At 34.3% G+C, this 128,161-nt stretch overlaps 1 protein-coding gene across 1 annotated transcript; it reads right to left on the bottom strand.

Annotated features, from left to right (window-relative positions):
• Window positions 1-47,009: 47,009 nt before the first annotated feature.
• Window positions 47,010-118,579, bottom strand: OTC (ornithine transcarbamylase). The gene is made up of 10 exons (XM_051985035.1): window positions 118,419-118,579; window positions 98,822-98,960; window positions 93,193-93,274; window positions 82,930-83,017; window positions 62,860-63,013; window positions 60,885-61,007; window positions 54,745-54,798; window positions 54,510-54,659; window positions 52,701-52,838; window positions 47,010-47,488 (listed from the first exon to the last, which is right to left on the bottom strand). Exons 1-10 carry the CDS (start codon window positions 118,493-118,495, stop codon window positions 47,429-47,431), a joined length of 1,065 nt encoding a protein of 354 aa, XP_051840995.1. The 5' UTR covers window positions 118,496-118,579; the 3' UTR covers window positions 47,010-47,428.
• Between the last annotated feature and the right edge of the window lie 9,582 nt (window positions 118,580-128,161).

Consider the following 128,161-nt stretch of genomic DNA (forward strand, 5'->3'; position numbering starts at 1 on the left):
ACAGAAATAAAGCAAAGGACAGGGGGCAATTACTTGATCTTTCATATGCAGGTTTAGAATGCCAACCCTTAAAAGGAAATGTGAGGCACCACTTTATGCTCCTTTCTGCTGATACAAACTTCCAATTCCTTAACATACTAACTCAAATACCACCTTCTCTTGGGAGTTCTCCCTTACTACTGCAGGCAAAGGGATTTCATTCTCCTTTAAACTTCTCTCCAGCAATGGCATTTTGGGGCACTCATTTAGCACTAATCATGCACTAACTTAAATTGTTAATTACCTGTTCCTCTTTATATATCTTATTCTACCAATTACAATAGAAGCTTTTTGAGGGCAGGAATCACATTCTAGATATTTCTATTATTTCCCTGACCCTGACCCTATTATTGACCTCACCCAAAATATATGACCAAAGGTATACTTTGAATAAGTATTCAATAAAATCATGTCTATTTTTATTTCTTATTTTTAATAATAGCTTTTTAAATTTTCAAAATACATGCAAAGAGAGTTTTCAACATTCACCCTTGCAAAACCTTGCATTCCAAAGTTTTTCCCTCCCTTCCTCCCACTTCCTCTTAGATTGCAAGCAAGTAATCCAATACAAGGTAAACATGTGCAATTCTTTTAAACATATTTCTACATTTATCATACTGCACAAGAAAAATCAGATCAAAAAGAAAAAAAAGCAGGTAAACAACAGCAACAAAGGTGAATGTTATGTTGTAATCCACATTCAAGCCCTATAGTCCTCTTTCTGGATGCAGATGGCTCTCTTTATCACAAATCTATTGGAATTGGCCCGAATCACTTCATTTTTGAAGAGAGCCAAGTCTGTCAAAGTTGACCATCACATAATTTTGTTGTTGCTGTGTGTGTTGCTGTGCTTGGTTTTATTCACTTCACTTAGCATCAGTTCACGTAATTTTCTCCAGGCCTTTCTGAAATAATCCTGCTAATCATTTCTTATAGAATAGTAATATTCCATTGCATTAATATACCATAACTTATTCAATCATTCCCCAACTGATGGACATCCACTCAGTTTCCAGTTCCTTGCCACTAAAAAAGGGCTGCTTCAAACACTTTTGTACATCTGGATCCTTTTCCTTTTTATGATCTCTTTGGGATATAGATCATTGGTTTATTAAAAAAAAATAAATAACCTAAATTTTTATTTTGTTCTATTGACATCCTTACTCAATGCAACATCAACATCAGGAATGTATTGATATTAATGGCTGCTATTGAAGTCAATGGCAACAAGTTTGCTATATCAGATGGAAATAAAAGGATTCATTCATTTCCTAGTTTTCTCAGTGAGTCAGGGGGAAAAGCATTTTACTTCTATAGTTTTTTTTCCCCCTAGATTATTGCTAATGTGAAGCCTCATTGTCTGAATGCTTCATTTATGACATGGTAATTTAAAATTCTGTTTTAAAGGACTACACATTGCAGTGAGCAAATGCAACAGTATTTTGGCCTCTGCTTCACAGATGGTAGGCTGAATAAAAGTGTCATTACAGAGCTAAGTCTAATTAGTCTACTGGTATTGAATGCACTTTCTAAGAGGGATTTTTACTTCTCTCTCCTACATAATACTCTTCTCTCCTACAGATGGTGACTGTGGCCTAGTTACTGAGTAGGCAGAGGGAATGAATTGACCCAGTAAAAACCATGGACTATTATGAATTGCTTTGTGTTAAAGCCATGAACTTTTGGACACATGAGCTTTTTTTAAACCTCTCGTATTTTGTGCACTTTTTTGAGTTAATGAGGGGATGAATCTTCTTAAAATCATAATATAATATTCTGACTCATTGGGTTTGGGATGTTTCTAATTTTGGAGAAAGGGAATTTTTTTTTTTACATATTTTCATTCTTTTCATCTTTGTAAAGTAATTTTTTCTTTATAATGAACAATGTTTTTCTCATAATGATGAATCAAATATTAAGTATTTATTAAATCTTTATTATTTATCAGGCTTTGTTCAGGAAGGACTAGTACTTCTAGTGTGAGGGCTTGCAGGGCCCTTTTCAGGGCTACTCATCTACCTTTGGTATTCATCTGTCACCCAGCTCTCATGTGTGGATCCCAAAAGCTGTAGCATGAGGAAGATTTTTGTCTAAATGTAATAAACAAATCTGTGGTAGCAGTTAGAACTATCCCAAACCCGTTAGATAATGAGTTCTTTATCATTAGAAGTATCTTAGTGGAGACCCAATGAATCAAGCATTTTGTAAAGGAGAATGCTTTGGACGGTCCTAGATGGCTTCTGGAGGCCTCTAGGTAGTACCATAGGGCATAGTGATAGGTCTGGACAGAAAGATTCATCTTCCTGAGTTCAAATCTGACCTCAGACACTTAGGAGCTGTGTGACCCTGAAGAACCCTGTTTCCACATATGTAAAATGAACTAGAGATCCAAATGGCAAACCATTCCAGTATCTTTGCCAAGAAAATCCTAAATGGGCTCATGAATTGTCAGACAAGACTAAAAATGAGCAACAAAAACAACAAGATGGCTTCCTAAGTCCCTTCCAACTCTGAACTTCTGTGATCCCTACTCCCATTGTAATGCTTTTACATCATACTCCCTCTAATTTACATCAGTCTTTTGAATAGGATGGTGAGGGAATGAGGGGAGGAAGGGTTACAGTGGGAGAAACCAGTCAATTTACCATTTTAGTTGTTTTATTTTATCTAATATTAAAAAATTAATTTATGATCTCTCAATATATGCCAACTGAAGAAATGGAGTTGGAGTCTAGGAATTGTTAAGGTGATATCTTTGGACAATAATCCACTGGTTTGATCTTGTCCTTCAGTTTGGGGAACATATTTTTAAGTAGATGCAGCTCTCAATGCTTTGACTATAGAGGTCTTAATAGGAATAATTTAAAGGGCCTTAGGGTAACCCTGAAGACTTTGATTTCCTGCCAAAGAGCTACAAAAACTTTTGAAATTACATGAAATCCCTAGATATTAGGGAAAAGGGAATGTAGGGGAAAAGGCTTGGAATTATTTACATCTTTGTAAATTCTTTGAAGAGCAGGAACTGAATCTTAATTTGTTATTATCTTTGTACCACTCAGAGGTTCTTGAAGAGTACATTACTACACATACCAAAGATTTAATAAATGTTTGTTCAATGAGTGAATCATCTGGCCTCCTTATTCAAATGTCAGCAATGGAGGGAAGATAGGAGGGACAGAGAACAGAAAGTCTGAAGTCTATTCTTATACTACTGTTATTAGCTAAGGTTCAGGACTGGCTAGTCATTGGAAATAATAGTGGTTTTTAAAAGTATTAATAAAACATTTTTAAAAAATTTAACTGAGCACGATGATATATACTTGATAATCCTAATTCCCTTAAGCAAATAGTTGGAGAATTACTTGGACTCAATTGCTCTAGGCTATATTGATTATTGTTTGTGCTAAGTTTTTCATCTATATGGTGAGTTCTGACAGATAGGGGTGTGTGTGTGTGTGTGTGTGTGTGTGTGTGTGTGTGTGTGTGTGTGTGTTTTTTTAAGTAGTAGTGAACTAGCATAAGTCAGAATAAATCTAGTCATATCTGTGCTAATAATCTGTGGGATTGGGCGGAGACAAAATGTAGAGTCCCAGTCTTAAAATGAGAAGTAAAGGAAGGAAAGAAGGAAGAAAGGAAGGAAGGAAGGAAGGAATGAAGGAAGGGAAGAAAACAGAATGGAAAGAAAGGAAGAGAAAAGAAAAAGAAAGAAACAAAATATTATTGTGGTTAAGTTGAGTCCTTTAATTTTACCAAGTCTCAGCTCCCTGTCACAAAGCAAGGTGAATCATACTTGCCTGTTGGTTGTGAAATTTAAAAGCCTTCTGATAAAAGCCACATTTTTTTCAGTCTCTGAGTCTCTGAGCTTTAGATCATTCATAAGACATAATAAATGGGGAAAGGCCCAACAACAGAGAGAGATGTTTGAATACCATTTAGCCAGATCCCCCTTCTTTCTCACTTTTCTATTCACTGTTTATGTAAGTGCTACCAGCTTTTGGTGCTTAAAACTGTTTTTTTATTCTCCATCCCACTTCCCAAAGGCAAATTTCTGTTTTATTATTTATTAGAAAGTTATTTAGAGAAACAAGTTATTCAAGGAGAGAGGCAGCATGTTGTAGGAGATAGAGGATGAAAAGAAGAAAGGAAAAAAAGGGAGGGAGGGAGGAAGGAAGGAAGGAAGAAAGGAAGGAAGGAAAGTATAGAAGGAGGAAAGAAGAAGAAAGGGAGGGAAGAAGGAAGGAAAAAAGAAGGAAGGAAGGGAGAGAGGGAGGAAGGAAAGAAGGAATGATGGACTTATTAAGCACAGTGCTGGACTCTGGTGATACAAATATAAACAAAACAAAATTCAAAAAAGACAGACCTTGACCTTAAAGGGCTTACATTTTATTGGGGGAAGACAAAACACAAAAGGAAGCTGAAAAGGGGGCCCAGGGAAGTATGGTGTTGTCCTGAGAATGAAGGTACTTTTTGAAGTCCAGAAAATCAGGAACAAGGCTAAGAGGGGAATAAAGGCAAACCAGCCTGAGTCCTTCCACAAAATGGAAAGTCCAGAGGGGATCTACCAATAGAAGAAAGAGGTTGAGAAAGGTGGGAGAGATAGAAGCCTTGCAGGGTGAGCAAGCTACAGGATAAATCAGTATTCCTGGTGAGGAGGCACCAGGAATTTAGGGAAGTTCAAAGATGAGCTAGAGCTAGAGGAGGCATGGTTTTGAGATTCAGAAAGTCAGGAATAGGGCTTGGGGGAGGGTGGAGTGTTGGGGTGATGGTGAATGAGAGCCAGTCTTGAAGTTAGAAAGATATTTATTCAAAACATGCTTCTGTCATACTAATTACATTCTTAGTGCCTTCAGGCAACTCTCAAAGGTAGTATCTTATAGGGCAATTCCTAATCGAGGTTGGTGTATAGAGAGTTTCTTCCTAGGGAAGAATGCCAATGAAATCATCCCTCCCACCCTATCTCTTAAAAAAGGCATATACTACTTGATTCTAGTCTCACATTTCTTGACAAATTGTAAAATCTCAGTATGCAGAACTTCTGATATAACCTAGTCTAATCTTTACCTGAATAGAAATCCCCTCTATAGTCAGAAGTGTACAATTCTACAACTCTAGAGCCCATGGTTAAATTTTTGGTATAAGTATTTACCCATTGGAGAGCAAACAGTACAAATCAGGATTTGATTTATTGTTTTGTTGTTTGTTCAGGTTTAAGAAAGTGATAGAGAAAGTGTTAATACATGTTAAACTTAAAAAGTGTTTTTTTTTAATAAAAAAATGTGTAAAACATTTTTGACGAGCTAGTTGTTAAATATTTACCAGTATTCCCTTGCATAGCTATATAACTTTATCTAGCCTCCAGCCCTCTAGCTACCATAATAGGCATTTAATTAAATGTTTATTAGCTATGACTATAACTATAAAATATTTCATTGGTTACAAAATAAGATTTATTCAGAAAAAACAATTTGGATTAATAATGACCAATCTTGGTCTTGATGAACAGATAATAAAACCTATTTACCTCTTTTTACTATATGCTTGTTGCCTTAACTCTTTTTTCTCCTTTAACCAATTTTTTCCCTATTTCATGTAAAGACAATTTTTAACATTCATTTTTTATAATTTTGAATTCAAAATTCTTTTTTCCTTCCCTACAATGCTCTTCTCTGAGATAGTAAGCAGTTTGATAGAGATTATACATGTTCAATCATGTAAAACACATTTCAATATTTTGACTTGACTCAATGTAGTGGTGGGAGAACTTGGATACAAAATGACAATTTTCCTTCCTTAGAGAAGAGCTTCAATAGAAAAGGGGGGGGGGGGTTGGGAAACATATACAATGTGAAAAAACAAGAATGAATAAATAATTTAGAAGACAAGATTAAAGTTGTGTGATATTGATTGTTAATGTAATAAGGAATTCAGGAAGTTTTTGCTATGGCCTACTTTTTTCTCTTCCTACTCATGATTATCATTTGTTATTAAGTCATGTTTCTATTCATGACTCCATTTAGGATTTTCTTGGCAAAGATACCAGAGTGGTTGTCCATTTCCTTCTCCAACTCATTTTACGGATGAGAAATCTGAAGTGAACGGGGTTAAGTAACTAGCCCAGGTTCACATAGCTAGTAGTAGGTGTCTAAGACCAGATTTGAACTCAGGAAAATGAATGTTCCTGACTAAAATTTCAACACTGTATGCACTATGGTGCACTTTCCATATGGTTATTATTGCTGCTGTCCTAATTATGTCCAGTCACCTGAGGCCCTCCTTGAGGATGCTAGTTCCTAGCACTATTGGAAGCTTTTCAGCTTGACAACCTGTGTTTCCTCTTCTTGTTAAGAGCAGGTATTTTCTTAAAACCTCTGCTTGGGGCAGCTAGGAGACAAATGAATAGAGCGCAGGCTCTAGAGTCAGGAGGAACTGAATTCAAATCCGCCCTCAAACACTTGACAGTTACTAGCTTTGTGACTATGGGAGCAAGTCACTTAACCCTGATTTCCTTGCCAAAAAGAAAGAAATCAAGCTCTGCTAGACTTCTGTATTTGGTTGTCTCTCAACCTGCAAGGAACATAAAAACAATCTTATCCCACTGCAGGTTATTGCAGCCTCCTAAATATTCTTCTTTACTAACACAACAGCTGGTGACTGATAATCATATATACAGGGAAGCAGTCACTTAATGTGCTGTGAGTCATTGCCATGCAAATCTAGCCTTAATTATAAATTGTTATAACCCATCATCTCTGTTACCAGCTCAGTGGGTCTGGGAAGGAATATTTAAGGCACAGGTGTTTGAGGCAAACATTAGAAACCTAATGTTTGAATCTGAACATGAATCAGTTAAAATTCAGCTTATTATTAGTTACTTACTTCAGGAAACATGTCTGACATGACACATTAGCAGAGTATCATCTTTCCTAATTCTTGCTACTAAAATAGTTTGTTTCTCTTTGAAATACTAAAGCCTGACATTGCTTCAAGTCCTAAAGGAGCACCAACAAGAAGACTCCTTTGACATGGAAAGATAGAGGAAGAGAAATTCAAGGAGTCACAATGGACTGTCATATCTATATGCCCATATGGATTCATGACTTAGATATGAAAGGTCATACCATAAACAAATTAAATAACAGAAAGAAATATCTTTCACTGATAAGGATAGATGAAGCTAAATAAGGCAAAGAGAGATAAAACAGAAATTCTTATATGAAATTTAAGTTTTTGTATAAGCAAAATCAAATCAGTTAACATTAGAAGGAAGAGAGGAAATAAGTATTAAGTGCCTACTGTGTGCCAGGCATTGTACTAAGCTCTTCACAAATATTATCTCATTTCATCCTCATAACAACTTTGAGAAGTAGAGTTACTATTTCCCCCATTTCCTATGTGAGGAAACTGAAGCAAACAGAGATTATGACTTGACCAGGGTAATACAGCTACTAAGTATTTGAAAATGGATTACTCAGATCTTCCTAATTCCAGGCCAAATTTAAATTGGCAAAAACATATTTTTGCTCCAAATTCCTTTGGTGAAATACAGTTTTCAAGATGTATAGAGAATTCACACACACACACACACACATACACACACACACACGTACATATAATGGAAAGACTGGCCAATGTGGACCCAGTCATAGGAGTGTATGTGGTTGGTGAGTCTGCTTCTTTGATTAGACTTGTCTACTTACGATGTCATAAAAAAAAAAAAAAAAAAAAGACATTTTGATTGGTTGCTAAGCAAGAATTCTAATAAAAGAGCACTTCCCCCTCCCCACTTCCATGATGTAATTGTTCTTTCTCTCTAGCTGCATTGGAGTGAGGAGGACAAAATACTGTGGGCCTCCTGATGGAGTGATAACCAATGAGCATCCATTTCTTTATTCCATGTATAAGAACAAAGACATATAAATGTTCAAAGGTAGTTTTCAAAAGGAGAAAGTCAAATTGTCCTTTTTTCTTACAGCAAAGTACTGGAAACAAAACAAGTGCCTATAATTTGGGAGCTGGTTAAACAATAAATATCGTGCCATAAGAAATTGTATAATCTGAAGAAATCTGAGAGGACATGGATGAACTGGTAATACAGAGTAAAGTGAACAGAAGGGGGACAGCATATTTTTTTTAATAGTATTTTGTTTTTTCCAATACATGGGAAGAGTTTTCAACATTTACCTTTGCAAAACATTGTCCTTTGAAAAAGTTCTTTGGAAATCTAAAAGTGCTTTATAAATGCTAGTACTCTAGTACATTGAAAGGAAATTAAAAGCAAACAAATATTTTAACAGTAGTTCAAACATCCCAAAGTCAAGGGTATACTACAGCTAGCTTAGAGAATTCAATTTTAAATTTTTAGTATGAGCATTTATACCTCTGAAATCAGCAAATGCTATAACTCAAAGCTTGATTTATTGGTTTGTCTATTCTGTAGATTTGATGGAAAATGTTAATAATGAAGATTAAAGTTAAAAGTATATTATGCTTTTCAGAGAGGTTGTCAAACTTTAATAACACACTATTACTAATTGCAAAATGAGGAGACTAGTTGAGATGATCTTCCAAAAATCTTCCATTTCTAAGCATTTATAGAAAAATAAGGGCCATTTTTTAAATCTAAGATTGTAAAGTCAAAAGATTGTTGTTATTTAGTCATTTTTAGTTGTGTCCAATTCTCGTGACCACATTTGAGATTTTCTTGTCAAAGATGCTAGAATGGTTTGTCATTTCCTTCTCCAGTTCATTTCACAGATGAGGAAATAAGGCAAACAAGGGTAAGTGACTTGCCCAGAATCATACAACAAGTAAGTGTTTGAACCAGATTTGAACTCAGGAAGATGTCTTCCTCATTGTACCCTGTCTACAATACTGCTTATATATTGGTAAAATTAACTTTAATTCAACAATTATATGTAATCAACATCCTCACAATTATCACCTGACAAAGTAGAAAGATTCACATTAAAGAATGCTTTAGTTTTAGGCTTTTATTTGCACTATAGATTTCATGTATTATAAAATGTGTGTGTATGATTTTTAGAAAATGAGATATCATCACAAAGGTCATAGAATTCTAGGTAATTACCAGCAAGAAAACATTGTTTTACATGTTATTAATTTTGTTTTGTGTACTGCATTTTATTTTATGGTTACTGTATTAAGAACAGTACATATTATTGAAATTAATGTTTTGTTATAAAGAATTATATATAAAAATAGGTTTTCGTCCATTTCTAGCAAAAGATTATATTTTTTGGTAATCATGGGAACTTACCCCATATATCCAATAGGTTCAATGTATCAACATTCATTTTTTTCATTTTTGTGCCATTTTCTAGGAACATTAGTTACCCTTGAAAAAATTGAGTACAAGATAATTTGAGGGAAAAGGGATATTAATACCTTATGGAAGAAGAAGCACTTGAAATAAGTTCCAGAAACAACTATAGTTATCCCTTCCACTTTGTGCCTTTCCCCATCATGGTCTTGAAAAATAGCTGATCACCATAAGAAATTAAATGGAAATTTGGGAGGACTTTTGATAAAGGCACAGATGATACATGAAGGCTAGCAGCTTTCACAGAAAATGTTTAGAAACTAAGAATATATGTATTGTATAATATCAACATATCTTTTAAAACCATAAATACACAATTTCTTTTTTAAAGCTAAAATAAATAGGGGCAGCTAGATGCAATGGATAGAGCAAGAGTCCTAAAGTTAGGAGGACCGGAGTTCAAAATCAACCTCAGACACTTAATAGTTATAAGTCACTTAAACCCAATTGCCTCAAAAAAAGAGAAAAAGTTAAAATAAGTAAAAAATTAAAGTTTTCAAAAAGAATATGAGAGTCAGAAAATGACACACAAAAGTAAGTATTTTCACTTAATACTGACTTATATATAGCCTATGACCAAATACTTAACCCAAATTTTACAATAAAGTACTATAGCTACCCCATAAAAGAAAAAAGAAAAAGAATTCAGATTTCTTCTCTGATATGAAAGGGCCAAAATATTTTATACAGATTTTCCAGATTGCTGGAGTGCAGGTAAACTAATTTATTGGTTTTGATTTGGGAACACACATGATTCCCTAAGTACAATTCAGTGGTATATATTTTATTTTCCATTTGATTCTCTTCTCCATCCAAAGTATATGACTTGTCTAAAAACAGGAAAAAGTTCCAAACTTCCTCAGAACTTGTGATATAATCATCCTTTTCAGCAATCAACTCCAAACTAGAAAGCTGCCCCATACATAAAATATGTATACCATTCAGAAAAGGAGGTTAAAAGGAATAGCTCCTTAACTAGGGTACTCTGCTAAAAGGCTTATTTCTTCTGACAAATGCCTCTCCCACAGCAGAGAGCTCTGGGAACTGATGGCTTCAGCCAGCTCCTGAATCAGTAAATGGTGCATGAGACAGACACTTTCCTCCATGTAGATCAGAGAACATTGGTTTTACCTGAAGTATATTTGTTCTGCAATACCCAGTGTGACAGACTGGCTCTGTTTCAGCCAACTCACAGATTTCTGCTAGTATGTTAAGGGGATAGGGGTTGTTCTAAACCATTCCTAGCATCTTTTTATTCCAAGCTGGTTTCTCTCATCCTATGGCAACAAATGAAGAATGGATAACTGAAAATCTTGACTAACATTTAACTACAACACAACTGGTATGAGTTTGTGTGTGTGTGTGTGTAGGTGTGATTCAAGTGTCTGGAAATATGACATTCAATATGGAAGTCACGTAGTAACTTTCTGAAAGCTCTTTCAGATGTTACCTCATTAAATCTTCATAATAACTCTGTAAAACAAGCCAGTCAGATAGTATTATCACCATTTTACAAATGGAGAAACTGATGCCCATAGAGGTTAACTCATCAGATGATAATAATAGCTCATATTTATATATGACTTTATATTTTATTTTTATAGTATTCTATTTTTCCAAATACATGCAAAGATAGTTTTCAGCATTCACCTTTGCAAAACCTTGTATTCCAAATTTTCCTCCTTCTCTTTCTCCCTCCCCAAGACAGCAAGCATTCATTACAGGTTAAAAATGTGCATATATATGACTTCATATTCTTCATTTCATTGGAGCCTGACTTGTTTTCACCTTTTTTTTATATCCCCAGAGTTTAGCACAGTGTGTTACACATAGCAGGATCTTAATAAATATTTACTGACTTAATGTCTTCTCTCAATTATACAGATGGAGAAATGAAATCTCATTTCATAAAACTTACTTGTAATCACGTAGCTTCTACATATGAGAGGTAACATAAACCTACCTAACTCCAAGGTAATTATCATTCTATACATTATACCATGTCACATGTCTCTCACACAAAAGAAGTAGGATTCACCTAAATGCTGAATCTAGTGCCTAATATTGTATATCTCTTACTATCAATTTGACAATAATCAAATGGATATATTCCACAATAGATAAATGATTGAAATATATGAGCAAGTCTGTTTTTAGAGGAATAAATCCAATCTACCAGTGATGATGATGATGTTGAGTAGTTTTTCAATCATGACTGACTCTTTGTGATCCTTTTGGAGTTTTCTTGGTCAATCCCTGCTCCAGTTCAATTTATAGATGAGGAAACTGAGGGTTAAATGACTTGCCCAGAGTCACATAGTTATGTATCTGAGGCTGGATTTGAACTCAAAAAAAGGAGTCTTCCTGACTCCCAAATAACATATTATCTACTATACCACCCAGCTACCATATAAAAATACTTTAAATTGCAAATAATTAGGAAATGCAAATGAAAAGTGCTATTTCATATCTAACAGGTTGGAAAAATTGACAAAAAATAAAAATGACAAATTTTGGAAGGCCTATGGGAAAATAAGTACATTAATGCATTGTTTATGGAACTATAAACTGATTCAATCATTTTGAAAAACAATTTGGAGCTATGCTTCAAGAGTTATTAAACTCTTTGACCCAGTATCCCTACCAGATCTATATGCCAAAGACATAAAGGAGAGGGAAAGGATCCATAATGTAAAACCATTTATAGCAGTTCTTTTTGTGATAACAAAAACTTGGAAACTGAAAGGGTAACTGTCAGCTGGTCACACTGGAATAAGTTATGGTATATGATTGTGATAGAATATTATTGTGGAGTTAGAAATGATAAAAGGAATGATTTCTGAGAGACATGAGAAGATTTATATGAACTGATTAAAAAATGAGCAGAACTATTTATACAATAACAACAATATCATTAAAACAAACAACTGAAAAACTTAGGAACTCTTATCAATTAGATGATCTACCATGGTTCAGAGGACTCATGATAAAGTATGCTACCTAATTCTTGACAGATATGATCAACTGAAAGGAAAGATTGATACATATTTTTTAAACATGACTGACAGGAAATTTGTTTTGATTGAGTAAACAACTTTGAAATAGTGTTTTTTTCCCCCTCAATTGTGAGAAAAGTGAAGAAGAAAGCAAATAAATCTTCATTCATTGAAAAAAAAATAAAATTAATTTAAAATAACCAAATGAGTACCCATGTGTAGAGGGCCAGAACTCTGGAGAAGTATACTTGAAACAAGGTGTACATAAATCCATCAGCATGGGAAGTATTATACAAGGAAGACCCTTGAAACAAAGGAGAAAACCCAAGAAACATCAGATGGTTCCATCTCTGATTACACGTGCCACTGAAAAAGCATGGCTATGTAACTCAATGTGTATGACAATTGATACATGAACATCAAAAATTGTTGATGAAACTGCTGCAGGACTTCAAAATCTGCAGGAATCATTGGATCCTCTAACTCATGGAAAATAGTGGACGATAGATTGGTTTTGGACTATCTCTAGGACTTATAGACATGTATAATTCCACTTTGATTCATGTTCTTTGTTACATCACTACTAGCCTGTGTTAGATTACCATGTGCTTGTGTAATACCTCCCATGCTGATGGATTTATGTACACCTTGTTTCAAGTATTATTCTCCAAAGTTCTGGCCCTCTACACCCATGATTTTTTTTTTTTAACCTCTTGGGAGTATTTACTTCTTTTGAATTTTGCAAAAAGCTTGTTCCTTTTAGATTAATTAATTTTAAAAGTTTTTTCATCTAAAAAATTAATACATATGTGTACCTATATATATATATATATATATAAAACGTAAATATGTTTGAATATATTATAGATGCATGCACAAATAACATATAGCTATATACTATATAATACATTAATAATATGACTAATATTATTACCATTTAATATATAATATCAATATATCATTAGCCAATATTAATAGTTTATAATAAATATATGTATTTATTGTCATAGTGACTTTGGAGAACCCCATATGGGTCCATGCACACCAAGAATTGATGATATCTGAAAGTTAATACTTTGGAAGGAAACCTTTGGTTCTAAGTTACTCATCAAATCTATTTGTGTAAGAAGAGCCACTGTATGGAGCATGCCCCCTTAGCCCTCTTGATTCTAGAGGATGATGTGGGAACTTTGGGACCTATTTATGGATATGTTCAACTCTGAAAGTTCTGAATGGTATTTTTTATGTCCTCCCTCTGTGACAGTGAAAGTGGAGGAGGATACAAAATGTTGTGTCCATTAAAAAAAAAGACGCTTCTAACTTACTCTCTTGCTCTGATTTTCTTGGGGGCATCATGTAACTTTAAGACTTTCAGTGAGGACCGAAGAAAAAAATAATGTTTTTCACCCTTGTATCATGGTGACAGTATCCCTGTGACATTTTCAACTAGGGCAATTCAACTAGGCAATCTTGTCCCAGGTCTCTGATTTCCTTTTCCCATTTTATGTTTGATATTTCCTAAGCTTAGGTAAATGAATATCTGTTCCAAGAGAGACATATCTAGGCTTGAAGGTGACCTTATAAATTTGAATAGTCTTGAAGTCTTGAGTCCCATTTGATTTAGGATAAATAATAGCTGAGGAGGAGCCCTCAGAACTACTCTAGCAGTCTGGGAGAAGGTTACGGACAGGAGGGTTAGCCTAAGGAAGACTTAACTACTTTAACAGCAGAGAGTTTCAAAAACAATAGTCAAGGTGAAATGTAAAATGCCTAATTAGAAATATTATAAATCACTTTATCCTCTGATGAATTTTAGTAATAGCCACCCAGCAGATTCTAACTATAGTTTTGTTATTACTGAAATTTATTTTTAAGTCAATCTATTAATGCCTACTGTGAATCTTTTATGTTTAGCATTTCATTCTTGTATGGCAATAAATTATCAGCTCCATACTTGATTCATATGGTAAATCTTCCTATTTCCCTTTTTTGAAGGGAATCTTAATCTAAATTCTAAGTGAAATCATCCCTGGAATGCTAGAGTGATGGTTTAATGAGAGGAAAAAGCATGAGAACAGGAAGTCTAAGCCCCCTTCACATTAAAGATCAGTTTCTCTAGGGATGAAGTAGACGCAGCTTTTATACCTGTGTACAGAAAAGGGAATGGACACAATGTTCTAGTTCCAGTGAACAAACCAACATTTCCTTTAAGTTAGATTATATTGGCAGAATTATCTGTAAATCTAGAATGACTATAATACTTATGCTCTTCATATCCCTTAGAAGCCATTAGTCAGAAAAATGGGATCATTTACACAGCTTCCTATATTGTGACTAAAAAATTGATGTCAAAAAGAATCTCCTACTGAAGATCTAATTTCCAGTGAATCTCATCATTTAGAAAAGCAAGACAGTAGCTGGTGACACATAGGGAAAAGGATTATATATATATATATATATATATATCCTACTAGTTGGAGTACCAGCATAAACCTACTTTGTTTTCTAGTTTCTTGTTAAAGCAATCAAACTGAATAAAATATCTTAACACTTCAATAGATCCGTGCTGTCAGCAGTGGAGATGTCCCTCCACTGGGACAGATTATAATCCAGTGGACTTTATTTTGTGAGATTATTGTACAGTAACAGAAATACTCCATAGAGATGGAAGACCTCTGTCCAATTTTTTTTTAACATTCTGAAGATACAAATGCAATACTTTCATCTATTCAAACCTCATTCTTGCCACATGACCATTCCTTTTTTAAAATAAAATCTTTTCATCTTTGGTAATATGCTTTGGTCTACTTGGCACTCACTGACAATAACCAGCAAAATTAAATAGCTTTATAAATCTAGACTTAGGATTTGAGAGGCAACAAATTCCAACTTCCTCATTTTATAGATCAGGACACTGAGGCCCTATCTTGTCCAGAGACATGAAAATAATAAGTATAAGAAACAAAATTTGAACTCAAATCTTTTGACTCCAGAGCCAGTGATTTTTCATGGTACCATGTTTGGATTTATTATTGCCACCTGCAAAATGCTGCTAAATTGACTTGTAAGTACCCATTGTAGTGCTTGTCCTAGTATCTTCACATTTAAGAATTCATATTCAAATGAATTGCTTCAGTCTTTAAATGGATTTGGATCTTAGACTATAGTAGAACTGATGCCATTTTGTTTTTAATATTCACTTTTATGAGAGTGTTAGCTGTTTTATGATGAATCAGAATTTTTATTGGCACTCTAAGGGGAAAGAGCTATATGCCCACAGTTCTAGTTTTAGAGTCCAGAGCTGAGGGTCTTTTTGTTGTCATGGTTTCACTGCACAGTTTCCATTCTTCACTCTCCAGCTGAATCTAGCCTATTGGAAGAGAGATAGTTGAGTTATGAAAAACAATTTGTTCTCTGAGCTTTCCTCAGGATTACTGGAAGAATCCAGAGAGAGATCTGTGGAGGCTGAATGTGGATCAAAGCACAGTACTTTCACCTTTTGTTGTTGTTTGTTTGCTTGTTCTTTTTTTCTTTTTCTTGGTTTTTTTGATCTGCTTTTTCTTGTGCAACATGATTAATATGGAAATATGTTTACAAGAATTGTACATGTTTAACCTATATCAGATTGCTTGCTATCTAGGGAGGGAGGAGAGGGGAAGGAGGGGAAAAAATTGGGAACACAAGCTTTTGCAAAGCTGAATGTTGAAAACTATCTTTGCTGTATTTGGAAAAAGAAAAAGCAATTATATATTTAAAAAAATTTTTAAAGACTATTTGCAGACTCTACAAAGAATTCTGTAGCAATGGTGGCAGTTATAGTGGCAACAGTGAGGCAACACTACGTGTCCAGCTCTCTGTGCTAGTGAGCTGAGTTGTTTGTTATTCCTCCTAGTTGGTCTCTCACATTTATGTTGGTGGAGACATTCTTCCCTCACCATTTTCCTGTTTCCTTCTTTTAGAGGGGGATTTCTCATCCAACCAAGCCTGGGAAAACAAAAAGGAAAATTTTTTATAGCTCTGCCTCTAATATCAGTCCAATTAATCACAGCCCTACTCCTGGACTATTGATTCACTGCCTAGACATCCTGCTTAAGTATTTACTTTTCTCTGGGAGATTGTTAATAAAAAAAATCAATTATTCTCTCGCATCAGCTCTGAGCCCCTAGCTAGAAAACAACTGTGATCAAATATCACAATCATCAATCTGTCTCTCTCTCTTGTCTCTCTTGCCTTATAGCCTCCCTCTGCTTCATTTGAGCAAGGATGCACACATATGAGTAATGCAATAGTTAATCACCTTTATCATACTAAAAAAAAAAAAAAAAAGCAAACAAGAAGACTAACTCAGGAAGGAGATAATTTCAGAAAATAAACATATTTCCTTTTGGGATAGTAGTGATAAAAAGGAAGAAATAAAAATTGAGGATTGTTTAGAAGGGATGTCCATTCTAGGGATTTCTGGCAGCATAGCATCAATTGCAATATTCTTCTTTCACGATCTATATGCCCACAGCTCTAGTTTTAGAGTCCAGAGCTGAGGGTCTTTTTGTTGTCATGGTTTCACTGCACAGTTTCCATTCTTCCCTCTCCAATTCTGCTTGTGCCTCTCTGCTTCTAAACTCTGCTCTCTGCCAGCAAACATACTCTCATGGGTGGCTTTAGCTGCCCACAATTTCTCAGCCTGGGAGGGCATATCTCTGAGTCACTTCAGCACTAACCTGCCACCCTCAGCCCCAACAGCTCCCAGATTAGATCAGATACTTTAGGAAATTAGGTATCAAGGAAAAAGAAGTTAATATGATTTTTACCTAGATTCATATCTCCAGTATCCTGATTAGCCAGTCAGAGCTACTAGCATGAGATGGGGAAAGATAGAAGAGAAAGGGAAAAAGAAAGACATGGGAAAAATCAACATCTTATTATTTCTTTTGCTATTTAAATCTTTTTATTGTTATTGTTATTCATTTTCTTAGTCATGTTCTTTTCTCTGTGACCCCCCTTTGGGTTTTTATTTTATGTTTTGTTTTGTTTTGGTTTTTTGGCAAAGATACTGAAGTGGTTTACATTTCCTTCTTCAGCTCATTTTACAAATGAGAAAACTGAGGTATATATGGTTAAGTGACTTATCCAGGGTCACTAGGTTAATAAGTGAGGACATATTGGAATTCAGGAAGATGAGTCTTCCTGACTCCAGGCTTGGGATTTTATCTTCTGTACCACCTACCTGCTGCCCCTATTTAAATTAGATATTTGGAAAATTTTTTCCTCTCTATTATTTAGATGAGGGGGGAGGGGAAGGAAGAAACTGCAATTTCTCTAAAGTAATTTTTTTTTGTTGTTGCATGAAAATTAAAACTTTTTTTGGTTGATTTGAGGCCTTTAATAAATCTTAGAAATTTTGTAAGTTTGTTGTATGTATCTTGGGGAAAGGCTACTTCTTAGTCTTCCTGATTTGCTATCTAGGGATAGTTCTTAGTTTTCCTAATTTGCTATGTAATTTTAAATTTTTTTTTCTAAGCTTCCAAATCTAATATGAAAAATGACATAGTAATGATTTATACCAAAGGAATAAGTCTAAGTTTGTTTTTTTTTTTTTTAATGAAATACCTGGGCAAAACATACAAATAAAATAAATTTGGTCCTCATTATGAAACATTTAAAACCTTAGAAACAAAATACTAACTGAATGGACAAACATGATGTGCTAACAGTTCCTAATGAAGACAATGCAATTAATTAAATAAATGGCACTTCCTTGAAGCCTCACTGCTGTCCTTGGCCAATCACTTGTAGCTGAGTATAAAGTTGGAAAGGCCTAAAAAAATTTTTTTTATTCTGACTGAGAATGATCTTAGATTATTTTAGGTTATTCTACCCAAATATTATTTCCATTTTTTCTTTTATCCCACAAAAAGCAGCAAATATTGATTCAGCCTAGAAATATGAAGGACAGGAAGCGAGTCAAAGGAGATTTTAGAGTGGAAGACCAGGAATTGAGTGTCTGGCTATATGAAATCTGAAAAAAAGGGGACTCAACTGGGGCCAGTCCAATCCCAAAAGATGATATTCATGACAAGAAAATAAGAAAATACAACATCCCCCAACATGAAGAGGGTAAGGAATTTTGAAGCCTATCCTAGAAGAAGGACCCAAAAGCAAGGACTGGTAAGAAATGAGAGAGAGCCAAGAAGGAACTGAATTATAGAGTATTCAGCTTGCAAACATCAAAATCATGGAAAAACAAAAAAAGGATACAAAAAGACAAATAAGTACAATTACTAAGGAAAGAATAAATGAAATTCAGAGATTTTTCTTGTTAAAGAGAAGTTAAGATTGACTGTGATAAAGAAAACAATAGGGGATCGTTAGAAAATAAAAGGCAGAGTGTGGGGATATCAAGATGTAGACTTAAACAAGTTAAAGAGGAAAAATAATATTAGAAGAGCAAAACTGAAATACCTAGAATTGTGTCCATACTGATGCCCCTAACAAGTGAATCAGTATATTTTATGGGATGAAACTGTAGTAGATTAAGTCAATGGGACAAAGAGTGGTGGAGGATTTTTTAAAATGACAAAGCACCCTTACTAAGTCCATGGGTAAACAGTAATGTGATTAATGACTTCTCTAGTCCCTCAGCAGAAAACTCTCAGCAATTCTAGGAGAATGGTAAATGTGTCAAATTTATGTTATAGATTGAGTAATTTCTTACTCCCTCCTTTGAAGAAACCATAAACTAAAGTTGCCCCCCCCCAAAAAAATTGAATTGCTCCCTGTATGGCAGTATCTGTGTTGGGAATGAGGAATCAATAAATATGTGAATTTCTATATTCAGAAATCATTTAATCTTGGAGTGATGAAACAGAGCAAATCACAGTATAAAGGACAGCATTTAATGCATGTCACCAGTTCTAGTGGCCTCAGCAAATGGTACCTTATTAGTCACTGTACTAGAAAGGGATGATGCAACAAAACACATTAAGGCAATACCAAGAAATAGTCTAGAAGAGTGAACTTAAACTTTGTACAATAAAAATGTTAATACCATGAGGACCAGAGAGACACAGAAAGAATAAACAAAATATAACCCATGAATTTAAGAATAAATTGAAAAAGTAATGGATTTTTAAAAGAAACAAAAAAATCATCCCTACAAAAGGAATAATGAAAAAAAGAAATACATGGGTTTGAAGAAGACAAGAAGGGAGATTTTGAAGTAATCATTTAAATGAAGGAGAAAAAAGAAAGATTAAAAGAGGAAAAGACTAACTAAAATTAGCCTATAATTCAAATAAAATAAAAAAGAGAATGATAAGAAAATTTCATAATTTGTTGTTTTTTTTTTATAAGAAACATATAAAAGAACAAAGGAACATAAAAATCAAAACAAGAGGCTGGAACAAAATAGATTATGCATTGGATGAATATAAGGAAGTAGGAGTTGGAATCATAATACCAGATATAGCAAAAAATAAAAATTCACAAAACAATAGAGATAAACATGGAAATTATATTATGCTAAAGGAATCATAGACAAAGATTTATGAGCATTACTAAAACTGTTTGCCACAAATAGCATAATATCGAAGATCAAAGAAAAAAATTAACAGAATTGCAAAAAGATATAAATTCCACAAGAATATCAGGAGATTTTAATATTCCACTCTCAGAAATGGATAAATTAAATAGAAATCTTAACAAGAGAAAATATAGGATTTTCCCCAATGTCTTAGCATAATTTTAATCTTTAGTAGTTTTTGGGAGGCCCTCTATTGAATGAGCTGAAAGATTTCTAAACATCTCTTAAATGGGAACATTAAAGACTATACATATTTCTCAGGACAATATGACACATATATAAAAATAGACCATGTACTAGGACACAAAATATAAATAAGAGAGGGAAAGCAAAATTATTAAAAATATCCTTTATATGTCATGCATCATACAATAAAAAGTAATTGATATAGGGAACAAAAGACATAGATCTAAAATAGAATTAATAAGAACATATTGAACAATGAGTGGATCAAAGAGGGAATCAAAGAAACAATATATATGCAAAAATCAGTTATGATGAAATAATATATAAAATTGTCTAAGATATAGCTAGAACAGCCTTCAAGGGAAATTATATCCCTAAAAATATGCATTAACAAAATAGAAAAAAATAAAGTGAATATCCAATTAAAAATTAGACAATAAACAAATAAATCCAAAATTAGCATGAAGATAGATTTTGAAATCAATGAATTGGAAAAAAGAAAGGATTAAAAGAACTAAAAAACAAGGTTAAAATCTCTTTCTTCAAAAAGACTAACAAAACTGACAATCTTTTGAGCCAACCTGATTAAACAGAAGGAAAATAAAATTGATAAAATTTAAAACTGAACAAGGTAAAATCATAACAAATTTAAAAAAAAAATAAAACCTACAATCTCAACAAAATAAATTTGAAAAAATTGAGGATAATCTATAAAATATAAAATGTCCCAACTTAATAGAGCTCATAAATAATTTTATATCAGAATAAGAAATTGAATTATCCACAAAGGAACTACCAAAGCTTGACACCAAATTTCATTTGAAGGAATAAGAGATCTAGAAAATAAGAGAAATGAATGAGAAATTGTACTTCCAGATGTCAGAATAAACTATAAAGCATCAATAATAAAAATAATTTTTAAAAATAGAGAAGTAAATAACTAGAACAGACCAAACATGGAAGGATCAGAAACTATTGGATTTATTAATAGTGTTCAATAAGCCCTGAAACATAAATTACCTAGGAAAAATCTCTCTGTTTAAGAAGTTATTTTAAAAAATTGGAACTTGATTTGACAGCAGTAACAGGAGAGCTTATTGGGGTTGAATCTACACTTTAGAGCAGCATTTTACATTATTTACCACTGTCAATTAAAAATAGATACATCATCAACGAGATTTTATAATGATCAGCTATGATAGACTTGGCTCTTCTTAGCAATGTGATGATCCAAGATAATTTCAATAAACTTGGAATGGAAAATGCCATCTGCATCTGAAAACTGAATGTGGATCGAAGCAAACTATTTTTACCTCTTTTTGTTTGCTTGCTTGCTTGATCTTTCTCAGTTTTTTTTCCTTTTGTTCTGATATTTCTTTCACAGCATGATTAATATGGAAATATGTTTTAATGATTGCATATGTAACCTATATCAGATTGCTTGCTCTCTTGGGGAAGGGAGAAATAAGGGATGAAGGGAGAAAATATTGGAATTCAACATCTTTCAGAAATGAATGTTAAAAACTACTTTCACATGTAATTGGCAAAATAAAATGCCATGGAAGGAAAAAAAAAATACATCATGTGAATAATAAAGCTCACACCAAAATTAGAAGATTAGATATGTTTCTTAGCTTTGACTAGGTGGTGACTTTTTGAGAAAACAAGGGAGAGAAATAATTATAAAAGAATAAGTAGATAATTTTGATTATATGGAAGTGAAAATTTTTAAACAAAATGAGTTTAACTATGATAAGATGCTAAGTTGTCCACCAAAAGAAATAAACATCTTAGTATGAAATATTTCTAATAAAGATCAAGCAGCTATCAGAAATGAGTAAGGACAACATTCATTCCTTGATAGTTAAGTGTTCAAAGGACAAACCCTTCTCAAAAAATTGCAGTCTATTAACAACCATATGAACAATTGCTTCAAAACACTCATTAAAAGGAAATGGCAAATCAAAATAACTTTTAGGAGTCACCTGAAATAGAACAAATTATCAATGATGATAAAGGATGTGAATAGTCATTGGAGGAAGAGTTATAGAAAATAGATATACATACACTATTGTAGGAGTTGTGAGTTGCTTTAATCATTCTGGAAAGCAATATGGAATTTAACCCTTTGATTCAAAGATTCCACTGCTGGTTAATTACCCTAAAAAAATCAGTGATCAAAATAAATGCCAAAATATTTATAGCAGTATTTTTTTTTTTGGTAGCAGCAAAAAATTGGAAACAAAGTGGTTACCTATCTATTACAGAATGACTAAACTGTGACACATGAGTGTAACACAATATTATTGTGCAGTAAGAAATTACAAATATGATAAATACAGAGAAGCAGGAGAAGACTTATAGGAACTGATTCAACAAAAGTGAGGAGAATCAGGAAAACAATATACACATTGAATAAAACAATGTAAATGAAAAGAACAACAAAACAAGCAAAACTGAATCTTGCAAAATTCAATAACCAAACTTGCCTCCTAAAAAGAGATAGGTAAAGGTAGTTCCCAAAAACTCTTTAGAATGTTACAAGAGGAACTATGGGTGAGGAACACTGCATTTAACATCAGGGTTTTGGTTTACTTGTTTTGCTATTTTAATTAATTTTGATGAATTGTTTTTTTCCACCTCTTTTTAATTTTCTTTTTTTGTAATGATATGATGGGGGTTATTAGAGAGAAGACTACAATGGGAAATGTAGGTGAAATAAAAACCTAAAGCTAGCCATTGAAATTTGTTTCAAAATGTTTGGCATTTAGCAATTATTGGATTTGGTGAGTGTATGTGTTTAAATGTTAAAATTGCAAAATATTGAATGTTGTATATGTTGAAAATATGTGTATACATGTTATATACTTAAACTGGACTCCAATGTGCTTGTTTACAAATAAATTGTTTACAAATAAATATTCTATTATTATATAGTTTGAATTTAAAAAGTAATGTCAAATAAAGGAGGACAGGGAATATTGGGGATGGGGAAGTTAATGGTATCTCTGTACTTTATATGTGCCTTAGATTGAACACATTTTTGAGAAAGATATTTATGATTTGGACCCTGATTTTTTGATCATACTAGGGTAATTCTTTCCCCTCTCCTTTTGAGGGAGTTTGTCATATTTTCTACAATCTCTTCCTTAATTGACCGAGCAGGACTGACTGCCACCTAGCTTCAGATGGTAAAGTTGACAGGGACAAAGAGTTTCTTCAGAGACTAATGAATACATGATTTAATAGTTCAAAGAATGATTTCTCAAGTATGCCTGAATGCATCATAATTTTTGTTTGGGGAGGTATTCATTTGGTTTATCATAATATAGCCATTTATTATCACTATTATTATAGTTTTTGTTGCTGTTGTAGAGAGCTTTCATAATGAGGAAAATAAGGCTGATAAAAGATACCTGAAGTTAAGGACAAGTGGAGCCAGATCCCTTTCCATTACTAAAATCTTGTGACTTATTTTGGAGAGATTGAAAGGATACAAGTTTTTGGGGTGTGTATATATTGATAGGGAACAGAGGTGGTAGAATAATTCAAGTGAGATTTCAGGGCAATTGTGTTGAGCTATATCTCATTTCTAGAAGTGTTCACATGAACACCTTACTGGTGCTGCTTTCCTTATATGTGTACACAACTATTTTTACTGAGGTCATGAACGAGGACCCTACCAAGTTTCTTACTTTACAAGCAAACATTTTGGTCAAACATAATTTGGTTTAGATGGTTGGGAAAAATGTTTTAGGGAACATGCTATTCAAGTATTTAAAATCATCCAAAATAGTGATATAAGTGATAGTCTCCACTCAAAATAGACCCAATTGAGGAACAGGAAATGTTTGGACTTCAATAATCACAAGCATTGTCAAACTGCCCAGAATGTTCACAATAGAGTTCTGCTGCACTCATATCTCCATAAATGCATCCTTCCTCTCTCAAAATGATCTATTCTCTCATGTGTATTTTGTTTCTCCTTAGAGAAAAAACGTTAACAATATTTAGTTTAGAAATTTACTCCAGTGTTTGAGGTTCTAAAGGTCATATTTTTCTCCTCTAATTATATATAAAAATCAATACTTAAAGTTGTACTTTTGCAAAAAAAAAAAAATTGTAAACAGATTATTTTAAAGAAAAGAAAAACTTTGATTTTAACTTTCTGATTATCATAATTTTTGCTACTTAGCTGTTCTTAGTTTTGACACTACTATCTTAACCTTAAGTTAGCAAATTACTTTTGCCCTCAATCTATGTTAATATTTGTGAAGTGGAGATATAGAAGTATAGAGGTCAGAGAATAATTATTAGGTGGTTTTATAAAGTTTTGGAAGATTTGGTGGAGTTATCCACATAAAGATAAATGGCTAGAAGATACAGTAGTGGAATTCTGAGCTTAGAGTGAGGAAGACCTGAGTTCAAATTCAGTCTCAGATACTTAATAGCTATATGATCCTGAACCTCTGTTGTAGAATAATCTCTGTTGGTTTCAGTTTCCTCAACTATATAATGGGAATAATAATAGATTTCCCTATTATTGCAGGGTTTTTGTGAAGATTTCCCTTCTCCTGCAAAAATACTGCCTAAGGTTGTTACCAGAAACACTTCTATAACCAGTTGTAATGTGATCCCACTGCTGGAAAGCTCTTTACTCACATCCAGAATGCATGTTCAGATGATCCAAGCATTTAAAAATATTTATAAATGAACATAAAATAGACAATACTTTGGTTCTTATTTTAATGTACTTCCTGCCCAGGAGAAGAGGGTGATATTTACTCTCTGAGACCTTGCATTCATTTCAATTTAATGTGTATTTATTATTAATAACAATAGGTTGCATTTCTTTATAACAAAACTGGAAGTAACTAGAGCAAGTATTATTCCTATTTTGAAAGAAGGAAACAAATGATCTGGGAGGTGAGGGACTTCATAACACCAGCATAGTGCTATTTTCATTTGCTATGTCTTCAGATGGTGTGTATATCTTATTTGAATGGGATTGGTCATTTTCTAAAAGACTAAACTCTCTAGAATCATAGGTTTTTGTGATTTCTGTATCATTACCTAAAGGGAGATGTTCAGACACAGTTTATGGGTCAACTGGGGCTTATCATCTATCTCTGTTATTTTTTAATTGACAGCACATTCTGTGGTGCTTACCCAATGTTCTTTATTTAATTAGGTTTTTTGTTTTCTTGTTTTTTGTTTTTTGACTAGGTGAAAGGGCATTCTTTGTCTCAGTTGCTACCTAGCCATAATCACTGAATGGGTGCAGGCTCAGTCAAATTGAGACCTGTTGAAGAATTTAGCTTAAAAAGCTTAAGGTCTTTCATTTCATCTGAGGCCATCTTCAGTCATCTTGTGTTTTTTATGTATACATATACATACATATACATACATACATACATACACACACATATATATACATACACATATATACATACTTACATATATATACATACATACACATATATATATAGATTAAAGCAGTACCTGAATGCCCTCTTTGACAATGTCAGCTAAAATCTTTCTTTAACTCAGACCAAAAAATGAAATGAAATTTAAAGATCATGAATGAAAGCTTTTTATTCAAAACAGGATAGATATGATAATTCATATAGAATAAATTTGTATATAAATACAACAATAACTTTGTAATATGAAAATGTTCCCCACATTCCAACTCCTATAGGCATTGCATTCACAGGACTTCTAGGTTCCAATACCATCTCTGCCTCTCACAACCACTTAGAATCCCTGTGACTTTGGAAAAGACAATCAATGTCTCTGGGTCTCAGTTATTTAATCTGGAAAATGGGATAGTGGAACTAGATTATTTTTAAGGTCTCTTCCTGCTCTTAATCTTTGAGTTTATGATCTTCTGAGCATAATAAATTGCTGTCTCCTCTTCACTGCATAAACTTATTATTACAAATTTTGTGCTAGAAGGAATGAGAGGGATCATCTTGAATAGATGATAAAGAAATTAAAGCCAAGAAAGTCTGAGAATCATCCAATGTGATAATGCTAATAAATGGCAGAATTTGATTTCATATCAGTTCCTCTATCTTGAAATTCAAGACTCTTTCTTTTATTTTACACAATCATCTAAGCAGACTAATTTGCTGTTATTATCATATGAATATTTTGTATTCCGTTTATATCTTTTCTTCTGTAAGTGTGAAAAAGTCTATAACACTTCAAAAATTAAAAGCAATTTCTATTATGATTCCTTTGATAGCTCCTTCACTTAAAAACTGAATTGACTGGGGACAGCTAGGTGGCACAGTAAATAGAGTACTAGCCCTGAAGTCAGGAGGATCTGAGTTTAAATGTGATCTCAGACACTTAACATTTTCTAGCTGTGTGACCCTGGGCAAATTACTTAACCCCAATTGCCTCAGCAAACCTCCCCCCAAAAAAACAACACAACAACCAAAAAAAACCCTGTTGACCATCAATTGCTCAATCTACAAGAACTTTGAAGTGTCTACTGTATTCCAGGAACTATAGTTGTTATGGGAACATAAAAGGAAAGAAAAGAGAAAAGAAAAGAAAAAAGAAATCCTAAAAGATTCCTCACCTTCCAGGAAATTTGCATTCTAATTTAAGCCTTTTGAACTCAGAAGGAGGAAAAAGAGGTATAAATATCCTCAAATCAATTGCTCTTGGGATAGATCCTTTTCCTTTTCTAATTTGTCCCTTTCCTATTATCAATTGACAAAAAAATAACCATACATCAGAAAAAAAAACCAAACCAAAACCAAAATCATTGTGCTCCAAAAGCCCATTTGAATCTCGGCATCCTATTAGGAATGTCACTCAGAGGCTAGGCTGAACTGGCAATGCTGATTTTGTCATTCATATTCTTGCCAGAGGAATAAGATTTCTGAGAGCTTACAGCAAGACACTTTATCCTCCATTTCCTTTCCAAGTTACTAATTCTGTTTCATTCTGGATGTAATTTTGGCCAGGTGTGACTGTCTCAGAGAATTGCAAGGTTTCCGAGCAAAGCCACAGAGGGACAGAGCTGTTTACCTTCTTTAACTGCATAAACAAGGCAATGTTTATTCACAACTGTAGTGTCAAGGGGACGATTCTGGTTTAATTCCAACAAGAGCTTGGGTGTTGAATTCACCAAGGGATCACCTTGGGCTGTGAAAGTTACCAGGCTGCCTCTGGAGAGCAAACAGACATTGCACATACGCCTTGTGACTTGAAAAAATCTGGAAAAACAGATAGGCTGCAGTGCCAATTTTCCATTTTCTTTAGCTCATATAGTTAACAAGAAGAAAAAAATAAACAAATGAATAAATAAATGAATGAAAAAATAAACAATATCAAGAATGTAATACTTCTGTAGGCCCTAAGGACACTACAAGAGAAATTTCTCTTATGCCTTACTTATCCCTCCTCCTCTAAAAATATGGAAACCTCACTATTGTATATGACTGTATCCAGTATGCTGCCACTGACTTATCTTGCAATCCAACTATGTAGAAACCCAGTGTAGGAAATTTTGCTTACAAGTAAAAAAAAATAATAATAATAAAGCAGGATTCACAAGGGTAGCCATAGAAAATACAGACACTCTCCTGTGAACATTTCAATCTCCAAGAATGCATACAACACTCCTGACTGAGTGGGCGTGCAGCAGATTCTACTTTTCTATTTTCCTGGGTAGGAAAGGAGCTCCTCACAACTCCCAGAAGGTGCTGCCCTGTCCAGCATCATTCCCCTGTGTTATTTCAGAATGTCAACTATAATTCTTGGAGAAAGAAGTTTGATGAGTCCTATATTATGGCTTAAGGCAATATCCCAACCCAATTCCTTCCTGTGTCCAAGCTGGCTGTAAGTTAGTATCAGAGAAAGGCCTTTCTATTTATAGAATTTCTCCTCCAAGCTATTACTTTCCCTACCAACTTTTGGCCCCAAGGATGTTTGCCCAGGGACCAGGAATAATTTCCCCTTTTTATCTCCTAGCAAATTCTACTTGTCAACCCAGGTTCAGACATGGTGAATACAAACTCTGCTTTCCTTTTCCACTCAGATACAGAGGTGATTTTTCTCCTTTCTTCACTCTTCCTCAAAATGAGACCTTCCACTAGCACATTTGTGTCTCTCAAACCCTAAAGACTCTCTTCAGGGCCACTTGGTCTTGCAACAGCCTAACACACCCTGGGACATTGCCTATCAGGAGAGCAAAAGACGTAATCCCTAAACTAGCTACTTATCTCTGGAAAATCTTTTAAAAGGCCTCTCAGGTACAAGGTTGCTTCCTTGCATGGGAACATTAAGCAGTTATTTAGTTGAGATTTGAAAAGCACTAAAAAAAACCTTTCCAACTATATTTCCCACCAATCAAAACCTGAAGGTCAATAGTCTAAATTTGAAAATGTATGAATCTAATTTTACACAGAAATTTTTTAAGTTGTTTTCTAGAACTACTGAATTTTTTTCAGAAGTATGTATGTGTGCCTATTTCAGGACACACCCAGCAAATGGCAGAAATGCATTTTTGAATGGTTTTATAAAGGATTTCCATTGCCTAAAATCTGAAACACATCTCATAAGCCTATAGGACCATTTTAGGATTTAACTTTCTTTGAAGAAATTTCCTCTGTTTTAGCATTAAATAAACTGCAGGCTAGTATATACATTCAGATTTCAGGAATAACAACCAATCAGAGTTATGAAAGGAGGCTAGAGTTCCCTCTCCCATTAAGAAGTCTCAGGGAGGTGGTGTCCGAATAGGATATTGAATCTCCAATCAGGAAGACCTGAATTCAAATCCAGTCTCAGATACTTAATGGTCTATTATCCTGGATGAGTAATTTAATCTGTCTGCCCCAATTCTTTACCTGTAAATGAGCAAAATAATATCTTTCTAGGGACAGCAAGGTGGTGCAGTGGATAGAGCACCAGCCCCGAAGTCAGGAGGATCTGAGCTCAAATCTGCCCTCAGACACTTAACATTTCCTAGCTATATGACCCTGGGCAAGTCCCTTAACCCTAATTGCCTAAAAAAAAAAAAAAAAAAAAAAAATTAACATCACTTTTCAGGTCATTGAGAAGAGTAAATAAAATAATATTTGTAAAGGGATTTGCAAAGTACCTGGCATATAACAAACAATTAGCATATGCTTGTTCTAGCAGGATGATTTCAGAAAAAACCTGGAAAAACTTACATGAACTGATGCATATTGAAGTAAATAGAACCAGGAGAATGTTATACACAGTAAGCAATATTGTTCAATGAAGAATTGTGAATAACTTAGCTATTCCCAGCAATACAATGATTCAAGAAAATTCCAAACGACTCGTGATTACACATACTATATGCTTCCAAAGAAAGCACTGATATTGATTGAATACAGACTGAAACATTATTTTCACTTTTTTTCCCTTTTATTTGAGTACTTTTTGTACTGTTTGGAAATATTTTACATGATTGAACATGTATAACCTATATTTGATTGGGAAAGGGAAGAGGAAGAGAAAGAGGGAAAGAAAGACAGAATTTGGAACTCAAATTTTAAAATTGAAATATTTAAAATTATTTGAAATAAAATTTTTATTCCTTTCCCTTCCTCTTCTGGACTCAGATGTAAATTTATATTATTATTTTTTATCCAAATTAGATATCCCCATCACCTGTTATTGTGTTCTATACAATAGGCACTTAATAAATGTTTGTTAAAAACCTGGGAAATATAAACTCCATTATAATTTAGAATATTCAGGTCATTCATCTATATCAAATATCTTGCTGTCTGGCAGGAGGGGAAGGAGAAGGAAAGAATTTGGAATTCAAAAAAATGTTTTAAAGAATGTTAAACCTATGTCAGATTACTTGCTGTCTTGGGGAGGAAGGAGAAAAAATTTGGAATACAAAATCTTACAGAAGTGAATGTTGAAGACTATCTTTACTGTATTTTAAAAAAATACTATTAAGAATAAAAAGAGTGTTAAAATTGTTTTTGCATGTAATTGGGGAAAAACTAAAAGCTCAAAATAAAAGAATATATATATGTACCATACAAAGTCTAGAAGGGTTCCTGTTGACTTCTTGATAAATGAAATCTCTTAGAAAAGATAATAGGCATTGTTTCTATATCCAATAATAGAAAGAGGAAAACAAGCTATCTCTGAATCATTTACCTAGAGAAAACTATTGACCATCTTCCAAATAGCAAAGTACTATTAATATAATAGAGAAAGTTTGATAGGACAATATATTTTACCAGAAGTTCATTACTGTCTAAACTGCAAAATGTATGAATTTAATTTTACACAGAAATAGTTTGTAGTTATCTTCTAAATGTGCTGTATCTTTCAGAAATGGAGGGTGTCTGTGTGTGTCTGTGTGTGTGTGTGTGTGTGTGTGTGTGTGTGTGTATGACACATACACAGCCAGCATTGTATAAAGGATTGTCACTGTTTTTCTGCATTATTTCAATAACTATGCTATTTTAAAAAACTATATTTCTTGCCAATTTACTTTTGTGACAATTTCTTAAACTGTGATTAGCTACTATTTCTGATTCTTGCAAAAAGGAAATAATCTTTTTGAGGTCTAACATTCAAAGGATATGTTTTCCCTTTTCTCATCTCACTATGCCATCCCTCCTGTTCAGGATCTCATCTTCTCACTCCTAGACTATTGCAATAAGCTTCTATTGGTCTCTTTGCCTCAATCAATCCACACTCCAGTCCACCCTCCACTCAGTTGTCAAATTGATCTTCCTAAAGTGCACCTCACATACACCCTCTGTTATTCAATAAATTTCACTGGCTCCTTATTGCTTCTGGGATTTAACATGAAATCAGTCTTCTTTTTGACTTTTATGGTCCTTCATCCCTTGATCCCTTCTGTCTTTCCAGTCTTCTTATACCACATTGCCCTTCATATCCTCTTCAAGCTAATGACACTAGATTTTACTGTTCCTCTCCTACAACATTCCATCACTTATCTCTAGGCATTTTCACTGCTTGTCTCTCAAGCCTGGAATTCTCTTTATTCTCATCTGCAGCTTCTGGCTTCCCTGGAATCCAATAGGTTCCATCTAAAGTCCCACCTTCTGAAGAAGACTTTCCTAATCCTCTTTAACTTTGTGCCTTCCCTCTGAGATTATCTTCAATTTATCCTGTAGACATGTTATTTGTGCAGTTATTTATTTATTCTTTTATACTGTTAGTTTCTTGAAAATAGTGAGTATTTTATTTTTGTTATTATTATTATTATTTTTTTTTTGCTTCTTTGTATTTTTAGGAGTTAGTATAATGCCTTAATATAGAAGGCTCTTAATAAATGCTTTTTGATTTGACTTGTTGACTTCCCAAAACTCTCCTTCAGAGCCCTCATTTATTTTCCAATTATTTCCTCTGTCACTCATTCTAAATTCATTTAAAATAATTTAATTGTGCTTCAGCTGAAGTAAAAAAAAGCAGGGGTAGCAATCATGATCTCAGACAAAGCAAAAGCAAAAATCATTCTAATTAAAGAGATAAGAAAGGAAGAGATAAGGAGATATTTTCCTAAAAGGTACCATAGACAATGAAATAATGTCAATAATAAACATTTATGCATCAAGTGGTATAGCATCCATATCCTTAAAGGAGAAATTAAGTAAGTTATAGGAAGAAATAGACAACAAATCTATACTAGTGGATGACCTCAACTTTCTCCTCTCAAAGCCAGATAAATATCTCCTTCTTTGCCTCCTTATATGAAAATTTATCCTAATTATTCACAATCAGTCTAAGCTCAGGCCATGGGGCAGTTGAAATAAGTGTTCCCACATGGCTAGTAGGTAAGGCTGAATGGTTAAAAATAAACAATAAGGAAACAAAACCTTGCTGAATTACACTCTTTGCAGATGATTGGATGATATACTTAGAGAACCCTGGAGAATCAACTAAAATTAGCTGAACCAATTAAAAACTTTAGTGAAGTTTCAGGATATAGAATAAATCCATGTAAATCATTTGCATTTCCATGTGTTACCAACAAAGTCCAGGAGGAAGAGGTACAGAAATTCCACTGAAAATAACTGAAGACAATAGAAAATATTTGAGAAACTACCTGCCAACACAAACCCATGGCCTATATGAATGTAATAGTAAAACACTTTTTTACACAAATTGAGATCTAAACAATTGGAGAAATGTCATGGGTAGTCAGTGTCAATATAATAAAAACAACAATTTTGTTGAAATCAGTGTACTTGCTCAGTGCCATATCAATCAAACTACCACAGAGCTAGAAAAAATAGTGACAAAATTCATATGGAAGAAAAAAGATCAAAGGAATCAATGAAAAAAAATTGAAGGAAGGTGGTCTAGCAGTACCATATCTTCAAAGTGGTAATCATGAAAATGATCTAGTATTGACTAAAAAATAGTGGTGAATCAGTGGAACAGATTAAGTACACAATACACAGTAGTAAATGATGACAGTAATCAGGTCATTTGCCTATAGAATATATTTGTGATCTTGGACCACAAAGATAACCCATAGTTTTTTCTTCAATGTTTTATTCACTACTAAGTCCAGAGTTCTTAGATAATTACTGGAGTTTTTGAGGAGGGAGATGGGTTATACTGCTTCTTCCTTTTCTGGCGTCTTGAATTGATCTTTTCCTAGTCTTGAAGTTCATGTCTATAATGTAGAGGCATGAGTTTCTCTGTACTATACATAGCTTTGTATTGTTCCTGATCCATTTCAATACATTTCTTGCATTCTTTACTTATTTATAACTTTATATTTAAGTTATTGACATGATGAGATTCTTCAGATGTTCCTGTTTGTGGATGACAGTTTGCTAGTTGCATTAAACCCCAAACCACTGCAGAACATCCTGCTTGAAATCCATAACCACTCAAAAGAATTTGGTCTGATCATTCACATTGAAAAGACTAAATAGAAGAAGAATGTTTATTGCTCAGTTTTATGATAAATGGTTAAAGAGACAACTTAAAGAACTTGCCAATCTCTGTGTATCCTGAAGAGAAAGTATAAATGGTCTACAAGTTGGACCTACAATAAAGAAGAGGGGAAAGTGTCCACTGAATTACCTTCATGAAATCGAAAATTTCCTTTAACAACCCCAAACTTGTAGAAACAAAGGCCTGGCTTTTTAATATTTATTTAATATTAATAAATAATAACATAACAATAAATCATTAATAATAACAATATAAAAATAAATAATAATAATAAATTAATAAATAATAATATTTAATATTCAACCACTGTTGTTATATGACTATAAATCATAGAACTCAAAGATCTCTGAATAATTGATGTTATTTTCATAAAATGGACCATGCACAGGTATATGGTAGTTGTGAGCCATCTGAAACATAAAATAAATAACTTTGAAGAAAAACAGGAGTGAGAGATTTAATCAGAATTGGTCATGTAGTGAGGGTGAGAGCACATAATATCCTCCAAATATTCTACTAATATTCTTGCCATGCCAGGAGAAAATGAAACAGAAAGACTTCTGAGCATAGAAATGGACCCACTATAGTGGGACTGTAGACCAAAACCACAAGGTGAGCAAGCACTTACATATTGTGATCTACATCATCATAGATAATAATAATTCTGTCATGAATGTTTTGAAAATGTGAATATGTTCCAGTGTGAAAGATATAGCAGGGAATATTTTGAGTTTTGTTCTGCTTGAATTTTTGGGGGAGAAAACAATGAGGACATACAAAACTATATCATTTCACAATGTCACTAGTGTAACTCTTCCACAAGCAAACTAGGTCTTTTTCAAAATGAAATGTTGTATTCATTATATTTTTCTGGTACAGTAGAGAGTGGAGGAGAGATGGCTTTAGCTATGTCTATTCCCAAGGCTTTCTATCATGGCCTCCTCTCCAACCTCATTCCACTGTTCAAAGTGACTGAGTAATAAGCCACTTCATTTTATGCTCTAGAAGCTGTATGACCATTAGCCCAGGCTTCCATCCCTTGTACAATCCCCCTATATATCAGTTTCCTCTATGACATTTGTTCTTACTTCCTTCATGTAGAGAAATTGATTCTCTAACTTCAAATTTACAAAGGAATGTGAGCTTTTATTTAATTCACAATCTACTTTCTTCACCCTCAGCTTAGGACTCTGAATTGAAGAACTTTGGAATAGCCATACCCCCAGCACAATGCCCTTGGACTGCACCCTGGGAAAGAGCCCCTTTGGAGATGTAGCTTAAAATCTGCTCCTGTAAGTACTACAGACACATCTGTTGAAAACCCAGAAAAGAAATTTCTTGCCGCTGAAATTCTACGGTCAAAGGATTCAACATCAGAAATTGATGTGATTTTATCAGTGGAAATTTCATTAAAGAAGTATTGACTTCTTTTTTTTTTTTTTTTTTGTTATACTCTAAGTTCAAGGACCATGTGAGACTTATACATTTGACTTTGAGCTGAAACCTTGCATTTGTGTTATCTCCCCCATTAGAATGTGAATTCATTGGCAGGGACTGTCATACTTTTCCATTTGTATTCTCTGCATTTAGCATAGTATTTTGCTTTTTTTCCTCCCTGTTTGGTTGTTCAGTGGTGTTCAAATCTCTGAGACCTCTTTTGAGATTTTCTTAGCAAATACTGGAGTGATTTGCCACTTTTTTCTTCAATTCTTTTCACAGATGAGAAAATTGAGACAAACAGGGTTAAGTGATCCAGGGGTCCTCAAACTTTTTAAGTAGGTGGCCAGTTCACTGTCCCTCAGACTGTTGGAGGGCCAGACTATAGTAAAAAACAAAAACTTTGTTTTGTAGGCCTTTAAATAAAGAAACTTCATAGCCCTGGGTGAGGGGGATAACTGTCTTCAGCTGCCACATCTGGCCCATGGCCGTAGTTTGAGGACCCCTGTACCAAAGTAACACAACTAGTAGGCATTTGAGGCTGGATTTGAATTCATAAAAAGGAATCTTCTTTCACCTCAAGCCTGGTATACCACTGTACCACTTAGCTTCTTTGCAAATAATATTTAATGTATACTTTATTCATTCATTTCACATATTTCTATACACAGAGATATAGATAGACACATTTGTGAATGTATTATATATATAGTTATATATATAACAAATGTATACAAATGAATGAGATAAGGTGAGATCTTTCAAGACAGTTGTGAAAATCGAGTAAGGCTTCATCTATTTCAAAGTTTGAGTAGGCCTGAAGGACTTTAAGCATTAAGTCAAGGGCATACTTAAAGTCTCCTCCTTGTTATCCTCATAAGGGCATACTTAAATCCCCTTCTTATTATTCTCCCTATTTCAGTCAAATATGGGCAACTATGTACTTATTGGTCAAGTTCAATTTCTTGGGTAGTTCCTGCCTTTAGAATGTAAGATCCTCAGCCAATAAGGATGAGGGTCAGTGGTGGGAGGGGAATTTGCGTTAGGGATTAAAAGCATTGACCCTGCCCCCAACGGTGATTCCTCCCTTCGATTGTCTGCTCGATGGGTGGGACGCCCGATTCTCGTGAGAATGTATAATAAACTTTGCTTTGCTTCTAGAGATCTCTCCAGTCTTTTTTTATTAAATGGTTTCTGACCCACACACATATATACATTTGTTATATAATTATATCAATATGAAATAGTGAGGTGGGGTGACCTTATGGACATAGCATATGACTTAGAGTAAAATTTGGGTTTACATCTTGCTCCATGCAGCACGTGTAGGTACTTAACCATTTAGTGCTTAATGCATCTCTTGAAGAAAGTAAATTACACCTAAGTTACCTTGTACATATTGAGAGAGATTCCACAGAGTTCCTTAAACTAAGGGAAAGTACCCACATGTGCAAAAATGTTTGTGGCAGCCCTTTTTATAGTGGCAAGAAACTGGAAACTGAGTGGATGCTCATCAGCTGCAGAATGGCTGGATAAGTATATGAATGTTATGGAATATTGTAGAGGGCTGAAACTCTTATGTCGTTTCACTGAGGTCGGAACAAGCAATTAGGGCTAATTATTGATTGGACAATACTCTATGGCATGTGCTTGGGAAATGGTCCTTCCCACTATCCTATGTTAGCTCAATAATTGGTGTATACAGAGAATTGTAGGCGGGACTAGGCACAGTGGTTCTCAAAGTCTGATCCAGAGCATCCTGGGAATCTCTGAAATCCTTTCAGAGAGTCTACAAACTCATAATTAGTTTTTATTTTTAATGTGATCAATATCTCTAACTATAAACCACATAAACAAAAACTCTTTGGACAGATCCTCAATCATAATAGGATAAAGATATTAAGAACAAAAATTTGAGGACTACTGGCTAGGGGGTGGAGTAAGACTAGCCCGAGTCACTTTGGCAGTAGATGAGGAAGAAGGAGGTTGTGGAGATCCGGCTCCCATTCCCTTCATTTCTATTCCTAAAGACCAAGAATAAAGACTAAGGACTTTTGCTTATTCTGACTTCGGCTGATTCTGGGTGTCCTGGGGGCTAGCGTGGTCGCCACAGAATATTATTGTTCTGTAAGAAACGATCCGCAGGGTGATTTCAGAGAGGCCTGGAGAGACTTACACGAACTGATGCTGAGTGAAATGAGCAGAACCAAGTCACTGCCCAGGAGTATGGGGAGTGAAAATGGATCACAACATAGTATTTTCATCTTTTGTTTTTGTTTACTTGTTTTTTCCCTTTTTGATCTGATTTTTCTTATGTAACATGATAAATATGGAAATATATTTATAAGAATTACATGTTTAATCTACATTGGATTGATTGCTTCCTGTTTAGGGGAGTGAGAAAGTAGAGAGGAGGGGAAAATGTGGAACACAAGTTTTGCAAGGGTGAATGTTGAAAACTATCTTTGAATAGATTTTGAAAAATAAAAGGCTATTATAAAAAATAAAATAAAATAATAACTCACAAAAAAGAGTTCTCTAAACTAATGAAATCATGGATCTTGACTCCTTTTCCCATCATAAATAATATTCAATATGTATGATAAATGGTAACTTCATTTAGGGGCAATAAGCTCTAAATTTGAATTCATACTCAAAGAGTGACCATCAAGTCCCTATGTATAGGATGGTTTTCAGCCTTCATATGCCTTAAATTCAGGATAAATGCATTTTACCAATTCCTGTATAGTAATGAGCTGTCCAAATAGCTAAGTTGCACAGTAGATAAAGCACTGATCTGGATTCAGAAACATCTGAGTTTAATTTCAGCCTCGGACACTTAACTAGCTATGTGACACTGTACAAATCATTTAATTTCTGTCCTCTTCAGCTTTCTCAGCTATAAAATAGGGATAATAATAGCAGCGAGATTGTTATGAAAGTCAAATGAGATATTTGTAAAGTACATAATATAGTTCCTGGCACATAGTAGGTACTTTAAAAATACTTATTCCTTTGTTTCCCCCTAAGACATAAGCACCTAAATCATTAGGTTTGTGCAGCCTGGGGATGAAGCAGCTCACACAGAAACAGTGTGGTCAAAAGAATGGCTTTGAATCAGAGACCACACTTAAAAGATCACTATTTAGAGATCTCAGTAAATGGTTTAATTCTGCCATCCACTATTTCACAGGGATGTAACAAGCATTCTTTTTTTCTTTATAAGTATGACCTATGAAGGGCTTTTAATGCCTTGAAAAGGGTCTGTAGAAGCAACATTAGTGGACTGTTCTCATTTACAACACCCCATTAGTATTAGTAGTACGTGATTATACTCCCGGCAGAAGTCAGCCAAAATAGCCATCTCTTAATTTTTAAGAGAGAGGAGGGGCTGAATTTCGTACTTCTAAGATGCTTCTTTTGGCCTCTGACTGTGATTACACAACCCTCCATCCTGATGGAGTTGAAAGGCCATGCATTTAAATAGTAAGAATAAATGTTCACTCTTATTTAAATATTTATAACCTCTTCACAAGGACATTGAAAGGACTAATAATTTAATTATTGAGGAGCATGGTCAAAGAAATGGATGATGACGTATGTAGCACTAAGCTTCCACTAACATCACTTAGAGAATTTGGCTGATGAAAAAGGAAGGACAGGGAAGGCATTAATAGCAACCAGTTCCATGGTTTATCATCATTCACATCTACTGAGGGACTATTGCAACCACTTAGGAACTCTGTGCTTGCTTGATCTATTCCTCTGAAAGTCAAAACTGAACAACCAACTCTATAGGTTCACTATCTTCCATAACTTTTCTGAGTACTAGTTGAATCTCTAGAGCATCTTCTTTGCCAGGCTCTCAAAGTGCTTTGGACATGAAGTGAGGATATGCATTTTCCATCTCATCCCCTCCACATCTAAGACATAGAACTACAAAATGTCATTTACCATCTCTAAGCCTCTGTTTCCTCATCTAATTGTTAGGGTGGATGTAGGAAAAGCACTTTATAAGACTTAAAAATCTATATAATATGAATTGTGACTATTAGATACTTCCCATTCTGTTAAGAAGGCAGAAAGTAAATTTTATTATCTCCTTTGCAGAATAGTGAACTGAACCTAAGATCTTAATTGATTTGCTTTTAGTCATGTGCTTAATAAGGGCTCTGTATCTACAATTTGCTATTTTATTTCTCTTTCATTTGCAGGCAGTCACCAAGTTCTAGAAATCCCTTTGTTCTTAACCTACTGCCACAATCTAGTCATCTCATGGCTACACAACCATGATTCCTTTATGTTCTATTCACCACCACTCTCCCCTCACTGCCCAGTCCATCTTGCCCACCACAATCACATGAATCTTTCTACTGTACCTCTCCTCTTAAGTCATTCTCTTGCTCCAAACCATTCAGTGGTTTCCTTCTTTATTTTGCCCTAGAGGATAAAATTGAACTTTAAATGTACTCCACGAGTACATTGTCTTCTCTCTCCTTTTACTATTCTTCAGAACATGCTCCCCTTTCTCTCTGCCTACTCTTCTTCCTTCCCACAAGTCTTTTTAAAAATATATTTATTTATTTATTTTAAGTTTAAATAAATAATAGGAAAAATTATCATGTGCAAAGCAGAAAATGAGAGGATTCAAAATGTAAAGCAATCAATTTTTATATCAAGAGAGCTAATATAATAAACACTACACATTTGTGTTCATAGCTGTCCAACTTTTCATTGCTTTTTTGTAGTTTTTCATTTCTTTTACCCCTTTTTCCCAGGAGGCTACAATTAAGTAGGGATACATACACATAAACAAAGAGAAATATACATATACACACACATATATGTATTACATATATGCACACACATGTATGCACACATATATACAAGCATACAGGTAGAAGCACATATCTATACATAGATATCTATAATCATATACACATATACATATACATTTACATAAGATTCTACTATGCTTGTCGTTTGTTTCTCTAAAAGTAGATATTTTCCTTCAAAATGTCTTTTCATATTTTTCTTAATCTATTAGTTCATCATTTCCTACGCTGCAGAAATATTCCAACTTATTTTGCCTAGTTATTTTAGTCTAAAACAATGTTGATTAATATGACTAAGGATAGAGTAGGTTTTCTATTTTTCTCTTTTGATTAAATCTATTTTAGCTTTAACCTTGTCTGAGATCATGATTCCCTGTTTTTTTACACAATAAATTCTTCTCCTGATCTTTATTTTATTTGTGTGTTTCTTTTACCCCTATCCTTCCTCACTCCTCTACTTCTATCTGCTACTTTGCCCTCCTATTACTTGACTTCTCCCCATCTAGGATCATTCCTTTAACCTTTCCCCTCAGCTCTTTTCTCTTGTCCTCTTGTTTCTATCTGAATTTAGAAGACTTTTGTAGCCTTCTGAATATATATGTTGTATCCTCTTCATAACATTCCCATTAATCTACACTTCTTATCCTAATCACTTACCATTCTTTACATGGGCTTCATCTTAGATTTGACAGTCTTCATGAAACTTTTCCTGATCCATTCAACTTAGGTCATTCCAACAAGCATTTCTCAAGCCCACTACATGCATGGTACTGAGCTAGGTTTTATAAGTATAGAGCAGGGGTCCTCAAACTATGGCCCGTGGGCCAGATGTGGCCCTCACCCAGAGCTATGAAGTTTCCTTATTTAAAGGCCCACAAAACAAAGTTTTTGTTTTTACTATAGTCTGGCCCTCCAACAGTCTGAGGGACAGTGAACTGACCCCCTATTTAAAAAATTTGAGGACCCTAGATAGAGACATTAAGGAGATCATATGTTATTGAAAACAGATAAGTAAATATATATATATGCACATATATGCATATATATATTTAATTTAAATATTTATATATAAAAGATAATTGAAGGAGAAAGAGACAGAGACAAAGACAGAACAAGAGACAGAGAGAGAGCATCAACAAATGTAAAGGTGATTAAGGTATCAATAAACACTTCATGGAGGGATGTCAGATTTGAACTTAATCCTGAAGGGAGTAAAACATTCTGAATTGGGGAGAGGGAAAAGGGACAGCTTATGCTGAAGCACAGCTGTGATAATTTGAATGCAGCATATAGCTCATATGTAGAATATCCACATAATATCCACATAGTAGAATATGGAAGGGAAGGAGCAAAGCAAGAATAAAGTTAGAAAGGTAGAAAGGTACCACATTATGAATCACAAGGCTGAAGTATTGATAGGAAGCCCCTGGAGATTTTTAAATAAGCGAATGAACTTGGCAATTACACTTTAAGAAAAATATTTTAGCTTCTATGGGAAGTTACTGAAAGGAGGAAGTGCAAATAGACAAAAGTCCAGGTAAAAGGTGATGTTGCATGGAAGTGGACCAAAAGAGGCAAGAGTTGTTGTACAGATCAAATGAACAAGACTCAGCAAATTATTAAATATTGAAGATAAAGAGAGGAAAGAATCCAGGATGGTTCTGAGGTTATAAAGTTGGGTGACTAAGAAAATGATGGTACCCTCAATAAAATGAAGGGTTTTATTAGAGGAAATGTTCTAGAACATAATGACTTCTGCTTTGGACAGACTGACTTTTAATTGTTGGCAGGATATCAGCAGGCAGTCAGCCATGTGAGACTGGAGTTTTGGCAATAGATTAGGGCTTGACATAGAAATGTTCATCAAGTTGACAACTGAATCCATAGGAACAGATGAGCTTAACAATAGAGTGAATGCAGAGAAAGAAGAGTTCAGGAGGCTTTGGGGGACATCTGTGAGTAAGGGAGCAGGCGATACATGATGCTCCAGCAAAGGAAACTGAGGGGAGAGATAGGCAGGAGAGAAAGGAAAGTAGTGTCATTGAAGCCAAAGGAGGATAGAGTATCTATTTAAAGAGTATCTTTAGAATTGTTGTTTGTCCTTCATTCTGGAAAAGTACCATGACATCAGAAAGGTGATGCTATGACATGCAGGTGAGTCGGATTTAAATAAAGAGGGCTGCACAAGGTCACCTGCCTCATTTTCCCTCCAGAATCATCTGAGTCCAGTGGCAAGATATAGATCAGGATCACTGGAGATGGTTCTGGATGAAATGGGAGACCTTGGCCTTTTTAAGTTAAAGTCTTCCACAGGTCTCAGTCTGTATAAGGCTGCACGATTCAGTGATTAAGGTTAGGTAGCAATTGAGACAAATTTCCTCTTTGACCTAGTCCAAAAAGAGAAATATCTTTAACGTAGTTAAAGGAGGATGGATTGGCCAAAAGTGTCTAATGCTAAAGGAAAGTCAAGGAGGATTAAAACTTGAAAAAAAAGTCACTGTGACTCAGGAATTAAGAAATCATTGAGAGGGGAGATAGAAGCAGCATTTATTAACACTTACTATGCGCCAGGCTGGCAGCCAAGTGCCTCCATAGTATAAGACCACCAGGACTATTGACTCCTCTTCCTGAGTTCAAATCTGGCCTCAGACACTTACTACCTGTGTGACCTTAGGCAAATCACTCAACCTTGTTTGCCTGTTTACTCATCCATAAAATGATTTGGAGAAGAAATGACAAATCACTGCACTTTTTTTTTTTTTTTTGCCAAGAAAACTCCAAATACATTGCAAAGAGTCAGACATCATTGAAAAAGTTATGAAAAAAAATTTTTAAATCGACAACAAAAATTACGTGCTAGGCACTGTGCTAAGGATTTTACAAATATTCTTTCCTTTGATCCTCACAACAACTTGGGGAATTATGAGCTATTGTAATCCCCATTTTACAATTAAGAAAACTGAGGCAAACAGATTAAGTGTCACTCAGGATCACTCAGCTAGTAAGTGCAAGGGTACCCTTGAACTTAGATCTTCCTGACTGACTTTAGACCAGTAGTCTAGTCACTGAACCACCTAGCTGCAAAATAATACGATTGGAGAAGATTATCTCAATTGTTCATTGGTGTCAGTGGACATATTGTTATTAAAAACAATATTAGGTAGGGAATAGTAGTTTGAAAGTACAAATGAAGGTTTTCTGCTTTTCTTTTTAAAGTGTTAACAGGGTCTAGTGTTTCTCTAACGTGGCAGGGACGCAGCGGTCTGTTTCTGGAGCAGGATGTGTCCTCCAATTTGCAGCATGCACAGCTGGTTCCAGTCTGCTCACCACACGGCGATTAGCTATGTTACTGGAGGCATTACTCGGTCATGCTCCAGCCCTTACTTTGCTCTCTCCTACTAGGCAAGAGAGATAATGACGTGAGGAGAGTGACCTTGGGCCCTCATTATCTAAAGCTGACATATGGCCCTGTTCTTTGGACCATGTATATTGGTCCTTGTTCTTTGCCTCTGTGTTTGTTCTTTCTTGTTTTAGGTGAATGTTATTGGGACCTTACCATAAGCTTCCAAGGGCAGAAGAGTAATCCATAAGCAAGAAGTCCAGGAGCTGTGTCCTTGCCTAGATTTGCTGCAAGACAGTAAAGTCCTGAGTGTCCTGCCTAGCCCAGTCTAAAAATAGGATACGTGCAGATTTATCCATCCATCAGCCCTGCCAAATTGAAAAGTGAACTCAATAGGGTGACTGCAATGTAAAAACTTTATTAAATTTGAATTCATTCTCCAGAGTGGAATAGAAGAAAATGTGTCTCAGATATTGAGGAGCAAGTTTATATTTCTGTTCTTATTACATCTACAAAGTAAGCATCCCATAATAAAAGTCATCTTAATTGGAGCTGTTATTGTTGGTTTGCCCTTCATTCTTAAAGAAGACTGGGATATCATGATCATGATGTGCAAATGAGCTGATTTTAAGTGAGAATGGCCTTTACAAAGTCACCACCTTCACTTTCTCCTCCATAGCCATTTGAGTTCAGTGGTTAGTTAAGTGGTTAAGAATCAGGATGACTGGAAATGGTTTTGGATGCAGTGGGAGACCTAGGATGTTAGTAACTGGTGGCTAACAGTACAGATTACGTCCCAGAACTCCACTAACTCTCAGGAGATATCTTTAGAACCCCAATAGGAAATATAGCTGGTTTTACTCTGAAAGAATGAGTCCTGAGGCTCATATAATATTGTAAATATAAATATTTATTATATATAAGTTTGTATATGTGTATATAATTATAATATAAAATTATAAATCTGAGCATATTTGTGGGCATCAGAAAAGAATCAACAGATTAAGAAATTAAATATAAAATTGGGAATAAGAATAATGAATGGAATTAGTTATTGGAGAGTTGAGAAAAGAACAAGGATTCATGTAGAGGTGTTATCTTGAGAATAGAGAAGAAATATTTTCCTCTGAGACAAAGCATTAAAAGAATGATGGGTGAAGACTTAGAGAGAGGAGAGAGTTTTATTTTCTTAGTAAATAAAGAGGTGGAGTCATCTGCTGAGAGACAGGAGTGAGGATTCAAGAAAAAGAAGGAGATTGGGGAAAGCAACTCTAAGTAGTGTAATAAACTAAATAGTGAAGAATAAAAATATTGCCATTTGGCAGTGAAAGCTCAGTTCAAATGGGATAATCTTATTTTACCACATATTCAGTAACCAATTTTGTGACTATTACCAGCAACATCTGGTTACTTGGAAGCAGCAGCAAGGATGATGAATGACAGAGGGAACCTGTTTGAAGTTTGGAAGGACATGAACAAGAGTTCCATGGAGCAAAGGAATCCCTGGTAGAAGTTGGTGTATAGTTGAATTGACTAGCTATGGGATCAAGAATAGGGTCAAGCTATCAGAAGAAAGTGAAATTAGTACTCAGGTAATGGACCGGGAGGCTTGGAGGGCTGAGTAGTCATGGAGAATTCAAAGAATAGCTTTAGTAAAAATGAGGCAGAGGGAATGATGGAAAAAAACAAGAAAACATCAAAATTATTTTTTCTAAAATATCACCTTTCTCCTGCATAAACTCCAATGACTCTCTTTTACCTCCAGGATGAAATATAAAACATTGTTTGGGCATTTAAAGCTTGTTATAACTTGTTCCTTTACTACCTCTCTGGGATTCTCACTTTTTATTCCTTGCCACATATTTGAAAATCCAATGTACGGGCTTTGAACATGACATGCCATCTTTGGAATGTTCTGTTTCATTTCCACCTGCTGGTTTTGTTGGTTTCCTTCCAAATTCAAAGCCCACCTTTTTTTAAAGGAAGCCTCTCCTAGTTCTCCTCACTGTTTGTGCCTTCCCCTTCAGAATACTTTCATTTATTTTGTAAAAACCGTGAGTGTGCTTAGTTATTACATGTCATGTCCTTGAGGATAGAGACTATTTTTTACCTTTGCATTCCCAGCACTTAACACATTGCCTGGCATGTAATAAACACTTAATAAATGCTTCTTCACTGTCTGACTGACAAGGAGAATTTCAGAATAAAGAATCACATAAGTGGTAGAGTCTGAGGTATAAGCTTTGACCATTCCTTTGGGTGACAGATTTATTGAAAATGCAGGTTTTGAAAACCGAAAAGATTAATGAACTGAGAGGTTAGAATATCTGAATTGGGCATTAACATGAGAACTAAAGGCCTCCAAATGTGAGGATGGATATTGGTATGGAGGAAAAACTATGATCCGTAGGCTGAACTCCTTTAAGAAAGGAAAGACCATGATTTGAGGGCTGGAGGAACAAGGGATTAGGATCAGTTTCCTTTTTTGCTAAAATATAGATCTGATCATATCACTTCTCTGCTTGATAAGTTTGAGTGACTCTCTTACTTCCAGGACCAGATATTCAATTTCAAAGGATTGGACAAGGTTATATCAACAGATGGAACAGTGGTTCGATAATAGTGGCCCAAAGAGGGCAAAGAAATGGCAGTGGGAAGAAGTATGTCAACTCCTCCTTTTAGCCCATGATCCTGAGAGACATCAAAGGTAGATAAGGATAAGATGTTACAAAGAATGATCCAGTTTCACTAATCAAGAAGATGCAAAGAATGTGGGAAGAAGAGGTTTAGGGGAATTTGTTCCTATGGGAGTAGTTAACCAAGAACAAACAGAAAGGGATAAATAGGCCAAAAAACAACATATGGGCAAAGGGACTGTCCTTGAGACAAAGTACTCTGAAATGTTTAATGAGGGTAGGGATGGCATTTATACGTGCACATTTGTTTCATTGTTCTCTAGAAGAGTTTTGTCATTTAAGTGTTTTTTCTAATTGGAAAATAATTTTGGATACTGTCATTTCTAAATAGCAGTTACCTTTGATAGTGAAAGCTATGAGAAGATTTACATTCCAAGCTCAGGTTACAGCCAGTAATTTTGGTTCAATTCTGGTCTTTTCATTTTTTTTCCAGTAACTACCTTTTATTGAAACTCTCTACAAGTCAAAGTCACCCTTGGTAGTTTATAGAATTGTTTTTTTGACTACACATAACAGCACAAGACATTTTTTCATAAACAATTTTATGGATTCTTCATTGAGCATCTCATACATAATTTATCTCCTGATGATTTGTTAAGGTCATAACTAGACAATCTACAACTATAATAACACTAGGTGGAATGCCAAGGAAGTGATTGTACTTGTTTTATACTCTGCCTTGTGAAATGTTCTTATGAAGAAGCACTTATCTTTTTTGAGATCTGATTAACTGATTGTAAAATAACATTTTACAATTATTCAAAATATATGAATCTGATTTTTATTTTTAAAAAACAGTACAATAGCATAGATTCAGGTCATATAAAGTAGAAACTAAAGAAATATTTCTTAAGCCTCCAGGAATAACTGGAAGTGAATCATCATAATAATGATATGATTGATATGTGCTTAGAGCTTTAAGTTTGCCAAATGCTTTATATACATCATCTCACTGGAGCCTTCCAGCCTTCTACCTTCAGAAATAGGTATTATGGGTATCATTATCACCATTTAATAGAAGAAGAATAGACTCAAAAGAGTCTTTGCTTATAGTCTGTCAACTTATGTTAGAACTTAGGTGAAAGCAACATAGAGTCAAAGAAAAAATAACATTTTAGCTTATTGACTGCTGTCTATTGTTTATAAAATTTTTGTTTCTCTCCTGAGTAGGACATGTATACTTAACTATGTAAACGGAGATGTTCCACTTCCTTGCCAGGGCTACCCCAGTGTTGTAATTCTAAACATTCTTTTAAAAGTAGCTAGATTTCTGTTTTTAAAGATATCCAATCTCTGCCTTCCTGGAAGGCCAGGCAAGTAACTTCGGAGTCTGGCCAAGGTTAAACTGCCTTTTAGGATTATGACCACCTCCTCCTCCACAACAGTCCTGTTGATGTTCTTAATAATGCAATCCATTTGTGAGGTAAATTATCTGGCCTTGGTGATAGCCAAGGATTGCTGTGTCCTTCCAAAAGGGTATGAAAGCAAACTATTCACTGACTAACTCAATAGGTCTTTACAGAGAAAACATTTTTGTAAATCTTCCTATACAAATGTGAAGTGATTAGAATTATTATTATTATTATTACAGATTGACTCAACAGTTGATAATGAATAATATTTTAATGTACAAATCACTGTAGGTAATGACCCATTAGGTTATCACAAATAAGTCATGTAACCTGCTTTTTGGTTTCTTTTCTCATATTGCAGTGGCAAACCCCAATAATTTTAAATGAATGCTCAAATTCATTTATTAAATGACACTTTAAAAGTACAGACAAAATACATACTCTAGAGAGCTTTAAACAATGAGACAAAAAACCCCACACAAATGTCAGAGCTTCAATATTGCATGGGATTTCACAACAGCAAAACGATATTGTAAAATTCACCTAAAATTAGGCTATATTAGGGAATATCTTATTGCTTTGAGCCCCTTGTTCCCCACCCTCCGCTTCCCTATGGACTAGAATATTCTGTTATTACAGAATATTTTTCCCCCTTGGAAAAAGACAAAGCATCAAAATGTAGGCTTCTGCAGCTGTGGTGAGTAATCCGTCAGCAGGGAAACCATGACAGCCTGCAGTAGAGATGAAAAGAAAAAGAAATTAATATACATCAGAAGCGAATGTGGGATGAGAACCAGGTGGAAGGGGGAAAACGGGCCTAGGGTAAAAATGAGCTTTCTCAAGCAAATCATAATTCAGACTGTGCTTTGTCAAAATGCTGAAACATCTGAAATGATAAGGCGATGATTCTGTGCTACATTTGCTTTTATGCAGATGAGGAAAGGTCAAGAGGGAGCAGACTGGCTCAGCTAGACAGACAATCCATGTGATTTCCAAGGAATAATCGTAGGGTTAAAGAGAGAGAAAGCAGACATTAGAACACTGTCTCTGAGGGATTTTTGCAACCTGGAGGGCAAGCAAAAGATTGGCTGGTGAAGTTCTTTGGGTCATCGCAAGACTACTGTCCATCAAGGTACTTACTATAGCCAATAGGGATTAAGGAACATTTGAGGAATGGGGGTCAATTCAGGATCACCAAGGCTTGGGATTGGAGGGGCCCTCTTGGATTTGGGTGATCCTATTGTGTATGTATAGAGGGATGAAGCAGACAAATGGCTTGGATTAGAAGTCTTGTCTGATGCTTTCTAGTCTTGTGATTTTCTGTATTATTCCAGTGCTATAGTGAGGGTAAAATGAGATGGCATATGTGAAAATGCTTTGGAAACTGTAGTGTTATATAAATGCCAGGTGTGATTCACCAGCACTTACTGTCAGCTTTCCTATGAAAAGCTAATAGCTTCTTCTCATTCTGCCTCCAGCAAACAAGGATTTAGGAAGGCTCATCTCTCTGATATCCACCCCAGCCATCTCTTAAATCTTTGTCTTCAGCATCTAATATATACCAAGCCCTGTCTTATATACAATCTATCTGTTTATGTCTTGGTTTAACATTTGTGTTCTTGTGTTTTCCCTGTAATTGCTTATCCATCTTTCTTGGTTTGTAGACCCCTTCCTGGAGAAGAGAAACAGGTTAAGTGAGTGGTAAGTGGATAGAATATTGGGACTAGATTCAGAAAAAATCTGAGTTCAAATCTGGCCTCAAATGTTTATTAATATTGGACAAGTCACCTTGTTTAACTCAGTCTCCTCATTTGTAAATCTGCTAGAGAAGGAAATGGCAAACCACTCCAGTATCTTTGCCAAGAAAACTCCAAATGGGGTCACTAAGAGCTGGACACGACTGAAATGATGAACCAAAAAAGTGAATGTTCTTAATTTCAGTTCAGAGGAATCACAAGGAGCTAGAGCTGGTAAAAGATTTTAAAAATGATTTAATTATGAATGCATTTGACAGATGAAAAAAGAGAGGGCAAGAATAAGCATTTATATATTGCCTACTATGCAGCAGGCGCTGTGCTAAACTCTTTATAATTTGATCCTTATAACAACAACCTGGGAGATAGGTACTGTTATACCTTATAGGTAAGGAAACGAAGTTAGAAGTTAAGTAACATGCCATGTGCCCAGGATCACACAGCTACTGTCTGGAGCTGGTTTTAAATTCAAATCTCCCTAACTCCAGGCTCTACTATGCCATGTAGCTGACTAAAGCAGAGTTGGGATGCAAGTCCATCCCTCCAGAATACTATATTCCTTGTAAAATTAAATGAATTCAAATTCTATTTTAAAAATTTAATAAAATAAATAAATACAATTTAATAAATATTTAATATGTATAGAGTAATGCTTTAAGTGCTATGTGTGATTCTTGCCTTCATAGATTTAAATTTTGTAGCAAGATAAATTATTGTTGTTATTTTTCAATTGTGTTGGATTCTTTGTCACCCCATTTGGGGTTTTCTTGGAATTTTCTTGGCGGGAAATAGTGGAATAGTTTAACATTTCCTTCTCCAACTCACTTTTTTTTTTTTTTCCAGAGGAGGAAACTTAGTCAAACAGAGTAAAGTGACTTATTCAGGTACAAATCTGAAGCCAGATTTGAACTCAGGAAGAGTTGTCCTGATTCCAGGTCCAGCACTCCATTCATTGCTCCTGCTGGCTGCCATAACATATAATCACTAAATTTGATATATGATAATATAAAATATCACATAATAAATACATTAGACTAGTATAAACAAAAATGGTAGGTGAGAGCATTATATGGTGAAATAACTCTTGCATTCAAAATCTATGGACCTACATTGGGAATCTCAGCTCTTCTACTTATTATTCATAATACTTTGAACAAATCTTTTCTTTTCATCTGTAAAGACAGCAAGGTGACACCATAAGGCATAGAGCAGTGGGTCTGAAGTTAAGAAGATTTATCTGGAGTTCAAATTTGACCTCAGAGACTTACTAGTTGTGTAATCCTGAGCAAATCACTTAAACCTGTTTACCTCACTTTCCTCATCTGAAAAAACAATCTGGAGAAGGAAATGGCAAACCACTCCAGTGTCTTTGTGAAGAAAACCTGAAATGGGGTCAAGGAGAGTTGGATATGACTCAAAGAAATAGCTGAAAAACAATTTTATTTGCAAAAAATTGGGACTAGATATTATCAATGGTCCTTCACTGTTTTATACGCTAGTTATAGCTAGATTGGGGAGATTATATGCTTTGATCTTTAAGATCATCTAGTCTAGCTCCTTTATTTTACTGATGATTTAAATGAAGCCCAGAAAAGTTAAGTATCTTGCCTAAAATGATACAGTGAATGGTAGAGGCAAGATTTGAACTTTGGACCCTGTAGACTCCCAAGTTCATTGCTCCTTTCATATAAGAAACCCCCAAAATACCAAATATTAGATTAGAAAAGGCTTCATGGGGAAAATATTTATTAAAATGGCAACAATACTTAAGGGATAATATATTTAAAAGTATTAATATAAGTTGATTATTTTGTGGGTGATCTCCCTATCACATTATGTAAAATTTATAACTCTTTTTATGAGTCCCAAGAATCATATCTTATATTTTTTTAATAGCTTCAGAAATGAGCGCTTTGGGAGTTCTATAAAATACAACTGATTTTGATGTACTCTATTGCTTTATGTTTTCAGCTTTTATATTGCAGCTCTTTCTGGAATCAGACTTCCACTGAGTTTTTCAATTGCCTTATGCTTCTTGGCCATGGCAAAATCTGCCAGCAAGGGAACAAATCCAGCTGAGGTCTCTGTCAGGACTGCTGACTCTGCCCTGTTCTGTCCCTCAGGGACAGGGAGATCTGCCTTCCTTGGCAACATTCTTCACCTCTGGGGAAAGCTAAATAATCTTTAGGAGCAAACAGATATGTTACAGTTTAGAATAGTGAATATACACAATATTTGAACTCAAATGGAAATGGGTGAAGGGAGTGTCACTAATTTATACACAATAATCCCCCCCTGGGACGATATATTGACTTAATTTTAAAATGTCATATTATCCATGTTTTATTATAGTTCTATTTTATCTGTGTCTTGTTAAATATTTCCCAATTACATTTTGGTCTGTGTTTTGTTAAATATTTCCCAATTACATTTTGGTCTGGTATGGCCTGTACTCAGAAATGTTATCGGCTACATGTGGTTCATGGGCCTTGCTTCTGATACTTCTGGTTTAGAGAATAAGGATTTTTTTGGGTTAATAACCTCTTTGAAATAGTTTCAGTCTTTCTCATTGGAAATTTAGGGCTGGAACTTAAAGATCCTTAGATCAATTTTCATGAGAAAATTTTCATGACATTTTCATGAGAAAAATAGGGAAGAGGCCCAGAGAAGGGAAATATTTTGTCAAGGTTACACAGATAGTGAAGGCCATATAGAGTTTGGATTTCAATTCATATCCTCTGATTTCATAACGTGTGGTAGTTCCATTCAATTATATTGACAGGGAATTGTCAAAGGGTCAAAGCTTTTTACTGTACTAGAAAAAAACTGTAAGTTTGTGTGCCTCAAATGACCCTTAAGATTTGTTCACCTGAGTATTATACATCTGTTGGAATAGGGAGTAGCTAGTAATCAATAAAATCGTGTGTATGTATCCCCTTCCTCTCCCCTTCCCCCCCCCCCCCACATACATGAGTATAAACTATTATGGATGGAGTAAAACAGTTTACAATACAGTGAAGTGAATGTGCCCAGTCCTGCCCTGCTATAAAATTACACAAGGTGTTGAAAGTCAGCATCTTTATTTTAAAATTCAAGAACTTGAAAGTCAGTTCTTCACCATCTTTTTTTACAAAACAGCATGTATTAACTATGAGCAGTATCTCAGCATGGGGCTCAGACTGAGATTTCCTTTCCATTTTCCCCTACTGTTCAAGTTAGACTACATGTGGAACTTACCTCAATAGAGAAACTAGATTTGGGCCTTAGAATATTGCCTATAAATCTTTAGCTAAACTGGGCCTGATGGTGATTTTGTGTACAAATGCTGAGTTTTATCAAAAGTTTTATCTTGAGTTTTATCAAGTGGGCCAAGTTTTATCCCAAGTGTAATTAGCTAAAAATACTTTTAATGCAATAGGGCTTGAATATGTTCTTTCTCCTACTAAAAACAGCTAATATTTATGTAAATATATTCCAGAATTCCTTTTTTGAATTTCTAAGGAAAACAAAGTTAAAAGGTCATTAAGGCTGTATCATTATTGGTGTTCCGATTATTTTCTGACAAAAACAAAAGCATTTATTGCACTTCCTATTTTATAGAGCTAATATGGTTAGTCTGCACATTCTTTTTTTCAAATTGAGATAATTTTCTGCATCTAAAACTGGCAGGAACAAAAAATTATCCTTATTATCTAGTACATAAATTTAGAACTTTAAAATACTGAAATTCTCCTTTCATGCAAAGACACCCAAAATTTAGTTCAAAGAGATATAATGGGGCAAATTGAACATTTACTATATCTTGATTATGTCATTAATATGAGAAAGACAATGCAATATATAGTACAAGAGTTCTTAATTTATGTGTAATGGACTTCTTTGACAACCTTTGGACGCCTAAACAGGATGATTTCAAATGTATAAATAACATGTAGGAGTGCAAAGGAAATCAATCAGTGAAATTAAAGATATTATTTTTCTTCTATCCAAATTCATAGACTCCCTGCCCCCAGCTCTGGAACTTATCTGCAGATTTATTGATAGGTTAAGAACTCCTATTATGATATTGGACTTGGATTAAGACCTGAGTTCAAATCTTGCTTCTGACACTTCATGGATAGTATGTGACTATGGGTAAATCACTTAATCTCATCAGCTTAAATTAGGTTAAATTTAGCTTAGTTCTTACCATGATTGTCCATTTCCTGTTTTCAGCTTCTGGAAATACAAGTGACCTTGGACAATAAAATACTTCATCATCAACCTCTTCTGGTTTTCTGGGCAAGCAGTGTAAAAATGTCCAGTTGGGAGCAGCAACTTTACCCATCTAATAAATGATTATTTTCATTTTATTTAGTAGGTATATACTGAAAATTATATTTTTAACAGCTATTACTTTTGCTTTTCCCTTAAATAAGAAAACATTTTTATCATCTCTCCCAGTCTTAGAATTAAGGAACCTGAGTTGTTGTTTTTTTTTTTTTTTAATTATAGCTTTTTATTTACAAGATATATGCATAGGTAATTTTTTGGTATTGACAGTTGCAAATCCTTTTGTTCCAACTTTTTCCCTCTTTTTCCCCACCCTTTCCCCTAGATGGCAGTTGACCAATACATGTTAAATATGTTAAAGTATAAGTTAAATACAATATATGTATACATGTCCAAACAGTTAATTTGTTGTATAAAAAGAGTTGGACTTTGAAATAATCCTACAATTAGCCTGTGAAAGAAATCAAAAATGTAGGCAGACAAAAATAGAGGGTTTGGGAATTCTATGTAGTGGAGGAACCTGAGTTCTAATCTTGGCTTTGCTACTAACTTCAGACTACAGGCAAGTAATGTCAACTGTTTGAGACTCAATTTTCTTCTGTAAAAAGAAGTGTATTGGACTAGTCCCCCAATCCTCTCCTGTTCTAAAATCTTGTGCTTGCTACCCTTCAACCAATCACCCACCCCTGGATCCAGCCCCAGAGAGATCCCCTAGAAATTATGGTCAGTTTGGAGTAGGGTCATTTAATGATCTCTCCATATGTAAAAAAAATAGATTTAGGAAAGGAAATATAGAATAATGGAATGAACCCAGACTTTGGAGTTATTTAATCTTGATGGTAAAATGAAGGAATTGGACTACATCCTTCTAAGTCTGGATAAAAGATTCTTAATCTGTGGCCCATGCTCCCTCAACCCTCATTTTATTTTATGTATTTAAAAAACACTATCATTCTCTCCCCCATTTTATTTTTGATACTTAAAACACTATTCTTCTCTATCCCAATGTCCATTTTATTTTATATATTTAAAAAACTTATTCTCAGATGGGGTTTCATCAGGCTGACAAAGAGATCTATGATACACACAAAAAAGGTTAAGAACTTCTAGTTCTAGAACCAGGAGAACATTTTACTTGGTAACGGCAATATTATGTGATGATCAATTAGGAGTGACTTAATTCTTCTCAATTTAATGATCCAAGACAATTCCAAAAGACTCATGATGAAAAATGCTATCCTCCTCCAAAGAAAGACCTAATGTAGTCTGAATACAGATCAAAGAATCCTTTTTATTTACTTATTTTCTTGTTATTTTTGTCTGTTTTTCTTCATGAAATGGCTTATAAGAAAATTTTTTTATGACAGCACACACATGTATAACCCTTATCGAATTGCTTAATGGGGGGAGAAGGTAAAGAGGGAGGGGAAATTTGGAACTCAAGTTTTGGGGAAAAAAGTTAAAATTGTTTTTCCATGTAATTGGGGGAGGAGAAGGAAATTAAAAAAAAAAAAAAGAACACTAGCTCTAATTCTAAAATCTTCTGACTTTAAGTATCAGCCCTAGTTATTTAAGAACCATAAAATTACCTCTGAAGGATTAGGACAAAGAGTTTTTTGTGGAAAGAAAAAATATACCTTTTTCTTCCCAAAGTAAAAAAATAATTTTATGGTTCTTGCCTTTATAAATTGAATTAATGAACCTATAGAGGAGCATCAATTTGTACCTTCATTGTTATCTGGTAACCTTGAAAGTCTTGTAGCCTCTTTTTCTTCTCTTCCTCTTGTCCCATGCTTACCCACGTGTCTGTAATTAAGACATTGCTCCCTTGTGCAGCTTCCATTGGATCAAAAGTCAGAGACAACTTGGTACCATGCTAGCATAGATAAATGGATAAATTAAACAACTCTTGAAATATGAAGGCAATATTATTATCATTTTTTAATGTAAGTCTATCATACCTCTTTAGCATATTGCTCTGCTAGTTTGGTGATACCGGGATCTGGTTCATAACCCTGTCAAAAAACAGATTAAATTGTTAGTTTGCATATATATATGTGACATATATGGGCTTCCTAGGGACCCATCTTTCATCAGAGTTAGGATTAAAACAAATTATACAGCAAAGTGAACATGCACATCATGGTTGACATATTCCATGATTTTTTTTGAACAAGCTAAGTAAATATAATTGTTCAGTCCTCTTCAATGGGATAAAGTGGAATAAATGCTTTCTAGAAAAGACACGTAAACTGTATTTGATGCTATAAATTATCACATTTTTTGGTAGCTCATGATTATTAAGAGATGGCTAGATGATGCAGTAGATAGGGCACTAGATCTAAAATCAGGAAGATTTCAAATCCAACCTCCATCACTTAGCAGCTATGTGACACAGGAAAAGTAATTTAATCCTGTTTTCCTCAATTTCCTCATCTGTAAAATGAGCAGGAAAAAAGGAAATAGCAAACCACTCCAGTGTCTGAATAATAACTACAAATGGTTATTAATGAATTTTTAATGACAATTAGTAACTTTAAGATAAATCCAAGTAAACCTGGCCATTTCTAATATAAAAGATACTCTGGTTTTAGATTTTCTAGCCTTGGTAGTTCCTCTAAATAATTTCAAAAATAAGTTGGTTCTCCCAATCCTCTTAATAATTTTGTCAAGTAACAAATTAGAAAAAAACATTTTGCTTTTTCTGACTAGCTTGTAATAATCTTCCCTCCCCACCTCACTAAAAACTCCATGAATTGAAATATTTGCTTAATTCGTCAGTCTGATTCTAAACTGTTTCAAAATAAATTGCTTATTTTTTGTTTAGTAACAAGACTTATAATGATGTTTTGAAAGTATAGATACAAAATAGTTATGGAGATTCCCATCAATAAATGACTTTTTTGAAAGGGGTGGAATTAAAAAGGTTCCTAGAGGATGAGAAGTGAATTGAGGACCTTTGATATTGCCATAATTCTAATGCAGACTGTCACTACCTTGTTATTGTTTAATCACATCCAATTTTTTTGTGACACAATTGGGAGTTTTCTTGGCAGAGATATTGGGGTGATTTGCCATTTCTTTCTCCAGTGCATTTTATAAAGAGACTAAGGCAAATAGGATAACACAGCTAATTAAGTATTTGAGACCATATTTGAACTCAAGAGTGTTCCACTGTGCCACCTAGCTGCTCCTATCACCACTTCCCACCTGGATTATTGGTCTTTGTGCCTCAAGACCCTTCTTCATTCTAGTGATTTCATCTCCTTCTTAGGAGCCCAAGTAATCTTCCTAAAGCTTAGGTCTGATCTTATCACCACCTCCCTTATCCCTATCACTCTATTCCCTCTCCCAACCACAAAACTTCAAGGGCTCTCTGTCATTTCTGAGATCACATATAAATTCCTTTCTTTGCAAAGTCCTTCATAACCTGGACCCTTTCTCTTAAAGACCAGGGACTAGTTTGCTTCCCCCACTCCTGTTGTCAATAGCACAATTCCTGGCTCACAACAGGCACTTAATAAATTTTTACTGACTGACTAACCTTTTTAGTGTTCTTATGCTTGATTTTTCTCCTCACTCTATCCCACATGCTATTTATTTAGCGACACTGGCCTTGTTGTTCTTTGCATGTAATATTCCATCTCCTGATTCCAAGGATTTTCATTTGTGGTCTACCATGCCTGCAATCCCATCTCAATCTCCTGGTTTTCCTTCAAGTCACAGATAAACTCTCATTCTGTACAAGAAACCCTCCTGCTCTCCTTTAATACTAAAGCCTTTTCCCTGTTGATTATCTTCAATTTATCTTGAATATTGCTTATTTTTCATACTTGTTTACATGTTGTCTCCCCTATTAGGATCTGAGTCCCTCAAGAGCAGAGACTGTCTTTGCCTTTCTTAATATTTCTTGGCATAACACAGAATAGCTATTTAATAAAATGCTTATTGACTGACTGATTATCCCAAGATGAAAATCAATAAGTGTTCCAGAACAGCTGGAGAGGTTTAAAAATGAGAAAATAGGGTGGTTTGGAGGACAATCAAAAGTAATGCTCATACTTTGTCTTGGAAAGTTGACTTCTTTACTGATCCTTGTATTCAGAGGAAGGTCACCAGATGAAAACTGATTATCATACTCACATTAGTCAAACTTTTCCATATTTACAATGATATAAAAATTGCTTTCAATTATAGGTTAGGGCAAAGTTTTAGAAAGGATAAAATAGGAACTAGATCTGCAATTTCATTGAGATAGGGAGCTGATGATATTCCCCTCTACCAATATAGATCAACACATCCTTGGCAACCCATGGCCTAGAACGTTGGAACATTAATAATAAATGATGATGATATAATTGTTACATAATTATTATATGTTACATTATGATATTGTTTTATATTATATTATAACATATTTTATTATGTTGTATTGTTTTATATTATAATATATAATACTGTTATATAATTGCTATGTATCACAATAATAATAATAGCTAGCATTTTATATATTTTTAACATTTGCAAAAGACTTCACAAATAGGATCTTAATTGAGTGTCACAACAACCTTGAGAAGTTGGTGCTATTATTATCCCCATTTAATAGATGAAGAAACTGAGGCAAACAGCAGTTACGTGATTTTCCATGAGTTAATCAGCCAGTAAGGGGCAGTTAAATGATGCAGTGGCTAGAGTGTTGGATCTGGAATCGGGGAAGACTTATCTTGGCAAGTTCAAATCTGGTCTCAGACACTTACTAGCTTGTTTACCTCAGTTTCCTCATCCACAAAATGAGCTAGAGAAGAAAGTGGCAAATTATTCCAGCATCTTTGCCAAGAAAATCCCAAATGAGGTTACAAATAGTTGAAAACAACTAAAAATGACTAAACATCATAAATTAATGTGAACCAGAGGCAGAATTTGGACTTTGAGGCTAGTTCTCTGCCCCTAACAAAAATGACTTTTTAATGTCATTTAATGCTTTTCGATGTAAACTATGATAAATTGGAGAGATGAAGGGAGGTAGATTAATTATCACCATAGAAGCCTTACAGTATTTGGTAAGGCAATAAATCTTCTGACTTTATCTTTAAAGAAAGCAGAATTGCTAATAAATGCTGCTTTGGAAATTTATGGAGCTATTCCTGCACTATTTGAATTTCCAGAGGTTAAAAAAACAAAACCTCAAACAATAATACCACCAAGGATCACCAAAATCCCTGGCCAAAAATTTAACTAATTTTTAATGCTCTTTATCATTTAAATGAGTTTCTGCCTCAGAAGAGCGCTGTACTCATTTTTAATATTGGATTGTTTTTCTTTCAATAATAATGAAAGACCTTTGACATCAAAAAAAAAAAACTCCAATTTTTTTTCAAATACAGCATTTTATAAATTTTACCCATGAGAATAAATATTATATATGTATATTTTGTCAAATCCGGATTCTACCTTTTATCTAAGTTTATGTTGATAGGACAGGGAATATTAGGGATACTTCCCAATCCTTCTTTGACTAAGTAACTTCCAACAATCACATTCCTCATTTTGACTGGATTGAATGCTAGGCCTAGAGTTAAAAAGATTCATCTTGAGTTCAAATCTAGCCTCAGACACTTACTAGCTGCGTGACCCCGGACAAGTTATTTACCCCATTTGCCTCAGTTTCCTCATCTATAAAATGAGCCGGAGAAGGAAATTACAAACTTCTCCAGTATCTTTGTCAAGAAAACTCCAAATGAGATTGCAAAGAATCAGACACAACTGAAAAATGACTGAACGATTATAGCAACAAGTTGTCATTATGGTGCTGACTCAGTGCAGGGATAATAGCAAGAGAGAATGAGGAAAGGAGAGGGTGAGAGACAGGAACTTGTTTTTGGTTTTGCACAAAACAAAACTTTGCATTTTCTGTCATGTGAGACTGAATGGGTTGAACTCAAAAAATAATGATGAGTGTCTACTTTAGGTAGAACAGTCTGGATTAAAAAAAATTTTTTTTAATAACACAGTAGTCCTTGGCAAAGGTTGTGGCTATATGATGGCTAATTTATGCAGTTTGGAATGGAATCAATTTATGTATCTATTGTAGACAGTAGTGCTAGTAGGGGAAATGACTGCACTTTATTCCTTTTAAACTCTTTTTTGTGTTCTGTTGTGTTCAATAAGCATTTTTAGGTATGTACTATGTGAAAAAGCATTCTTCTAGGGAAAAAAAGTGAAAACTAGGCCATCCCTTTAAAGAACTTATGCTCTTTTTGAAGATATAAAAGAAAAAAATATGGGTTAGAAATCTGGAAAGAAGCTTAGAATTCTAGGAGGTAGAAGTCAGTCAGTCCTGAATTTATGAAACACCTAATGTGCTAAAAGTCTGGGAATATAAATAAAAGCAAAAAAAAAAAAAAAAAAAAAGGAAATGAAAAACAGGAAAAAAAAAATCTCCTTCAACAAAACAAAAATGAAAACCCAATCTCTTATGTATAGGTAACTTATGTACAGACAACTTATTACAAAGAAGTTACATACAAAATAAATTGGGAATAAAAGGGAAGGGGAAGCTAAAATTAAGGAAGATTGGAAAAGAATGCTTACAGAAGGGAGAATTTCAGCTAATTTGCAAGAAGCCAGGGAAGCTAGGAGTCAGAGATGAAGAGCACTGAGGGCATCGGGGGAATAGGCAATGAAAACATTTGGAGTCCTATAGATGAATTATATCTCATACATCAAATGAAATGTCATGTGCAAGAAACAGGAAGAAGCAGTCACGTGATGTAGGAGTACCTCAGTGGGGTGGGAAGGAGGGGAGATGTAAAAAGATGGGAAAGGTAGGAAGGGGCCAGATTATGAAGAGCTTTGAAAACCAAACAGAGAATTTGATATTAGATATCAAGAATAATACCCATGTTGCAGAATTGGGTGATCAAGAAGTTAGTGATACATCCAATATTAATTGGGAAATTAGGAAATGGAGAGAGTTTAAGGGAAAAAAATAATTCACAGCTAGCTCATCTGATTCCAAACCTACTCCTCCTTCCATTGGGCTACTTTCTTTTCACTGGATAAAATTATGTAATCCATTCGCCTCTGATATTTTCTTCCCTGTCTCTCTCTGTCTCTGTCTCTTTCTCTGTGTCTGTCTCTCTCTGTCTCTGTCTGTCTGTCTGTCTGTCTCTCTCTCTCTCTGTGTGTGTGTGTGTGTGTCTATCTCTGTCTCTCTCTGTCTCTGTCTCTCTCTGTCTCCCTCTCTCCCCTGCCTTGGAAAAATAAAATACAATTAAATTTTTAAAAAAAAAGAATTAAAGTGCTATATATAGATGTGAATCATTATCATTCAATTATATGTTATTTTTATTATATTTTTATTTCTAATATAGTTTCACATTATAGGTTTGTATGATTTGGGAGCTAGATAGGACCATAGAGATTATTTGTTCAGCATCTTCCTTTTAGAGTTGAAGGAATCCAAATGTCACAAAAGAAATTAGTGACAGACACAGAGCTGAACCTGGGTTCACACAGTAATTCCTGAAAAGGAAAAGGGTTATTTTTTTTAATGGGGAGAATAGGTATTCCTGATGTTGTGTGTTGATGTTCTGTCATTCAGTCATACCGGACTCTTCAGGACTTCATGGACCATAGCACCCCAATATTGTGTATGGGGTTTTCTTGCCAAAGATATTGAAATGGTTTGCCATCTCCTTCTCAAGTGGCAAACAAAGGCTAAATGATTTGCCAGGGTCACATAGCTAGTAAATGTTTGAGATCAGATTTGAATTCAGGTCTCCCTGACCCCAGACCCAGCATTGTTTCTACTAAGCTACCTAATTGCCCCTATGTCGGGGTGAAGAATCTTTTTTCTGCCTACGGCCATTTGGATATTTATAATGTCATTCAGTGGCCATACAAAAATATCAACTTGGAGAACTCAAACAGTTGGAGGTTGTTGTGTCCAATTTTCAGCTTATTATCACCTTCCATTGATTTTACAAATGATTTCACAGCCCTTATAGTGCCCATGGGCAAACATTCCCCTCCCATGTCCTATGATGTTTAAGAAAAACAAATTATCTTCCCCTCCCATTAGCACACATCTTTTTCCTACCTTGGGTGTAGCCACTTGCAGATTCATCCCAAATTTAGCAGCACTCATCATGATGGAGTGAAGAATGTTGTTTCCATCACCTATCCAGCTGAGTGTAAGGCCTTTTAGATAACCATAATGTTCCTGTAAAGCAAGTGATGTAACAGATTAAGGCTGGGCGAAGACAAAGGAAAACCCATTAATTTGAAATGCTAGGTTTCTTTCTCTTCCTTCATCCCCTGCCCCCAAAATAAAGGAAACATTTCCAGCTTAGCTCTCAGCCACTTTGTACAAGTACTGTTCACAGCATATCAAGACCCATATTCTAAAATGTAATTTCAAATTTAAAAAATCTATGATATAGGTATTTACTCTACCATTGCAGATTGCCATGAAATTGAAAAGAACAACCACCACTGATCAATTTTTTAGAATGAATGTTATAAAATCACAAAGAACAAACTTGTCTCCAATGAGAAGATATAACAGAACACCACCCCTCTCCTTTGCATAGTTGTGTTATCAATAAGTGTGAAACATTGCTTATAGTTTCGAGGGGGAAGGAAGGGGGGTTGTGTGTATTTTGACTGGTTTTGTTGAAGTTTTTTCCCTTCTTTTTAAAAAGGTTATTTGAAGGATTGCTCTTTGGAAGGGGGAAGATTAGGGAATAAAGGAGAACAACTAGGTGATGCAAAAACAAAAGTTATTATTCAAAATCTATTTTAAAAAGAAAAGTGACTTAATTCTCCTAAATCCACTTAGCTTTAATTGAGTATCCCTAATTGCTCTTAAATAATAATTCCTAAGGAATAGTACCCATTTCTGTTGATCAGAAGCAGAGTCAGCAAGAACCATTATTGGCTGACCCAAAGTTGATGAATAACTTAGTTATCCAGGGATACTGGTGAAAAGGAGAAAGAATGGCATTTTTCTCCAATATTCTTACATCCTCCATTATCACTTCTTTTCAACACTCATACAGAGGACATTGCTATATACACTGCATATAAACTTATATTATTTTTCTTTCAAAAAATAAGTAGAGTACCTAGAAGTACTCAGTACCTGGGTGGATAGTGGTAGAGATGATAGGAATGAAGACAGGAAAAAGCCTGAGGTAAACTTCAGGTACATTACATATGTGCATGGAGTTTTTCCTCTTCATTGGACAAATGAATACTAGGAGGGGAACTTTTGGTTCATTCTACTGAGAAGTCATTATAGCCATCCATGAGTAATTAGAGAATTACTTCAGGATTTTTCCAGCTGTTGTATGTCCAGAAACAAATGCTGCTATGAATTAAATGAATTTTAAGATTCAGGGAAATGGACCACCTCCCTTAAATTGTGTTAATTGCACCATTATTTTAATTTGCTTCAAAGATAAATGGTTCACAAAAGAGCTGACATTTAATCTGTTTCATTCCAAGAATGGGATTAGGTTAGATAGAATGACCATGTAAATACTAACACCTGTTCAAGGACCATAAATTTAGAGATATAATGGATTTTGAAAGTCATCAAATCCAAACATTTTACAAACGAAGAAATTCATGTTAAGTGATTTGCCTAAAGTGGTATGTAAGCAGGATTAGGATTTGAATCCTGTTCCTCCAGATCCAGTTTTGCATTCAACCCAAGCAGTCAAATATTTTTATATCCTCATTAGTAAAATCAGAGAATTTTTTCCCACACTTCCATTAATATAAAGTAACTGTTTACTGCTCTTTGAATTATCTTTTTAGGGAGAGGTTATATTTGAAGGGAGGGGGATCAAAATCATCAGAGAGATTCTTTTCCTTATAGGGCAGAGGTTCTTGACCTGGAGTACATGAACTTGAGATGTGTTTTATTTTTCTTTGCTTAATTATTTGATAAATGTATTTTATTTTAATATAATTTGTTTTCTTTGGCAATCCCATGTATTTTATTTCAAGTGATGGAGGAACAATTCCTTTAAAGACTGCAAAAAGAAATATTTTTAAAAGTAGCATACCTGGAGAGTGAGGTAATCAGCCAGAATTTGGATAGGATGGTACATCTCTGACAAACCATTGACAATTGGAACTGAAGCTTCCTTGGCTAAGTGGTCCAGATCAGAGTGTTTATACACACGAGCCAGAATGGCATCTGTCATGCTAGACAGCACTCTATATGTAGCAAATATAAAAATTAAATAAATGAAAGATATTCTGAATATATAAGGAATAATAAGTAATGAAAACCAGATGTGCCACTACCAATACAGTAGCAAGACCTGTCTCAAGACTGATGTTTAAAAGTTAAAAGAATAAAAGGGGACAATCTTATTTTGCTCAACTGAACATGATCTTGCTCTGACACATGACTGTAAAGTAGATTAAAGTGGATTGTTGGTACAGCAAACATGATAATAATTGATCACTCATAAAAGAGAAGGAACATCCAGTCACCAACAAAGTCAGAGAATTTGAAGAGATAGAAGGTGCAAACTTTTAACAGTAAAAAACAAACCAAGAAAAATCAGGGAACATTGAAGGTTATTGTATTGATATGTAGCTGCTACTATTGATTTGTTATTACACAAATGAATATTTAATTCTACTTCAGATGAAAACTATGGCTGATACTAAATATGGAAGTAGCTCTCTTCTAACTGCTACAGACAGAATGACTATCGACGCCAAAGGTTTCTTCTGGAGAGGTTAGAGATATAATGAAAATGTACTTTAATTGAACCACAACCATAAATATAGCCTATGTCAGGAAATCTGAACAAAAATCTATCTCCATTGTTTGCAAAAGTCATGTGAGATCTGTTTTTCTAAACCACATAAATAATAGCAAATAATAATCCTCTAGAGCAGGGCTTCTTAAATTTTTTCCACTTGTGACCCCTTTTCACCTGAGAAATGTTAATGCAAATATATTTAGGTATATAAAATAGGTATACAAATCAAACATTTACTGGTAATAAATCATAAATTTGTTCTGAAAACAATTTTTGATATACGTATAATCTTACTTTTTATTAAAGATGAAAACAAAATTTCATAATAATGGATGGATACCTGTTTATTTTTACATAAAGAATTAAATTTTGGCAGAATATTTGCTACTTTTTTATAATTGTCAAGTTCTTTGTGATCCCCCACATGCAGTTATGGTAACTCCATTTGGGGTTGTGACCCACAGTTTAAGAAGCTTTGCTGTAGGTAATACAAACTTTCAAGCCAGCCCTCAAAAGTTTATTTAATTCATTAAGAACTTTGAAGCACAGTAGTAATACTATAGACTCTAACTGCCATATTTAATAATGAGCTTGTGGAAAATTAATTTAAGACTGCATCTTGGAATGCCAAGAATGCATGTCCCTGACTGGCTTCTCCTTTCTTTCCCTATCATTCGCTTCCAAGCAGTGAAAATGAAACTACTCCAACCTCCTCAAAAGTAGTAGTAATTCCCATTTTAGAAGGTCAGACAATGGGGAGTTGAGGGAAATCAAAAGTTCCTCTTTCTACATATCCCAGGAAATAGTCCAATAAATTAATAAATACTTATTTAATGTTTACTAGCATTGGCTAAGCACTAGGGATGAAAACAAGCTGCAAGATAGTCCCTGTCCTCAAGGAGTTTATAATCAGGCTATTCATTATCTTTACAGACTTTCTAGTAATTCCATCATATTTCTCTTAAGGCCACTAGGAATTATATTAATAAAACACTTTCCATAAAACTTTCACTAAACTAACAAACACTACAACCACTAAAACTATAGTCATCATATTCTACCATTTGAAAGGCAGATACTTCATCTTTACTACTTCAAAAGTTTTCCATTGTAAATTATGACTCTGACTATATGAAGCAGTGGAATAGGACTAGGATGATAGATAACAAATCAATTTGGAAAGGATTAAGGAAACCTTTTAGATTGCTTTAACATTTACCCCTTACTACCACTCTTACCCTTCCCCTCCAAAAAAAAAAGATGTTATGCATAAATGGACTCCCTAACTATAGCTAAATGGTCATTTGGTCATTTTCAAGTGATCTAAAATTAATAATGTAATTATGTATAGCATATATATATATTATATATATATATATATGGATATATATATATATATATATATATATATATGTTAATAATAGAGGTATGCTCTATCCAACATATGCTTAGTTATCTCCCCAAACAAGAAATTTGATGACTCCTATTTGCTTCTATCCACATTTGGACAAATGATATTTTCAGGAAGAATTTAGAAAGTTTTACCTCACTCTCACAACAAAGGCTGAAATCAAGACAAGAAACTAAAGTAAGGACAAGGTATTTTCATTGTTCCATAAAAATGAAAGTAAGAACTTTCAAAGAGAAAGACAGATGGAACCAAGATGGTTGCGAGAAGCCAGAAAATTGGCTGAATTCTTCCCAGTTTCCCTCAGAAAGAACATTAAATTAAGCCTCTAAACAGAATTTGGAGTAACAGAATCCAAAACAATTCAGAGTAAAACAATTTTCTAGCTTAAGATATCTTGGAAAGACTTCAGGAAGGATTTGTCTTGCTTAAAGATAAGGAGAGCATGACCCAGACAGGCACAGTGCAGCTAATGGGAGCCAAAGTGCAGATCAGCAGCAGAGGCCCTTCCATCCTAGCTTAGTAGACCAGCTGTGAGACCTCAAACCCAAGTGCAGAAGTCAAATTGTGAGCCCCTGATCCCCAGCACAACAGGTGGAACTAGGCCAAGCCAACCCAACACAGTGGGAAAGTAGGCAGCATCTCCTACCCCAGTAGCAAAAGCCAGTGAGAGGCCCCTGTTCCCTTGCAAAAGAAGCTTGGGGCAGTCTCCCTAGGAGCAGCATTCAACTTTTTAAAATGAGGGAAAAAAAGCAAAAAGGGGCCCAACTATAAAAAGCTACCACAGCCCCAGGGAAGATCAGAATACAAAATGCCTATATGAATTGGTGTCAAGCTCAAAAAGTATTCTTGGAAAAGCTCAAAAAGAATTTTTTTAAAAAATCAAATAAAAGAGACAAGAAAGAAAAATTGTGGGAAAAATGGCACTATGCAGGAGAATTATGATTTTTAAAAAGATAACAGCTTGGGGACAAAGACAACAGCCTGGAAAAGGAAGCACAAAATTGAATGAAAAAAACTTTTTAAAAAATAGAATTGATAAAATGAAAAAAAAAAATCTATCAAACAAACCAACTCCTTTAAAAGTAAAAAGTAAAAGTAAAAGCTAAATGGAAAAGGAAGTAAAAAGGCCAACTGAAGAAAATAATTCATTAAAAATTAGAATGGGCAAATGGAAGCAAATGCCTCAATGAGACATCAAGAATCAGTCAAACAAAATTTTTAAAAATGAAAAAAAGAAAAAAATATAAAACACCTGACTGGAAAAACAATTTATGGAAAATAGATTCAGAAGAATTATTGGATTACCTGAAAGCTATGATTAAAAAACAACAACAACAACAACAAAAACCAACATCTTTTAAGAAATCATAAAATAGTCATAGAAAGAATCTACTTATCACCTCACAAAAGAGATCCCACAAATAAAAACTCCAAGGGATAGTGAGCTAAAGTCTAGAATTATCAGGTCAAGGAGAAAATACTGCAAGCAGCCTATTTTAAACAAACAATTCAAATATAAAGTAGTCATTGTTAGGATTATTCAGGATTTAGCAGCTTCTACTTTAAAGAATCAAAGAGCCTAGAATATGATATCCTGAAGAATAGAGAAGCTTGGACTGCAGCTAAGAATCAACTCCAACAAATTAAACATTATTTTTCAAGGGAAAAGATGGATATTAAATGAAATAGAGAATTTTTAATCATTTTTGATGAAAAGATCAAAGCTGAACAGAAAAAAAGTGATCTTCAAATACAAGATTGAAGAAAAGCATAAAAAAGATAAACAGAAAAGAAAAAAAATACATTATTTACATATTGAATTGTTTATATCCCTACACAAGAAGTTGATACTTGTAATTCTTGAGAACTGTATCTTTGTTAGTTAAGGGGGTATTCATAAACAGAGGAGGTACGTATAAGTTGATTGATGTGATGATATAAAAAAGAAATTAAGGGGTAGAAAAAAGATTGTACTGGGAGAAGAGAAAAGGAGAGGGAGAATGAGGTAAGTTATATCACATAAAGAGGCACAAAAAGATCTGTTTCAGTAGAGGGAAAGAAGGGAAGAGGATGAATATTGTTTGAAACTTAAACTTATAGGCTTTACCTCAGAGAGAAAATAACCTAAACCTTGTTGGGCACAGAAATTTATCTTACCCTATAGGGAAGTAGGAGAGAAAAGGGAAAAGAAAAGGGAAGAAGGAAGATTGATGGAAGGGGAGGTCAGAAATAGAAGGGGAAAAGGGTAAGAAAGGAGGGCAGATTGAGGAAGGTAAGAATCAAAGAGAAAGATAGATTTTGAAAGTGAATGAAGAGTGAAAGAAGATGATGTTTGAGAATAAAATTTATATTCCAGACCATAATTTAAGAATATGGGAATGACAGACTCAGCCATAAATGAAATGCTTTTAATGAAGACTAGAAAATAAATTTGCCTGGAATCTTGCACCTTTAATCTTAGAGCTTTAAATTGAAAAGACAGGAAAGAAAGAAAACTACTTAAAGCTACTGGGATTGATATAATAAATAGTAACTAATGTAGGGAGAAGAATTGCAGAATAATAACAATAGTATTATTATTAATCATAATATTAATACCTAAAGCATTTACATAGTACTTTAACAAGTGTCAATTTTTTTTTTTTTTATAGAAAAGATGTCCAGAAATGCACAGCAAACAAAAATCTAAAGAAAGGAGCCAGCATTAAAATACATTATTTCAGACATCTAAACAAAAATTTATAAAGTATGAATAAGAAACAAAATGAATTAAACTATTAAGAGGAGATAAAAGTGATTTCATAAGTATCATTGGTGGAATGAGACCCATGACTAGAGTATGATTTTGAAAGGGTATTGTTTTTATTTGTTTGTTTTTTAATTAAAGCTTTTTATTTACAAAACATATGCATGAGTAATTTTTTCCAACATTGACCCTTGCAAAATATTTTGTTCCAAATTTTCTCCTCCTCCTCCCCAACCCCTCCCTTAGCTGGCAGGTAGTCCAATACATGTTAAATATGTTAAAATCATGTTAAATCCAATATATGTATACATATTTATAAAGTTATCTTGCTGCACAAGAAAAATCAGATCAAGAAGGAAGAAAAAGAAAAACTGAGAAAGAAAACAAAATACAAGCAAATAACAACAGAGAGAGTGAGAGTGCTATGTTGTGTTTCATACTTTGTTCCCATGGTTCTCTCTCTGGGTGTAGATGGCTCTCTTCATCACTGAACAAGTTTAACTGGTTTGAATCCTCTCATTGTTTAAGAGAGCCACATCCATAAGAATTGATCGTTATGTACTCTTTTTGTTGCCATGTATAATGCTCTCCTAATTCTGCTCGTTTCACTTAGTATTAGTTCATGTAAATCTTTCCAGGCTTTTCTGAAATCATCCTGCTGGTCATTTCTTACAGAACAATTATATTCCATAACATTCATATATCATAATTTATTCAGCCATTCTCCAACTGATGGGCATCCACTCAGTTTCCAGTTTCTTGTCACAACAAAGAGGGTTGCCACAAACATTTTTGCACATAAAAGTCCCTTTCCCTCCTTACAAATAAAAAAGCCTATCTTATCTAACTTTGTTTCACAGATAAGAATACTTGGATTCAGAGCAATTAAATAACTTACCCATCCATCAGATGGCAAATGTTAGAGGTAGGATCAGAGACTAGGTCCTCTGATGGTATAACCCTTCCCAATGTGCCTTATGAATTATTTTACTCACAAAATCCAATTAAACATGAAAATTGATACATTCAGAAACTTTAATAGTGTCTTCTTTTGGAGTTGTGTAATCTCTTTCCTAAGGAGTTCATTGAATCTATTTATGAATCTGAAAATTTTGCAATGGACTTTGGCAAAAAGCACTAACATCCCGACCAAAAAGGATGATTATGAGGCTGACACAAACTTGGAAGGCTTAGCCACAATATCTCAGATTACGAAATCAAGATTCCAAACGATCTTGACAGGATAGAATGCTGGATAGATATCAACAAGATGGAATCAACAGGGATAAAAGTGAACCAGAAATGAAACTAGTTTTGTTTCATTGTTTTTTCTCAACTGTACTATCATGAGAATATTAATTAAGGAAGGAAGCAAGGAAGGAAGGAAGAAAAAGAAGGAAAGAAAAAAGAAAAGGAAGGAAGAAGGAAGGAAGGAAGGGAGGGAAGGAGGGAAGAAGGAGGGAGAGAAGGAGAGAGGGAGGAAAGGAAGTTAAATATCATTGAATATGGTTAAAGCCATAATTAGGTAAAACCACCTGAGGCACTAGAAGATCAAATACTGAAGCTAAAGAAAGGTTAAATACTTTGGTCACATGATGGGAAGGTAGCACTGATTGGAAAAGAACCCCAGGATGGGAAATACTGAAGGCAAAAGAGAAAAGCATAGCATGAATAGATAATATCATGGAAACAATGAGCTTGGATAGACTTAGAAAGATAGTGGAGAATAGAAGGGCTTGGCATGCTATGGTTCCATGGGGTCATGTAGAATTGAACACGAATACCTACCTGACTGAGCAACAGACCTGAAGCAAATTCAGTTGAAAGGAAGGGGTGGCAATAATGAACAGTGGAGGAGAGATGGTGGCACAGAGTCACCAGATGACATATATATTATGGCTATAGGATGGTCCCACTGTTGGGTAGGACAGAATACCCTCAGAGAGGACTACAGATCAATTGTGTCCCATGCTTCAAGGAAGAATAATGAGGAAAGATGAGGGAACATAGAAGTGTGCTCTCCCAAGAAGAAGCACAAGGCTCATACTGATACCTGAAGCAAAGTCATATTCAACCCATACTAGTTCTGGTTCTGCACATGAAAATTATTGGATTTTTTAAATTGAGCCAGTCACACACCATGAGTGTGACATCACTGATAAAAATGCAATTAAAAGAATCATGCTGTATAGACAACAGAAAGTAAGATAAACTTCATTTTACACTAGTCAGATTATATCTAGAACACTGTATCTAGTTTTTGACATTTAAATTTTAAAAAATCTACCTGATAATCTATTTCTCTCCTTTCTTTTAACTTTTTTCCCCTGATTACTTGGGCATATGTTTCACACTCTCCTCTAACATCATATTTTAAGTAACATTTTTTTTTTTTGCTGCATTCTTTCCCAAGAATTTTTCCTTTACTTTTTTGTCATTATATGTCTATTCACATCTAGTCTATGATGATGCTATGTGATGCTATTTTCTGATTCGTAAGCTAAATCTGTTTCTTCTTTTCATTCACACTTAATAAGTGTTTATTGATTGAATACTGAATAAAGAGTTGGGTTTGACTTTTCATGATCTTAAAAACAATTACTGTACCTCACTGACCCTCAATTTCTCCATCCATAAAATGGGAGTAATGATTATATATATATATATATATGTATATATATATATATATTGTTGTTGTTGTTTATTTGAGGTAACTGGGATTAAGTGACTTGCCAGGGTCACGTGGCTAGGAAGTGTTAAGTGTCTGAGGTCAGATTTGAACTCAGGTCCTCCTAACTTCAAGGCTTGTGCTCTATCCACTGCACTACCTAGTATTTTTATATTTCTTACCTTACATGGGAAGATCTAAAGACACAAGACAAATAATTTTGTAAAGTGTTTATATATATATATAATATATATCTATATGTATACAAATACATACACACACACACACACACACACACACACACTATGACTATAAATAGAAAAAAGCACTTTACACACACTATGACTATAAATAGAAAAAAGCACTTTACATGAAAGTAAAAGATGTGGGTACTAGTCTTGGCCCTGCTAAATACTTTATTTTTAATAGTATTTTATTTTCCAAATAGAAGTAAAGATAGTTTTCAACATTCATTTTTGTAAGATTTTGTGTTCTACAAGGTTGCTCACTGTAGCCATTACTATTCAATATTGTATTAGAAATGTTAGCTTTAGCAATAAGAGAAGAAAAAGAAATTGAAGGAATTAGAATAGGTAATGAGGAAACCAAATGATCACTCTTTGCAGATGATATGATGGTATACTTAGAGAATTCTAGAGAATTAACTAAAAAACTATTAGAAACAATTCACAACTTTAGCAAAGCTTGAGGATACAAAATAGATCCACATAAATCATCACATTTTTATATATTACCTATACAGTCCAGCAACAAGTGATATAAAGAGAAATTCCATTTAAAATAACTGTAGATAATATAAAATATTTGGAAGTCCATCTGTCAAGGCAAAGTCAGGAACTATATGAACACAATTACAAAATACTTTCCACCCAAATAAAATCAGATCTAATCAACTGGAAAAATATCAAGTGCTTATGGGTAGGCCTAGCTAATGTAATAAAAATCTATCTATATTAATCTACTTATTTAGTACCATATCAATTAAACTCCCAAGAAATTATTTTACAGAATTAGAAAAAAAAATAGCAAAGTTTATCTGGAAGAACAGTCAAGAATTTCAAGTGAATTCATGAAAAAAAAATATAAATGAAGATGGCCTAGCTGTACCAGACCTAAAATTATTATAAAGCAATGGTCATCAAAACTATTTGGTACTGGCTAAGAAATATAGTAGTGGATCAGTGGAATAGGTTAGGTTCACAAGACACAATAGTTAATGACTATAGTAATCTAGTATTTCATAAACCCAAAGACCTCAGTTTCTGGGATAAGAATTCACTATTTGATAGAAATAGTTGGGAAAATTGGGTATTAGTATGGCAGATATGGCAGAAACTAAGCATTGATCCATATATAACACTCTATACAAGATAAGGTAAAAATGGGTTCATGATTATGACATAAAGAATGATATTATAAGCAAATTAGAAGAATAAAGGGGTAGTCTATTATCAGATCTGTGGAGAAAGAAAGAATTTGTGTCCAAAGAAGAAGTAAAATACATTATGGAATGCAAAATAGATCATTTTTATTATATTAAGTTAAAAAGTTTTTGAACAAACAAAATCAATGCAGACAAGATTAGAAGGAAAGCAATAAACTAGAAAAAAATCATATCAAAGGGTTCTGATAAAGGCCTCATTTCTAAAATATATAGAGAATTGAATTAAATTTCTAAGAACTCAAGCCATTCTCCAATTGATAAATGTCCAAAGGATATGAACAGACAGCTTTCAAATGGAAAAATTAAAACTATTTATATTTATAGGAAAAATGGTCCAAATCATTATTTATTGTAGAAATGCAAATTAAGACAACTCTGAGGTACCACTACATATCTCTGGGATTGGCTTAGTTGACAGAAGAAGATAATTCAATGTTGAAGGGGATGTGGGAAAAGAGGGACTCTAATATATTGGTGGTGGAGTTGTGAACTGGAGAGCAATTTGAAACTATGCCCAAAAGGCTATCAAACTGTGCATACCCTTTGATCCAGTAGTATCTCTACTGGGTTTGTATCCTAAACAGATCATAAAAAAGGGAAAAGAACTTCTGTGTGCAAAAATGTTTGTGGCAGCCCTTTTTGTAGTGGCAAGGAACTGGAAGCTAAGTGGATGCCCATGAATTGGAGAATGGCTTGAATAAGTTATGGTATATGAATACTATGGAATATTATTGTTCTATAAGAAATGATGGGCAGGATGATTTCAGAGAGGCCAGAATAGACTTACATAAACTGATGCTAAGTGAAATGAGTAGAACCAGGAGAACATTATATACAGCAACAGCAAGATTATAAAATGATCAGTTCTGATAGATGTGGTTCTTTTCAACAGCAAAGTGATTCAGCCCAATTCCAATGGTTTTGTGGTGAAGAGAGCTTTTCTGCACCCAGAGAGAGGAGTGTGGGTTACAACATAGCATTTTCCCTCTTTTTTGTTGTTGTTCGCTTGCATTTTTTCTTTTTGATTTGATTTTTCTTGTGCAGCATGATAATTGTGGAAATATGTGTACTGTACATGTTTAATATATAGATTGCTTGCCATCTAAGGGAAGGGGTGGGGGTAGAGAAAAATTTTGTAATAAAAAGTTTTGCAAGGGTGAATGTTAAAAATTATCTATGCATATGTTTTGAAAATAAAAAATTTTAATGAAAACAGATTTTGTGTTCTAAATTTTTCTCTTTCCCTTCCTCTCCTTTAGATAGCAATCAATCTTATATATGATATGTGTGCAATCCTTTTAAATATATTTCCATATTTGTCATGTTGTGGAAGAAAAATCATACCAAAAGAAAAAAAAACAAAACAAAAGGCAAAAATACTATTCTTTTATCCATATTCAGTCTCCATAGTTATCTTTCTGGATGTGAATGGCATTTTCCATCCCAAATCTATTGGAATTGCTATGGTCACTACATTGCTGAGAAGAGCTAAGTCTCATATCTGATCATCACATAATCTTGCTGTTACTATGTACAATGTTCTCTTTGTTCTGCTTACTTCACTTAGCATTAGTTCATGTAAGTTTTTCCAGGCTTTCCTGAAATCAGCCTGTTCATTATTTTTTATAGAACAATAACATTCTATTAATTTCATATATGATAGCTTATTCAGCTATTCCCCAACTGATGGGTAACCACTTAATTTCCAGTTCCTTGACCCTATAAAAAGAGTTGCTGCAAACATTTTTGCACATATAGGTTCTTTTCCCTTTTTATTATGTCTTTGGAATACAGACCAGGTAGAGAATCTGCTGGATCAAAGGGTATGCACAGTTTGATATCCCTTTGGGCAAAGTTCCAAATATTTTCCAGGCGAACTTGGACAAAGCCATTGACAAATTTGTATTCTCTCTTTCTCTATCTGTAAAATAGGGATAGTAATGTATGCTTAAGAGGGACTTCAAAGGACTTTTATGAAGATCAAACGTGAAAGTAACTTAAAAACTTTATAGCAGCAATGAACACAAAGTTCACACATACAAATGTAGGTTCTCCTACCTTTTATTTAAATTTTGCTGCATTTTATCAAATAGCTTTCACAAATATCATAAAAGCAGGTTGTTATAGAAAGAACAGAGAATTCAAAATTAGAAGGTCATAAAGTTAGTTGGTGGCAGAGCCAATGAGTGAAATGGCTGGTCTTCTAGTGAAAGTAGAAAAAAGAATAAAAATATTTCTAGTAAGACTTCATTTTACAGACTGATTCTAAGTCTGGGGTTATAAAGTCCAGGACCATCCTATGGCTCTATCTTTGTTACTAAAGCATGTGCCAATGTTTTCTCTGTTCCAGTATCTTGCTTATGTAAAAATGAGATCTTGCAGAAACATGAAGAGCACAGGGTAGCTCTCAAGTTGTTTTTCCCCAATAAATGAGAGTCATTAGCCGCAACAGAGTTTTAAAAGCTAAATATTGCTTTATTATGTTGTCAGCAGAAATGCGTTTTAATTTTATTTCACTCAAAGAAGCTATAAATCATGGAGGATTTTTTTGGGGGAAATTATTAAAGGTTTTTTTTTAAAGATCTTTTATTGGAAACATTGACAAACATGTAACTACAGCAGGGCTCAAGAAACTTTAAGTCACCTGGGGTTTTATATAATCTCCCATCAATTTAAAACACAACTCTCAAAGGCTATGAAAGCTTTTTAAAAATAAGTGCTACAAATGAAAGGTTATAGATGCTTAAAATACTTTGTCTCTGCTATGATGAGACCCTGAATATTGTTTTGGATCAAGAGAAACTAAAGAATTGATTCCTGAGTCAAGCAGGCAGAAGACGCTGATAGAGATCAGTTTTGTTCCAAGGTCCCTCTCTTTGGGGAAGTGGTCCAATTTGAAATCCTAGTTATGCCAAACTCCCAAGACCCACCCTCTGTAGGGGTCTCCATCATTCTCACCTTGTCATGTCCTGTCAGGAATATCAGTCATGTCCCTGAGGCTAAATTTTCCCTCTAAAATAACTCATGGCTCATGACTTTGCTGCTACCCTCATTTGAGTCAGCCCACCGTGACATTCTGCTTTGTGGTGTCTTTCTCTTTACCCCCCTGCCAATGCCATGTGGTATCTCCTGTAACTCCTCTCTGCTTCCCAACCCCACTTCTCTTCTTTACAGCTAATTTTTTTAGAGTGCTGAGTCCCTTTCAGGATTTAATCTGCCAGTTAAGGCTTGCTTCCAACCTCGTGGGGTACTCCTTCCTATTGGGAAATTGTGAGTTCTGCTGAAGACCTTGTCTTTCATATATTCTCCTAACTCTATTTCATATTTACTATTCCCAATGTCTATTATATCCCTTCATTTTGTCTGTAAGCTATTCCCCTAAATAAATATATCATTTGCCAGAGAAAATGGCCATTGTGAATTTTTTACATGACCAAACCCTAACTTTGGGTGCCTATCATCATCTGGTAACAAACCCCACACCATAGATCACATCACCTCCCCTCACTAGTGATGCTCTTGAAGCAGATTGTGTCCCTTTAATAAACTGTATTTCCTTTTGCTCTGTGATCCCTTTCAGATTCTCAGCCCTTCTTGGGGAGCATATCCTCCCTAGACAAGTTATCTTTCCAGGATGTCAATTAGAAATCCTGGTCAAAAAGCACCCCTTTGAAGTATTGTTAATTCCAATAGGAGATCCGGGTTGTCCCAGCCCCCACTGAATCTGACCTGCTTGGGTTGTCCCAGTTCCACTGGGTCTGACCTGTTCAGGCTGTCCCAGACCCCACTAAGACCCAATATAACAGCTTCCTTCAACAAAGGTCTTTTGCATATGGCCTAGATAGCTCACTCAGCTATCAGCACCCTTCTGTCCACTGAGAACTGCATTCTTTCAGTGCAAAACTCCATTTTCCAATAGATCTGCCACTATAGAAGTCAGTCTCTTGGTAAACTGATTTCTATCCAACAATAAACTTTCATTTTGCAACTAATAATTTGGGAATGAGTGAATTCTTTCACGCTTAAAACCTGTGGCCGATTTAAAGGGGATTCTTAACAACTCTCTTATAGCCACTAACTTCTAAACTAGCAGGCCATCTAGACCATTCAAACGGCATCACTCTTAATTCCTGTCTATTTTCATTTTTGTTGAAAAATGAAGAGAGAGACAAAGACAGAGAGAGAGAAACAGAGACAAAGAGAAAGACAGAAACACAGAAACAGACAGACACAGAGAGAGAGAAAGAGAAGGGGGAGGGGTCTGTTTGCCCTTGGCTGCTCACCTTCAGACAACCGTGGCCATCTTCCATTAGCATTAGCAAAATTTGGTCTCATTCCTTATGTTTATTGCATTTGCATTTTTCATTCTAACCCAAATATAGAACTACAGAATAATCTGCACAGCATGGTTATTATAAAATGTTATGGTCTCAGGCTTAGATGAATGAGTTTGGAAAGAGAACAAGCATAGATAGAATTAATCTTATCTTTCTTGAGTAATAAAAGATTTTACAGTATATATGCATCCAATTTCTTCTTTTTTATATTTATTTCATTTTATTTGGGAGGGGGAGGGGCATGAGATTGACATATGACCCAGATCTGATTGAGGCTTCTGTCTCTTTGTTCAAAGCCAAATTGTCAACAGTCAGGTCAAAATTGCCATCATGCTATTGAATTTAAAAGGAAGGCGAAGGAGTAGGAAATGAGTCTCATATGCCAAGAATTATACTAAACTCTTTCATAAATATTTTGTTTGATGCTCACAACAATTCTGTGACGGGGTCAGCAATTCTTAGTTTGAAATAAATGTGTCACAATCCACAATGGGCATTCTCTTTGCCAAAAGGTAGATTTATTTAGGGGAAGAAGTTACAGACAAAGTGAAAGGATACAATAGACACCAGGAATGGTAAATATGAAATAGAATTGGGAGATCATATAGTTAGCAAAGAAAACGACAAGTTCCCCAAGGGAACTCACAATTAATCAAGAGAAAAGAAATATTCCAAGAAGTGGACTTAAGCCATCGACTGGCAAGCTAGTCTAACCAGCGTTATCTAAAGTAAGGAGAAAAATGCCATTAAAGGAAAGGCACTGTGAAGAGGGAGAGAAAGTAACCTCCTGAAAAGAACTAGTAAAGATCTTCAGTCTTGAGAAGCCAAAACAGAAATCAGAGGGAAGATGAAAAAGCCAGATGGAATATACCTGGCAGACCTGGTCTCAGATATGCTAATCAATATCTCAAAAGATTGTTTAAAGATGCAAAAGGAATGTGGTGAGTTCAAATGTTGAAGTTCTTGTTCTTCTCAAAACGCAGCCGGTTTAGCTTAGAGCCCTCCGAATGTCTCCAAATCCAAAGGTTTTGTCCTTCAACCTCTGCCTCTGCTTTCTTCAGCCTCCAGCCAGCTCCACTCTTCATGTCATTCCGGTGAAATCTCTCAAAGTGTTCTCTGTCTGCACCAGAGTGCTCCTCTCCAATCCAGCTGAACTCTCTTCTGCGACCAGCCAGCCAAGTGGAAAATACATTCTCTCTTGCCTTGCCTCGGAGAGAGGGCATTGGAGCTGTTTGCACTGGATATTTCCTTGTTGTCTTAAAAGGCCTGTATTCTTCCCAACTGTAATCCTGATTGCTTTTCTGTTGGTTGATGACATCAGAGTTCTGAATTTCTAAAGTCTCTCTGGGTGTAACCTCAGCTGCTATCATGCCCCACCTGTCCTTTGATTGATACTTTGGAGCTGGGCCCTGCCTCTCATTCCTCTGGGTCAACATACATTTAGAGACCCAGTGAAAGCCTAGGTTACATTTTGGACATGGGGTTTTGGGTTTTCTCTCACCCTGTCTTCTCATTCTATCTCCATATCTATATTGGGTTCTTAGATGTCCAACTTTTCCGCACTGAAAACATTGACGAGTTTCTCTAGAATTCCTCTGCCAAGAAGGACCTTGTCTTTCCATGGTCATCATAGTTTGGGCATAAAAAGCATTTGTGCCCACTGTGGCACAGCGTCTTATGATCTCCTCCAAAGGAGCATCTTTGTTTTGTCCCCATGGTGAGTTCCATTCTCACCATCACTCTATACAAAAAGGATACTATTATTAGAATTGGTAATATCTAATTTACCCAGATGGGCTTGTTTCTGATGGGGGAAGAATGTCAATTCACATCACTTGGGAGATAGGTACTATTATTATCCCCATTTTATAGGTAAGGAAATAAAGACAGAAATTAATTGACTTGCCCTCACAGCTAATAAATAGTAGTAAAATCAGAACTGAGAACTTCCTGACTTCAGGATCAGGGCTTTAATCACTGTGCTTGGAAACTCCAATCAGCTGCCTTGAAGCTCACCTAGCACCCTTCCCCATCCCTAATATTCTGTAACAGGATAATGGGCTACGCTCTTTAGATGCTTAGAATACTTCCTAGTACTTTGAAGAAGTTGCCAACTTAAAAAACAAAACAAAACAAAACAAAACAAAACAAAAAAACAGGTCGAAACAGAACTCAGACAAGAGGAAATGCACAAGCACAAGCACCCTAAAGGAAACAATTTGACTTTAGATGAGACCTGTGATTTCATAGAGTCACCTTCTTAGCAATGCAGATCAGTTGGCCACTTAGTGTGTTAATGTATTCCTGAAGCCCAGAGAAGTTAATTGCCCAGGATGACACCACCAGAATGACAGAGAGCTTGAATTTGAACCCAATAAAGGTCACTTGCTTAAGAATCGAAAAACTTGGTTTTTCAAATATCATTTCTGACATTACCTGGATGGCCATGGTGACTCACTTTACATACTCTGGCCTCAGGTTTCTCATCTGTGAAATGCAGTGGAAGTGCTCTGTAACATCACTCCTAAGCTCTAAATCTATGATTCTATGACCTTCCTGACTCTGAAGTCACTTTTCTATCCTCTACAACTTAGTGATGTGACTTATTCTCTTCCCCTGTCAGGAAAAAGTCCAAATCCTATTTGTACAGAATCATGTGAAGTCGGAGTCTATTGTTAATTCATCCATCTTGTCTCCAATCTAGTTAGCATCTTTAAAAACATTCACAGAAACCTCTGAGACTATGCTGATGGGAACTTAGCTTTCCCACATTTTTATAACCATAAGTTACAGCAGTCACAATACAAACTTTATCAACCCTGATTGCAAACAAAAATGGAAATTAACTTTTTGAGACTATCTTGATTGACATATCTTTAGACAGGTCTGAGACTGGTCTGCCAGGTACATTTCATCTAGTTGTCTGGTCCTCCCTCTTTAGTTTGTGCCTTTGCACCTGAAAAACGCCAGTTTTGCTATATTTCCTCTGCTTATGATGAAAATCTTTGTTAAATTTTTTTCAGGACTAACTCATGAAATTACTTTCTCTCTCCCCTCATAGTGCCTTTCTTCTAAAGGTGTCTTTCTCCTTATTCTAGTTAACTCTGGTTAGTCTTACTTTTCAGTCAACGGCTTACTCCTACCTCATGGAGTATTTCCTTTCTCATGGTTAATTGTGAGTCGTCTTTTTCCTTGTTAACTATATGCTTTCCTAACTTTATTTCATATTTGTGTCTATTTTATCTTTTATTTTATCTATAAACTCTTCTAACTAAATCTTCTTTTTGACAAAGAGAATGGCCATTGTGAATGTGTGATATGTTCATTTCAAATTAGGTATTGCTACTTTGAACTCATCACTAGGTAGGCATTTTACTGACAAATAAGTAAGAGAACCTGAAAAATATGTAAAATAAAATTTCAGTCAAAGTACTGGTGAAGAATGACTATGTTGTGCCCTTTTCTTTCTTTTCATTGGGAAAAGAAAAGATGTAGAACATCAAAGCGTAGGCTGGTAGGAGGGATCAGTCCAACATGTGCAAAGGTGTTTGCTAAGTGAAAATGAATGAACAATGGCCATTTAAATACAGAATCCATCCATAGACAAGCTTACATAGCTGAATCAGAAGACTTCTCCACAATTCATCCAGCAAGAGGAATCAGGATTGCTGGGGATGACAGCAACAAGTGCAGCCATCCCAACAAAAAGACAAAAATCATTTCTTACACAGCATGACAAGTATGGAAATATGTTTAGAAGAATGTTTAACCCATATTAACAACAAACAATCTGTCTTGGGGAGGGGAGATTGGGGAGAAAGGGAGAAAAATTTGAAACACAAGGTTTTGCAAAGGTGAATGTTGAAAAGTGTCTTTGCATGTATTTGGAAAAAATAAAATACTATTGAAAATGAACAAAAAAAGGAAGAAAAAATCAGGGGAATTGGATTGAATTAATCTATGTTATACCACTTGCAATAGTTTCATGATCTCCTATCAAGTCTTAGAGTTCTAAATGTCTTAGCAGCCAAATTCCCTCACCTGTCACCACTGGATCTTTATGTTCCAAAAACATCCTGGTATGAAGGCAGCCTAACTATTCAGCTTATGCTAGTGCCTCCTTAGCCACAGGAAGAGATTGCCTTTCCCCTCACCCCAGTATTTTCCTAATCATCAGCAAGTGGAATTCCTGTCTTGGTTGGAAATGGAACAAGGTTCTTTGAATTGACAAAAAGGCAGCTAAAGACTGCAAAGGGCAGAAGTATTTGCTATTCTGTAGACCTTTTGAGGAAGAGGCTCAAAATGTCAGTAGGCAAAGTTTGAGGAAGAGGAAAGGTGGAACAGAGTCCATATCAGGACATTCCTTGTAATATAAAAAAAAAAAAAAAAACAAAAAAACAAAAAACTTATTTTCCCCCCTCTATTCTTGATCTTATCTTATTGATGCTTTTGACTCTTTTGACCTTGAAATTTTTTCCTTTTTTGTGTCCTCTGTGACACATTATTTTGGTGTTCAAACCTCTCTTATTATTCCTTCAGGAATTTTCATCTTCCTTCAGCCTAATCTCACTTACTGTACTAAGAAGAAAATAGTAATAAGGGGAATTTTGTGCTTATACTTTGTTGTTCTCTAATCTGACTCTGTTCTAAACTCTGATTTTTATATATCCCTTCCTTTCTTCCTTTCTTTCCTTTCTTTGGAGATATCTCAATCCCTTCAGCTGCTTTCTCTAATTGGTGAGTTCTTACTTTCATTTGAGAGAATGAACCATGTTCACTTCTAAACTGGGGCTCCTGCACATTTACATCTTGTCCCCATCCTAGTATTTTGCTTGTCCCCTTGCTTTTCAGCTCTCTTTAGAGAATATAAACTCCTTGAGGGAAAGTACTGTCTTTCCTTTTACTTGTATTTCCATTACTTAGCACAGTGCCTGGCACATAATTCCTTAATAATTCTTTATCGGACCTGTTAGATTTTTGCAAAGCTTTTGGTAAAGTATTTCACACTGTTCTTGTGGAAAAGATAAAGAGATGTGGATTAGACAATAATAATTTGAATATTCAGAACTAGATTGAGTGACTAGAATAGTTTTCAGTGTAAATATGATAAGAGGTCTCCAACAGAAACTTCTAACCATATTTGGCTCTATGCTTTTTGACATATTTTTCAAGATGTGACTGTTATGCTTATTGAATTTGCAGTTACTCAAAATTAGAAGGAGCTATTGAACCCACTTGGATGAAAGAGTTTTCAAAGAGATCTCAACAGGATAAGACATCGGTCTGAATATAAGATGAAGTCCAATATTAGAGTAATAAATGTAGTCATGTAAAAAAAAAATACTTCACAAGTATGAAATGATGGAGACATACACAGCTAGCAATCATACCCTCCCCACTATAAAAACAACATCCAAAAAACTTAGAAATTTTAGCAAACTGCAAGCTAGATATGAGTCAGTAGTGTGATGAGATATTGATAGACTGGAGAGTGTCTAAAGGAGAGCTACCAGAATGAGGAAGAGCCTTGAGTGCATATCATATGAAAACTATTTTAAGGAAATGGGCTTGGTCAGATGATAAAAAGAAAATTCAGGGTTCAGTATAATTTATTTCAACTATTTGAAGAGTTGTTTTGTTCTGAGGGAGAATTAAATTTGTTTTATTTAGTCCCAAAAGACATAACCAAAAGCAATGAATGAAAGTTGCAAAGAAGCAAATTTAGGTCTCACATGAGGAGAAAATAAATTGTTCACCTTCATTTTTGAAGAGTCCCATAACATCACCAGGTAATGACTCATGTGTGAATTGGACTTTTGAGGCAGAGTTGCACAAAATTGAAAATCTCATTCTTTCTTCCAAAGTTATTGAAGTCCAGTGGCAGGACAAAAGTTAAGATGAGTGGTGATGGTCCAGAATACAGTGAATGACCTTGGTGCCACCTTAATGGCCATTGGAACAAACTATTTTCAGACACCCATTCCACCGGGAAAAGTCTTCACACACTTTAGGTAGACATTCCTCTAAATAATCAATGTTTTTTGACCTGTTAGTTATCCTTAACATGAATATCCTCAGTCCATTTGCCAGCGTGGCTGATGAGAATGAAGCTTCTCGAAGCCACAAGAGTTGGGTTAATGATGGCCACCAAAGGTGAATGGGAAGCCTTGAAAAGAGCTTGGCAAGCTCTTACATCAAAAGTGCTAGTCTTCCTGAACTCTATACACCCCTTTTAAGAATTAGAGCTGTTTAAAAGTAGAATTAATTGCATCAAACAGGATCTCCATCAATAAATATCTTCTTAGTATATACCAGTCCCCTTCCTACTATTTGAATCCTCTAAATATTCTAGTGGAAGAGCTTTTTCAATTAGTTTCCACTTAGGTTTGATATTTCCTACATTCAGAGAATTGGGAAAACATCATGCTGTACAAAGTTGGCCTGTGTCTCCTATTAGATACATTGGTATATGTTGTTTGTCCCAAGAGAAAGTAAGCCCCTTGAGGACAGAAAATGTTTGACTTTATTTCTTGTATTTCTAGTATTGTCACAGTGCCTGGCACATAGTAGGAGCTTAATAAATGTTTAATTGACCGAGCCTTTGGCAAAAACAAAAACACCTTGTTGAAATTGCTCACGAAGGCATCCATAATTTTGTTTCATGAGTGTGTTCCAGACATGTATTCTAAATCCACATTTGGAAAAGATTAGCAAAGATTGTTTACAAACCGTGCAGTGTCTGTGAGACTTTCATTCACTCCCAAATGAATATCTTGGGTTGTCAGGAAACAAGGATGACCTCCAAGCAAAGCAAATCCTAGGAAGAATTTTTTTTAAATTAGATTTAGATATCATAGAGATGCATAAAAAGGAATAGAAAGCTGTAGAGAAAAATAAAATAGCCAAACTTGGCAAAGTCCCAATTTAAGATTGATTTCCATATATAAGAAATATAATATGAGTGAATTCATCTGATCACTCTCATGATCACAGTCAAAGCAAAATAAGAATTTCGGAATAGCTTGCAATTTCCTCATTATTCTTCATAATAAGTCCTGTTTCTTTTTTAGTATCCTGCAAAATAGATTCCTTTTTGTCTATTATGTGTCCTTCACATTATTACTTTAACCATGACCAGACAAAACCCTTTTGGGAGGTACATAGGAAGGTGGGCATTCTCTCACTGTAATGCCTGTGGTGTTATATTGCTATAATTTGAGATTCCTCCTCAGTGGATTTCAGAGGCAGGCTGGGAGGCAACTGAAAATATATTTTACTTACGAGACCACAGGCCTTTATTTCCTCTTGGCTGTGCTGCTATTATAGGCTTCTAATTGATCACTCTCCTTCCAGTATCTTCTCTATTCTATCCTTAGTGCTAAAAATATCTTACTGTGACCTAAGTCTGACCATGCTCAAAATTCTCCAGTAGCTCACTATTTCCTTTAGGATAAAAGACAGATAACTCAATCTTAAATTTAGACATCCTCACAATCTGGTTCTCACTTAACTTTCCAGTTCTGTGTGTATGTTATTTTATTTCATATATTATGTTTTAGTAAAATTGGACTAGCAGCTAGTTCACAAATTTGAAGTTCCTTCTTCTCTTCCCTTGAAAAATCTAACATCCTCAATGCCTGGAATGTCGTTCCTCCTGATCTCAATGGTCTTCAAGAATGAAAGACAAATAATTATAATAATCTGTGGGTTCCCACATGGACAGAGCATGGGTCTTAGCCAAGCCTCAGTCTAGCCAAACAATGTCATTTTCTCGTCAAATGCCTACATGAATGCTCCTAGCTTAGAAAGGGATCATATATCAAATTTTCAGATCACATAACATTGGGAGCAATATCTAACATTGACCACAAAATCATTATCCCTAAAACCCTTGACCAAAACCAAAATGATAGCTCCTATTAATTATAAATCAAATTTAGGGCAGCAGGGGCAAGGATAGAGATTGTATCATTGGCACAAGAAACTTCCAAGTTAACAAAACAAATAAACAAAATCCCTTTACCAATACTGTTCTGTACCTTCTCTGCCACTTAGAGAACTGCCTAGGGAACTGAAAAGTTATGTCACCTGCCTTGGGTCAAACTGCTATTATATATATATGTATATATATACACACAGATATATGTGTATATAGATAGATAGATATTGATATTGATATAGACATCAGACACCAGACTAGAATAAAGGTTTTAAGGTCTTCCTGGTTCTAGAGCCAGTTTACTATCCACTCTTCCACATTTGCAGATGAAAGTTAATAGAGATAAATGTGTAGTTTTCACTGGAGTTGAAAAAACTACACAGATTATGGAGAACATTAAAATAAATTTTGAGCAGCTAGGTGGTTCAGTGAATAGAATGCTGGGCCTGGAATAAAGAAGATCTGAGTTTAAATCCAGCTTCAAACACTTGGTATTTGTGTGATTTGGGGCAAGTCATTTAACTCTGCCTCAGTTTCTTCATCTGTAAAATGAATGTAGATGGCAAACCACTCTAGTATCTTTGCCAGGTCCACCCCAAATAGAATCACAAAGAATCAGACATGATTAAAAAAAACTACTGAAGATAAGTTTGTATGGGATAATTCTAGGGATTTCATTTGGACTTCAAGTGACCAGAGTAACATGTCAACCAACAAAGATAATTTAATTTTAGACTGCTTAGTGTCTACAACAAAGAAGATGATAGTTAACTTATATTCTGTCTTATTCAGACCATACTTGTTTAATTTTCTTCAGTTCTGGGCAATACATTTTAGGAAGGGCATTCATAATCTCTGGTTCATGCAAGAGAGTACCTAAGCTATCTTGGTTTTCTGAAAGAAATGGAAATCATGCCATGAGAGACTCCACTGAGGAATTTGGAATTAAAGTTTCTAGGTGGTGATTGGGGTGAAGAATGAGTTCCGTCTTAAAGTATCTGAAGGACCATCCTAAAAGAGAAAAATTAAATTTGCTTTATAATGTGCATAGCAAGGTTGCACAGTGTATAGATTATGGGGACTGAAGTCAGGAACACCTGAGTTCAAATCTGGCATCAGACACTTACTGGCTATATTTCTCTGGGCAAATCACTTTAACACTATTTGATTCAGTTTTTTCATCTGTAAAATGAACTACAGAAGGAAACAGCAAATTACTTCAGTATTTTTAGAAAATCCCAAACGGTATCAGACAACTGAACAACACTTTTCTGGGAGCAGTAACAGTAGGTGAAAGTAATAGAGAGGCAAATTTCCACTCCCATAAGGAAAAATGGCCTGACAATCCCTTTTTGCATTCTTGGCAACAAACTTTCATCTCTCAATGGAAGCTCAAAGACCATTTTTCAGGTATTCTAGAAAGGATTCCTTTTCAGGTTTGGCTTGGATTATATAATTCAGAACTTTTCTTTCAATTCAGGTTCTTTGGTCATAAGGTGAGGAATCCTCAAGGAAACAGAAGACATCCTAGCTGTTGTTAAAACCAGAAGATTCTGCTGGGGATGGCTTAGAGTAAATAGTTCTCATCTGGCCAGGAATCCAAGATCAAAACCCTCTTTGACCAAGTAACTAACCTGTGTTGGAAAATTTTCTGCCTCTTTCAATACTTTTTTCCATTAACACTGCAAATTGCCTCCCTCAAGCTCCTGACCCCCATCCTATCTTCACACTTTTGGGTACAAAACCTTGATAGGACTCATTTGTTGTTCAGTTGTTTTTAGTCATATTTGACATTTGGGGTGTTCCTGGTAAAGATACTGGAGTGGTTTGCCATGTTCTTCTCTACCTCAGTTTATAGAGGACAAAATTGAGGTAAACAGAATTAAGTGACTTGCCCAGGCTTACAGAGCTAGTAAGCCTTTAACCCACAGCCACTGTAAGATATATATATAACTTGCATATATTCTGTATGTATATATATAGTGTATATATGTTTTATATGTAAACATATATACATATTGTTTTATATAAATTATATATATACACATACACATATTGTTTTCCCTATTAAAATGTAAGAACCTTGAGAGGCAGTGACTTTTTTATTTGTTTCTTTGTATTCCTAGAACATAACAATGCCTGACATACAATAGACACTTAAATGTTTGTTGATTATGTTTAATTATACTGTAATATTTCTAATTATTTTTTATCTCCTCAATTTTTTCTTCACAATTGCTTTTTATAATTATTTTAAGAACACATTCCCTAACTATTACAGAGAATTTTGAGGTGCTGTGGTGGATTTTTCATGATATGAGGGACTTTTATCCCTAAAATATTTAATATTTATTTTATTTTATTAATTATTTAATTAATTTGTTATTATTAATTTATTAAACTAATTTGATATTAATATTTAAAATGTAATGGAAAAACCTTTAGAACTTATGTTTCAAACTTATAATTTAGTTATCAGCTATTCATAGGTTTTATGATGACTGAATTTCTCCAAAAATAATCTTGATATATAATTCATGTCTCTATATTAATGAAATAAACAATTTTTGAGAGGACAGACATCGTAATAATCTAATGAGTTCTTACTCCTAAGGGAATGTATTTAAATTATTGATTTAGGAAGTGCTGCTAATATTCTTTCACATAAGGGATGATGCTAATTGGTTTGTAATATATATCAAGTTCAATTCAACATATTTAATTTAGCTCATAAAATATTTGGGGTTAGGCCCCAGGATTCCAATAGAGTTTTTCTCTGCAGTGCTTTTAAGAAGATTTGGATTCAAATATTCCCTTTCATTTTTATAAGTTGGGTGACTGAGATCAAGTTCTTTAACCCCTCTGAGCTCCACTTTCCTCATTATTTGTCATACCTACACAGAGGGCAGGTTTGAGGCTCAAATGATCCTAAATGTGCTATCCCAGGTATTATTCTAATTTAGTATAGTTTTATAATTTCATTGATATAGGGACCACTTTTCAGTGAAAAACTTTCTCTATTCATGCAGACCTGTTTTGCAGTTTATAATCTTAGAAAATAATTTGACTGGACAGAAAAGTTACACAGAGGATAGAGCTCTAAGCCTGGAGTCAGGAAGCTCAACTATGACCTCAGACAACTGTCAATTGGGCTACTCACTTAACCTATCTTCCTCAGTTTCTTCTTCTGTAAAATGAAGAGGGTAATAATAGCACCTACTTAATCCCCAGGGGCACTGAGGTAACTTTCTCAGGTAACACAGTTAGTGAATGTCAGGAGCAAGACTAAATCTTCCTGATTCAGAGGCCAGCTCCTTCCTTCCTTACTATATGGCAATTTACCAAAACAATAGAAAGTAGCTATTTTTTTTCTTAAAACATATGAACTTAGGGTCCATTCATTATTTTAAAACACTTTTCCATTCCTTCTTTTTATATATTTTCATATATAATCCAGAAAATTATTTTTAAGCTAAATTATCTCAACAACTTTTCTTCTTTAATCATATTCTTAAAGTCTCTAGTAACTGTCATTTTTTTCTCTTATCTGTTTCAACTTTCCTGAATGAAGGGATGATCAAGCATTAGAATCATGGGTCAAAATTTAGAACTCTTCAAATACCTAGGTCATACTAGATGTTTGCTTACAAATGTAAATAGATCATTATAGAGACATACATTTCTCCTTAAAGGACCCTTTCAGTATCACTGAATATATAGATGATCATTTAATTAATACAAAAGAAAATAATAGCTCACATTTATAACGTATGATGCTCACAATAACCCTAGGAAGTATATAGAATACAGATTTTATTACCCTAATTTTATAGATGAACAAACAGAAACTTGTAATCGTTAAGTGTCTTGTCCAAGGTCACAGTTTTTTTTTTTTTTTTTTTTAGTTTTTTAAAGATTTTTATTTTCAAAATATATGCATAGTTTTCAACATTCAACATTGCAAAACCTCGTGTTCCAAATGTTTTAGTCCCTCTCTTCCCTTTACCCCTTCCCCAGACAGCAAGTAATCCAATATATATTAAATATACATATATTTATATACATATCTATACATATTTCCACAATTATCATGAAGCAAAATTTTAAAATAAAAACCTATTATACTGAGTACCCATGACTGGAATATGTTACCTCCTCTACTAGGACTACTGTCCTCCCTGGTTTCATTTAAACCCCAACTAAAAGCCTACATTCTATATAATGTCTTCCCCCTTTCCTCTTAATACTAGAGTCTTAAATTTTGTGGCTGATTTTCTTGCAAATGTATTAGGTGAATCCAGGCAGGAGGTTCAAGCTATTTGTACTTTGTTTTCCACACCTGCAGAGTGAGAGCACCTTCCTAATTTACTTGATGTGGGTACTGTAAGGAGTGATTAAATTGATGCCTAAGTATTTTGAAAAGCTTGTAAAGCACTTGAAAGTGAAACACAAGTGCTAAATTAGAAGACTCTCTCAGGATTCTCCTCCCACTTTCTATCAGCTCCTGTACTTTTTTGTCAACAACAAATGTGTCCATGAATCCACTCAATTAGTGTAAAGTAAAAAAAGCTGTAATCATTGGCAGGCAGGCACACAGGAGGCTTCTTCCCAGTGGTACTTAAGCCAGCTGGGCATTGAGAAAGAGGGGAAATGGAATTATTCTTTCTTTGAAAATTGCTTCTGGCACCTTTTATAATCCCTAGTCAGAGGGGCCCTGTTTATATTTCAATGGATATGCACCGGCCAATGCTTGTAAGCATTAGTTGGCTGACATCTAAGTGCTGCTGCAGCTTCCCTTTAATTATGGAAGATGGAATTGATGTTAAAATGTAGCTTGGTCATCACCTTTGAAGGCATTAGGTGAAAGAAGGGAGTCATTCAGTCTATGGCTGCATAAAATTTTTTTTCTTTTCTCCTTGAACAATATGTTCTTCCTCCCCACCCCCAAGTATGCTTTTGATCTTAATGAGAAATAGGTAAAAATAGCTGCCAGGAAAAAACTAATAATGATAATAAATTTAGTAGTTATGGGAAAAAATAGGGATTTCTTAAATAAATTTGTTTGGAGCCAAAAGATCTTGCCCCTCTCTGCTGCAACATACCTATGTGACTTTGCATAAGTCACATTTCCTCATCTGCAAAATGAGAACAATAGACGCAATCACAAATCAGTCCATGAAGGGCTTGTGGACAATTGTATTTTTAAATGCAAAAACAATTCTTGGGTATCTAAAAATCAAGGGATGGGGCCATTTAGAAAATAGTTTGCCAACCCCCAAACTAGATAACGTTTGAGATCCTTTCCATATCAGATATTTTATCTCTACAATTACTGAGTCAAGTAAGCATTCAAAACAACATTTAACCTGACAAAATAATTCTGAGATGAAGATCCATTGGAGACCTGTGCTTTGTGAAATTAGCAGCTACTTTGATTATCTTATTCAACTATTCATTCAATAAATAAGTACTGAATGCTTACTAAGTTCATGTACTCCAGGTAGGTTAACCAGAAATAGGCTAAAATGCTGAGTTTTATCCTTCCTATCTATGAGAAAGATACCATTTTTTGAGATATGGGGGCAATAATTAAATTTTTTTAGCATTTCTTAGTTATTCAGTCAAGTCTGTTGACTCCATGACTCCATGGACTGTGAGGCTCAAGAACCACACTGTCCATGGGGTTTTCTTGGTTAAGATACTGGAGTAGTTTGCCATTTCTTTCTCCAGTGGATTATGATAAACCAAAGGTAAGTGATTTGCCCAGAACCTCACAGCCAGTAAGATGCCTAGCTGCCTTCAAAGCAAAGAAATTAAGTGACTGACCCACAGTCACATGGCTAGCAAGTATCTGAAGTTGTATTAGAATTTCCTGACTCCAAGTCTAGCACTTTATTCCCTGAGTCATCTAGCTGCTAAACTACTAATTAGCAAATTGCTATTTTAAAATAGCAACCAAAGTCATAGTATAACAGGTTTGGGGCTAAATCATAGTATAAGAAAAAGGTTTAGGGCTAGGAGAGTGTACAGAGATCAAGGGAATTGAAGCCCTATGAAATTAAATGACTTCCCAGTGTCCTACAGATAATAAATACTAGACTCATTGACAACAAATCAGCAGTCATCTCCACTAGCATCTTCTGTATTCTGATATGTAGTTTATATAAACCTTATAATTAAGGATTTGTTAACAAAATGTAATATATCAGCAATAATATTCAGAGAGGTCATATTCTAGATTTTGGCTGTAACATATATGCTTAACACTGGACAGTTTTACACAATGGAATTCCTGATGTAATTCAGTATAAATCTCTAAACAAATAGCCTATAGAGTCTGCAAAGAAATAATAAGTATTATAAAATAAAGTCTGATCACATACATGTCTTAAGGACAAGAGACTGTATCAAATACTATTCTGTGTCTATCCACAGTGTCAGGTATTTTCCCGCTGTCTAGTCTGTTTCAGAGCATATTGATTCATTATCAAACTATCTGTACAATGGTGAGAGAGGAAGTCATATGAATCAATATGACTTCCTCTCTCACCATTGTACAGATAGTTTGATAATCTGTCTCTTTAATCTCTATCAAACTCTTACACTGATGTGAGCTGGATATTTCCATTTGAATGACCTACGTTATTTCAAATGTACACTGAATTCCCCACCCTCCAATTGTTTCTTCTCTTAAATTTCCTAACTCTGTCAATGACAGCCCACCATCCCCTTCCTTCAACGCTGATAAGTCTCCCTCTCTCAAATTTCTTCTTTTGGAGAGATAAATGTTTCTAAAAATGTAGTTTTATGTTCCTTCACTAAATAAATTCAATAATATCTCCATTACATTTCTAATGATATCCAATTAATCTGGCTTCTAGAGCTAGAAGTGCTGACACTTCCCACATGAGAACAAAACAGAAAAAAAGGATTTCATAGCAACATTCTTTTTTAGGTGAAATACATTTTCTACCTATCCTCCCCCCCATCCTCAAATGATTGATTAATGAATATTGACAGTCAGCCCATTCAACATGTATTAGGGTCAGAGCTTTAATCCTAATGGACTTTTCAAATCAATTGACCATCGAATTTGGAGACCTTTTTTTTTTTTTTGACATGAGATATTAAACAAACCATCCTAAACAGATTTTGTTCCAAGAAATTCAAAACACTTAGTAGTTTAAAATCCTTATAATGTTGTCTCTGTTAACATATGTAAAGATTTAGAAATTACAATTAATCAAAACACTTTTTGTGATTTACTTCCTAATTCTCTCCAAACAATTTGCCAAAGTGGTAGTAATTGAAATTTCCACATGGTACATTTAATTTTTTTTGGCCCCGAAATGAACTGAAAATAATTTTATTTTGAGAACTGCATTGACAAACCTTGATAATTAGAGATATCCAGGATGTCTTAAAATCAGGATTAGAGGTTCATTAAGAAATAACTCACTGAGAATATTATGTATCTAAATTACTCTATGGAGTACCAAGTATAACTTAGGGTTTGATGCAATGGTAAAAATATTGGGTTTAGGGATAGAGAGGATCCTGGTTCAAATTCTACTTTTGCCATGTTTTATCTATTTGAAATCCTTAGAAAATCATCTAATTTCTCTGGGCCTCAGTTTCTTTGTATATAAAGTAAGGGGATTGGACTAGTCCAATCACTCAATTTTGAAAACAACTTCTACAATTCCTAGTCTTGATTCTCAAAGTCTCTTCTAGCTTTTAATCCATGATCCCATAATTAATTATGATGATTCAAAACACACTTATGTCAATTTAGCAACTATTTATTAAATTCTTAGTATGTACAAAACACTGAATATTTTGCTAATTTCTGAAACAGATAGAAATGTTAGATAAGAAGATATGGCTTCCTCCATCAAATTGCTTATAACCTAGTAGAAGAAAAATACATAGAGAAATAAGCATCATGCAAGACAAAGCATAACAAATAGATGAGAGGAAAAAACAACAATGTACTGTGTAAGGACCAAGTAAAGAAAGAATAATTTCTGACTGAAGGAATCTGAAAAGGCTTAATTGAAGAGGTGATATTTGATCATGCTCTTAAAAAAGATAGGTAAGCAGAAATAAATGTCTTAACACAGTGCCTGGCATATAACTATTGCTAAATGGATATTGGCTTGCTTGATTAATGGAGATGAGGATAGATATTTCAGGGAATGTTTGACAGTGCTGTTTGGCTACTAATAAAGGATGTGATATACAGATTTGTAAGTAGCCCATTTTGAGCATGGGTCAAGATGCGGAGTAGGAGATGCTCACTTGGCGTTTCCAGGGAATAGAAACACATTTTCAGGACACCATGAGGGTGAAGGACAGAAGGGAATATGTTTTTGGAGGTAGAATATATTTTTGGCTGGGGATGGGGAGTGGAGGAAAAGCTGCAGGGAGCTGGGGGAGAAAAAACTCATAATATTGAACCTTGTGCCCTCTGAATTTCCCATCTGTACGGAAGAAGAAGTGGCTCATAGTTCAAAGCTATAAAGTCAGGCAACTAGTAGTAAGGAAAGCGTGTCTTCAGATTTTACAGCTAGTACTCTCTAAGTTCTATGCCCTGGGATAAGCCCTGATGTCTCCGTGCTAATTACGATGAAATGCAATACGGTGAAATATGTCTGGAAAGATTAAACATCAGCCTGAAGAATTAGGATTTTTTTTTTTTTGTTAAGTAGTAGGGAATCATTGAAGGATCTTGAGCAGAACACTAATAAGACCTTATCTGGCATATCTGTACATTATAAGACAAAAATCCCAACTCAATAGTCGGTTAACTAGGTAAGCAGAAAGCTTGGATGCTTCTATTGACAAAGAAGAAATAATGTGGACAGTGAGCAGGTATGACCTTCCTTGAACAAAGAATTTACTAGCGACATTCATCTCCAATAGAAAACACTATGCCTTTCCTTCTACCCAGATGGAACAGGGATGCAGACATTTCACTACTTTCTCAGAATGATATGTGTTTTCCCATATGGAGACTTAGAGAATAGACTGCCATTTGCAATGAGACTCACCTGTTTCTGTTGACAGTCTTGTTCTTGTGCTTCTTTTCTCAAAAATCATGCTGAGGGATTTCCCTTGTAACAGAGGCAAATACTGAAAACCAATGATAAGAAGTGAATTACAAGATTATCAATTGTACTTTAAGCGCAGTGTTTTACAGGTTGAAGAAGTCAGAATAAGTGATCTTTAAGTAAGTAATATTAATTCTGATTATTCTCCCTTCATAATGTGTTTAAAACAATGGAAAATATTAATTTTTATTATTTCACATCTTATAGTAGAAATGGTAGATTAAGGAATATGACAGGTAGCAGTGTCTCCTCACCCCACCCCACCATACCCCAATACCAAAATCTTCAGTCAGTTGAAGAAATTTTACTTGTTTTTTGAGGCTAGCCTTAAGAATTAAAAATCATCCTATTTTAAAAATTTATATTCCAAAGATGATTTACATTTTATCAAGGACCAGGGCACATCTCTGCCAATCCTATGGATAGCCTACTCCTGGAGCTGCTCTGAAAATGTATTATGCCTTAATAGAAAAATTTTTCCCATTTGTTAACCTTCTCCTCAGCTCAGGAAATAATCTCAGGCTCTTATTTATGTCAATATTTAAACCACAAAGTTTCAGATAAATTTTGCATAAACCTTAACTGGGGGTAGGAAAGAACGTGTTTACATATGTTTAGAAAAAACTGCTTGGGAGATAGGAGGGATTCCTTTTTCTTTCCATTTTGTGTAGAGATGATCTAGAAAGGCTTCTGCTTTTTCTTTTCTTTTTTGCTTTCTTTTTCCTATTAAAACCATGGCTAGGGAACACTATTTAAGAGGACAGTACCAATCAACTATTTATAAAAAAGGTAAGGTGTCAATGAAAAGAATTGCCAAGGTTCTCTTTTTCTTGTTTCTGGTGATAAGAGAAACCCAACCAACAAAAGTTTCCTCTGCTTCAGGTCTCTGAAACTTGAATTAAAAGGTTTAGGAGTAAATACTCTTTTTTTTCTCTTTGTCTCTGCCTCTGTTTTTCTGTTAGTCTGTCTTCATAGATGGATAGATGGATAGATAGATAGGTAGATAGGTAGATAGCTAGATAGCTAGATAGATGGATAGATAGATAGACAGACAGACAGACAGACAGACAGATAAATGGATGGATGGATGGATGGATGAGGTCCTGGGTCATTAGGTGGGGTTGTCAGAGAAAGCCTGAAGTATTAATAAGATTTTCCCCTGAAGCAAGCAGGAAAGGGCACTGGTGGGGATCAGCAGTCCCAAACCCTATTAAAGGTCTTAGCCCCCAGTAACTGTATCCAATCAGATGTCAAACCCCTGATGTTAAATTTCCCCTATAGTTCTGTTCATGGCTACATCATCTTTTCTGAATATGTTTTGGATTAGCTCATCATGACATTCTGTCTCATGGTGTCTTTCTCTTTTTTCCTCCCCATACCCCTGTTTCATGGTGTCTAACTATATCCTCTCCCAACTTTTTCATATTTTCCATTACTGATGGCTATTTTATCTTTTCATTTTATCTATAACATCTTTTCCTAAATAAATATCCCTTTTGGTAAAGAGAATGGCATTATGAATCTTCACATGATCAAACCCCAACATTTGATGCTGATTGCTCTCCTCAATCTCATCATTTGATACACATTATTAATAGGTAAAGAGAGAGAGTTATAACTACACATACATATAACATATATATATACATACATACATACATGTGTGTATTATTAAATGGTAATATATTGCCATTAAACTTTTTTTCAGCTAAGAACCACCACCCCCTTCTGTTTTTAATGTTTCAAATACTTGGAATTAGGCTTGGAATAGATAATGCTTTTACTTTTATTTAGATCAAGGATTCTTAACATTTTTGGTGTCCTGAATCCCTTTGCTGTTAGCTACAGTTCCCTTTTCAGTTTCCCTTGTCTATGTTCACATTTGAAGAAATTATAAATGTTATTAAAAAGTTAGTGAAAATAAAGATATGATTCCCATCAAGTCCACTCCTTCTATCTAAGGTCACAGACCTCCTGAAATCTCTCCACGGTCACTGGGGGCCTCTAGATTCCAAGTCAGAAAGCCTTGACCATAGACTATCAAGCCATAGTTGTGACTAAAGAATGTGTTTAAAGAATGTTTAAATTGCATCTTCAAACATTAAGATTATGTAACTTCTAAATAAAGATAATTAATTATTAAGCATCCCACTTCTTTCAAGTGCCTCATCTTTTTTCTTGGATATTTGTGACCTTTTTTTCAGCCTCTTTCTGAATTAATTGTATGCATAATCAACATCAGAATATAATAACAATAACAATGATAGTCATAACTATTCCCATAAATGTAGTGAGGATTCTAGAGTGTATGGATTGGGCTAGGTTCCTTCCAACTGACATTTAGTGTTTTAACTTATTAAAACACTGAGTCATTGAATTTAAACATTCCTAATTCTCCCTTGTCTAGCCTGTTACATTGATCTATCTCCCTAGTTACAACTAATACCAAAAGGTTTTGATGACTACTGCTTTATGATACAGTTTGAAGTCTGGAAATACTATTCTTCCTTTGCCCCTACTTCTCTTCATTTTTTTGATATTCTGTATTTTTTATTTTCCAAATTACTTTAAAACAAATCAAATTCTATAAAGTATCCCCTTGATAATTTGGTTGGTAAAGCATTAAAAATACAAGTTAACTTTGGAAATGTTGTCTTTTTTATTATCTTGGCAAGTCCTAGCCACAAACACTGAACATTTCTTCTGCTATTCAAGTAGGTTTTTTAAAAAAAAAATTCTTTAAAGAAGACTTTATAATTTAAACTGTGAAAGTCTTCTCTATGCTTTGGTGGATCATTTTTCAGATACTTTATGTATATTTTATTATTTAGAATGGGAATTTCCTTTTCCATTATTTTTTCTGGGGTTTTGTTATTATTTAGAATTGTGGTTGATTTTGAGGCTCATTTTATAACCTATAACTTTACAGAAACTATTAATTATCTCCATTATTATGTTTGTTTATTCCCTAGGATTTTATAGTTACACTGAATAAATACTACGGTTTTATTTCCTCTTTACATGTCTTTATTCCTTTAATTTATTTCTCTTGTCTTGTTATTGTTGCTAGTATTTCCAGAACTATATAAGATAATAATGGACAAAATATATGTCATTGCTCTGCTCTCATATTTAATGGAAATGGATTTAGTGTATCTCCATTGCACATGAGGCTTAATTTTGGTTTTTAATAGGTGTTTTTAATGACATTAAAAAGAGCCCTCAAAACCTATGTTTTATAAACTTTTTTTTTTTTAGCATAATAAGTGTTGGACTTTGTCAAAGGCTTTTTTCTGCATTTATTGAGATAGTCTAATTCAGATGTTATTGTTTTTAATATAATAATCTTGTTTTCCTAATGTTGAACCATCCTTACATTCTGATATAAATCCGGCCTTCTTACAAAAACCTCCCTATTTGAATAAAACTGTTGGGAAAACTGGAAAGTTGCCCAGAAGGAATTAAACTTAATCCAACATCTTATACTACATTCCACACTACATTTTAAATGATTTATCAACTTTAATACTAAATATCATAATATTTTAAAAAATTAGAAGAGAAACTGATCACATTTTTTTCACAGCTATGAGTAGGAGACGTATTCTTAACTAAGCAAGAGAGAGTGGCAATTAGTAAAGATAAATAACTTTAAATACATGAATGAGGAAAAATCTTTGTATTAAATTTCTCTAATAAATATTTAACATCCAAGATACATTAATAATATATATGGGCATATAGATAATAAATACACATAAACATATATATACATACATATATATATCAATTTCTCAATAGGTAATTAGTTAAGGGATATGAATAAACAGTTCTTAAAAGAGAAAGACTCACAAAAGAATGCTAATATTTCTCCTCGAACTCTACAAATTGCTAAAGATAACAAAAAATGGTAATATTCAATTCTGAAATGGTGTTGGATGACAGGCACATTGATATATTGTTAGAGCTATGAATTAGAACAACCATTTTGGAAAACAATTTGGAATTATGCATCTCAAGTGACTAAAATGTTCACATTTTTTAACCCAGAGATTCCATTACTGGACTTATATTCCAAAGGATATATACGCTATTTATTGCATTTTTTTTGTGGTAGCAAAGAATTGGAAACAACGTAGATACCCATCAATTAGAAAATGACTAAACAAATCATAAAGCAAAAATTGATGGAATATTACTGTGCTGTAAGAATGATGTAGATAATGAATACCGAGAAGCATAGAAAGATCTACCTAAATTGATAAAGATCAAAATAAGCAGAGGCCAAATATAAATGCACACACACATTGACAATGATGATGCAAATTGAAAGAATCACATATGAAAATAAGAAATGAATGTAGCAAAATTATCTGGCTCTAAGATGACTCAGAAGATAGAGAAGATACCCCTAACCTACCATATTATGGAGTTGGGATGGTCAGAAGTATACATTGTATATATTTTCAGACTTTTTCAATGTATTGATCAGTTGTGCTGATTTCCCATCCACCCACCCCCCCTTTGTATCTTTTTCTTCAATATAGGATAGCTCTCTGGGAAGGGGAAGGGGAGGGGAAACAATCCTGAGGAAAACTATTATGATGTGAAAAACAAAAAAAAAATTTATAAAATGAAAATTCAAGGTTTCTGTAATTCTCAGAGCAATCCCTATTTTATAGATATGGAAATTGAGACTTACTGAGATTAAATAATTTGATGAAGTGCAGATAGGTATAATAAGTAGGTGTGTGTGTGTGTGTATACATATATATATGTGTGTGTTTAGGTATACATGTATATATAGATATATAAATTCACAAATATACATATATATATATATATGCTTTGAAACTGAAATATAGAGAAATATGGTACTTTGATGTTTATAAATCATTTTTATATATTATCTCATTTTATCTCATTTTATCCTGAAAGGTTAAGCTATGGAAAAAGGGTTACAACTTCCTCTATTTGGTCCCAAGAGGAGTAATAGGTGAAAGTGGAAAGAAGGCAAACTTACTTTTAATAGATATAACTATTTCTAAACAGTTTGAGCTATATTGAAGTAGAGTACACAATTTCCAGAGATAGTAGGTTACCCTTTACTGGAGGACTTTAAACAAAGAATGGTTTATATTGAGATTGTTGAAGTATATGTGTGTGTGTGTTTAGGGGGGTAATATATTTATATGGGTATATACAACTTGAAACAATTTAGAGAATGGGAAAAATGGATATTTCTTGTTTTCATTTGGTAGGATTTCATTTCATAGGACATAAGAGAAGAGAGCTGTTACAAGAAAAAGAAATAGTTTCCTGAAGTTCTGATTCAATTTCTAAAAATGAACTTGAATGCCTTATACAAATGAAATCCTGTAATTTATCATCAAGCCACTCATTTGGCTGCCTACAATATATTCTTTTGTCCATTCCAAAGTAACCAATCAGCTTATCTGTATTGTTTCATTGTTGGCTATATGGTAAAGGAAATTTGATTTCCAGGGTTTACTGGGAAGACTGAAACTACTGAGTATCCAATTGTCAATAAGTTGAAAATTATACATACCTCTCCTTTCTGTTTTATTCTGTACTTCAGATCTGCTGATAGCCAGAGCAAATATTTGATTTCTTCTCCTGTAAAGTCTTTTAGAGTTAAGAGGTGACGTCCTTTCAACTGGACATTGCTTTGTACTGATTTTCCACATCTGCATGAAAAAAAAAAAGGAAAAATGTTTAAAAAAGCAAAAATCTTAGTGACTTACTCTTTGTTTTTTGAGAAACAACATAACAAATTAGAGTGACTGTCCCTTGATTTTGTGAAGTTAATGTATTTAAATATAATTAGTAGGGCTATGGTTTAGAATTTAAATGATCCAATATTTCCTTTAGTTAAGGAAAGGAAGAGTGTGATGGAGAATAAATAATTTTGTTACTAATAAAGTCTACTAATTGGAAAATGTTCTTCTTTTGCTACATTGTAGCTCCCATTTGACAGTGATTATTATTGCTTGTCAATAAAAATTAAGCATATCAAAAAATTAAGGCAAATCACATTTATTAAAAATTCATATTTTATTGATACTCAAATAGTTGTCACAAAAGCTAACACTGACCCCCTATCTCCAGGATGAAGGATAAGCTTCCTCTATTGAATGTCAAAGTCTTTGATTATAGTTATGTACTTGTACTGCTTTTACCCAATACAGTAGAAAAAATGAAAAATTCACTCACTTGTTTTGTCTTCAAGAAGTAAGAATGCCATTTGACATATTCTATCACCATATTGTACAATTTGTTGACCAAATTATTGGTTAGTTCAAAAAATTGGTTGATTCTTTGGTGTTTGCCTCTTTTTATATCCTCTGCATTTAGCACACTATTTGACACATAGTGATGCTTAAATATTTATTGAAGACTTGAATACTTAAAAAAATATAAATTGCCCAAATTAAAACAATAGAAAATAGAATACTTTGTCTTAGGAAAAAAAAAGAATTGAAAAGGCCATAAAAAATTTCCTAAAGGGGGAAAAAAAAACCTAGAAATATATGGATTTACAAACAAATCCAGATATAAACAAATTACAAACATTTAAAAACATTAATTTTAATACAATTATTTGGGGGGGGGGGATAGATAAGAGGGAGTCCTATCAAGTTCCTTCTATGATACATGTATCTGTCAGAGACTAGTTCTGAAAAACAAAATTTTCCTGGTATATAACATGCAATATAAGCCTATTCCTAGCATGAAAAAAATTATAATTCCAAAGAACAAAATGCTTCCTTAAAAGCTCTCTTCCAAAAAGGTGCATGTATAAAAAAATCATCTAAGATTCCCTAAGTGATATAACAACAGAGGTAGTTTTTCAATGATTCTCTTATTGTTTATGTCAAGCAGATTTATATTACTGCCAATTGCTCACCACTATGGAAAAAATAGACTGTGAGAGAAATTATTATTAAATAACTAATTGTTAATTCTCAGGAAACACAGGATTTATCCCTTTTAAAAACTTTATTCTTTACTAAACTGAACCATCATTTGAAAGACATTGCTGACAATAAAATTTGGATTAACTTTCAATCTCATTCAGACCCCATTCATGTGAGGAAGCCCACTGTGTTTTCCTCAAGTTCAGGTGGAAACAAATTCTTTGGTTAGATTGTTCAAGGCTGGACAATTTAGAAATAAATGACCTAATCAAAGTCACATTCCTCCCCAGCCTATCATTAGAACAAGTCCACTGATTATTATAATATTCATTCTTCTCATTCCTTGTTAACCAATCAGAGTCAATTGCCACCTCCAGAAACACTCACTCTTCCAAAGATATATGTATTGCATTGAGTGGTTCCAAGAAGTGGCTTTGGCATTCAAGAGAGTCACTGACCCTTATTAATTATATGCTAGTATGACTAATAAATGATCGATTATCCAGAAACAATGTCTCTAGAATTTTTCATACATCACATGAGATTTAGGGAAGTACCTTCTCCCCAGAAAAAGTAACTTTAGAAATCCCAGAAACAGAGTTAGAGGATTGTGTAAATAGAAATTCTCAAACCCACAAGGATAGGATAAGTCTCGCTGATTTTTATCTTGAAGGAGACCTCTCTTAGAAGTCTCTAGTCCCATTAGTAAATTCTGATGAGATTAATTACACAGCAAATATGCCCACTGGAACACATTTGATGTTGGGTAACTTCTGAGACCCCAAGATCTGCACATCCTCTCTCAAATCTTCTGACATCCTGTATTTATTATTCAACTTCTCAAATAAGGAAAATGGATGAGCAATATCTGGAGCTGTTCTGTGTTTAATGTCAAGCCAAAGGCTCTATAAAATCATATATATATATATATGTATGTATGTATGTGTCTCTCTTGATTCAATGGTTTATTGTCTATCTTTCAAATGCCTGGTAATTAAACATTTGATCTTCTAGTCTTATTTCCAGATATATTGACCTCTGCTGAAATGGAGGAATTACTCACAAGGAGGATCTTAGCACCTTTAAGTGGAGAAATTCCCATACACAAATATGGAGGATTCCCAGTACAAACTCTAGATGGAAGTGAGAAACCCAGATGCTCTTGTTTGTGAATGCTATGATGATTTTTATCAAACCTTGGGAGTTAAAGAGGCTCCTAAATGAGATTCTTACTCACTCAAAAGTTTGGCATCATTTAAACACATAAGACAAGCAGATGAAAAAGGTTTTCTATGATGTTGTTTAGATGGGCAATCCATAGAGCTGACCTATAAATACATATGTATTGGACAGACACTGGAGATTTATAAATAACTAGACTCAGATTTGAATTAAAGATTTGTCTGCATTTTGGGAATTGAATAGCTCTTTTAATGACTCTAAGTTTTTCCCTAAAATAGAGGTCCACCATTTCAATACGTTATACTTTCAGTGATATGAAGGATGGAATATTATAATTTTGGAAGAATTCACATTGTGGATTAGTATAAAAGCATTGTATGATGGCTAAAATAGATTTTACTATATCATCAGTGAAGCATTTTAGATATAATGATAGAATTGTGTCAGGAGTGACATAGCAAGCTCTCGGACTTGGTATGGAAGTAGGTTATATATAGCAAGTGAGAGATACCAGATAGGATGAAGAGCTTGTGAGCTCCAGTGGTATCCACATAAGGACAAAAGGTAAACTGCCATTATATTGAGTAGAAGATTTACAAGAAGACGGGAACAAGAGTCTTAAGATATCTTAAGAAAGATATCGATAATATAGAAGAGGGGAATAACTATGTTGGTAAATTTAGGGTAAGCAAAGTACATTTAGGGGAAACATCTCCCCAGATAATGTAAACAGAAGAGTTTGCCCTTTACTTTCCTCCTGATTGGCAACAACAAGATGAGCAAAAATTATTGTTTTTGAAAAGGACTTGAAACATATTGATTTCCTGCCAATACAGGGAATTCTGATAAGATTAAACTCAAAGAAATGCATTTCCCACAGGAACAGGCCCTGAACTTTTGCAACTTCGGTGATACTATGTTTGCATATTTCCCTCCTTTTCATTCTGCTGTGGAATGTTTCCTGTTTATCCTATATGTAGCTTGCTTTGCACATGTTTGTTTGCATGTTCTCTCTCTCTATTAGATCATATGCTTCTTGAGGACAGGGATTGTCTTTTGCCTTTTTGTGTCCCCAACATTAGTGTAGTGCCTAGCAATTTGAAAATGCTCAATAAATGTTTACTGATTGATTGAATGCTGACAATTGGATTTGTACTTCAAACAGGCCTACAAAGCTATAAAAAATCCATTTTGTACCCTTAGAAGCTAAAGTTGCTCCTAGTCTCAGAATCTTCCTTAATGTACTCATAAATTTATTTTCTTCTCAGTCTGGTTTCTCATTTTTTGATCGCCAGAAACGCAGACTTCATAGTGGGTGAGATTCTCCCTGAGCTCTCATGGAATTCACCAACAATATTATGTATCTAATTCCTCTATGAAGTGTCAAATACAACTTAGGGTTTGGTGGAATAATAAAAGTATTGAGTTTGGGGCTAGAGGATGCTGGTTCAAATTCTACCTTTGCTATGCTTTATCTATTTGAAATCCTTAGAAAGTCATCTAATTTTTCTGGATCTTGGTTTCTTTGTCTATAAAGTAAGGGGATTGCACTAGCACCTCCTATAATTCCTGGTCCTGACTCTCAAAGTCCCATAACAATGGGATGTGATCTGCCACATGGGAGAAAATATCCACATTGATGATATTATAGATCTAGTGAAGCCTTTCAGAAAGCTAAGAAAATGCAAGGTCAATATATAGAATATTGAATATAGAATAGAGTAGAATACAAGATAGAAATACCTATGGAGGCTCAGGTTTAAAGACTCTTTCTTCATTATAAAAAAGTGGAAAAAGCACTGAGCTAGTATCTAGTTTTGGATGATAGGGATGCTGAAGGTCTGAGAAACGATAGACAGAAATGAATTTTGACCCTTTTATTGGAAGATTGCTTTCCTGGTTTTCTCTATTGTGAAGGTATTTGCAAAGGGTAAAATGGATATCTCCCCTGATTCATTGCTGTTGGAATCTAATTGTCAATTGCTGATCAGTTGATGCTCAGTATAATTTTTGTCTTCTAGCTTTGCCTCAGGATTTATTGACATTCAGTCTAAGGTAGGGAGAATCCTAAAGAAGAATAGGATGTCTGGCTTCAGGAATTATATATAGCAATTAATTATGCAGAAAGTAGCATTCATACTTTTTATTTAAAAAACAAAACTATTTACTATTCAACTATATCAACAAATTCAACAATTGTATAATAGTATTTTCATGCTAACATCAAGTTAGGATGAAGCCAAACTAGTTTGGATAAACTTATTACATCTCTAAAAAAATAATAAAACAGAAATAAAAGTAAACTTTAAAAGACCCAAAAACATTCCAGTATATAACCAAGAATAGAATTCTTATGAAAAGAAAAGAAAAAATGCAACTCAAACAAAAATGTATTTTCCAAAGTGGAAGACAAAGTCCCTTTTTGAAACAAAAATGACCATAGCAAAAAAAATTTTCAAAATGAAGTCAAAAGAGTTTCAGGTGGACTGCTAGCTTGAGATAATATCCATTCAAGTACAAAACTATAGATTAGAAAAGGAGTCAACAGATGCCCTCAAGATTCAATAGTACCAAAAAAATCTGGAAAAGAAATCTTTCCTTCAAAGTTATTCACAAAATACATATTTAAATTGTAAAGTCAGCTGTTTCCAGGGGAGAAATAATCCCTGTTTAAACTTATTCAAGGCTAGCAAAAGTGTAAACAAACATAATATGTCTCATGAAACTGAATGCTGGACATTTCAAGGACCATTTAATACAAGTCTAGGGCAATTTAAGTTTAAAAATCTGATTATATATACACACATATACATATATTATGTATATATTATAATATTATACACACCCACATGCCCACACACATATAAATATATACCTCAGGACTTCCCAGGACAGAAAAAAAAATTGTTCATGGTTTTTAGAAAAAAATATTCAATTACTTGCCAAAAATTAGTGACCAGAAATTATATCCATATTTCTCTATACTGGCTCCACATGTAAAAATCTCTCTGGATTCTCTTACCTATCTGACCATTTGTTCTCAATATACTTTATATAATATTAATCTAGGTAAAACCCTAAATGAACCCAGGTTTCTTGTGTTAGGCCTGCTTTTCTTCCTCTATTCTACTTCATTTAGTGATCTCATCACCTCTCATGGATTCAATTATAAAACGTCTTCTATAGGAATCAAACTCAATATATCCAAAACTGAACTTTTCCCCTAAATCTTTCCTGATTCTAAACCTCCTTATTATGGTTGAAGGAACTATTATCTTCCTAATACTCTTGACTTAGAACCTAGTTACTTAGAGACTCTCTCTCACCCTACCATACCCTATCCAATCTCTTGCTAAATAACCTGTAGATTTCATCTTTGGAACATTTTTTCTACATTCTCCTTTCTTTCCTGTTACTGTCATCATCCTGGTACAGACCCCCATTACTTTATGCTTAAAGTACTGCTAGTTGGTCTCTGACACAAATCTTTTCCTACCCCAGTCCATCCTCCATTCAGTCATCTAGTCATTTAGGATTTTCCTAAAGTGTAAATGTGATCCTGCCATCAAACTCTAGGAGCTTCTTAATTGCTTCCAGGGTCAAATAAAAAATTTTATTTAGATTTCAAAGAACTTCATAACCTTCCCAGGCCACCTATCCCAAACCCACCCCATACTTTGGGATCAAGGAATACTGGCCTCCTTTCTATTCTACAAACAAGGTACTCCCAAGCTCCCAGAATTTTCACAGTGTGTCCCCCATGGCTAGTATGCTCTCCTTCCTCATTTCTGTTTAATGGATTCTCTGGCTTCCTTCAGATCATAACTAAAATCCCTTCTCTAAAATCTTTCCCAGTCTGCCATTATTTTAGTGTGTTCCTTCTGTTTATTAGTTCTTATTTATCTTATATGTAGCTTGTTTGTATATATTTGTTTATATGTCATTTCTTGCATTAGACTGTGAGGTCCTTATAAGCACAGGAATTGCCTTTTTGCCTTTCTTTTTTCCCCCTCAGATTTAGAACAGTACCTGGCACATAGCGAGCACTCATTAAATACTTACTGACAGGTATGCTGTGTACTCTTTTGCCCAAGTAGGTAGGTTATGTGTGCAAACATGGGTCTGTATAGATATGTTATACACACACACACACACACACACACACAGAGAAAAAGAGACAGAAAGATAGAGAAAGCGAGAGAGTGTGTGTATGTGTAGAGATTGGAAAACTGTGGCCCATAAATTAAATTTTTTTTTTATCTTTTTACATGCAACAGAATTTAATTTAATTTTATTTTTTTATTAAAACTTTTTATTTAAAAAACATATGCATGGGTAATTTTTCAACATTGACCCTTGCAAAACCTTCTGTTCCAAATTTTCCCTTCCTTTCCCACCCCCTCCCCGAGATGGCAGGTAATCCAATATATGTTAAATATGTTAAAATATATATTAAATCCAATATATGTATATACAGTTATGCAGTTATCTTGCTTCACAAGAAAAACCAGATCAAGAAGGAAAAAAAAAACTGAGAAAGAAAACAAAATGTAAGCAAACGACAACAGAAAGAGTAAAAATGCTATGTTGTGGTTCATACTCAGTTCCCATAGTACACTCTCTGGGTATAGATGGCTTTCTTCATCACTGAACAATTGGAACTGGTTTGAATCATTTCATTGTTGAATTCAGCCATGTTTATCAGAATTGATCATTGTATAGTTTCATTGTTGACATGTATAATGACCTCCTGGTTCTGCTCATTTCACTTATCATCAGTTCATGTAAGTCTCTCCCAGCCTCTCTGAAATCATCCTGCTGGTTGTTTCTTACAGAACAATAATATTCCACAACATTCATATACCACAACTTATTTGGCCATTCTCCAATTAATGGGCATCCATTCAGTTTCCATTTTCTAGCCTTTATAAAAAGGGCTGAGACAAACATTTTTGTACATGTGGGTCCCTTTCCCTCCTTTAAGATTTCTTTGGGATAAAATCCCAGTAGTAACACTGCTGAGTAAAAGGATATGCACAGTTTGGTAACTTTTTGAGTATAGTTCCAAATTGCTCTCCAGAATGACAATGTCCCAGTTTTCTAATATCCCCTCCAACATTTGTCATTATCTTTTCCTGTCATTTTAGCCAATCTGACAGATGTGTAATGATATCTGAGAGTTGTCTTAATTTGCATTTCTCTGATCAATAGTGATTCGGAGCATCTTTTCATATGACTAGAAATAGTTCCAATTTCTTCATCTGAAAATTGTCTGTTCATATCCTTTGACCATTTATGAATTGGAGAATGGCTTGAATTCTTATAAATTTGAGTCAATTATCTATATATATATTTTTTTAGAATTGAGGCCTTTATCAGAACCTTTGAATATAAAAAAATATTTTGCCAGTGTATTGCTTCCCTTCTAATCTTGTCTGCATTAGTTTTGTCTGTACAAAACCTTTTTAACTTAATATAATCAAAATGATTTATTTTGCGATCAGTAATGATCTCTAGTTCTTCTTTGGTGATAAATTTCTTACTCTTCCACAGATCTCAGAGGTAAACTATGCTATCTTATTCTAATTTGTTTATAATATCATTCTTTATGTTTAGATCATGAACCCATTTCAACCTTATCTTGGTATATGATGTTAGGTGTGGATCAATGCCTAGTTTCTTCCATTATAGTTTCCAATTTTCCCAGTAGTTTTTGTCAAATAGTAAGTTCTTTTCCCAAAAGCTGGGGTCTTTGGGTTTGTCAAATACTAGATTGCTATAGTCATTGACTATTTTGTCCTGTGAACATTATTCCACTGATTAACTAACTACTCTATTTCTTAGCCAATACCAAAAGGTTTTGATGACCACTAATTTATAATAGAGTTTTAGATCTGGTAAGCTAGGCCACCTTTATTTGCTTTTTTAAAAATTAATTCCTTTGAAATTCTTGACCTTTTTTAGAACTTTATTTTAAAAGATTATATGAAGATCAGTTCTGTTGGACATGGTTCTTTTCAACAATGAGATGACTGAGGCCAGTCCCAATCATCTTGTGATGATGAAAGTCATTTACATCCTGAGAGAGGACCATGGAAATGAGTGTGTATCACATATCACATAGCATTTTCACTTTTTTTTGTTGTTGTTTGCTTATATTTTGTTTTCTTTCTCATTTTTTTCTTTTTTGATCTAATTTTCTTGTGCAGCATGATAATTGTTTAAATATATATTCATAATAAAAAGGACAAGACCTGTCATAGTTTTCAGGCAGTACAAAATCAATCAAAACAGAATTGTTCTAAGGGATACAGTTTACTTTTAAATTTTCATCTTTTAACCTTTTTCCAAAGAAGACTTTGATTCACGCCAGCAAACAAAGCAGGAGGTTGGGGCTAGACATTGGTTACTCTGTTCCTTTCAGTGAAAGAGAATGCTGTGTTAATTTTATCTGCTCCCTTAAATGATGTTAATGTAGGGGAAATAATTCTTACATTCAAATTGTGCTTCTAATCATTATTCTTTGAACAAGAAGGAATACCTCAAACTATACACTCAAGGCCTAACTCCCTTCCCACCAAATGTCACTTCCATAATGAAAATGTCAATTCCTAAGTAACTATTTGGGGTTGGCAGAAAGCCTGAAGTACTGATAAGATTACTCCCTAAGGCAAGCAGGGAAGGGCACTAGTGGGGATCAGCTCAAACCTAGTAGAGGTTGTAGGTAATCCCACTTTACTATAATGAATCAGATGTCAAACCCCTGAGGTTAAATTTCCCCTATAAATCTATCCATGGCTTTGCTGAATCCACCATCTTTGCTGAAGCTCTTTTGGGTTAAGTGTTGCCATGGCACTCTGCTTTATGGAGCCTTTCCTCTCATTCACCTACCATACCTCATGGTGTCTTTCTCCTTCTTATAGCTAACTAACTCTTTTAGAGTGCTACATTTCTCTAAAGATTTTGCCTGCCACTTTAGGACATACTCCAACCTCATTGTGTATACCCTTTCTCCTGACTAATTGGGAGTTTCACTAGGGAACTTGTCCTTTCCATTGTTAACTATATGCTCTCCCAATTCTGTTTCATATATACCATTTCTGATGTTTATTGTATCTCTTCATTTGTGTTTGTAACCTCTTCTCCCAAATAAAGCTATCTTTTGGAAATTTGTGACCAAAGATGAACTAGAGACCATTACTGATCACAAAATAGAAAATTTTGATTACATCAAATTAAAAAACCTTTGTACAAAAAAACTAATGCAAACAAGATTAGAAGAGAAGCAATAAACTGGGAAAACATTTTCACAGTTAAAGGTTCTGATAAAGGCCTCATTTCCAAAATATATAGAGAACTGACTCAAATTTATAAGAAATCAAGCCATTCTCCAATTGATAAATGGTCAAAGGATATGAACAGACAATTTTCAGAGGATGAAATTGAAACTATTACCACTCATATGAAAGAGTGTTCCAAATCATTATTGATCAGAGAAATGCAAATTAAGACAACTCTGAGATACCACTACACACCTGTCAGATTGGTTAAGATGACAGGAAAAATTAATGATGAATGTTGGAGGGGATTCAGGAAAACTGGGACACTAATGCATTGTTGGTGGAGTTATGAACGAATCCTACCATTCTGGAGAGCAATCTGGAATTATGCCCAAAAAATTATCAAATTGTGCATACCCTTTGATCCAGCAGTGTTTCTATTGGGCTTATATCCCCAAAGAAATACTAAAGAAGGGAAAGGGACCTGTATGTGCCAAAATGTTTGTAGCAACCCTGTTTGTAGTGGCTAGAAACTGGAAAATGAATGGATGCCCATCAATTTGAGAATGGCTGGGTAAATTGTGGTATATGAATGTTATGGAATATTATTGTTCTGTAAGAAATGACCAGCAGGATGAATACAGAGAGGACTGGCGAGACTCACATGAACTGATGCTAAGTGAAATGAGCAGAACCAGGAGATCATTATACACTTCGACAATGATATTGTATGAGGACATATTTTTATGGAAGTGGATTTCTTTGACAAAGAGACCTGAGTTTCAATTGATAAATGACGGACAAAAGCAGCTACACCCAAAGAAAAAACACTGGGAAACGAATGTGAACTATCTGCATTTTTGTTTTTCTTACCGGGTTATTTATACCTTCTGAATCCAATTCTCCCTGTGCAACAAGAGAACTGTTCGGTTCTGCAAACATATATTGTATCTAGGATATACTGCAACATATCCAACATATAAAGGACTGCTTGCCATCTAGGGGAGGGGATGGAGGGAGGGAGGGGAAAAAAATCAGAACAGAAACGAGTGCAAGGGATAATGTAAAAAAAAAATTACCCTGGCATGGATTCTGTCAATATAAAGTAATTATTAAATAAAAATTAAAAATAAATAAATAAATAAAGCTATCTTTTGTCAGAGAATGGTCATTGTAAATTCTTCACATGACCAAACTCCAACATTTGGTGCCTACACCAATCTCAGTTTTTAGTGCTGAACTTCAAACACATCATTTGGAACTTGGAACTGCTACAGTGAACATATTAATAATGTATACATATAATAAATAGTGAATAAATCCATTTATCCAAATCAATATCAAACAGAAATCAGAGAATCTCTTGCCCAAAGAGAAATTCCCCCAAATCTCTAATGTTCTTGGTTGGGGACAGGGATGCTTTTGAGGTGCTTCCAATTTCTTTCCTTTTAGGGATCTAAAGGAAATTTGAAACTGTGTCTTCTTTCTGGAAATTGAAAACAAAAAGACTAGGGTCTCTTTTCTCTTTGCTCCTCACAAATTCAGGGAGCATTGAGTAATCAATCTCCATCAATTAAAAAAGTGTTCTGGAAATGAGTTTTGAATCACCCTTACATCAGGGTAGAAAGTCAGCTTAGGAGTTCCAGAAACAAAGAAGCAAGGAAGATGAGGGAATGACTATATTGAATAAAAATTTTGACTTGTTTTTCAGAATGAGAACAGAAAGTGGGCTTGGGAGAATAGATCACTAATAACTCTCAGAACTAGAGTGCAGTGTGAAATGAGAGCAAAAGGTTCCAGGAAGTGGATTTTGCTATGAACTTCCTTTCCCTATGCAGATGGCTGGAGCCAACTCAAATTACTTAAGAGAACTGATTGTTAAATTTTCAGTATGAGCATTTATACTTTGAAAACTAGTGAAATAGATACTTCATTGTCCCCATTTTATGTATGGGGGAAAAAAAAAACTAAGGCTCAAAGAGATTAAATTATCTATCCAAAGTCAAAAAACTAGTAAGTAGTAGATCTGAGAGTAGAACTCTTATATTTGGTTGGCCTGTACCTCCTAGATTCTTCTTTTGAATTAGAAATTTGGAGGATGACCTCATTTACCCAAAATTCAAATATATCATACCAAATATGATCTTATTTGCTAATTTCATGTTGTCTATGTGGTTCTGACAAACAGACTTCAAACCTCACCTCTGCTCACATTTCCTTCTCTTTCTACTATCCATGCAAGGGTATGCAGGTAGTTGTTTAACAACTGACTCTTCAAAAAAAATTTACTAACAATATACTTTTAAGTGTAATCTAAGTGTATTAAGATTTTCTACATAATTTTTATTAAATTTAGACAATCAATAAAACACAAAACAAATCCTCATTTGCAGTTTGTCAGTTTCCAAAACATAAATGCTCAAGTATAAAGTTTAAGTATAAAATTTAACAATTCTTTTTAGCAGTTTGAACTAGCTACAGCACTTGCCTGCATAGAAAAAGCAAACTCACTTGAGTTCTTATTATTTGGGAATCAAATACACATACTATTGATGAGCATTGTAGTAGGTTTCTAAGAAATGCAAGTTTACAATATCTGGCTTCAGGTGGAACCCTGATGGAGAGGTTGTATCTATTAATTGTCAGAACAAGCTTAAAAATCATTTTTTCTCCAAAGATAATTTCCAAGCAATAGGAAGTCACATAAAATGAACCTTCTATTTTCAAGACCATAACAATAGTGCATTAACATTCCACAACTCAGCACTTCTTTCAATAAGTTAACATGAACCAGACTGAAAAGCAATGCAGAGGAAGTTTCATGGAATGCAGGAAAAAGCCACAGGACTTCTGTAACTCTCCACACCCTAGAGTGTAAACTAGGAATATTTTCATCTAAGGTAAAAACAATTGCCGGTAAAGGAAGCAACAGGAGTACAGAGTATGATGGTGGATTCAGTTAATTAGGAGAGAAAGCAATATGGCTGGCTTATCCTTTTGTGAGGGCAGGAGAAGGAAGGTGTGACCTAGGCTGCCTGTAAAATGCTGAGAGATGTCCCTGAAAAACAAGACCTTGGAGCAAAGTCCCCTTCATCTTCCCAAATAGCTCAACTAGAAAGTTTAAATTATTGTTGACTTGAGCATTAACTTTTCCCTATCTTACTCAACCAGATTTTCATTACTATTGTTCTTAGGGCCCTAAAGGAGATGGGCTTGAAGTCCCTTTTCTGCATATTCACTGTGAGTAAGGGTGGAGAGAGGATGGAAAAAGAGAATAGAAAATACAACCTAATTTTATCTGAGAAAAAGTTAAAATAATGTATATGGCCTCCTTCAAATCAGCTGATTCATCAATTAATTTTAGACCTTTTGGCTAAAATCAAATTATTCTGGATTAAATTATCCAGAATTCCCCAAATCACCTCTGTCCCAATACCAATAATAATCTGTCTCATTTCTACAAGACTTTGCTATTTGCAAAACAGTTGATTTTCAGAACTACATTCTGAATCAGGTGAGAAAGTATTTATCATTACCATTTTAAAAATGGGGAAATTAAATTCAAAATGAGGAAAATAAACAAGTAAATGGCAAGAATTGGGAATTAGACTTCAATTTCCCTTTCTTCCTTGGAGAGTTCTGATGAAGTTCACTCTAAAGCAGTTTATATATGGATGACTACTCAAAGCTCCTTTACAAGGTATAAAATGATTCAGTCACACCTGAGAACCTAACCCATGTACCTCACAGTCGCTAACCTTGCCCTTTAAAAGTTTTACCTATTTTTGCCTAAAAATCTAAAATTTAGCTTTTTAAAAGTTTTTAGAAGTAGTCAAAAATGTACATATTGGGAATCATCAAAACTATTTGGCATTTGTAAAAAAAAATAGATAAAATGATCAGTAGGAAACATGAGGAACACAAGACTTAGGAGCAAATTAATATAATTTGTTAAACCAAGAAATTCCAACTACTCAGTATATGACAAAAATTGCTGGGGAATCTTGAGAGCAATATGGCAGAAATTAAATTTTAGAACAACATCTCACATCAAACAATACAATAAATACCTTAATATTAAAGGCCACATTACAAAGAAATTAGAAAATAACAAAAGAAGATATCTTTCCTAGCTATGGACAGAAGGTTTCTTGATCAAATAAGGGATAGAATCAATTACTGGAGTTAAACCAGACAATTTTGAGTCAAAGGATATGAGTAGTTCTCAAAAGAAGAAAAGCCAACTAAATGCTCTAAATCATAAGAGAAATAAATGCAAATTAGAACACCCTGGGGTTTCAATTCATGTCCATTAGATTTACAAAAATTATAAAAAAAAAAAAAGGAAAATGATAATTGTGGAAGGGGATATAAAAGGGAGTACATATTGATGTATTGTTTATAGAATTATGAATTGGTCTAACATCCTGAAAATTAATTTGCTACTACTTCCATATACTTTGATCCAGCGATGGCAGTATTAGGCATATTCAAAAGAGAATTTTTTTAAATGACAGAAATTTTATATATATATATATAAACTATTTTGTTATAACAAGGAACTAAAAGCTAAAGAAATGTCCATAAATTGGAGAATGAGTGAACAAATAGGATATGTAAGTAAGAAGTACTTACTAATATGTATGAAATGATGATAGATTCAAAGATAGTGGAAAGAATATGTATGTACTGATGAAATTGTGAGGGATAGAAAATCCTTTCCAAAAATGACTACTCAGAGACCTCTCGAAGTAAAAAGCAGAAAAGTTCTTTATTTAATAAATTCTCATGAGGATGAGAAATTCCACCATGAGGAGGGAAAGAGAGAAAGCTCATGGTAGAAGGGCTAAAGAACTAGGAGAAGATATACAGTTTTTATAGATTTTAGTTACAAAGGATTACATCATGGGTTGGGGGAACATTAAGAGATAGGTTGCCTCTCCCCCCCATTAATTGGATGTTATTTGTGCCAAAAACAACAGATTCCCTGGTTCCAAAAAGAACCATATATCAGGCAACTAGTTGTCTAAACATTGATAACTTGAACAGCGATAAATGTCATCATTTTAGGTTAAAGACATATATCTAAAATCTAGGTACATATTGGCTAATACTCAACATACTTATGCAGGTCACAGAGACCTAGAGAAACTAAAATACAGAAGAGGAATTTAAACATTCTTGGAAATTCTTCACTTTATCTCTACTCCACACAAAAAGAATAGAACCAAGAAAACAATTTATATAATGATCATAACATTATAAAGAAAATTTACTTTGCAAGACTTAAGAACCCCAATTAATTCAATGACCAAAATAAGTTTTCTACCTCTTGGAAGAAAGGTAATATGCTAGAGATATAGAATGAAATAGTATTTTTAGATATGAGTAAATTATGAATCTGTTTTGTGAAATTTCTTACCACAGAGGGTTTTATAAAATGGGGAGGGAAAGAAAGTAAGGATGAGGTAGTTTTAGGAGAAGGGGAGAAGAGGAGTAGAAGGAAAAGGAGGAGGAGGAACAAGAGGAGAAGGAAGTAGAAGAGAAGAAGGGGAGGAGGAGGAGTAGAAAAAGAAGAAAAGGGAAAAACAAGAGAAGAAAAGGAAGAGGAGGAGGAGAAGGAGGAGGAAGAAGTGGAAGAGGAGGAGGAGGAAAAAGAGAAAATAAAAAAGGAAAAGAAAAGAAGAAAGGAAGAACAGGAAAGAAAGAAGGGAAGAAAGGAGAGAAGGACAAGGTGGGAAAGAGGGAGGGAGGGAGGGAGATCAAAACTGAATTTTGAAAAAGCAAAAAAAGAAAAGAGAAACATCAATGATTTTGTTGTTTTATTCACAGAAGAGAACAGAAGGAGGTTTAGAGAGAAAATGAGAAAGCAGGACACTTTTGGAACTAATGTGCTGAATTTAGTAAATACTTGAAAAAAACAAAGCTGTATATAATTAAATTTGTTTTTTCTATAACTTTTTAAAATTATTTTTTGTAATTTTTATATAGAGAAATGTTTAAGTTCATTGGTGTTTGTCCAATTCAAAATTATTTTTTTTTTTTTTTTTTTTTTTTAAGAATTGTAGTTTCAAGGTACAGGACACATTAAATTAAAAGTTAACATACCCTCCCAGCCTCATGCCAAAATCTACTTTGCTAAAGACTATAAACAAAGTTAAAATGTAACAGTTAACAAACAAGAGTCAAATAGCTTTCTTCTCATTCTGAGGGGAATGTCAAAGGTCAGAGACCTCAATGAAAAGCAACTGCTCTTTGTTTATTTAGCTGGATATCATCCAATAGCTGAGTTTGATGTGTGTGTGTGTGTGTGTGTGTGCCTAAAGGCATTTGAGCCAGAAACTTAGAATTCTAGGTCTATTAAGGACCTTAAAGATCTTCTAGTTTGCGCTCCCTTGTTTTATTAGTGAAGAAACTGGGTTCTAGAAGGGTTGTGACACTTTAAAGACTAGGCATGAGTAGGTAGAGCTCAATCTATACTATAGGTTTAAAGATTTTTCAGCTCAGTGTTCCTTCAGTGACACTACACTGCCTCCCAAAGTTCACTGCAGAAACTTTATTTTAAAATCTCCTATAGACAGAACCAACCAACCAACTAAATAAATAAATAAGGAAATCAGAAGATGCTATGAATAAATAAGATGTTATTTCTATCCTTAAATCCATATGAACTTTAACAAAAGAACACTGCTATATTTTTGCTACTGACGCCACACATCTGTCCCCTTCTCTCTAATAATCTGCCACCAGAGTTTACTCTCATCATTCCTCTCTTAGATCCTGGCAATTCCTTATAACTGGTCTATTTCTAGTCTCTCCTTTCTCCAATTCGTTCTTCATGCAGTTGCCAAATTGATGCCCCTGCCTATCTTTCCAGGTTATGACAACTTACTCACCCTCTGTACTCTGTGTTCCAACTGAACTGGCTTATTGGTGGTTTCTGAAATTCTATCTCCTGTCTATTTGAACAGGCTGTCCCCCATGCCTAGAATTCCTCCCTCCTTAATCTCCTCTCTTTAAATCCTGGATCCCTTCAAAGTGCACCTCAGGTGCCATCTCTTCGTATAAGTGACTATTTCTGTTCCTCCACTTAGTGCTGTCCCTATGCCTCACCATTTTAGAAATTAATCTGTATTTACTTTGTATGTACTTATTTGGTTCTTTATTTATCTGTGTACATCCCTCAATAAAATGTAAGCTGCTTGAGGAAAGACACTTTAAAATTTCTTTTGACTTTGTATACTCTTCTAACCTGTAACTTTTCCCACCCTCATCCCAGTTCTGGTCCATAATAGGTTCTTAATGCCTGCATTTTTAATAGAAATAAATTGGCATTGTAAATAGTTTGAGGTTTATAGTTTCTGTTTATAATTTTAATCTTCATTGTGCTTTGTTTATTTAAGTAGTTTATGGTTATTTAGAATGCCCTGTTCCATGTGTGATTTTTCCCCCCCTGAGGCAATTGGGGTTAAGTGACTTGCCCAGAGTCACACAATTAAGAAATGTTAAGTGTCTGAAACCAGATTTGAACTCAGGTCCTCATGATTTCAGAGTTGGTGCTTTGTCCACTATGCCATCTATCTTCCCCCATGTGTGATCTTATAGAAGGATAAGAACAAAATGAACAGGATAAAGCATATATGACTTGCTATATATGTTCCTGGAGATCATATGAAGAAAAGAAAGAAACTTGGTTTGGAGGTTCATTATGACTATCTTCCTGAGAACACTATAGTTATTTATTTCTATCCTTGCTTTAAAGCATCTTTCTTCCAATTCCTAGAATCAAGAATCAAGAAATAGCCGTTTCAGAGAGAATATGAAGGGATACAGGCCAATAAAATCCAGAGTTTAGAGAATGAATTTTCAAATGTAAATGAAAAAAAATCATGTTATTTCTATTAGGCAGAAAGTTTTCTTCTTATGACTTTATCATATATTTATTTCTAAATCCTTTAGTGTTGAATTTTAAGTCTGCCCAAAGATTAAATGAACACTGGGATCTCTAGAGTGAGGTCGGTCAATCAACAAATATCATCTGAGAACCTACTATCTTCCAAGCACAAAGTACAAAAATCGAAAAAAAAAAATCTCTTTTTCCAATGAACTTTCCATTCTAATGGGGAAGACAAAAGTTACTATGAAATAAGTATACACATGAAAACACATGAAAAAATGCTTTAAAAGCAGTTAAATAAAAGATAATGGTATTTAGGAAGTATAAAGTTTGAGAGGGAGGATACTAGCAGTTTGGGAAAACAGGAAAGGCTTCATACAAAAGATTGTACTTGAGCAGCATTTTTGTTTAGATAGAAATAAATTATATTTATGTTCTAAAATATAATTTATAATGTATGATATACATGTAATATAACTATTTGTATTAAAAATGTTAGGTCACTGATTATGCCTGTTCAATAAACCATGTATTGTGTTTGTGGGATAACTGGTATTGAGCTGCATCTTAAAGGAAAAACAAGATTCTAGGAGACGAAAGTAAGAAGAGATGAACTTATCTATGCATGGCAGATAGTAATGGCAATGATGTAGGAGATAGTATTATGTGTAAGGAACAGAGATATATGATCTATGTATGGCTAGATCACAGAGAGTAGGAGGGCAAGAGATAGATAATGAGGTTGGAAAGATAAGTTGGCTTCAAATTGTATATGAACTTTATATTGTTTATATATTGTTAATGGATGGTAGTTGTTCCTACTATTGTGTGATTCACAAAGAACTTTATATTTTTCCTTAGAGACAATAAGAAGTCATAAAAAGTTAGTTGAGAAGAGTATATTGGCAAGTAGTTCTTTTTATACCTTTTATTCAGTAAATGTTCACTGATTTTTCTCCCTTGTCTAGACCAATGATTTCATCCCTGTTGGGGATGCCCAGGGTGGAAATTCCTTCCATAGATGCAGATTAGAATTGCCTTGGCAGATAGCAGGTGACCAATGTATTTTATTGCTTAATAGATTGATTGATTGATTGATTCAGAGATTATGTCTTATTCAAGACTTCCAAGCAAATAGATGTCAGAGGCAGGGCAAGAACTCATGTGTTCTTGATTTTGAATCTAGATCTCTATCTATTATACCAATGGTTTTCAAAATATAATTCAAAGAATCCTAGAAGCCTCTGATCTCTTACATAAGGTCTACAAATTCTCAATTAGCTCTAATATGGCAAATATCTGGAACTATAACCCACATAAAAACTCTTTGAATAGATACTTAATTTTTAATATAAAGTTACTGAGAACAAAAGTTTGAGAACAACTGCACTATGCCACTCAGATATTTGGTGGTAGTCCAATAAGTTAATTACTTAATTTTCTCAAGATAGGTGGTTGTTTAGAATTTAAAGATTCTGACTAGAATGGACTGGATTACATATGGCTGGAATGGAAAGGGCAAATCACAAATTTTTTTGGATTCATTTTCTTCATCTGTAAAATGGAAGGGCTGGACCAGATAACTTCTAGGGTCTGTTCTAGCTCCAGAGTTATGATAGAAATGAAATAATACAATTGTATTACCTATCACAGTAGACAGAAAATGAAATGTGATCAATGCAGAAACAAGAAAGGAGAATTCAAATGCTGGTCATATTAAATTAGCTACGATCTTCTCAGTTAAGAGGACCCAACCCTAATGCCTAGAGGAGACATTTTTCTTATGTATTTCAAACAGAATATCCATTCCTTTATCTCCAGAACTGTTAATATTCCCAAGAGAAGAGAAGGTCCAAATTGAGCACTTACTGAAAAGTTCGAACTGCCAACCGGCTTCCTTGTCGGAGACCTGCATTCCTCAGCAAGGTACTCAAATTAAACAGCATCTTTGGCTGATAATGGGAAGGACAACTGCAAGTATGCAAGAATTCCTCTGCACAGAGTCAGCAAGAAGAAGCACCTTTGTTTAAAAGAGGATCTTCTATGTGAATGAGGGAGCAAAGGTAATACCACCTTTCAACCACTTTATCTAGCCTTCCTGATTAGGATCCATGCTGTTCAAGGTTAAGGGGCAGGTGTACTTTAATCCAAATTGCACTGGTGTGTATTTTTAAAGGGATATTAACTCTTGGTTTCCATTTCAGAGACAAGCCAAGAGAGACTTTTCATCAATCTTTTGATTGAATCACACAATAGTAGGAACAACTACCATCCATTAACAAATATTTATTGATTGCCTATTGTGGTCAAGGTAGAATAAAATTAGATCAATTGAGATAACATTTGTAAAACACTTTATAACCACAAAACTTCATATAAACGTGAGCTATTAGTAATTTTTGTTGGTTGGTTCATTGAGACCTGTAATTTCATTGGTAAAAGAAAATCTGGTTTGGAAATTCTTTTCACTGGTGATTTGTCTACAGAAATTGTCTATAGTAAAATAGTAATTTGTCTATAGAAAGAGTGAGAGGGGTAGCTAGCTGGTGCAATGGATAGAGCACCAGTCCTGAAATCAGGAGGACCTGAGTTCTTCACATGTCACCTCAGACCCTTAACATTTCCTAGCTATGTGACCCTGGGCAAATCACTTAACCCCAATTGCCCCAGAAAAAAAAAAAAAAAAAAGAATGAGTTTCTCATAGTCACAAAGTCAGTTTCAGAGAGAAATTTTTAATACTGATCTTGCTTATTTCAAGGTCTTCTTTCTGTTGTTCAATCATGTACAACACTTTGTGACCACATTTGGAGTTTTCTTGGCAAAAATACTGGAGTGACTTTGCCATTTCCTTCTCTAAATCATTTTATAAATGAGGAAATTGAGGCAAACAGGATAGATAGTAAGTGTCTGAGGCTGGATTTTAACTGAGGAAGGTAAATCTTCCCAACTTCAGGCCTACTCTAGGAAATACAAAAAAATAACTCAGAACATAATAAAGGGAATAGCAGAACACAAGTTTTCATTATTTTGGGAGCTCAGAAATGACTCCAAAATAAAATATTTAATGAATAGCCAGTATCAATTAACATAGGGAAATTGAGAATGAGCATTTCTCTGTAAAGAAAAGGGAAAATAGGAGGTAAAGACCTAGAACAAAGAAAAAGCCAACACACATTCATTAAATGCTTGCTATCTTTCAGCTGCTGGAGATACAAGTACAAAAAATCCTGAAACAATCTCTAACTTTTGAGGTGTTCACATTCTAAGCATCTGGATTGCACTTGGGGGTGGATGGCACTCCAAACCTAGAGTCAGGAAGATCCAATTTTAAATCCAACCTCAGATACTTTTCAGTTGTTTGACCCTGGATAAGTCACTCTATTACTTCATTTTCCTTAAACATAAAATAGAGATAATAATAGTGTACACTATTGTGTTGTTATAAATAACCAATGAGATAATATTTATAAAGTATTTAGCACAAAGTTTGGCACATAGAATGCACTATATAAATTCTAGTTATTAATGTTATTATTAAAGGTGGGTAAGCAATAAATATATAGGAATATATATATATACATATATATATACTATACAATACGTGCATATACAGAATAAATATGTTATTTAAATAGAAGGTATTTTGGAAATGAAGGAACTAGCAGTTGGGAATAGGGAAGGGTTTCATGTAGAAAATGGTGCTTTAGTTGCATTTTAAAGAAGCATTCTATGAAAAAGAGAAAGCCATGTGAAGAGGTTGCATTCTAGTCTTGAGAGGTATCCATCATAAAAGTGAGGAAATAAAAGATGGAGTGTCAATTATAAAGAATGGAGACAAAGCTAGTCTGGCTGCATCTAAGTAAGAAAAAGTGTGTAATGTATAGGTAAGTTGAAGAAACAGGTTGAGTTCAAGCTATTGAGAGCTTTAAAAATATAAAACAGAAGAATTTACATGTTATCTTAGGGGCAATAAGGAACAGCTGAAGTTTATTCTGAAAAGTAATGGCATAATTATATATTGGCTTAAGGGAAACCACTTTGACATCAGTATAGAAAATCAGCTGGAAAGGGGAGAGATCTGAAACAGAAAGGCTAATGAGGAAGCTATTTCAATAACCTAAATCAGAAGTAAAAAGGGTCTGCACTAAGGTGATAGCTATATGAATACAAAGAAGGGTTCAAATGTGAGAGAGATTCTAAAGGAAGAAACAGCAAAATTTGTCAACTGAGCCTATATGTGGAATGACAGAGAGCGAGGAGTCAAGAATAATGTTTGAATTTTGTCCCTGGGAATTTGGAAAAATGAGGATGGGTTCAATAGCAATAGGAAGATTTACAAGAGATGTAGGTTTGGGATGGAGGTTATTGAATTCTGTTAGAATGTATTAAGTATGAGATACCTACAGGGCATCGATTTAAAATGTCTAGTAGACAATTGATGTTGCCTTGAGATCTTCATATTTGAGGATACCCTGTTCATTCTCATTTGACCACTTGATCTCACACTATACTATATTATATTTTATATATATATATATACACATATATATTATATACTATATAATATAGCCTATACTATATTATTTTATTTATCTCTGTAAATGTCATTTCACCATGTTGTGGTATTTTGTAACCAACTTCTTGGCAGACCCTATACTTTATCCTCATACCTCCTCAAGCACTTAGTTTAGTGTTAACATTTAATAATAACACATATTTTGAGATTAATATGTTTGCTACATGAATGAGGGACATTGGTAGTCCTGACAAGGATTCTTGATCAGAAACATACCCTATATATTGGCTCTTATCTCATAACTTAAGGCCATAAGTATTATCTGATTTTAGAATTTTGGAATTATTGGATATTGGAATAATGTCAAGTGGCCATAAGAAGAAATATTAGAGCATCAGAAGATTGGTTCTCTAATTGTATGTACTTACAAGCATTTTGTTCTGTCTTTAAAGTTCATTGCTTCCCCAAGACAATTCAAGCAGTGTCTTCTGAACACAGTAATTATATAATAATATTTGATGAATGAATAAATGTGTAAATAAATAAATGAACGAGCTAGACAATATAGTTCCAGTTATGCCCAAGGAGTTCCTAAAGCCAAAGCTTAAAGCTTAAACCTAAAGCTCTTGCCACTCTCTTGCCACTGTTGGAAGTGATGATATAGTGGCTACAATGGGATTTTCCAACCTCCTTCAAAGTTTTACTAATTCCAAAAATGTCACATATACACAGTGAACTTTTTTGTTCTCTTGCTCATTTTCTGACTTATGGACTTTTTTGTACCTTCATGGTGCTTTCATAAGGACATGCATACCAGCTTACATGTAAAGAGTACTTTCTGAATAGTAAAAGCTTTATGTACATTATCCTACTTTATCTCCTTTATGCTTACCTTGAACATATTAAATAATCAGTATTTGTTGAATGATAGATTAGGTATAATTTTGTATCCCAGGCTCTATAAAATGGAACTTAAGTTACTAGTTATGGAAGATTAAGAATTCTAAAAGGTTAAGTGCAGTAGATACAGGCCTGAGCTTTAGTCTTGTAAAGATACAATTTCAAGTCTTGAATCTGACACATACTAACTGTGTGATTACATACATAACATTAAATCTTCCAAAACCTTTAGGTTAAAAATAAACTGCTGATCTGCCTTGGAGAAAGGAGTATTTACACTGGAAGTTACCCATAGTGATAAAATCATAAGTTTAGACAAAACAAACTAAAAAGATCTCAAAGTTCACTACATTTGAATGGAATATATGTTTTCAGCTAGATCCTCTAAGGGAAGAAAACAAGGTAATTAATTTATTAAGATTTAGTTTCTCAAATGAGATATGATATAATGCAACCATGAGATTGTATAGGCCAAATAAAGTATGCATAAAGAATTATGTACTTAAATAAATAATATAAGTACATATATTTATATAGCTATATAATCTAAATTTATATAAATAAATAATTAGTATAACATATTTATATGATAGAATATATTATATTAATATATACATTAAATATATTAACATGATTATATCAAATTTATATAATATAAATAAATAATGAATAAGTATAAGATATCTGTGGTGATGATAGTGATGGTGAGGATGATATAGTTTGGGTCTCTGGAAAAATTAGAAACAGAAGAGCAACTAGATGATACAGTGGATAGAATACCAACCCTGAAGTCAAGAGGACCCAAATTAAAATCCAGCCTTTGTTACTTAATACTGCATAGCTGTGTGACCCTGGGCAAGTCACTTAATCCCAAATGCCTTAGCAAAAAAAAAAAAAAAAAAAAGGAAAAATAATTAGAAACAGTAGGAAGTAAGCTAGAGTCATAGAAAGAGAACATTATTACCAGCTATTTCCATTTTTTTCTTTTGTAGAAATATAATCCAACTGAGCAATTCTTCTAATGTAGGATATATGGAAAAGTTTTTACTTCTGTAAGGATTTCACCAGAAACTGTAGGAAAGAAAACAATACCATTGGAGTTTCTAGACCTGCTCTTTCTATAGGATAAAGAATCATTCCATGTTAATGTGGCAGACTCAGTCCTAGCCCTTCTGGGGTATACATTATTTTCCCAAAGAGTCTTACATCACATTATTGGATTTTAGAATGGGAAGTGAGGAAACTGAGATCCCAAAGGGAAAGTAACTTTGACTCCTTTATCATCAAACACAGGTTCAGATCTTAGTTCTGATAGTATTTTGTCATCTTGGGCAAATTAATGCTACCTCTCTAGGTTTACCTTTCCTTATCTGTAAAAAGAAGGGCTCTTTATGGAGAGGTGATGTTTAAGGTCACTTTTTGCTCCTCAATATTATGATTAATTAATGTTTATTGAACTGGATTGAATTGAATTGAATGACTAATAGTGAGGTACTTAATAATAGGTAGGAAAAATAGAAGCTATCAGGGACTGTGCCTTAAATCAAGCAGGATAAATGTTTGACTGGTTGAGCTGGCCCTCAATTCAAATATAGAAAGCTTTTCTGATTTGAGAAGACCTCTATGGATTTAACTCAGCTAATGTTGTCTTCATTCCAACAATAATACTGATCTCAGCATAAGCATCTTTGTTGGAGGTTACGGGTTCTCTCTCAAGAATGTTCTGTCCCCATTGGATAAATACTTATTTATGTGGCCTGTTTTCCTTGGCAGTGTTCTGAAAAGACAGACAGGGAATGTGCCTTAGTTCTTCCCTGTACCATATAATACCTAAGACCCAAAGATAAAGGCTGTATCACCACATGCAAGTGAAAGCTCTTATTTTCTCCTGTTCCATAAATTTAAAATCATGCTAGTCATTTCCTTAGCATATATGTTTAAAGTTACACATGATCCTGGAAATTATTGATCTTAAGCATAGTTCCCAAACTTGCTAGAGAGCAAAGAAGATAAACCCTCCCTGATTTTTATGTCAAGAATTTCTATACTTTGGTATGGTAAGATGATTATGGAGAGATAGGATTAGGACATGTGCCTTTATGATAATAATAATAAGCATTTACATAGCACTTTAAGGTTTGCAAAGTGCTTTGCAAATTTTATATCTGAACCTCATAACAACACTGAGATAGGTGCTATTATTATTCTCATTTACAACTGAGGAAATTGAGTTTGAGAAAGGTTAAAAAAAAAAGGTTATCCAGAGCCACACAGATAGCATCCAAGGTAGAAGTCAAATTCAGAATTTCCTAAATCCAAGTTCAACTCTACTCTTTGTACCATCTAGCTCTTCATCTGGTAGGATGAGAAAGAGGAAGGATATAATATACTCCTTGAATCAGAAATATCTTTGTCTTGAAGGACTAGGCTATTTTTCAAAAATTCCACCTATCTATTGACTAGGGATCCCACCCAGAAATCTGGAGAAAACTCTCCATTGGATATCTTGGTAGGCAGGCCCCAGATCCTCCTCTTACAAGCATGATTGCCAAACTTTGTCAACAGGAATGTTATTGACAAAGCAAAAACTCCAATGCAAATAAGAGAATCCCAAAAGTCCAAGCTTCCATAACACACTTTAATAAGAAGTCCTAGTCTTATAATCCCTGGGGAAAGTTTCCATGTCTTAGATTTGAACTCACTGAACTCATAATTCTAGAAAGGCTCTCAAAGGCCATTAAGTCCACCCCCTTTCATTTAACAGATAAGGAAACTGAGTATCAGAGACATTAAGCAAATTGCTCACAAATAGAAAATACATATAACAGTGGCCATTCCTTGATATATGGTGGCACAGCTTTATTTTTTTTAATATGAAATGGCAAAGTCTTAGAGTACCTTTGCTTCATTCCCCCACCTAGTAAGAATTCATGCATCGGGATAAGTAAGAGAGATATTGGAAGTTAGGGAGACTTGATAGATTTCTTAAATCAAGCAAAATAAACAGCCTATCTGAAGACATGGCCCTGTAATCAATGAAACAAAGCTCTTTTGATCTAAGACCTTTATTTGCAGTTTAGCAACATTAGCCTGGGATATTGTATTAGTTAAAAGAAAAGGCAACTTTTCATATAGTCTCTTGCTTCATCTTTCCGAAGGCAAGATGCCCACTTTCTTTAGACTTTCCATGGAGTTGGTGGAAGGATGGGTTATACTCAGAGCTTGGGCTCCTGAATTTAACAAAGTAAATTTGCTTCTGGGCCTCTGATTCCCTTTTAAATTTTGTTTACTTTCATAGTTCTCAAGGTATGCACTGTGGAGCTTGGAGACCCCCTTGCCAATTGTACTAACCAGAGCTATAAGTCAACCATTTAATCTATTTGACTTAAGGCACAGTCCCCTCTGGCTTCTATCTTTGCTATCACTTTACTTAAAATTCTCACTATTAGTTATCCAATTCAATTCAGTCCAATTCAACAAATATTAATTAATCATATTATTGAGGAACTGAAAGTGACCTAGATATCACCTCTCCATGAAGTGTCCTTTTCAGATGGAAAGTGAAACCTAGAGAGATAGCATTAATTTGCCCAAGATGACAAAATAGTATCAGAATCAGAGCACCACATTTTAGGTCCTAATTCATTTAAAGTCATTAGACCTCAATTCCCTCATCATAGAAAATGAAGAGGTTGGATTAGATGCCTTTTAGGTCTCTTCTTACTTTAAATCTATGATACTAGAAGCCTAATGAACATGTGCAATAATGCTCTCAGTTGTTGTGATACAGGAGCTACCTGCCAGTGGCTGCTGGAGGCCTAACTCAGATCTGTAGAATGGATCTCTTCATGTGAGAAGATCATGATGATACAAGGAGACTGAGAGGCAGTTGCATTGTCTGATCTCTCTCTCCTCTTCCCTCTGCCTCCAATTTATTTCATTCCCAGTCCACAACCAACACCTGTGTCAATAAAGGCTGCTTTGCAACTCCTTCAGATGTTATGATTCACAGCTTTGGAGGCTCTTGGAGAACTGATCTGCCCCTTCACTTAGGCATGATCCTTAACATTCAGTAAAGATCCAAACTTTATAGTTTCTAAATTTTTCTGCTGTTAAAACCTAGACAGATAAAGAAAACATTTGTCATAAATACTTACTAGGTGCTGTTCTAAGCACTGGAAATACAAATCAATAGAAAATTCTTGATCTCAAGGAGTTTACATTCTACTGGAGGAAGATAACATACAAAAAGTTGTTTAAAAGGGAGTTTGGGGGGTATTTGTTACTGACTCTTAATCATCCTATTTTAGGTTTTCTTGTCAAAGATAGGTTTGCCTTTTCCTTCTTCAGCCCATTTCACAAATGAGGAAACTGAAGTAGGCAGAGTTAAGCCATTTGCCCAGTCACACAGCTAGTAAATATCTGAGGCTAGATTTGTACTCAGAAGATGAGTTTTCTTGACTCTAAGTGCAGCATTTGAAGCTACCAACTGCCCCTTACTGCTACTAGACACTGAAAACTGTTATTTCATTTCCTCTGCATTCTAATCTAATTCTTTTTTTGTGTACTAACTGGGGTATATTACAAATGCATTTTCAAAATGCTGTCCTCCTGTCTGCTTGAACTCATCCCAATTTGAGGAACTCCCACTCCCCCCTTATTTTTATATCTATGTATCTATACTCTCTTCTCACTTCAGGATGGAAGGAGAGGATGCTTTCTGCTTTACCAAGAAGCAGCTTGCTGAGTAATTCAAAGAACCCAGCGTCATCTGCTGGAAGAGAGCTGAATTTCAAAGAGCAAGAATAAGAGCCTTCCTTATTCAGGGCCAGCTGGAAGGGACCTAGAAAGAAGGCAATGGCACTGATGGTTTTGCCACCTGCTGGGAACAGAGGACAACTGCATGAGAGGAGTAGAAAAAAAAAAAAAAGACAGGGAAGGAGCATCAGAAGGGAGGAGAGTCTGATGGCATAATTGGAGAATGAGAAGGGAAGTGTAGGGGCCATCAAGAGAGATCACAGACAAAAGAGGGCAAGGGAACATGCCTTTGGGAAAACAAATTCCAATAATATCCCTCTCCCTTCTGAGCCTTACTGTTCTAAGAGACTGTACAAATCTGTGGAGGAGAGATAATAACAACTGTAACAAAAGATTTATCAAGTGCTTTAATGTGATACATTATATATACATTGTGTGTATATATATATATATATACATATACATATATATATATGTAGATAGATTCATTGTCTTGTACAGTCTTTGCAATGAGCCTATTTTACAGATGAGGAAACTGAGGCAGAGAGAAGCTAAGCAAGGTCACATAGTTCTAAAAAGTGAAGTGGAATTTGAAATTTTTTTTGAATTTAAATCCATTGTTCCATTGATTGCCACCCCTGTATTGGTCAAAAGACTCAGATGTGAAATCAGTTTATTTATATTAAGATATAAATAAAATTATCCATGTTTTGTGGGCTTGTATAGTTTTTATAAGACAGAGGTGTCTCATAAAGCCCCACAACACTCCCTGCTGCCCAGCCAGTGTAATTGGGAAATATTGGGAAATTGAAAGGGAGGAGGATTGAATAAATTGGGGAAAATAAAAAAAAATACAATAAAATAATATAATATTAATTATACATTAAATATATAAATAAAAATAAATATATCAATAACTTAATATTAATACATGATAACATAATAATACATTATAATATGATATATTAATATATAATGTTGTTATGTAACATTGCTGGGTTATATTAATACTGTTGACCTGCTGGGTTCCTTTTGTATGATTTAATGGCCCTGTTTATATGTGAATTTGATATCACTGTTATAAGGAGTGCCAAATATTGAAGTTCCCAGATCCTTTTCATAGGATTAACAAATCAGAGAAGTGAGAGATGCCTCAAGTGTGCCTCAGACCTTTTATACACAATGGAACCTCCGACATAAGGATAACATATAAAACAAATGGTTTAAATAATAAGGTAATAAGTTTTATATCATGGGAATCTTTTGTTTGAAAAGATAATGTTTTTCAATCTGTGTCTGAAGACTGATTTTCTTCCTGGCCAGCACAATAGCTAAATGATGAAAACTTCTTTTGTTCTAATCCCTATGATTATCTGTATTTCACAATAACTGAACTTTTAAATGTTTGTCTAGTTTTTTTTTTTTTTTTGTCTTATT

Source organism: Antechinus flavipes, chromosome 3, assembly GCF_016432865.1.
Source record: "Antechinus flavipes isolate AdamAnt ecotype Samford, QLD, Australia chromosome 3, AdamAnt_v2, whole genome shotgun sequence".
NCBI classification, from domain to species: domain Eukaryota; kingdom Metazoa; phylum Chordata; class Mammalia; order Dasyuromorphia; family Dasyuridae; genus Antechinus; species Antechinus flavipes.

What these genes read in the sequence shown, in the direction of transcription:
- OTC (XM_051985035.1), bottom strand. Translation starts at nt 118,495, where the DNA reads ATGCTGTTTAATTTGAGTACCTTGCTGAGGAATGCAGGTCTCCGACAA. An exon ending in CTGATTACCTCACTCTCCAG is followed by an intron (nt 61,008 to 62,859) that starts GTATGCTACTTT and finishes CTTGCTTTACAG; the next exon opens with GAACATTATGGTTATCTAAA. An exon ending in ACAGGAAATGGACAATCATG is followed by an intron (nt 47,489 to 52,700) that starts GTAAGAACTAAG and finishes TCTCTACTGCAG; the next exon opens with GCTGTCATGGTTTCCCTGCT.